This window comes from Macrotis lagotis, chromosome 4 (genome assembly GCF_037893015.1).
Source record: "Macrotis lagotis isolate mMagLag1 chromosome 4, bilby.v1.9.chrom.fasta, whole genome shotgun sequence".
In the NCBI taxonomy this organism is placed as follows: Eukaryota; Metazoa; Chordata; class Mammalia; order Peramelemorphia; family Peramelidae; genus Macrotis; species Macrotis lagotis.
Genome location: NC_133661.1, coordinates 41,908,969 through 42,053,147, shown reverse-complemented (window position 1 = coordinate 42,053,147; position 144,179 = coordinate 41,908,969). Strand labels below are relative to the sequence as shown.

Sequence of the window (144,179 nt, the reverse complement as noted above, 5' to 3'; positions counted from 1 at the left end):
CTGCTTTATCCTCCATCTTTATTCTCTCCAATGAAGTTTCTATTCCCACTCTAAGAAAATCTTAGACTGTGGAGTTATGGTCTAAAACTGATCACTTTTTTGATGATAAAAATAGTGCATCATAAATATCTTTTCAGATTTTTTCTCACTCCTGCTCATTGGTTGTGTTTCCAATTTGAATACTCACAGAAAAACTTGTCTTAGGACACTTGCAAAGCTTTCCTTTAATTTTTTTTTCCTTAATACTGCTTCTCTCTATTTAATGGGATAATGATTGATACTCATTATCTACCATGATTCCCCCCATGAAATTTCATGGAGTTTTACTCACAAAGTTTTATGAATGAATTTATATCCTAAACTTGCATTAACCCTTGACTGCTTTATCTTTCCTCTTGGCAAACAAGTCAAATATTTACTCATTATGATAGCTTTTAGTCTCTTCTGGTATTCTTTTTATTATGATCCATTTAAATCCACTAAATCTGAGAATGAATTTATTGCCATCTGTGTCAGTTTCCTCTAACCATCTACCATTTATTTAATAACTTGCAATTTTAATTTAAGAAATCTTCCCTTCCCACTTTTATTCTCATTCTTATTCCAGAGTTATGGAGCACCAATAACTACCATTAAGAAGATAAACTTGATATAACATAGACAGCTGATTCAGAAATGATTCACACAACAATTATGTCATTTCTTGATTGTTAAAATAAAATCAATTTCATTTTTTTGTGAAATTATTTGTCATCATGTCCAACATCTTCCAGTTTATTAATGAAAAAAAATATTCAAAAACTAGAGGTTTGAGGATTTTATGTAGAATTTTGTCCTTTAATATCTCTTACACCTTATTCCTTCCCATTTTATAACACATTTTTGATGTTCTCACCTTTTTTTTAAATCTTTTCATTGGAGCAACCCAATTTCAAATAATATATTGATTTGATTCATGGAATTATCAAATTCTTCACCAAATTTCTCTATGTCAATCAGTGAAAAGTATATATTAATATCATTTACCATGTGTCAGGTACCATTCTACAAAATCTGGAGCTCTATTTTGTTTTCTAAAATAGATTGAATCTGCGAAATTTTGAAATTGAAATTATGAATAAACAAAATTATTCTCATCATGGTCTTTTCAGAGTTACTTGTCAAAAGTACCATGAAATGATGCTTATTGTTGCTGTTTATTTGTAGCCTCTTTTCTTTCAAAGAGGAAATTATAAGTCATACTTCCACTTATCTGCAGCTTCCTTCAACCTTCTGATTTTGTTCATAGTGAGAACGTTAGGACTAGTACAGTTCAATTGCTCTAAAAGAGCAATTTGTTGGTCATTAGATAAGGATTTCACATCTAAGTTAACCTTCACAGATGTATGAAAAACTCTGATTATTAATATTTACCTCATTCTGCTTCTTGCCACTCTCACAGTCAAAGGGAGTCATCAGAATTGAGCACCATTTTGCATGGTGCCTGAGTTTTACCATGCTTATGTAGGCTAATACTCAAAAAAAGCAGACACAATATGTCATCAGAATCATTTTCAAAATCTTTCCAGATAGAACTTATTCAAATTTGAGCAACCCTGATCTAAGCTTTGAGGATCCAGACTCACTTCTACCAGGATGATACCAGGAAGGGAAGGATAAACTTTACCTACTTCACAATTTGAAACAGATATGTTTCTGTGTAGTAGTAGAGACTATTAGTTTCCAACATTGTAGATTGAACAGATGTGGGCACTGACCATATATAACTAGTAATGTGACACTGAAAAAATAGGAATAAAGTACAGTAGAAAAAAGAATTGGAACTTTTTAATTGTGGGAAGATAAACCTGATGACTGGTTGATCTCAACAAGAAAACAAATCTATGGATTCAGAACCCAACTTTCTACCACCCATTAGAGATAGGCCTTGTACCCTTTGTTCTTTCTTTGTTAATTTATCAATTCTAAAATTCAATTTGATTCAACAATATTGAATGAACATCTATTCTGTGCAAATTTTTATGTTAGTGGTGAAAAGCATACAAGAAAAAATAAAGGTGGCCCCTAGGTACAGTGAGCTTACAAGCTAGCCAGAGATGGGAGGAGAGTACATGACAAGCAAACAAATGACTTTAGTATAAGGCTGGTAGAACCAAATGCAAAAGCAAGGAGAGATTGCTTACAACCTGAAATGTCAAATTTCATGAAGTAACATTTGAGCTGGCTCCTGAAGGACGGGTAAGAATTGTAATGGAGGTGGTCAGTGTAAGGTGGATAGAACAGAGGCAAGAAAGTTATACTGGAGGAACAACAAGTGAACAGATTAGATTAGACAAGCACCAGATTTTGGAGTAACTTGGAGCAAAGGAATTTTGACTCACAGAATATCAAAATAATGTATAAGAAAAACCAATCTGGCAACAGTGAGCCAGTTCTCTCTTACAAGAGAGAGAGAGAACATTAAGAAATTATTATGGGGTGGCTAGGTGGTGCAGTGGATAGAGCACCGGCCCTGGAGTCAGGAGTACCTGAGTTCAAATTTGGCCTCAGACACTTAATAATTACCTAGCTGTGTGGCCTTGGGCAAGCCGCTTAATGCCACTGCCTTGCAAAAAATTATTATAATAGCCCATTTGAGCTACAATTGATGGACTCAGTACAAACTGAAAGATATTTTCTTCCATTTCATTCTTTTTCCTTTTGGGGGTAATCTGGTCAATGTGAACTTGTTTTATATGACTCTACGTATTTGCAAAGAGTTTTGTTTTTCTTACCTCCTCAAAAGGTGAGAGAGGAAACAAGGGAGGTAGTTGGTTTTGGACTGAAAATAAAATTTAATTCAAAAATTCTTATCAAAAAAATAATAATGGAGAAAAGAAGCATTAATTAACATCTCCTATGTTAAATACTTTACAAATATCTCACTTGATTCTCATAACAAACTTGGGAGGTGTTATTTTTAATCCCCATTTTACAGTTGAGGAAAGTGAGACAAGCAAGGGTTAAGTGATGTTCAAGATCAAACAGTAAGTGTCTGAGGCTGGATTTAAACACAGGGCTTCCTGGATTCCAGCCCAGGATACTACCAACTGTATCGTCTAGATTGTAGGAGACAAGATATATAGAGGAGTGCTGGCCAGAGAAGGGAGGGTATTTTGCTATGGAAAATTATAAAGATGATAAATGGAACCATTGGGGAATCAATTAATACACTCTTTCTTAAAGTAATCTGTAGTATTGATAGGATTAAAGTTCATAAAAGATGGTCTCATACCAATCTATCTTTAATCCATCCTTGAAAGAGATTTACCTGAAATGCCAGCCTGGCCACATCCCTTACCAATTCAACAAAATCAATAATTCTTTACTACATTTAGTATCAAGTAAAAGCTGATTTTTTAACTTTTGAATTTCTTCATAGTCTAGAGTCAATCTATCTTTTCAACCTATATTGTATATTCTGCCTCCTTGAGACTGTAGGTTCTGAACAAACTGACCTTAGTGCTGTTCTTCATACAAGCCTTTGCCATGACTGCCCTCATAAATGGAATGCACCTTCCCTTTTTCTCCACCTCTTAAAGTCCCTTGTTTCCTTCAAATCTCTAATCAATTTATTATGAGCACAGGAGATTGGGGGGGGGTTGTCAGAGTAAATAAAATGAACTCCAGTATATTAAAACAAAACTTATGTTAAAGTAAAACCTTCTGTGTGAAGTTTTTTTTCCTTCAGTTTGTTAGAATACATTGAACCTTGAATTTATGTAGTATACATTTTCTATATACTTGTTCCTGGTTGATTTTCTCTTCGAACAGAACCTGTCCTTTTGAAGATAAGTACTATTTTGTTTACTTCATTTCCTCAGTATCTAATACCGTGCTAGAACATTAATAACTGCTGGTTGATTCATTTGATTGGGGCTTAATAAACATTTATTAAGTCCCAGTCAAAACTAAATGGATTGTCTCCCAGGTCCCAGTTTCTGGAGGTCAAGGTGCAAGGACATATGGCACAACTATGACCTAGGTGGATATCTAGGTGTGGTGCCTATCATAAAGGAACTTTGTGAAATTCAAATGAGAAAATGTAGGTAAAGTGCTTTGCATCCTTTAAATCATTTCACAAATGTCAGCTGCTGTTATTATATATGAGTGTGGAAGACCAAAGTGAAGGTCTTCAAAGAGCCATTGTTTTGATTTATTGTTGTATGTCCATGCAACCTGAACAAACTACCAGTGCCATGACAGAAAACTGAGCCACTAATTTGAAGGGGAAAGGGGAAAACCAAAGAGATGCCTTCACTATAATCCCTTCAGTGAAGACTAGACTTAGGGGTTATTGTAAGTAGATTACTACCCAGTTATGGGTTGGCTAAATGATCCCTGAGGTCCCTTCCAACTCTAAGAATCAAATGCACTATGCCAAAGCATTTCTTGTCTCCCAGACTCTTAAGTTCATCTCATGTCCCACATCCATTACATTTAAGATTTATGAACTTAAGTAAAGGATATTCAATGTTAACAATCCAGCCACAACTGCTAGAATGCTTTCAGCACCATAGGTGACCTATTCCCAGTAGGGTACCTCAAAGGAAGATTTAATTGCTTGTTTGAAATAAATTGGTTCCTCAGAGAGCATCACAGAAACTTTGGTTAGACTATTAATTGGAAGATTCATACAAAGTTTCAGAACCAAGTTTTATCAAACCCAATCCAACTCACTTCCCAGTTAATGAAGTGCTCTGGGTCAGTCCATTTGCCCTTTTCCCAAAGGAAAGACCTGACTGACTTCTCACTGGGACTAATGAGCAACAAGGGGCTCAAAGAATTTGACTTGTTAGCAAACCAAGAACTCAGGGACCTCCACATCACTGCACAAATCAATCTCTCTAGATACTACTGCTCAGCCTCCCAAGACCCTTTGTTGCCATCTTCTTAATCATACCTCAGGGAGAGGCAAAAAAGATTACTGCCATTGAAGGGTTCAATCTCCAAATGGAGTTGCAAGTAATCATTTAAAATATCAGTTTCAAAGGGAATTGAAAGGTTCTTGAGTTATTCCCAGGTAACTTGAAAGACTGAAACTTTTTTCTCAATGAAAAAGTTCAGAATATTGTGCCTCATAGGCTCAGTAGGAAGGGGCAGGTTGACAACAAGATGTCCACCCAAGGATCTGAGAGAAGGAAGGGTTAACTATCATGATTCACTGAAATGAATTAGTAGACTTAGTCACAACAGAAGAATCTATCAATAAACATTTATTGTGGTAATGATGCGCTGGGCACTATACTAAGCACTGACCCTCTTGTTATAGGTGTCCACAAACACAAGAATGTACCCCCTCATAGAGTTGTTGGTAATGTAGGATCATGTCCTGTAATCAAGTCCAGCCAATGTATATCTGTCTCATGATGGGAATGATAATGATGACAATTGTATTGTTAAGATTTTATTGAGAGGCCTGATGTAATGGGAAGAGCTCTTGACCTATAACAAAGGATGCTTACTACTTGTGTGACCCTGGGCAAGTCATTCAACCTCTCTGATCCTCAGTTTTGTCATCTTAAAAATGAAGAAAATATTTATAACTCCAGTCTCACAAGGCAAAGTATTGTGATAACCTAATGATCTAATATATATATAAAACATCATGTAAAATTTAAAGTGCAAGATATAACCATCAGTTTTTATCAGTTGTTATTGTGTGTGTGGAAAGAGAAAAAGGAAGCAAAAATTACTATATGTGCATTTCATTTATATATAATATATATTATTATATAATATATATATATATATGTATATAACATTTCCCCAGACCTGGCAGAATGGTATGTATAATTGGACCTCTAGTACCATAGTTAAGGAAACAATCACAACAAAGTTAGACAGCATGGATGATTGACAGATAGATGGATCAATAGATTGATTGATGGATGGATGAATTGATAAATAGACAGATAAAGCAATGGATAAATGGATGGATAGATAGATGAAATATTTTATTTGATTTTATTGTAAGCTTCTTGAAGGCAGGGATTATGCTTCATCTTTCTTTGTATCTCCAGAATTTAACAAAAACCAGTTTCCAAGCAAATGCTTATTAATGTTTATTGACTGAATGACAGATTAAAAACAAAAAATTAAAACTCTTCACAATAAATATATTAATAGAAAAATTAAAATCATTCTTACATATATGACTTTAGACTTGATACTCTATCCATTGTGCCATCACATGGAAGAGTTCGGACTTGAAATTAAGGATTACTCTCCCATGGTTGTGCCTCTCCAAACTATCCCTTTTTACCTATCCTTTTCTTGATGCCAGATAAGAAATGACCACTTTCTCCATGGGTCACCTCTCCATGCCCTTAGGCAACACATCTCCTTATCAGTACATCTCCTTATCTCTTATGCAGTTATATCAGTACTTTCTCTTTTATAATATCTATGCTTACCTTTAATCAGAAACCTACTCCCTGAAGCTATTCCAGAGACTTGGAAAAAACTTGGAAAATTTATATGGAAACACAGTTTCCTTCCCCCTCAACACTATCCCAACATGTATAAGAGACAGGCCTTCCACAAAGAAATTACATCTCCCAGAAACCTCTGTTGAGCTTACCTATACAGGGACAGAGAAGTATACCCTACAAAGTCTAATATATCCCCCAAGTCTACTAAATTCAACAAACCTTTTTAAAACATTTATCATTTGTTCAACACTGTCCTACACACTATGGGTGCAAAGACAAATTGAAATAGCTTTTGCCCTCATATTCTACTGGTGTGGAGAGAAGGAAAAACAATCTGTATAGAGCTAGATATAAAATATAAATAAAGCAAATACAAAATAAATAGGAAGCAAAGGGAGGATCACTAATTGAAGAGCCCTACTTCCCTGATATTATTCAATGACAACTTCTCTACAAATCAGCTTCTAAAATACCACCTGTTAATTGAAACCAAATTCTCCCATCGAGTCAGTACAGGTGTGACCAAGAAACTGTTGGCTTCAAGTCAGACTTTCTTCAACTATATGAGGGAATGGAAGATTATAATCACTGAGATCTACCCAAGTATTTAAAACAAAAAGTCACAAGCCATGCACAATTGTGCTCTGCACAATATCAAGTCCTGCCATATGCAAGATGGGAAATCATCACAGAAAGAGAAGTTATATCCCTACTTGGGAGAAAGTAGTAAGGTGAAAGAATGGATCAAGCACTGAACTTAGAATCTGAGTTTCAATCCAAATTAAATTACTATGTGATACTGGGCAAGTCACTTAACCTCTCTGTGGCTCAGTTTTCTTATTTATAAAATAGATATAATAGAACTTACTTCCCAAGGTTTGGAGAATTTAACATATAACACACACAAATACACACACTTATACATATATGTAGCATAGATTTATCTAGATATAACAGATAAAGCAGATAAAGATAACTATATTATATATATATATATATTTATAACATGGCTAATATATAAAATACTTTGTAAAATCAAAAGTGCTATAAACATATTACTATTACTAAAAAAATTTTTATAATTGTATAAGTCACAAAAGTTCAAAAAAGAGAATCTGGGGAATACATTATATAAAAGAAGAAGAGATAAATTGTTTGACATAGTTATATGACCTTAACCAGTATTCATTTGAAGACAAATATGATGAAGATGGTGATGAGGAAGATGGTGGTGATGGTGATGGTGATGGTAATGGTGGGATGGTGATGGTGATGGTGATGGTGATGGTGATGGTGATGGTGATGGTGATGGTGATGGTGATGGTGATGGTGATGGTGATGATCATAAAAATGATGGAACCCTATAGGCATTTAAGATTTGCACAGTTTTAAATATGCTGTCATAACAACTTTGTGAGGTTGGTACCATTGTCCCCATTTGAAAAATGAGAAAATTGAGAGTGAGAGATTTAGTGACTTGTCCATGGTCACATACCTGGATTTGAAGTCAGGTCTTTCTGATTCCAAGTCTGGGCAACTAATTTACATGCTATCCCAGCTGCCCCTGTGATGAAATAAATGTCTGTGATGAAAATGAATTAAATCAAAAGCAGATAAAGATAATGAGAGTGATCAGGAGTACATAGATGAATATCCTATATTCTATTCTAGTTCTTATCCCTCTCACAGAATGGATAGATTGGTGGGGCTAATGAAAAACTTTGAAAATGGAAGAAGAAAATTATGAGGAACTTTAGCTTCTCAAATTTAGCAGTACTAAACACCTAGTATTGCTGACTTTATTTTTTTTAATTCCGAACTTAGACCCTCCCCCCCGAAAAAAGTATTTCAGTATATACAGAAGAACACAAAAAGAAGATCATATATAAAACCATGATTCTCTCATAGTATTTGCTTTTTTCTGGATTGAATAGTTAAATTAAACCGCTACTGTCTTGGAGTTGGCAGTCTTGGATTATTTTGACTAGAAATAATCTATGAATTATTTCCATTGGTGTTTCATTTCCATGTTCAGAAGTTCTGGGCAGCTTTCTTGAGTAATATACTGAATTAAGATGTTAAAACCATTTGTTGGTTTTGTTTCCTTGTTTTGTCTTGTCACGTTCTTTGGGAAAATTTATAATCCTTGAGTTGTCTCTGCACATCCTGTTTTCAAAATCAGTGTGCTTTGCTTGGATATTGAGCATATTTTCTTTTAATGTTATTGGAAGGGAATTGTTTCTCTTTTGTCCTTCACTTTTGTGTATTTTCATTCCAAATATATTGTTCTTTTTGTTTCTTTGGTAAATTGACATTGCAGATTCCAGTTTTTCTATTAAACATCATTTTTGTTAGACAGAACATAAATTTTGTCCTTATGATTACAATTTCTCTTTAAACACACAGGAATAACAATTTTTTTGTGCTTTGCATGGTTGTTGGATTTTTTGTTTTTTATTTATTTGTTTTTTCCTATAACATTCATCAATCATTTTTTACAAGATTTTGAGTCTTACATTTCTCCCCTTCTCCCATCCCTCCCCCCTCCCCCTGACAGAAAGCAATCTCATATAGTCTCTACATCTGTAATTATGCTAACCATAGGGAAGACCCGGTCCTGCAGGGAATCAGGGGTTGCTGCTGCCCCGCCTCCCCCGGATGGGCAGCCCAGACCCAGGGAGAACGCCAGCCATGGAGCCACCCGATGCCACCCTCATTGAAGGCATGGGCAACGAGGTGACGGTGGTGGTGGGTGTGCTGGTGCTGGTGCTGGCCCTCGTGCTGGCCTGGCTCTCCACCTACGTGGCAGACGCTGGCAGCAGCCAGCTCCTGGGCACCATTGTGGCGGCCGGTGATGCTTCTGTGCTCCGTCTTGGTCACGTAGAACACCTGGCGCCTCGGAGCCAGCCGAGCCCACCCACCTTGAAGAGGGCACTGAGGAGAAAGCTGAGGAGGAAGGTGGGGGGGGGGGACTCGGCAGGTGAGCCCGGTGCTGGGGGTGGGCTTGAACCGGGTCTGGACCGCCTGCTTGCCATCCAGGGGCTGCCTAATCGGGCAGCCGGGGGCGAGAGCGGCAGTCTGGAAGCTCTCTGAGGCCTGAGGGTGGCACTCACCTTCTGCCCAACCCTGGCCTCATCAATGTCCGGCTCCAATTCCTCACTGACACAGAGGAGCTGGCTGTGGCCAGGCCCAGGGACACCTTGGGCACCCTCAAGAGCAAATACTCTCCGAGGCAGGAGAGTCGGATGAAACTGAAAACCAAGGCCGCCTGCTGCAGGATCCAGCTCCAACCCAGCGCTCCCTCAGTGTCATCGACAACTGCCTAATCCATTGATCACCCACAGGGCCGGCAGCCTCTGGCTCCTCTGCGCTGCCCACCTCTCCAACCACAGGGCCACCAGGCCTCAGCGTCAATGTGGGCAGCCTCGTGGTGCCCGTATTTGTAGTGCCGCTGGGTGTAGCCTGGTACTTTCCTATCAACTATGGACAGTTCTTCACAGCACCTGCCGCTGTCTCTTTGGTAGGGGTCACTGTCTTCTTCAGCTTCCTGGTTTGGGGGATATATGGACGATAAAGACACCTGGGGGTGGGAAGAAGAGTCATAGTCTTCCTTCCCCTCCATGTTTCCCTGCCCAGAGTTGGGTGCCAAGGACCCCAGGGCTAGTGGTGGTCAGTAAAAGGGATGTGGGCCCTCCATGGGAGGTAAGCATGTGACCTCTTCTCCATGCCCTCAGTTCTACCCCCAAGCAGGGTGACCATGTCCTTTCCCCTGCCCATTAACAACTCTCAGGTAGAAATGAGGACCCCCCCCAAAAGACACATACCCCTGAGGCCAGAGTGATTGTCCTCTCCATGGGTGGGCTCTGTGTGGATGGTCCCACTTAGTGGAGGTGCAGGCTTTTAGGTGATCCTAGAATATAGAGGGGGCTCCCTGTCAGCCACCCCCATCTCTTTTGTGTGCCACCAGCTTTGCACGCACTGAAGCTCCTGGCCTGTCCAGCTTTCTGCATGGTTGCTCTCTGTATTGGGCAGCTAGCTAGGGGGGCATAGCAGTATCCACAGCATGCTTCTGCCAAGGGCAACAGGGCCCCATGCCTAGTCATCAGCCAACCACCTCTCATTTCTATGGTAGTTTCTTTATAAGATGACCAGATCTAGTATGTTTCAGGAAGGGGGTGGGTGGGCTGGCAGGGCCAAGGAACCTCCTTGGACCAGCTCCTCTCTAGCCCCATGGCCCCCAAGTAGTGACAGTAGGATAGTTCTCATGTTCTGGAATTTCCAAGGTTCTCCCCTTTTCTAGAGCACTTTGCTTGTGTATTTTTTTTTTTTACAAAACCCTTTAGTTGTGACAGAACTCTTGGGAGTCAGAGGCGAGGCCCTAGGATCAAGAAATGCAGGAATAGAGCTAGGACGGCTACTGCCTCAAATCCAAGGCCAGGACACTGTGAAGAAATGTCTGCACTATCATGCCCTCTAAGGTTGAAATAACTTTGCCCTTGGGGTATAGAGACTTCTGCTCCTGTGGCTCCTGACTCAATGACCACTGCCTATGATTGAATAAAGTTTTACTCTTTTGTGGCAAAAAAAAAATTATGCTAACCATAGATTCATATTGATCATGTTGTGAAAGAAGAATCAAATCCAATCAAAAGGAAAATGTTAGCAAGAAAACAGTATAAAACATAAGACAGTTTTTAAAAATTGAAGATTTGTAAAAGTCTGCATTTTAACTCCACAATTCTCTTTCTGGATATGAATAGTATTTTCCATCAAAAGCCTTTTTAAAAATTGTATTATTGCACTCCTGAAATGAATAAGTGTTGTTATTAGTGTGCACAATGTTCTCCTGGTTCTGCTCATTTTGCTTGCCATCAATTCATATAAGTCTTTCCAAGCTTTTCTAAAGTCCTGTCCCTCATAATTTCTTTTAGAACAATAGTGTTCCATCACATTCATGTACCACAATTTGTTCATCAATTTCCAATTCTTTGCCACAACAAAAAGAGCTGTTATGAATATTTTATACATGTAGATCTTTACCCTTTATCATTATCTCTTTGGAATACAGACCTAGGAGCAGTGTTAGGAATGGCAATTTGTAGCTCTACGTTCTCATCAAAATCCAGAGGATCCTCTGCCTCATCATTTTGTATCATTTTCTTTTGTTTTGCAGTATTTTATTCAGACAGGCTTGATCTCCTTTGCTAGATCTATAGGCTATATTGCCTTCTGCTGTTAATATTATCTGATTTTGCTGTTTATTTTCAAGGTCTTAGAATTTTCTTCTTCCTGAGACCTTTAGTAATTTCAATCTTCCCCTCCCCTTTCTTTCATTTTCCCTTTTTTATTCACTTTCTGTATCTTTTCCTTCTAATGGTGGCTTTCCTGGAGACTGGATATCAAAGTGCATCAGCCTTCTCCATTACTGAGTAATTTATGGTTGACCAACCTAGGCTTCTACACCAAGTAATTTTTGAGGGCACAGAATTAACATAGATTGATGTTGGATTTTTTTTCCCCTCAGACTTAGGAAATTCCTCACACTGCTCCCATACACACACACACGTATGCAGTGTGCTCTTCTATTTCCTTTTTAACCTCGGTTCTCTAGTCAAGCATTTCAGACTGCCACATTGGTGCCACCACATGCGGAATAATTTCTTTCATTTAAAGTTTGTATCAATGAGGCTCTGGGAAGAGGTTGTGTTGTTCTTTTTTCAACTCCTCCACATATAACCTGCCCTTTTGCCCCAGTTCCCTCAGTCCCTCTTTTGAAATACAGAATGCTGTTGTCATGGTACTGTCAATAAAGGCTTAAGCAAACTTCCACAGGTTGGAGTAGGAATATCCAAGGCACTGGAGAGAAGGGGTGACCAGAGTGCAGGGCTGGGTTTTATTGTGAAATAAATCATAAGCTTGCATCAGTTGGGGCAGTCTCACTGTTGGTAGGAGTAGTGTGGGACATGAGCTCTGAGTAGGAGTCAGTTCATATTTTTTAATATTCTTTTGAATTCCAAGTATTCTAGATCATGGAAATGGCTTTGATGAGGTTTCTCAGATCTTTCATAGTTTGGGGGGGGGGACGGGGTTGGCTGTGCTCCTACCCTTGTATAATTTGTTCCTCTGTTATTCTCAAATCAGAAAAGTATGACCATTGGTCCATACTCTCTGGGATTTTCTGAAATTATTTCTTTCCCAATTTCTTAAGGTGCAATAGCATTCCATTATATCCATATACCACAATTCATCAGTCATTCACCAATTCTGTACTTTATCTTTTGAAATACTATATTCTAGAATGTCCTCTCTTTTATATTAGGAGTTGCTAGATCTTGTGATGAAAGTTGGAGTTCTTTGTCCTTCAACTTCTTTTCTGTATGATTATAGTATTTTTTCTTTTATGAGGGAATTTTGGGTTTTGGCCATGAAATTTCTAAAACTTTTCTTTTTGGGGCTTCTTTCCAGAAATGATAAGTGAATTATTTTAATATTCACTTAATTGTCTTGTAATAGATCTGAGAAGTTTTAATTTATTATTTTTACATAGATTGTAGACTTTTTAAAAAAGTATGACTTTTAGGAAGTCTAAATGATTCTAAAATTATCTCTCTCAGATTCAAACTATTTATCTCCATTTTTATTATTCTTTTCTGTTAAAAGACTATTCTTAGCAAAGAAAATAGAAACAAAATAAAAACTAAGAAGTTCTTTCTTCTTTATGTCCTCAGTTATTTTTTTCCCATTACCCAAACATTAAACCTATTTCTTCTTTGTCTCTTTTCTCCAAAAAAAGCTAAAAATCTCACATTTTTGTTGCCTTCTTTACTCTCTACTATTTACAATACAATTTTTTACACAATCTTTCTAGGCTTTTGCAAGTATTCTCTGTTATTTGCATTTTCCATTTGTACAATCCATATATTTTTAAAAATCTAATTTGGTTGATAAATTTCCTGTGAAAATATACTTTTCTTTATCATTATAATTATATTTCTTTGTACCTTTGGAATTTCATTTTTTTTTTGTTTGGTGCTGCTGCTGCTACTACTGCTCTTTTTTTGATATATTTTTTTTAAGATTGAGTCTCTCTATCTCATCCACATTGAAAGTCCTACTGTTGATTAGGTTAGAAACTTGATCCTGCTCCACTTTGGACCTGGCTCACGCCATCTTAGGAAGCCTGGTGCTCTCAATCCTAGTGGTTCATATTTGTATTATTCTTATTTGTATTATACCCAAAAAGTATTAGTCCTAGTGTGCCACAAAAATTCAGAACTCAGTCTCTCCAACAGGAATTCTAGATATGTACCACCATGATTTCATTCTTGAGAACTTCCCATAACTGCTAAGTTAACTTTACCTCTAGAATTTTAAACAATAAGATATTTTATAACCTTTCTCTGAAACTTTGAAATCTGTTTCCAAAAATTTAGGGTACATGTCAATTTATCTCATTTTCATGGCCTTCATCATTTTAATTTTTTTTTAGGTTTTTGCAAGGCAAACGGGGTTAAGTGGCTTGCCCAAGGCCACACAGCTAGGTAATTATTAAGTGTCTGAGACCGGATTTGAACCCAGGTACTCCTGACTCCAGGGCTTTATCCACTACACCACCTAGCTGCCTCACTCAGAATCATTCTTGACAATTCTTTCCTTACCCATAAAATCCAATCAGTTGTCAAGTTTTACGAATTCTACATCTAATCTCCTTAGATCCACTCCTTTCACTTCACTTAATTGATCATCAACCTAGGTCTGATCTTCATCAAGTCTTCAGATCTTTTCTTCTCATGTCCCATACCTTTACCTCTACCTACTCTTTTCTTTTGGTTTTTGCAAGGCAATGCAGTTAAGTGACTTGTATAAGGTCATATGGGTAGGTATTAAGTATCTGAAGTCAGATTTGAACTTAGGTCCTCCCGACTCTAGGACCAATGCTCTGTCCAATTAGATGCCCCACCAATTCTTTCATGGACTATTGTAAAGGATTCCAAATTGATCTCCCTACCTTTAGACTCTCCCCTCTTCAGTTTGTCCTCCACACAACTACTTAGAGACTCTTCCTAAGGATTAAAGCTAATTATGTCATTTCATTCTTCAAAAACCTCCAAAGGCTCCATATTGCTACTTCAACTTCCTCAGCATAGCATTTCAGGTTCTCCATGATTCAAATATAGCTTACTTTTCTAATTTTAATTTACATTGCTCCCCTTCTTGCCCTCCATATTCCAGAAAAACTGGAATTCTAGATCACAAATTGTTCTATTCTCAAGTGACACTCAGATAATCACATTAAATCCATTGAATTAACTTTGCATTAGACATTGATTCATGTTATTCTCCATGGCTGTAATGCATTCCTTTTCCATCTGTGCTTCCATATTCTCATCTTTCTTTAGCTTTAACTTAATTATTGCCTCCTCTGTGGAGTCTTTGCTGATGTTCCCTCTTGTTAGTATTCTCTCCCTCCTTAAAAGCTCTTTATTTCATTATCAGTATGTGTGTTATATACACCAAAAAGAGTATAAAGATCTTTCATTGTAGAAGCTTTTCTTTTTTCTTTTTTTCTTTTTTTTGGTTTTAGATGCTCAGTTTTTTACTTGTTCTGCACATGCTAAGAACATAGCATATTTGTTGAAATTTATTATAATTTGCTTATTGCTTTGATCATAATTTGAATTTGAATTTTACTCATATTATCTATAAAGCTAATATTTTGTTTATGAAGAATCTAATTAATCAAGGAAAAAGTAACATTATCTGGTATCTCATAGAACTATTAGTCACTGAGTAAGAGGAAAAATCCCTGCATGGATTAGGAAAAAAAGCCTCCTGGTGCCATCTTCTGGTAAAACTGAGTAAATTCTGCTCATTGGTTGCTCAAATGCAGACTGATGAAAATGAACACATCACACCTATTCTTGATGGTGTTTTAGATACATTGGAGAGGGTAGGACACCAGCATCATCAGAACGTTTGTACAGCTCTCAAATGGATCATGACATATCTGTTGACATTCTAATTGCTTGAGATGGAATCTTTGATTCAATTTTAAGATAAGCAGTGCCAATGCACCCTCCAAATAGAGTAAGATATTCTATAAATAGTAATGGTTTCCAAATTATTCTATTCCAAAGTGACATTCAAATAATTATATTAAGTCCTTAAAAGTTACAAAACTGGGTGGGGGGAGGTGGAGCCAAGATGGTGACAGGAAAAGATCCTTGCCTAGATATTCTCTCCATAATATTTCAAAAATCTTGAAAGTATGACTCAAACTAAATTTTTGAGACACAGAACCCACAGAAAGATCCAGTGAGGCAATTCTCCAGACCAAGGTATCCTGAAAAATAGTGGAAAGGTTCCTCTCCATGGGGTTACAGGGGCGGCCCACCAGAATGAAAGAACTTCAGCTTCCCAGAGGCAGCCCCAGAGCACCTGGGAGCCACAACTCATGGCAGCAGGGGCAGTTTACTGACCTATACCCGGAGGAGCACCAGGCATAACTTGGGAGATCAGTGGGGAGTGACTTCTGTCAGAGCGAGGGCATGAAGCCCAGGCCCTCAGCATAGTGTGGCAGTCAACATAGTCAGCACAGTGGTGGCCCCACAGGCCAGATCCAGGAAACAAAAAGGCGTGGAGCTGGCAAGCAGGAGCCTTCAAGCAACTGAAGCCCATTGAAGGTACAGGAGACTTCTGAGATTTGTCCTCTGTACCTAAAACAGGACTCTGGGGCTCTGACCACATTCAGATTCTGATCACAGTCTAGCCCCCCCCCCCCCATAGAACAGCAGAGCCCCCCCCACCTCAGCCCCATGACAGAAGGATGTGCTTGTGGTCATTCACAGACCAGGAGGGAAGTCAGAGCTTCACACACTGAGATCCTTGTGGGGGGGGGTGTCCCAATAATACTCAAAAACTCAGGAAGCACCCCAAAACCAAGCATAGGCTGGAGAAATGAGTAAACAGAGAAAAAAAGAGGAACACCATTGATAAATACATTGTCTATGTTCCCAAGAAGGATCAAAATACTCAATCTGAAGATGAGGAAGTACAAGTTTCTGCATCTAAAGACTCCAATAAAAACGAAAGTTGGGCTCAGGCTATGATAGAGCTCAAAAAAGATTTTGAAAATCAAGTAAGAGAGATAGAAGAAAAATTGGGAAAAGAAATGAGAGAGTTGCAGGAAAAATGTGAAAAAGAAGTCAGCAGCTTAGTCAAGGAGATCCAAAAAATGCTGAAGAAAATAACATGTTAAAAACCAGCATAGGTCAGATGGATAAAACAGTTCAAAAAGTTATTGAGGAGAAGAATGCTTTAAAAAGCAAATTTGGTCAGATGGAAAAGGAGATAAGAAAGCTCTCTGGGGAAAATAAATCCTTCAGATGTAGAATGGAGCTAAAGGAAGCTAATGACTTTGTAAGAACTCAAGACACAGTACAACACCAAAAGAATGAAAAATTAGAAGAAAATGTGAAACATCTCATTGAAAAAACAACTGATCTGGAAAACAAATTTAGTAAAGATAATTTAAAAATTAATGGGATACCTGAAAGTCATGATCAGGAAAAGAGCCTGGACCTCATTTTTAAAATTTTCCTACAGGAAAATTGCCCAGATATCCTAGAAGCAGAGGGGAAAATAGAAATTGAGAGAATCCACTGATCTCCCCCAGGAACATTATAGCCAAGTTCCAGAAATCCTAAGTCAGAGAAAATATTACAAGCAGCCAGGACACAATTCAAATATCGTGGAGCTGCAGTCAGGATCACACAGGACTTAGCAGCAACTACATTAAGGGCTCGTAGGGCTTGGAATATAATATTCCAGAAGGCAAAAAGGCTTGGAATGCAACCAAGAATCAACTACCAGCAAAACTGAACATACTCTTCCAGGGGAAAAGGTGGACTTTCAGTGAACCAGAGGAATTTCAAATGTTCCTTGTTGAAACAACCAGAGCTGAACAGAAAGTTTGACCTTCAAGTACAGGACTCAGGTGAAGCATAGAGAGTGGAGAAGGGTAAAATATGAGGGACTTAATGATGATGAACTGCATGTACTCCTGCATAGAAAAATGATACTGATAATACTAATTTTTTTTATTTTATTGCAATGAGCTATTTCAATGATATGGAAGAGGGGAAGGTAAGGGGGAATGAGGGAACCTTCACTCTCATTAGAAATGGCTCAGAGAGGACACAGTATGTATACTGAATAGGGTATAGACATCTAGAGCAAAAAGGAGAGAAGGGGGAAAGGGGGAAGGGAGATGTGAGTGACAGTGGAGAGGGTAGATCATAGGAGAGAACAGTCAGATATAGCACATTTTCTTTTTTACTTCTTAAAAGGGGCTGGGATTAGGTGACCTGTCCAGGACCATAGGACTGGGTGGTTGTTGGGTCTCAGGGTTGGTATGTGGGCTCGGGGTTTCTTGGCCCCAGGGCCAGCGATCAGTCCACTGTACCACTCAGCTACCCTACAGAACATTTTAGAAGAGGGACAGAGTGAAAGGAGAGAGAAAATATAATATAATGTAGTGGGGTGTTATGGATGGAGGGAATTACAATCAGCAACAACAAATATGGTGGAAAAATATGGAAGTAGCTTTTGTGATGGACTTATCATAAAGAATGTGATCCACCTGAGACAGAGCTGATGGTTTCAGAACAGACTGAAACATATTTTTTTTCTTTTACTTCATTTCTCATGAGGGTCTATATTTGGAGGGGAGGGGTATTGTGTTTACTCTTAGACAAGAATATTTTAGTAATGTATAAAAAAATCAATTGTACAAAAATTTAAAAAATTAATTAATAAAAAAGTTATGAAACATCCTTAATACAAAGCATTGGAAAGACATTGGCCTCACTATAATGTAAAATGGACATCTATCACCTGCCTCACAGGATTGTTGTGAAGACCCAATAAGATAATATTTGTAACTCAATTATCATAGTGCTGAGAATGTTGTTGGTGTTCATTAAATTCTTATTATATTACCCCTCCCACCTCGTCAAAAATAACTATTAAGGAAGATATCTGTTGGCTACATTCTATCATGCAAGCAGATAGATATGAGTTGGACTACATGATCTGTGTGGTCCTTTGAGCCTAATAAGTGCTTAATAAATACCAATTGGTTTATTGAGATTATGATTCTAAAGCCTATGCCAAGGGCATATCTTTCCCAAGCTCAGCATAATTTACATTATTAATATAACTAGATATTATTATCACTTGGCTACTGATTAGTTCCTCTTTCATTTCAACACATTTATCAGCATTCACCAGAGAAAATGATGAATAAATTAAACAAAGTGTCTGTCTTACTCTTTGCCCAATCACCCCTTTCCTGAATACTCAATAGATACCACACTTTTCTAGGGAATACCTCTAGAAGGTTCAGATCCCCTCAGTCAATGCTCTAATTGCTATAAGACTTTCAGAATTCCCAAGCCTAGTCAGAACTTGATTTTAGCCCTTTTCAACACTGTTAATAACTCAAAAAATAGAATAAAGGGAAGAATGGATTGAATATGAAGACAGCCTATTCGAATTCTCTTCCCCTGTGACCCTCAAAGAAGCAACAACATAATTTGCTCTGAGAGCCTCATCTTAGAGAAGCTTTGGGATCTTAGTCCCTCAGGTTCCAAGGGAAGTTGGTGGAGAAAAAGAACATTAATGAGCTCAACAAGAATTATCTGTGAGGGCAAGAAAAAAAAGGGAACTAATGATGAGGCTGCATGTTTTTGCCAATAATCCTTGGATAGAGACAAGTCAACATTGCTCAGAAGCCCAGTGTTTTCAGAACCAAATGAAACAATAGAGAAGGATTCTTGAGTGCCAACCATGACCAGGTAAATTGCAGACATCATGTAATCTGTTCAGAATGAGCAAGTCAGACATATCAAAAATACCAAGGAATGTCCTCAACCTCAAGGTAAGTGAAGTTAGATACATCTAGAGAATAAACCTCTAAGTGACTGGATCAAGTACTCAGTCTATAAAGTTGATAATCAGGAAATTGTTGAGAAACAGCAAAAATATTCTCCTTGACCGCATCTTCAAAGATTGGAATTTTCTTTCAAAAGTGTTTAGAGTTATTAAAAGGGCCATTGGCCATTTAATGCAAACTCCCAACACATGATGGAGTTAACTCTACAATTTCCACATACTGGAATCATCCTTATACCTCAATGAGGTATGCTTTGGTTGCTCAAATTATTTTCCAAACTAAATTGAATGCAAATGATGTTATGGATCTCAAGGCATGATGAAAATGAAAAGTGAGGGTCTCTAAGCTATGATCCTACAAAATCTAGCCCCCCCCTTCTTTGTACCCTTTGATATTCACCATACAATTCAATATAATACATCCTATGTTATCACCTCATTCACTCCAAGAGGTCAGAGATGAATTTTAATCTGTAAAGAGATCATTAAGCCTATCAGTTCAATTATTTATATCTTCATTCATTCATTTGAAAAACAGACAATAATGTGCCAATGTTGTTTCTTATGGAGAAGAATTGAATAAAAGCAAAGTCCAAAGGTTTTAATCCCTAATACACTTAAAAAGATCCTATTACCTGCAGCATGACCTATTGCCACAAGCATTGAACTTAGAGATTTCAAAGATAATTGAATTTGACCCCTTAACTTTTACAGAAAATACTAAAATCCCAAGAAGAAAATTAATTAGTACCCTGGTCTCTCCATTATGTCAATCTGCCTCTTATTTGACATCTATTTTTTCAAAGACTGGGTCTCCTTATCTCTCCCAAGCTGGATGCTGTGATGCTACTCACAAGTTAATCCCACTTCTTATCAAATTGCACAGACATTTGGATCTTCTGTTTCCAACACTTGCCAGTTCCCACCTCAGGAAATCTCTGGCCCTCTCAAGGGAATTTATCATATTGGTTCCAGATTTAGTATTAACACTCAATTGGCATAGCCTTACTACAGTTCAAAGCTCCAGAACTCAAGGTAATCACCAGTCTTAGCATTCCTGACATCAGGAATTACAGGTATTGCCATTGTGTCTCAACTTCACAAATCGACAATATTTAAGTTGTCTGATATATTTCCTAATGGGTTTCAGATGTCTTACAGTAAGCTGATGTTCATCAAAACCCAGTTCAAGATATGGTTGGTCCATTTTTCATGCCCCTTGCAGTATTATTTAGATATAGTTATTTAATTTCTAGTCAATATTTTAATCAAGAAGTGGATTAAGAAAGAGGGAAGATTGAAAAACTTAAATCCAGCATAAAGGCAAAACATGGATAAAAGATTTGGGGCTTAACTGTAGATATATTTTATGCATAATATGTCTTCTCTTAACAGGGATATTTAGTAATGTACCCTATATTTTTCCTTGAAATCTATAACTTTGTTGCCCAACATTTTTAACTCAGTAAACTGAGACACTGGGATATAAATGATCAGGCTAAGCATCAAAAAGTTTCTCTGAAAGGACTAAATCTACAGTCCTAAAATATAAGTCCTGTAAGATATTAAATCCCATTAAGAGTTAGTGTCCTAAGAGTGTTCTTTTCATCACATCTTTCCTCCACCATCCACCCTTGACCATTCATCTCAGAGAGTAGCTGCACAGAAAAGCCTAATATCTCCTCAAACCATTCATACCTTTGAGAGTTCTACTCTAACCTAGATCATAACTATAATTTCAGTTGAATAAAGCTCTTCACCTCTTTAGACCTTCGTTTCTCTCATCTTTAAAATGATATATTTGGACTAGATGGCAATGTACTATAATAGGGAAAAAACTCTGACTGGAGTCAAAGGATATGGATTCAGTTCCTACTTATGACCTTGGGTGAGTTGCCAAGCCTCTGTGGGTCTCATTTCTCTTATCTCTAAAATGATGAAGTTGAACTAAATGGTCTCTGAGGCCTTTTCAAGTCCCCATATCTATGATTCTGTGATGCTACAATATCTATAATGCTTCACAACTCTGACATGACTTAAGAATCTCAGAGATGAAAGAGATTTTAGGTGTTATCTGGATTAACCCATTTATGACAAAAAAAAAAAACTCTACAACATGCCTGGCAAATGACCATCCAGGTTTTTGCTTGAAGACCTCCAGAAAGAAAAAATTGTTAGAAGTTATTCCTTATATCAAGCCAAAGTTTTTCTCTTTCACTCATTGTTCCTAATTTTGCCCTTTGGTATCCAAAAGACCCTGTCTATTCCCTCTCCCAATTAATTTACTAAAAGGACTTTGGAGATCGATTCCATAGAAGCCTGAGAGAAATAATGAATGATAATAGTGAAACATCTAAATTTCCTTTTTTTAATTAACAAAAATTCATTTCCTCTCCCTCTCACATACCTCCTGTCATTGGGAGAAAAAAATAGGAAAAATAAAGTCTTTTTAACAAATAGATACAACCAAGTAAAACAAACTTTCAGAATGATCATGTCCAAAAAAAATGTAATTGTCTCATTCTGCACTCTGAGACTTTCACCACTCTATTAGGAGCATGCTTCATCAAATGCTAAAATAAGATTCACATTAAATTCTTGACAACTTCTTTTCTGAATAAAATAGAGTTTCTTAGCCCTACTTAGGTAGGGAAAACCTTAATATTGTGATAACTATATTTCACAATTGTATGTTCAAAAAGTCTTAGTGCAGTGTAAAGTCTGTATTCTGTTAGATTTAAACTTTTAAGTTTTAATAGATTCGAATCGAAATTTATCTTATAATTTCCTTTGTAATCCTAAGTATCTTATTATGCACATTTAAAAATATTATTTTAAATAGGTTTTATCAAACTTTCAAAAGTGGTCCTGATCCAATGGAAAAAAAAGTTAAGAACCCTTGGAAATGAGATTGAAAAGATTAAAATAGTACATCTATCTATTGCTACACATTTTAAAAAGTTGTTTCATATTTGTGTCCTTGATTGAATTTATTAGGACAATGGTTAATACAAATTAGTATGGCACAAATTAATAAAGTGAAGTTCCAAGAAAGAAATTTGATTTGGTCAAGATCACTCAGCTACTCAGTGGTGGATTGAGTTCAATTAAGCATCCATCATATTGAAAGCATCATATTAGGTAATGGGAGAACAAAGACAAAGCAGTTGCTACTCTAAAGTTGTTTGTACTTATGCACAGATAAGTAACTGGGCCTTCAATTCCAAGTATGGCTCTCCTTTCACTATACTGTTGCAAATCAGGAGCCTTTAGAAGTTATCTAATTATATTCCTGGTTCAAGGTAGTATTGCCTTAGTTTTCCAGATGTCCAAAAAAGAATATTTTCTCAATATGCTTAGCTCAATCATCTAGACACTTTTCTTGTCAAGATGGTCATCCTGATGTCTAGACTATATGCCTCTTCCTGAAACTTCAGCCCATGTCTACTCCCTGTGACCAACTCACTAGAGATAGAAAATGGTTTGCTATCATGCTCCCTAGAATAACCATTGGTCTATCCTTTTTCAATCTATCTATTCAGCAAAAACCTACTTACAGAAAGTAAATGAATATGAAAGATACTAATGGGACCTTCTCTGTGAAAGAATTTGTTTTACTGGGTTTTCCAAGCCTCAGTCACCTACAAGTCTTGCTGTTTCTAATATTCTGTATTATCTATATGATGACCCTTATAGAGAATCTGGTCATTATTATAATTGTCCAAGTCAATCGGCAACTCCATACCCCCATGTACTTCTTCCTGGCTAATCTATCAGTACTAGAAGCTCTCTATACTTCAGTTACCATCCCAAAGATGTTGGACAACTTCCTGACTGAGAAGAAGACCATTTCCTTTGCCGGATGCTTCACACAGCTCTTTTTCTTCCTCTCCCTTGCCTCTTCTGAGTGCTTCCTCCTGGCAGCCATGGCCTATGACCGGTACTTGGCCATTTGCCTCCCTCTGCGTTACCCAGCACTCATGAACCCGACTCTGTGCCTGAGTCTGGCCCTAACTGCCTGGCTTAGTGGCTTTCTGGCCTCCTTTGTGTCAATTGTGCTCATCTCTCAACTGAACTTCTGTGGCCCCAATGTTCTCAATCATTTCTTCTGTGACATCTCTCCACTGTTGAAGCTCTCATGCTCAAACACAGAAGTTATTGAGACCCTGGACTTTGTGGCAGCTCTGGCTGTACTCATGACTTCCCTATTTGTAACAGCATTCTCCTATACCTGCATCCTGGCTACTGTTATCAGGATCCCATCTGGGACAGGTCGCCGCAAGGCTTTCTCTACTTGTGCTTCCCACTTGGTGGTGGTTACTGTTTTCTACACCACCACTATATTTATGTATGCCCGGCCCCGGGCCATCAGCACCTTTGACTTTAACAAGCTGGTGTCTATAATCTACTCAGTGGTCACACCACTCATCAACCCTATCATATACTGCCTGAGGAACAAGGAAGTGTGGGAGGCTTTGGCCAAACTTATCAAGCTCTCAAGATTCTCTCTGGCTACTCACTTCAGCTCCTCCATAAGAGGAAAATTCATCTGAGTTTAAGTGGATAGAGACTCATCTCTTTTCATTACCACCTCTGTTCCTCAGAAAAGAATATTTTAGTGGATAAAAAGACAAAATTAAAATTTGCAAATACATATTTGTCTCCTGATTTTATTGTGCCTCTTTCTCATCTAATATGTGACTTGAACCATATGTTGAATCTAATAAAATAGGGTTGAATGTGAAGTCTTGGACTTGTGTCCAAAAAAAAATTTTACAAATGCAAGACAAGAAATATACCAGTTTGGGGACTTCCAAATCATCCTGGCAATTTATCTTAAGATTATAATTCATGGAAGTTTGAGAACACAGATACAAAACAAAGCACACTTTCCTCAGTGAGTTTATATTGATCAAACAGAACGAGCAAATTCAAAGACTGAAAGTTCAGGTTTTTCCCCCCCATGCTATTTAGCCTCTGTCATAATTATATATTTATAACTTCTTTGTCAGTTGTTTGGACATACTTCCTGTACTAAGTTCACAAGGGATGGAGATGAAGAAAGCTAGACCAAGGAGGGGAGGGATGAAGAGTGCTAAAGGAGAAATGGGAATGTAGCTGAATTGGAGTTCTCAAAGTGAAGATGGTGGAACATGGATAGGGACTTGACAGGGAAGGGCACTGAAGGGAAATCCCAGATGCAGAACATAAGGAACCTATAGGAGTAATAGAAGCAGTCTGGAGATGAATATGTGTATGACTAGGTTGAAGGGTTCAGAGAAAGGTGTTTAAGTGGAAAGAAAAAAACGATTAATAGAGACTCCATTCTTCCATGAGCCTCTGGCATCTTCACCCCATGATTATTCCCACTACCTCCTCTCTTTCCTATTGTCTTTGCCACCACACCAAGCTTCTCTCCTCCCCAATGAGCCTCAGCTTCTCCCTCCTCTTCTGTCCTTTATTGTATTCCTCTTTCCTACAACCAAAAACAACTGAATAACTATACTTCCACTATACAGATGGAAAATAAATCTCAGTGAGATTATGTGGCTTGCTCATGGTCACATGTAACTAGGGATTGTCTGAGCCAGGACTTCAAAGCATTTAGCACACAGTAGGTACTTTAAAAATGCTCATGTCCTTCTCTTCCCTTTCAGAACAGTTAGAAAGCACAGAGGAGCTAGATAGCACATCAATGGCCCTGATGTCAGGGAGACGTAAATTTAAATCTGGCCTCAGACACTAACTGTGTGATCTTGGACAAGTCACTTAAACTTGATTACCCCACATCCAGAGTCATTTCCAGTCATTCTGATTCATATCTGACCACTGGACCTAGATAGTTTCAGAGGAGAAAGTGAGGTTGGTAACTTAATGCAGCACTCCCCTCACTCAAATCCAATTCAGGTCATGCCATTGCATCACCTCCCTGATAACCCTTTCCTCTTTCCTAAAGTACTATACTCCTACTCCTTTTCCTTCCTCTAGACACTCTAAGCACTACTTCCCCCCCACCCCACATTTCTCTCCATTATTCCTCCCATTCTTTTTATATTATCTCCTATTTTTTGTTATTCTGGTAAACTTTCTCAATACCTTTTCACTTGCCCACTTTTGTTCCATGGACTCCCAATATGAAGTCACAGCACACTTTACTCAATGGGACACTTTCCCTGCCTCTCTCTGGGAGAGCAATCTGAAACTGCCTGGAAATTTCAGTTCTTTCCCTGCCTCAAGTCCAACATTCTACCCAACCCTGAGTTAAAAAGAAATGAGAAGGCGTAATATCCATCTCCTCTCCACCCCACTCAGGTTCTTTATGGGACTTCCCCTAATACATCACTCTGAAGATAAATCTTCCCCTAAGATCCTCTATGTAGTAAAAAATGCTCTGAAGTTCTAGAAGACAGACCTGAGAAAGGGTTATACAAAATATATGAGACAAGACTTTGGAGTAATTATAAAGCCAGTACTGCTGCTATCCACCTGAAAACCTCATTACCTACATTTCCTAAACTGTCCTACTGCCCTAGAAGTGAACTTGGGACTTGGGGAACCAGTAGCTAGAGTAGAATAGAGGGAATAGGAGGAAGAAACTAATTAACAACACTGGAATTGACCCCAAAGCTCCATATGCTTCTACATTCTGTTATGGACAATTTGCCTCCACCCCTATACAGGAAAAACAGGTAGTTTCCTATCTGTGACAGGATTTTCAATGAAAGGATTGATTGGTTAAATGCTCTCCTGGTGGCTAGGTGGTGTAGTGGACAAAGCACCAGCCTTGGAGTCAAGAGTACCTGGGTTCAAATCCAGTCTCAGACACTTAATAATTACCTAGCTGTGTGGCCTTGGGCAAGCCACTTACCCCCATTTGCCTTGCAAAAACCTAAAAAAAAAATGCCCTCCAAAAATGCTTTTCCTTGGCTCTGTCCCATATAAGAAATATAGTTGCTTTCTCAACATATCAGATAGCTCCAGAAAATGAAATACATTCAAGATTGAGGCCTAGATTTGGATTCAAATCCTACTTTTGATACTGACTAGTTGATATGACCTCAGGCAAAAGACTTTATTTCTGAGTCTTGGTTTCCTCTTCCATAATGAGAAACAGGGTGGGTTGTCATAAGAATCCAAATGATGTAATGCACATAATTCATTTTTTAAACCTTAAAAACAAGATGCTATTGACAAATACTATTAGTTATTTTTGGTCTAACTTTAGATAACATTTCTTTTCTCCAAAGTTGATTTGCACCACACCTGATCAGGACCCATAATCAAGTCCAAATAAAGAAATAGAGTCATGCCTCTCAAAAATACATGGAGATATTTTTTAAAATGAAGATAAAGAGAGCTGAGATAATTAAAAAAATGAATTAAAAGCCTTTGTTAAAGAAATAGAAAAAAATTTTCAAAATAAATTTCTATTTTATAAGGATATTTTGTCTTTATTTTTCCATTTTATAAGCCTTAAAACACAACATGAATATAACCTATTATTATTATGGTTTTTCAGAACGGTCTCTGACCTAATTTCCAATTCACTATGATGAGTCCCCTACCAAACAAGCGGGCTCTAACTCCCTTCTTCCCTGAGAAAAGTAAAGTGAGGCCAATATAGTCACCCATACTGCAATGGCCCTAGCAGTGCACTGTCCTAGTTCTGTCACTAACTAGTTCTGTAACTTGGGCAAGATACTTATTTTTTCTGTATCTGTGAACTTTGGAGAAGTCCATAGATCCCATCTATTTAAAAATTTCTGACCAAGAATGACAAACCTATCTAAGTTGTTTCTTTAGACGAACCAGAGGATCCCAATCATAATGATAATATTAGCTGATATTAGATTCCAGGGTCCCAATAATAAGGGAGATGTAGGTGTAGATGGTTTCCCTAAAATGATTAAGTGTAGTCAACTAATGCCTTTCCTCTGTGATACTCCCCATTTTCTTCTTTTTTAAAAAAAATCTATTTAAGGTAATGGGGTTAAGTGACTTGCCCAAGGTCACACAAATAGGCAATTAATAAGTGAAGACAGATTTGAACTCAGGTCCTCCTGACTCCAGGTCTGGAGCTCTATCCACTTTGCCACCTAGCTGCCCCACCACCACTACCATTTTTCTTGTATGTCTTATTTATCCATAGTTCTTTGTTTCTTTTCTTCTCCCCTTTGCTATCCTCAATTAAGATGAATGATTTCTCATTTATAAGAAGAAAGTTTCCACATGCCCATAATATTTATAGTATCACTTTTTATGGTAGTAATGAACTGGAAATAAAGTATATACCCACTAAATAATGAATGGCTAAACAAATTGCGGCACCTGCAGTCATGGACTATTACTATGTTGTAAGAAATGGAATATGTAACGAATAAAGAAAATCATGGAAAGATCTACATGAACTGATATAAAGAAATAGCATAAATGATTATAACTATGTTAATGGAAAGGACAATCACAAGAAAATCAAAAATAAAAGTTGCAAAACTACAAAGAACAAATATGACCCCCTCATGAGTGAGAAACATTGCATTTGCTTTCTGAATTTTTGATGTATTGATCAGTTTTGCAAATTTTTCTCTTCCTTTCTTATTTTCTTCTAAGAAGTTTTTGAGATGGAATGGTTCTCTGGGAAGGTGCGAAGGAGGGGAACTGAGAAAAATTGTTGATGTACAAAGGATTTCAATAAAAACTAATCATTAAAAAAGATTAATTGAACTTAAAGCATATGGAGAGTACCTTCTACCAGTTTCAGACTTCTAGTCATCCCTCTCTCTAATTAGGCAGAAGAGACATGGCACTAGGAGAGACTATTGGAAAAGATACAATCCAGAAAGATAACAAGAGAAACTAATTTCCCAGGGTTAAGAACATGTGGCTAATCATTGGTACTCATAAGGAATAATCAACTTTTCATTTGAAAAAAATGAGATTAAAGGAGCCAAGAATCAGCAGCTTCAATTAGTAGACAAATATTTTTGTCTAAAGTCACGTATGGCAAGAAAAGAAATAGTAATTCTCCATAGAGGGCATGGGGGACAATGCTATTTTCAGCTCAGTAATAGAATAGGCTTGACAAAGGCATCCAGGAATAGGTTGTCTCTAACCTCCAAGGGAAGCCAATTTATAAGAGACATGACTGTGTAAAGATCAGTGCCCAATGGATCCCTGAATTCTCTTCAAACATTTTTATTCTTCACTTTACTTCCTTTGGTTTCCCTTAGAAATTCATTGAATATTAAAGCTAAAATTGAACCTAGCCCCTCCAAATAAAGATAAGAAAACTGAGACCCAAAGACAGAAAGTGACTTTTCTAAAGTCATACAGCTTTTAATTTGCATAAGTGATAATGAACAAATGAATGAATGAATGTAAAAATATTTATTAAGAATTGTGCTAAATGCTAGAGATCCAAGTTTGGGGTGGGGTGGGGTGGAGGTGGGGGAGGAACCAAGCACTCATTTTCAAGAACCTCACATCACATAAAAGGAAATTTAGTTGAAGACAAATGGCAAAACCCAAATGTCTTTGAGATACATCAGTAAATCAGATGGCAATAATGTATGTCAGATGATAAGACCTGAAGGCAGGACAGCTGAACCTTGAACTCATGTCTTCTGACCATTAGACTGGGAGAAATGAGAGTTATTCCTTAGAAATACAGATTATAGGTACCTTCAGAAAAGCAGAAACTTGGAGAAATCTTTTATTCTTAGCTATCAGGAACAATTCTCGATATCCTATAACAAAGAAGTCTATCGGAAAGTTAAGAACTCTTGTATGAGCTTTGTATATTAACAATAACTATCATTATTATTTTTATAGTAGTAGCATTTATATAGTGCTTAGGGTTTGCAAAGCACTGTGTAAATGTTATCTCATTTGATCCTCACCCCAGCTCTGGAAATAAATCCTATTATTATGCCCATTTCATAGAAAAGGAAACTGAAGCAATCAAAGACTAAGTTACCTATTGGGGTCTGAGGTTCAATTGAATTTCATTCTTTCTGACTAAAAGGTCATCAATCTATCCACAGCACCACCTAGCTACCTCAGTTTACCTAGTCATCTGGTACTTATTGGCCCAGGAACCTGAGCTCAACTCCCCAGATCCTCCATGTTTGTAAATGGAATAAAGATGTATGTATCTCCAACATTATTACAGAATGGTAGAGATTGTGATCTAGAGGTACTTCTCTTGTTCTGTTGCTAGAAAACTTTCTCCTCCAGCTCCTTGAATCTGAATTGCTTGGTTTCAGACAAAAATCTTCCCCCCCTTTTACCATTTCCACTACTCACAACCTCATCTCTCTCATTTCTTCCCTTCCTAAGTCTCTATCCATTTCTGCCCTTCCCTTTCCACAGTATTCTATAACATTAGAAAATCCCCTTTATTCTCCAACTCTTCCCTTCATCCATACTTTACTCTGTGACATTTCCACAAGACCTATGCAACAAGACCTATATCAACAGAGGTATGAGTTGCCCCTTCACCCAAGAATCATAATGTTACCTGCATGTTTACACACCATTGTTGATCCCTATTCATGTCAATTCTCCTGAATGAGCATTTGTGTATTTGTGTGGGAGTAAGTTCAAGGTTAATGGGATAATTCTTATCTATTTTAATTACTATACTGCTTCATTAAATGGTTTGGCTTTGAACTGAGTTGTCTTTTGCATGACTAACAAAAGTAAATGTACAAATAGAGGGAAATGAACTTTAGTTTGAACACTTTAAATTAGTTTAAAACAATACTTATGAAAAGGAATTGGGTGAAAAATTACTTTAGAGTTTCAGAGGAGTAAAACCAATGGAAGAAGCATGGAAAGGTCTCAAGAATGAAATTCTGACAAGACAAGGAAGAAAATGGGAAGCTGTCTAAAAAAACTAAAATGAGGGGCAGCTAGATGGCTCAGTGGACAGAGCACTGGCCCTGGAGTCAGGAGTACCTGAGTTCAAATCCGGCCTCAGACACTTAATGATGACCTAGGCCTTGGATAAGCCACTTAACCCCATTGCCTTGCAAAAAAAAACTTTAAAAAAAAAACTAAAATGAATACAAAAGGAACGAAGTGATCACCTTGGCTTTTTCAAAATACCTAAGTCATTTCATAAAGTAGGATTCCTGTGACTTATTAAGAAGGAAGTAGCCCAATATTAAAGTACTGAAGAAACATAAATGAGAGAAGCAAGGTTGGGTCATGTATACAAGGCTCATCAGAGTTTTCTTATGCTAAGCTCTCAACTCTCATCATCATCATCAACATAAAATAATTATTTGTCTCTTAAAATGTGTCAGGTGCTATAAATGAAAAAAAGAGAATAAGTATTGATTTAAAGCACCTGCTGTGTGTCAAGCAATATACTAACTGCTTTACAAATATTATCACTTTTGGTCTTTCACAATTCCTGGGTAGATGTCAATAATTATCCCCATTATAAAGTTGAGCAAACTGAGGAGAGATTTACCTAGGATAACAAAACTAGTAAGGCTATATCTGAACACAGATCTTCCTGACTCTAAATCAAGCATTATATCCATTACAATACCTAGCTACCTCTAAAATAAAGGAAAAAACATGGTCCCTGCCCTTGAGTAGCTCACAATTCTAAGGGAAGAGATGATCTGCAAATAACTGTGTAAGACAAGAAATAGTCCCAATTAGTTGGTTAGTTATTTAATTATTGGTTAAATAGTTAGCTAGTTAATGAAGAGGCACAAAAGGAGGAGGCTGTGAAGAGCCCCTTACAAAAAGTTGGATGCCATCTTAAGTCTTAAAGGAAACCAAGGCAGTCATGAGGTAGAGAAAAGAAGGAAGCACATTCCAGGCAGTGAAAAGGCCTAGAGCATTAGCTCTTTGTGAACTCTCAGATTCATTCTTTCACTCTAACCCTCTACTAGTCCAATAAGGATCTCTTCAGAAGGATGACTTGCCTCTGTCTCATAGTAACAAATAAAAATTCATTTCTCTGATGACTTAACCATAACTGTATATCACTTGATATATTCAAGCAGTCATCACAAGAGCATCTGTCAGGGGCATATTTTAAAAAAGTTTCTGCATTGGGTCGGAAGTTGCAATAGATGACTTCCAATTCCCCTTCCATCTCTTAAAATTATAATTATATGAATCCTGAATGAATCATACTTAAATACAACTCAGAGCATTCCAGATCTGGAAATATGTATATGATTATACCATATTTAAGATCCCAGAGGTACTAAGGGAAATGAGAAATAAATTGATTATGAACTCTGTCCAAGGTACTTGAAACCACATCTAGAGCATGACTAGTGGGAAAACCATGGCAAAACAGACCTGTGACCTCATAACTGAGATATATAGAAATCTATTCAACTTTCCCAGTTTCACTTTGTAAATATCCCTTGGGAGACATACCAGTGATTCATTTTCTTCTTAACCTCCTTCCAAATTGAGTTGTCATCGCCTCGCACCTAGCTAATAAGTCCCTAGGGATTAGCCAGGAAGATGTACAATGGCAAATTAGCAAGTTTCTATTCCTCCTCTCCCAAAAGGAACTTTGGGTTTCAGATGATTAAAATTGGTCTATGGAGGTTTGATTTTTTCCAAAAGGGTTAATTTTTTCCAGAAGGGTTAATTGTTGAATGGACATCATTAATATATATGCTTTTCTCACCCAATGATTCTATCAAATGAAATTAAATTTAAAAACACATCTTTGAATTATCCATTTAATTGTCTGATTTGACTTCTTCATTTTAAAGTGTATACTTTCCTAATTTGCATAATTTTATAATTTTTATTAATTTTATAATTTGTTAGCTATTTCTAGAGTTGCTTTTAGTGATACAATTCTCTCTAAGGACCACTTAAGCTACATCATACCATCTTTATTTCATTACCATGTTCTTTAGATGAATTACTTTTTTATTTCTATTATTTATTCTTTGTTTTTTCTTAATCCTCATTCATTTCAACCTCTCTGCCAGCTGTGAAAATGTTGATCATTCATACTTCATTGATATTCTATTCTCTCTAGGCTTTCAGGTTAGCATCCTCTGTAGTTTTCTGGTCATTTTCTTGTCTATCTTCCATGGTTGGAATGCTCTCCATTCTCATAATAATGTTTGGCCTCCTGATCACCTCACATCCAGGACCATCTCCAATCACCCTAATTCATATCTGGCCACTGGACCCAGATGGTTCTGGAGGAGAAAGTGAGGCTGGTGACTTAGCCCAGCCCCCCCTCACTCAAATCCAATTCATGTGCTTATCATGGCATGTTCCTCTTAGAGGATGAAGGACAAACATGATGATCATGATGGTGATGATGAGTGTTACTGCCTCATGACTGACTGAGTTAACTTCCAGGTTTTTTGTGCTCATTGAGTCAGATAATAAATGTGAAAATGTAATCTGTTAACAATTAAGAGGATTAAGACAGGAAATTATTTGAGCCATTTCCAAACAGCAACAATATAAAGACAGTGAGTATTAGAAATATTGTTTAATTAGTCATATTAAAAGAAACCAAAGAAAAACCTAAGGATATATAAGGATATGATTTGATGGAGTAGAGGAATATACAATTCTAAAAGATAAGGGCAAGTAATATATATATATATATATATATATATATATGTATGTATGTATGTATGTATATAGTCTACTACTTGGAATTTATTTGAGGGCATGAGATTGTGCCTAAAATATAGTAAGTAAGTGTTTAATAACTGCTTGATGGTTGGTTAATGGATTGGTTGGATGAAAGAGCATCATTTTTTGACCACCTTCAATTTGATGAGAGTTTACCAACTAACACTTCCTAAAGATCTAACAATTCAAGCCAAAATTATCTTGAATAAATTGAAAGATTAATTCTTCTTCAAAAGCATCATTCTTGTAGTGATTAGAAAGAACATAAAGAACTTCCTTAATTAAAGGACCATGGGATTCTGAAATTCTGGCTCATTTAATGTTCCTATATGATTTCAGTGCCTCAGAAATTAATTTTCAGGTCTTGTAGGTATTGAAGAATAGGGTAGCTCTGCCTTGCATTGTCAAGGTTAAAGTGTTCCCAAAGAATCAAAGAAGAGACCCTATGACTGCATCTCATGTCAAGGGTCTGTGATAGACTCTGGCAATCCCAGATGGAGTCTATATTCTTTTCTCTTTTCAGAAGGGTTTGGGGGAACCATTCGACAATAGCTCTTCTTATCTTCTTCAGGAACAGTAGGACCTTGGGTTCAGCTTAGCACTCTGGGAAATCAGATCTCCAGTGCTGCAGGAACCTAAATGACTCAAGACAGAAACATTGATCAGGTCACCAAGTTTCCCTTTCATTTTCATCACACATCTGAATGCAGATTTGAGTTTCACTTTAGTCTTTAATTGCTTGGTGAGTAGTCATGTCAATGTGGGGGGTCAGGGAAGCAAGAAAGGAGATGCAAAAATATGTTCATTAAACCAATTTGCACAACTATAACCTCCTGAGAAGTGACTGGAATGAGAGAACAAAGGAACTGGAAAGGTTCATCTATCATTTTATCTAAACAGATAAGGAGTCAATCTGAAGTGTCAGGAACTTTGGGAAGCTAAAAGGTAGGAGGATGACTCTAACCTCTTCTGCAAAGAAGTAGTTGACCTCCAACTTTTCTACTTTCTCCCCCCAGTTCAAAACTGTTTATTCTCTAAAATATTAATATTAATAATGTCATATTCATATTATATATCTATCCTTAACCTTATTTATGTATACTCAGGAGCCCTAAACTAGCCACCCAGTTACAGTTCAAATGGCACATTTAAGAGGATCATTGGAGGTTCACTTGCTTTTGTAGGACACAGTTTTAACAACTAGGTACAATATTTTCAGATATTTTCTGTGTAGACAATTCGGAACTTGGGGACATGAAAACATGTTCACTATTTTTATGTGTGCTATCTATGATTGAATACCTAGAAAAGTACTTGAAGTAAGGGGTCATAGGTTTGAATGCTTTCTGTCAATCACTAATTAGTTATGTTTCTCTAAAAAATGAATGTCACTTCTCTGAACCAGTTTCCTTACCTCAAAAATAGAAGTAAGAATATTTCCACATTACGCCTCCTGCATCTGTTATGAGGATCAAGTTAATATTTTCACATATAGTAGATACTTTAAAATATTTGTTGAACTAGGGGTGGCTAGGTGGCGTAGTGGATAAAGCACCGGCCTTGGAGTCAGGAGTACCTGGGTTCAAATCCAGTCTCAGACACTTAATAATTACCTAGCTGTGTGGCCTTGGGCAAGCCACTTAACCCCATTTGCCTTGCAAAAACCTAAAAAGAAAAAATTTGTTGAACTGATTTCAGAGAGGTGGTGTGACATAATGGGAGGGCTCAGAACTTGAAATCAGACACTAATAAAGAGTATTAAGACCTGATGAAAGAATTCTCTTTCTTCTACCCTCTTATTAGTTGCACCCCATGGAGCTGAAAGGGAAGGATGAGGCTGAGCTACATTCTCATTTGTAAAGTAGCCTAAAACTACACTAAGACTTTTGGGATACCATGAATATTAATTGTAATGTCTTGTCTCACTCTTCACAGTCAATCACCAAGAGGGAAGTGAAAGTCACCCTGACATTTCTCACTTTACATTTCACAGAAACTTCTTCCCTTCTTCTCTTATAAAAGCAGCTCAGGTCACCTTGTGCTAATGCTGTGAAATATGAGATTAAAGTATTTTAATAAATATAAGGAGAAATAAAAGCAAAATGGCATGATGGATAGAGAGCTGGCCTCAGGAAAGAAGTTCTTCATTCAAGTCTTGCATAATGGCTCTGTGACCTTGGACAAGTCACTCCTCTTCTCTGGGAGTCAGTTTCCCCAACTATAAAATAAAGATCTTGGATGGAGCGACCTCTAGGGGGTTTTCCATCTCTATGTTTGTGATCTTAGGAATTACTTTTATTATTCATCCATTAAACATCCCTCGTCATGGTATGGAAGTAATCCTAGATTCTTAAAAACCATGCCATCAGAAGGCAAAGCTGAATGAAGCAAGAAATAACTCTAGTGAGAACCCAGTGACAGGCTGAATATCTGTAGTCCAAGGACAAGCTCAGCTAAGTATTGGGAATCGCTGGTTCTGCCAAAACGTAGTGACTTTTTCCATTGACAGCTACTTCCCTAGATCATCTAAAGTTCATCCATTGAAGAAGAGTTGGAACTGTGCTAATGAAAAATATACATCCATGTATGAATAGGTTATTATCATGAAAAATATACATCCATGTATGAATAGGTTATTATCATAACCATTAATAATTACATAATTAGAAACCTGAAGCTGGCAAGAAAGAGCTTAATGTGAGGGTAATTCTACTTCTATGTTTTCTTTCAGAGGATTAGCATTGGAGAAATATTTTTTTGTCCAATTTAAAACTATGGGCAAAAATATCATTGTCATCAAGGTTAACATTTATATAATATTTTAAGCCTTGCATGGCACTTTATAAACATGTCATTTTGTCTTTCAACAACTCTATGAGGTACGTAATAAAATTATCCTCATTTTACAGATAAGTAAACTAAGGTAGTCAGAAGTTAAATATTTGCACACAGCTAGTATCTGAGGCCCAACTTGAACCCAGATCTTCTTGATGTTAGATCCAGTATTTTATTTACTACACTACCTAGCTACCCAATTACTGTAAGAAAGATTTGTTCTGGGTGCTAAAATTGTATTTGATTCTTCCTCTTTCCACTCCATGATGTTCATCCAAAATCACATTATGCATACTCTATAATTTAGGGCCTAAGCTCCTAAAATATTGTGTCTACAAAACAAGGGGAAACTACTTTCACAAAGGAAGATGAGCAATATTCTCTTATGTCAGAATAACTTATAGGAAAATCCCTGTAACACTCAGATACTTCTATTCTTTTCTCCTCTTTCCTATAGAAAAAAGAAGTCCACTACTCACCTCTTGACAGAGAGGTAGTGAATTCTAGATGAATAATATAGAATTAAACAAATATTTTCAGATATGACCATTGCTGAAATATATATTTTTGCTTGACTGTGTACATTTTCTACAAAAAAATTTTTTCTTTTGTCTGTTGTTCTCTTTCTCAGTGGGGTAGAATGGGAAAAGGAAAAAATGCTTGTTAATTTGAAAAAAAAGAAATCACAAGGGGGGGATTATAAATTACAGGCTTATAGATCCAGTGGTAAGAAGATTTTGACCCAGAAAATGGCAAGGACTATTTTCATCTTTTTTCTTTGAGTGCCCAGCAACTAGCCTAGTGTTTGGCACATAGAAACCACTTAATAAATACTTGTTCAGTTGAATTGAATGTTGTTAATAAGACTTTATCAGTGATGATGTTTACATTTCCTAGTGTTATTACTCAATCCCATCCCCATCTCAGAGTTAGTCATCATGTCCCTATACTTTGGGTTTTATCAGCTTTAACAAAGAAACTTCACCTCCCACTGACTGTTTTCCGAAAGGCTTCCTTCACATCTTTGTTCCTAAGAGTGTATATAAAGGGATTAAGAACAGGGGTTACAATGGTGTTCAAGACTGTAATGGCCTTGGTCAAGTCCAGGGAACTCTCAACAGAAGTTCTCACATGCAAGAAAATGGTAGAGCCATACCAGATGAGTACCACAGTGAGATGGGAGGAACATGTGGAAAAGGCCTTGTATCTTCCTTGGGTCGATGGGATCCTCACAATGGTGGAGATGATATAAATGTAGGAGACCAAGGTGATGATACAAGAGCCCAAGATGACACAAAAGGCAATCCCAAAAGAAACCATTTCTACCACCCTCGTGTCAGTGCAGGATAACACAATCCATGGGGCAATGTCACAGAAAAAGTGGTTGATGACATTGGAGGCACAAAAGGAAAGACGAGTGATAAGGATAGTGGGTACAGTGATGACTGAGAAGCCACACACCCAGGAAACCAAGGCAAGGTGGGCTGATACAGTGTGGCTCATGATGGTGCTGTATCTTAGAGGATAGCAAATGGCCAAATAGCGGTCGTATGCCATCACAGCCAGGAGAAAATACTCAGTGCACCCCAGGGAGAAAACAAAGTACATTTGAATTGCACAACTGATGAAGGAGATGGATTTGCTGTGAGATGCAAAGCTAGCCAGGGTCTTAGGGACACAGGCTGTGGTGAACCAAATCTCTAGGAAGGAAAGATTACAGAGGAAAAAATACATGGGGGTCTGGAGGCGCTTATTGGTCCATACCAGAGTGATGATGGTCATGTTGCCCATTACAGTGAGCACATACATGACAAAGAACAACAGAAAGAGGGATATCTGCAAACCCTCTGTCCCTGGGAATCCCAGGAGAATAAATTCTTCCAGATAGGATAGGTTCTTCTTTTCCATCCATGCAACAGGAACTGCTAAAATACATAGGATCACACCATTAAGGAAATCCCAAAAACAGTATTCCTTTATTCATTCAATAAATACTTGTTAACTGCCTACAATCTTCAAGTCACCATATGAAGGGCTGGTGATAACAAAACAAAATTTTTAAACAATTCCTGCTCTTAAAATTACACTCTACTGAGGGCTAAGGTATAGATTCACAGAATCTTAGAGAGTTGCCTGGGACACCAAGTTGTTACATGTTTTCTAAGGGTCAAATAGCCTGGATCCTGAGAGAGGACTTGAACTGAAGTCTTCCTATCTGGGAGAGCAATTCTATCCAACATGCTGCACTACCTTTCTAGTAACTTTATTAATAATAGCAAAAAATGGAAAATAACCCATAGCTAATAAAATAGCTAATAAAAGTAAGGTCTAGGGACATAGTAGAACATTGCTGTTGTAGTTTAGTTATGCCCAACTCTTCAGGACCCCATTTGGGGTTTTCCTGGCAAAGATACTTAAGTGGTTTGCCATTTCCTTCTCCAACTCATTTTATAGATGAGGACACTGAAGCAAACAGGTCAAATGACTTGACCAGGGTCACACAGCTAGGACGTGTCTGAGACTAGATTTGAACTCATGAAGATGAGTCTTCCTGACTCCAGGTCCTGTACTCTATCCACTGTGCCAGCTAGCTACCCTATTGTTGTATAGATTGTTGTACATATATAAATATGCACTATATATGTAATAAATATGTGATATTATACATATATATACTATATATACATATCACTCTGGGATATTATTTGTCCTCTTTGGAACAAAGGACAAACAACAAAGAGCACCATAAAAGAATGAAAGATTATAAGGTGATGCAGAACAATAATATGAACATTATAGTGGCATAATTTTGAAAAAATATAACAAAAGAGAAATAATTCAGAAGACATACAAGCAAACAGGCTCTCATTATATTGAGTCCTTTGCAGATTTCCATTGTATTAAGAGTCTACCATGTTCCCTCCCAATGAGAATGGAGCAAGTCTTTGCTTGATTGTTCTCTTCCCATAATTCCCTGGCTTTCTTCAAAACTCAGATCAAATCCTACCTTCTTTACTGATCTCCTGAACTGCTAGAATCTTCTCCTCTAAGATTTTCTTCTATGTACTCTGTATGAATCTTTACATACCCATTTATGTGTTGTCTCCCATTAGATTGAAATCTCCTTGAGGACAGGGTCTAGTTTTGCTTTTCTTTACATCTCCTATCCTTAGCACAGTGCCTAATAAATTCCTGTGAGTAATTGACTGGTTAGTCAAGGCATCAAAAGACCTGAACTTGAATCCTGATCTCCCAATAGTTAGCTGTATGAACTGGAATAAGGCACTTTATCTCTCTGAGCAACACAGATGTAGAACTAGGAGGGACCTCAAAGACCATCTAGTCCAGCCCCATCACTTTACAAATAAGGGAACCAAGGTCCCAGATCACACAGGTAGCAAGCATCAGAGTTAGGATTTGAACCAAAGTCCTCATCTCCAAAATCAGTAATCTTGCCATTATAGCTGCCCTATGTTTCTCATGGAAGTGATATGAGCAAAATAGTGAGCTAGATGACGTCCAAGCCCTCTAGGTAAAATAATAGACATGAACATTTCTTGAAAGGTAATGATAAACCTAGGCACTGATCATGATTTCTTCATCATCACTGTAGATCTTTCAGAGTATGAATTCTACTGACACAGTCTATAAGAATTCAAGGTCCCCTTTATGCTATAGTGAAACATAAGAAGAGAGAATCATGTTTGTGGACATACTATCAATGTTAAAGTAACCTGAAACAACAAACTGGATGGAGCCCCAATTTATATAAAAGACATATTCATTATCTCCCCTTCACCCTCTTCTCTCCTATTAATGTCTAACTACAGAGCTCTACTCACCAAGATTGCTTCACAGTCCTAAATTAAGCAAATTATCTGCATGACTCCTTTATGTCTTTTGGCAACTGGTAAAATAGAATGTTCTTTTATGGAGCTTAGGAATCTCAATGAGCCAAAGAACATTTGTGAAAAGTGACATGGTGCTTGAGAGCCAAGGTCTAAGTCTAAGATGTTGACTCTGAGAAAGACAATGAGCAACAAAGTGTTCTCCTTCTCTTTAAGGCAATCTTATTATATGTAACCTTTCATAGGGGATAATATCTATGTTTTTCTGTAGGAAATGTCCTGAGAAAGAAAATGGATGAGGTGGGAGATGTGAAATGGTATCATTTTCATGGAAAGAGAAAAATAATAGTAGCCATTTATATGGTTTTTCAAGGCTTACAAAGACAGTGACAGAAAGAGAGACTCTCTCTCTCTCTCTCTCTCTCTACATATATATATATGTATGTATGTATATATACATATATGTATATATATGTAAAATTTCATTTGAGTCTCACAATATACAGAAAAGAAAACTGAACCTGTAACAGGTTATGGGGGACTTCTCAGAACCACAAAGCTATTAAGTTTCTGAGGCAAAATTCAAAGCCACCTCTACCTGACTCTGAATATGGTACCATGATCATGAAATTTGATTACAAAGATTATATTCCCCATTCGTCTTTCTTCTTTAAATAGTTCATAATGTCCTATTAGAATCAAGGAACGTCAGACTTGGAAGGAAATTTGGTCCAAAGACATCCCTGAAAGAGGAATCCTCTCAACACACATCTTCTAAAAGCTTCAAGAATTGCTATCTCTAAAGGCAGTCTTTCATTTTCGGATCTACTTCCTCATAACTTATACTCATTTTACCTTGTTCTCCATTGCGGGATTGATTAAAATATCTTTTTCTACTTTCATTTGTCAGTCTTACACATACTTGAAACCAGCCCTCATGTCACCCCTAGTCTTCTCTTCTCCAACTTAACTAACCCCAGTTCTTTTATCTATTTGTTTTATGCCACCATTATAAGAACCTTTATCTCCTGTTACCCTTCTTGAGATATATTCAAATTTGTCAGTGTCCTTTCCAAAATGTTTCTCCACAGACCTGAACACAATATTCCACCAGAAATCTAACCAGGGCAGAAGACAAGGGAACCATCACCTCTCCCACTGTTTTGATATTATTCACATCATCATTTTTCATCATCATGATTATGATAAATACTATTTTGGACCTATATAGAGGTCAAGATAGGGGCAGGCTAAGTAGTACAGTGGACAGAACACCAGACCTGTAGTCAGGAAGATTCATCATCCTCAGTTCAAATCAGGCACTTACTTGCTGTGTGACCCTGAGATAGTCACTTAACCCCTTTTGCTTTAGTTTCCTCATCTATAAAATAAGATAAAAAAGGAAATGTCAAATCCACCCAAGGATCCTTATTAAAAAAAAAAATAAAGAGTTGATCACAACAGAAACAAATCAATAGCAACAAAGAGGTAACAATGTACTCTTTGTTTATAATAAATTATAAAGGTTACCTTAAATTTCACAGAAACAACAAATTAATGGATTTAGATCTCTTTCTCCTCTCTCTCTCTACCCCTGAGAAGGTTTTCAGTCACTGAGTATTCACTCCTTGTCCTTCAAGAATACACACCACAACTGGCATGATGGGCTCTCCATATAGTCAAAGGAGAGATTCAGTGTCCACATGACATACCCCACACTCCCAGATGGCAGAAGTAACAGGGGGTAGAAGTTGCAAAGTAGAAAAAGTATAGGCTTGAAATAAGGAAGGACTTTCTAACAATGTAAATGATCCCAGAGAGGAATCCAACTTTAGGTGCTAAGTTCACCCTCACTATAAGATTGAATCTTGATGTACGAGATACTTTGAGACAGATAATTGTATAATTATAGTTTGGGTAGTTTCTGACATTCTATAATTCTATAAATGCTGGATTTTTCCCATGAAGATTAGAAACTGAACAGGAAAAAAGCTCAATGAAGAATCTTAGGTAACATTGCTTTCTTTCCCTCAGTCCCCTCTTCCATAACAGATCAAATTTGTCATCCTTCTGAACTTACCACTTGTGGATCATAAAAGGCTAGAACATCAGAGCCAGTAGACACTTGAAAGATCATCTATTCCAAACCATTCATTTTGCAAATGAAGAAACTGAGGTCCAGAGAGAGGAAACAAGTTGTTTTTGGTCACATTGCTTACCAGTGGTACAACCACATTTGAATTCAGATTCCCTGATTCCTCACCTAATTTTAAGATTAGCCAAAAAAAAAAGCTAAAAACCAAAAGTCTAATGACTCCAAAAAAGTTAAAATAGCTCTTGCTACATGAGAAATACATAATCTAAATTTGCTGTACTAAATATTCCTTTGAAATTCAGAGGTGTAAGGAAAGGCATGAGCAAAGATTAATTAATTTAAAGCCATTTTAAGTACTTTCTAAGTACTGAAGATGTAATTAAAAAATCAGACTGTCTTCAATCTCAAGAAACTCATATTATGATAGGGAGTGATATCACATACTATTATTCAATAGTTTTCAGTCATGTCCAACTCTTCATGATCACAGTTGGAGCTTCCTTGGCAGAGATACTGGAGTGGTTTGCCATTTCCCTCTTCAACTCATTTTACAGATGAGGAAACTGAGGCAAACAGGATAATGTGACTTGGCCAGGGTCACCCAACTCAATCTAGATTTTAATTCCATAAAATGAGTCTTCCTCCAGGACCAGTGCTCTGTCCACTGTGCCACCAAGTTCTCTTATACCAAATATACATGGGGTACATCTGCAAAATAACGTGGGTACAGCAAGATGTTCCAGCCTCCTCAGCAGATACAACTCCTATAGACCCAAAAAAGAATGCTCTTGCCACTCTCATAAAATTTGTCTTAAATAACAGATATCAGTGGGAATAACACTAAAAAAGAAGCCTGGCCACCAGTAAACTGATCCAGAAAGAAGTGGAATTGAGAAAAACAGTAAAAACAATTATTATGCCATTGCAAATGGGTGAGGGAAGAGCAATAAAATAAAACTCAGTGCTATGTGTTGGTTTTACTAAATCATTTTTTCCTTTTCTCTTTTTCTATTCTCTATTACAAGAGCTGACTTAGAAATTAGGAGAGAGAGGAATATACTTGGACATGAAAAATGAAGGTGATATAAAAACAAAAATATTAATAAAAATAATACTGTTGAAGAAAATAAATTTTTTAGAACTCACTCCAACCAATTGGATATGATAGGGAGGTTTGCTTACTTGAGTCCACTGAAAAATGGCTTCCATCAGTTCCATGAAACTTGAATGCCAACACCTGCAAGACATGTGGGTTGAGCATGCATGCAACCTGAGCAACTGATGACTTTGATCAATTCAGTTCATAAATAAGATAAAAATCAATTAAATATCTATTAAATTAATTGCTAAATTTAGTCCAGAAACCTAATAAAATAATAAATTCCATGTAACAAAAATGACTTACATTTAGTAGTTTAAGTTAAATAAAGCTCTTGCTTGACTTAAAACCTAGAAAGGCAAGAAATGCAAGTACCATCCTCGATTTTGAGAAGAGGGAAATGAGAATAAGCAAAGTACATATGACCTCTCATCAGAGCCAGACAACTAGTTGTGTCAGAACTAGGACTTGAACCTAGAAATAAGCTCCAGGACCAGTTTTTTTTTCCCTACTGGGAACACTCATACACCATAACTGGTCATTATTTCAGAAAGCTAATTTTGCTGAGGATATACACATAGGCTTTGCTTCTCGCTTTATGGCTGTTAGGATGTTATGTTTTGAGTTAGGAAAAAACCTTAGAGTTCATTGAGACCAGACACTCCATCGTTCTACAAAAGAGGAAAGGGAAGCCTAGAGAGTAGAAGTGACATGTCTAAGGTCACACAAGTGGTAAGTTGTAGAGTTGGAATTTTAACCCAAGTCCTACTCATAATGGTTTAATAAACATTTTGTGATGCACACAGTGTCATAGCCTTTGGCCCCTTCCTCCAAAGAATGGAACAGCCATGAATATGAGGCACTTGTTGGTAATTAATTGCTGCTGCCCTAAAATACTATATGCTTTTCCCAGGAAATCAAATATGGGGTTGGCTTTGGAGAAGCCTCAAGGCTTCTTTTATCCAAATTGACACCTCCACTTCTGACCTTTTTCTATGGACAATAGATTTACTAGAGCTATAGAAATCACTCCCTCCCATACACAGATTCCCTAGTGAAGCTACATGTCTGCTTCTCTCCCCCTGCCCCTGTCCTTACCCATGCTAACATTTCAGGACTTGGAGTTAAAAAGGGACATGGAAAAATACTGTCTGGTTCCTACCTCTGCAGAGCCCCAGTTCTGTACAAATGCCAAATGGCCCAATTATGCTAAAACAGGGATAATAATGAGGCCCACTGTGTAGCCCCAGATGGTGGTGGCCCAAGGTCTCTCAGCCATGGGCTCTGTTTGTTGCCTTCTGCTGAAGTCCCATTGTGAGTCTTATACCCTGGAGACTTTTTATACACCCTGGAAAATGCATCAACTTTTCTTGAACATATAATTTACTTTTCATATCTCTCTTTCCTTTTATGTAGTGGTGTCGGTATAAAATGTTGGCTTTGGACAAAAGATGTCCTGGGTTTGAAACCCTACTCTACTACTTGTATGACAAATCACTACACTTTTCTGGGGTCTCATCTGTAAAATGTGGAGACTGGATGAAGTAGATGACTTTTAAGATCTTTTTGTCTATTTCAATTCTAAATCTATATTATAAAATACTGTTTATTCAGCTGGTATAATGGATAGGACATGAGACTTGGAGCCAGAGAAATCTGAGTTTGAATGACTATTAAAAGTGTCATTATTTTATGATTCTGGGCCAATCATTAAAAATCTGTGTCTTATCATTAAAACAATTATAATAATAATAATAATAATAATAATAATAATAGTTATTCTTTGATTCAAAGACCACACCAACCAAATTAATGATGATGATTTACATATTATGTTTATTATAGCCAGGGGTATGCTGTGCAAAGACAGACTTTTCACTTGCCTTTTTCAAAATCATCTCAACCAGGGACAGCTAGGTGGTGTAGTGGATAAAGCACCAGCCTTGGAGTCAGGAGTACCTGGGTTCAAATCCGGTCTCAGACACTTAATAATCACCTAGCTGTGTGGCCTTGGGCAAGCCACTTAACCCCATTGCCTAGCAAAAAAAAAACCTAAAAACAATCATTTCAACCTTATGCCCAATTTTATAGGAAACAGGACTTCTGATGATGGTCTGTTGTTGTACTGGGCAAAGCACCAGTATATATCTGGTGACAAAATAGCAGCACTGAAACGTTTCAGCAACATCAGATTGTGACACATGGTTAATCCAAACCTCTCTTGATGCTCTAATCATCAGTATGGCCTTGCCTCTTAGACCTTCAACTATACTTTACCCAGAACCCAGAGACTTTGGTTTCCTGGGGTAATAACACTGCTGGATCACTAGCCAGCATTGTTTATGGTCAGAACTACAATGGTATCTGATCATCTTCTAATCTTCAACTTTCACTCTTGATTGATCTACCTTACAGATTTGTTGTGAGTCTTGAATGAGATCAAATGTATAAAGTATTCTGCCAGTCTTTAAGAGCTATACCTATACACATGCTAACTCTAATATTATTCCCTGCAATTTCATAGGAAATTTGGATCTTCTACTAAATAACTATGTGATACTAAGCAAGTCATTTCCTTCTTTATGCCTCAGTTTTGCTCTTCTGTAAAACAGGGAGACTAATATCTACATTTCTTCCTCCTTCCTAAAAACATGATAGCACATTAGCTCGTGAAAGAGGGAATGGACATCTTGATTGGAGAAGGTAGAACTAGGAATAATGCATGAATCCACTTAACATAAGGAATACCCCCAAATGGAAAATAAGAGAGACAGGAGGTAATGAGGTATTTGTTACTGAAGGGTTTTGTTCAGAGATTACATGACCACTTATCAGGGATACTAAGACCAGGTTTAGTTAAAGGTTGGACCTGATGTATTCTGAGACCTTTTCATTATAGAAGTCCCATGATTTCCAGGAAAGATGAAGGGAAAACTAAGATAGCCTAGTTAAAATCCTTTGCATTTCTTAGAAGATATAAAGATACATAAATGATACGCAGTTCAGAAAATTCTTCTGTCCTCAGTTAGCTCTCTTAGTAGGGCACCAACCATGAGATAGCACTGAGTCCCTCCCTCAGTTTTCACCAGATTTTTGAGAAAGTTAGGGCATGATTTTATTTCCCCAGAGAAAACCAGACTACTCTCTTCCTGTGTCCAGAAGTAGCACTGAGCTTATATTTAGAACAGAGCTACAGCTAGGAGTAAGTGCCACAAGCTTTACTCAGAACAAGTAATATGAATTCAAGACACTCTAACCTAAGAATGGGTGGGGAAGAGGGAGTAAATGGCTGACCATAGGGAAGAACCACCATCAGAGAGGTGGGAAGATAATTTCTTAGATTTATATATATATATATATCCAGCTCCATTCTCCTGAGCTCCAGGTCAGCATCACCAAATGTGTTTTAGATGTCTCAAATGGTATAGGTCCCCTTAGCTGCTAATGCTTTCTTCTCTCAGCATCCCTTCTTTCTACTCTTTGTGTATATATATATATATATATATATATATATATAGTATCTACCTAGTTGCATACAAATTATTTCTCTCATTAAAATATAAAATTCTTGAAGGCAGGGGTTATATTTTAGCTTTTCTTTTTATTTACAGGGCTGGGAATAGTGCCTAACACATGGTATTCAATGAATGTTAATTGAAAACATGTAATTTATTTTTATAAATCCAAATGAGATAATGTATATAAAGTATTTTGTAGATTTTCACAGAATCAAAGAGGTCAACTAGTCCACTTTATGCACAAAAGGAGTGCCCATTGTAATACACCTAACAAGTGGTCATCCCTATTCTTCTCAAAGATTTCCAAGAATGAGGAAGACACCCAGACTCTCAAACCATCCTATTACACTTTGGAACAGCTATATTTGCTGAAAAGTTTTCCCTGGTATGGACCTGACTTCTATGATTCCTGGTCCTATCCTCTGGGATCAAGGTTAATCCCCCTTTTTGACATGAGAACCCTTCAAATACTCGAAGATAACTATGTTGCTCCACTCCACCCTTGAATCTAGTAGTGTTCAAACTAAATATATTCAATTGTTCCAATCAGTCCTCAAATAACATGAATCCAGAGCCTTTCTCCATCTTTAAAATCACTAAGAAAGTTATGACAGCTGTTATTAATCAGAAATCAATGGACTTACTTATGTGAGCATCAACTCCCAAGCAGAAGATACTTTATAATACAAAAAAAAAAAGATGCATGGTGGCTCATGTCTCAACAAGTCCCTACAGAATTACATAAGCTTGAGTTGGATGGTAACTCAGAAACTTTCTAGTCCAACTGCCATCCAAATAAGAGTATTCTGCGTGCCTGAAAAATAACAAAAGTCTTGATTTTGAAGATAGGGAGAACCAAGACAGTCCATCCCACATATAGCTAGCTTTAATTATTAGGGAGGGGTTTTTCCTTTCTTGAATAGCTCTCTTTTTCCCTCTAGCTAATCCTGGAAGGGATCTCAGAGGTCCAGCACTTAACGCATAGTGATGCTTAATAAATTTATAAGGAATTGATCAATACTTCAATTGATCCAAAAAAAGTAGTAGTTAAGTTTTGAGTCATTAACAAAATCAGATATCAAAAGATTTAGTGAATCTGAGAGTTTGAACTACTAAATTTCCTAGATTTCCTGTAGTTCTTAGAGCTGCATAGATAGATCAGAGTGAATCAGAGCTATCCAATGATGTGCAAATTCTTTGCTCCACAACAATTATTTTCAATGTCCTTCCCTTTTGCCTTAGTTTTCAGCTTCCAGAAATGACTTGTATACCCAGAATAGAGGAGAGGGGAAGGGAAAGAATAAACATTTCTTTAAATGTACCAAAGCATTGTATAATATGTGTTTTATAAATATTAACTAATTGGATTTTCTGCTAACTTTGGGAAGTAAGTGCAGCTATTAGCCTCAATATATAGTTGAGAAAAATGAGGCAAATAGATTTCAAGGGGCTTGCTTAGGGTCACACAAGAAAGCTCTGTCTATTTAGTTACTTAGCTGCCTAGAAATGACGAGGCCTTTCTTCTTAGTCAAGGAGTGCTTAGATGCTGTTCTAGCTTATAATCTATCTATGCTGTATATACAAGCAGAAAATAGTTGACAAGTAATAATAGCTTATAAGATCATATTATGGATCACTTGCTATTAAGTCAATGTTTCTGTTTTAGGGAGACCGTATCTTTAGGGGTAGAAGGAGATATAAGTAGGACTCCCTCTAATTGAATCTCCACGCATAGGTCAAAATGATTTTCCTTAAGTGCCCATCTGATCATGCCACCCCTCTGATCAACAGACTTCAATGGCTCCCCATTACCTGTAGGAGCAGATGTTCAAAATTTGACCCCTTCCTATCTTTCCAGGCTTTTCACACAGTCCCTTCCATGAACTCTGCAGTCTAGTCCTCCTGGCCTGCCTGCTTTCCGTCACTCACTCTCCCTCTTTTGTGCATTTTTGTTTTATTCCCAAGCATGGGAATTTTCTCCTCCAAACCTCTGCTTCTCAAAATCCCTGGCTTCCTTAAAGACTCAGTTCATATGCCACCCTCCATAGGAGATCTTTCTAGGTGCCCTTCCCACCTCATTCAAGTCATTCTCCTTCTAATCCATATATATCTTGTATTTACCTTGTTATGCTGATGTTTTCTTCCCCATTGGAGCTCCTTGAGCACAGTGACTGCTTTTGTTTTTTCCATTACATACCCAACCCACAGTGCCTAAGCATATAGTAAGTGCTTAATAAAGTCTTCTGAAAAATTCTGAAAAGCAATATTTTTGAATCTGAAAAACAGCATTCTGAAAAATAATATACATAAAACTGCAATGTAAATAGAAGAAATAAATACATGCCAATGTATTAGGGGCATAATAGATAATACTGGATAAAGATATTTATTGAGAGAAAGTTGAAAGTGACCATTCTAGGAATCAGACACACTATAGGAAGCCTGTCATTGGAATTCTTTCTTTCTTCTCTTCCCCTTTTCTTGAAGAAAATTTAAAAAAATTAAAAATTAACACACTTCACTAAGAATAGTTCCTCTGGTTGCTAAGGTTTTCCAGATGGCTGTGTGATTCAATTGACATTTCTGCAATTGCTAGCTTCCAAGAAAACATTTTAGATAACAGTAGAATGGTTTTCTTCAACTGATTTTCCTCCTTATATGTATATCCAATTGTCCAAAGCATGAACTCAAAGAGCTACACTACTGTACCTCACTAGTAGTGTACGGTACAGCAAGTAAAAATGCATGGATAGAATTAAATTCTTATTTAATGTTTACAGCAGAGTTCAAAGAAAAGTACCTCCCCCCATAATAAAGTCTGCTCGGTATTGGATTCAGAAACTGTTTTGAGGTAAGATTCTATGTGATCCACTCATAGTTAGAAACCTTAAAGATTCACAGAGAAAGATGTCCAAAGAGATATGTCAGGGCTTAATTAAATATTGACTCTGGGTCCCCAATAGTATAGATGAATGATTGGTTAGTCTTAAGTGAAAAATTCACAATTCATCTGACCCAGAATGGGGGTTTCAAAAAGAAAACCACAGATTTATTAAAAGGTTGCTGTAATACAAAATAGAGAAAGCAAAATGAAGTCAAAAATTCTTTAAAAATCATGTAGGACCCTAACAGCAACATGGGGGTGATGATCAACCTTAATGGACTTGTTCATTCCATCAGTGCAATAATCAGGCTCAATTTGGGGATATCTGTGATGGAGAATATCATCTGTATCTAGAGAAAGAATTGTGGAGTTTGAACAAAGACCAAAGAGTATTACCTTTAATTTTAAAAAAAAGTTATCTTATGTGATTTTACTATCTCTTATGCTTTATTTTTTTCCTTAAAGATATGATTTTTTTCCTCATCACATTCAACTTAGATCAATGCATAGCATGGAAACAATCTAATAGACTGCCTTCTGTGGGGTAGGGGGAGGGAAGCAAGATTGGGGGGAAAATTGTAAAATTCAAAATAAATAAATAAATTTTTTAAATTTTTTTTTAAAAGATCATGTAGGGTTTTACATAGATAAAGCAAGGGATACACAGTAAGTAAAGGAGTCAGGTGAGGGAGGGTGAGCCACATACCAGACTTCCCTTAAATGCCCCTTCAGGGTCCATGGAAGGGGCAGTGAGTATTTTGAGTAGTGGTCAACATCTTGTATTGGAAAGATTGCTGTAGGAGGAATGGCTGTGGGAGAGCCCCCTACCTGTGTAATTTAATTTGATCCACAGGTTAGTGTATGGCCAGGGTCAAAGCAAAGGTCAAAAGGAAATATTTCAAAGGAGCAGCGAAGAATGCAAAAATCAGCTCCAACTTATGTGTATATTTATACATATAAATAAGATTACAAGATTTAAACATTTTAGCAGTTGAGAAAATATTCAAACATTTGTTTCCAATTACAATATTTCTCTGTGTCATAATTCCTTACATCAATAGAGCCTGCTAAATCAGGTTGTCTACTTCATTCCGCCTTCAGGGAGTAAATCTAAATGGTCTGATGGGATCAGGTAACAGGAGTTAACAGATTAGTGTTCTCCTTGGTTAATACTTCCACCTAAGCATTTCAAACAGATATAGCTGTGACATGATAGGAAATTCAGGAGTCCACAAACACAGCAGCTAAAGGGAAATAATGCAAAGAGGCTGTAGCATTTCCATATAGCTTGAGTCTCTTATAAAAGATAATGGAAATGCTGCAGGTTAGGAAACTTTTTCTGGTTGATATTTTACAAGTTGAACTATAATCATCTTTCTTTGTACACTGACTGCCAATTCTTCCTCTGGCACAATGACTGTCTTGCCCTACCATCACTGACATTTTTAGCACCTGAGTGAGGCACCAATGTCTGAGTTTTCTCTGGCTCCCAGATGGTGATTGGTATTCCATCATTCTAATTCAAAACAGAAGCATCTATTATTGTTGCTGGCAGAGCAAGCAAAGGGAAAACTGCACTGAAGGTTGTCTTTTTATTCATATGAAGACTTTATTGTGTGACAAAGTAGAATATGATGAGAATCAGAAAAGGCCAAAAGTCATGTGGCAAAAAATGGATAGAGAACTGGGACTGGTGTTAAGAAAACAAGTTCAAATCCCACCTCAGATAATAGTTGACTCTGGACAAGATACTTAACATCTGTTTGTCTTAGTTTTCTCACCTTATAAAGTGGGAATGATAGTTGAAAAGCATTTATTACAATGTTTGGCACAGAGGAGGCACTTAATAAATTTTTTATTTTCTTCCTCCTTCCAACAGGCATGAGAGACAATTCTATAAAAGGCTCAAAGTAATTTGATGGTTTGAAAGCATGAGCAATAGTTGAAACTATCTCTGATCCCTCCCATGAGACTGGAACCTCCTTGAAATCAGGAGACTGATTTGTTCACTTCTGCAATCCCACTGCTTAGCCAAGTGTTTCAAAGCTCCACAAATAACATGAACTCAGGTTGCTTCACAAAAATGATTGTTTTCCTCTGGACACTCTACACCTTAGCAACACCCTTCTGAAGTCATGGCATCCAGAGGCACCCAGAACTGCACACACTAGTCTAGATGAGAGAGGTCTGATAAAAGCAATAGAAATAACATGTACCTATCCATGGAATGCTCCTCAGTGTGGCCCAAGTATGCATTAGGATTTTGGTTTTTGTTTCTTGTGTTCTTTAAGTTATTGAAAAGATGTTAAACAACACAAAGTCAAACATAAATTCCCCGGAAACTTCTCTGGAAACCTCCTGACATGTTAACATTTAGCATGTAATCATTTAATCATTTAATTCTGTGAGTGCAGCCATGCAAATAGTCCTAAATCTATCTAATTGAATTATCATCTAGTCTACAATTCTCCATCTATACCACAAGAATAATATGAGATAACTAATCAAAGGTTTTGTTAAGATCTCAGGAGATTTTAACCCCAGCAAAGCTGAGCCTTCTCTTCCAGGGGAAAAGATGGACATTTAATGAAATGGGAGACTTCTAATATTTCCTGATTAAAAAAACAGAACTAAATAGAAAATTTAGAAATCAAACAGAAGGCTCAAGGGACACGTGAAAAGGTCATGAAAATATATTTTGCTTCAGCTGAAGTGAAAAAAAGAAGGGGTTGCAATCCTTATCTCAGACAAAGCAGCTGTAAAAATAGCATTAAAAGAGATAAGGAAGGAAACTACATCCTCCTAAAAGGTACCATAGACAATAAAGTAATTTCAATACTAAATGTGCATGCACCAAATGGTGTAGCATCCAGATTCTTAGAGGAGAAGCTGAAAGAGCTACAGGAAGACATAGACAGCAAAACTGTACTAGTGGGAGACCTCAACCTGCTGCTCTCAGATTTAGATAAATTGAATCATAAAATAAACAAGGATGAAGTTTAGGAGGTAAATAGATTGTTAGAAAACCTAGATGTGATAGACCTATGGAGGAAACTGAAAGGGGAAAGAAAGGAATATACTTTTTTCTCTGCAGGACATGGCACTTATACAAAAATTGACCATAAAAACCTAATGATCAATTGTAGAAAGGCAGAAAGTGAATACATCTTTCTCGGATCATAATGCAATAAAATTCACATGCAATATTGGGCCAGGGAGATATAGACCCAGAACTAATTAGAAACTAAATAACCTCATTTTAAAAATGAGTGGATCAAGCAACAAATTATAGGAAGAATTAATTATTTCATCCTAGATAATGACAATAATGAAACAACATTCCAAAACCTATGAGATACACTCAAGGCAGCTGTCAGGGGATATATTATATTGTTAAATGCTTGCATGAATAAATTAGAGAAAGAAGAAATCAATGAACTAAATATGCAACTAAAAAAAATAAAGAACAAATTTTAAAAAACCTAATTAAATACCAGCTTAGAAATTCTAAAAGTTAAAGGAGAAATTAATAAAATTGAAAGCAAAAAGCTATTGAACTAATAAATAAAACCAATAAAATTGATAAATCTCTGGTCAATTTGATTTTTAAAAAGAAAGAAGAAAACCAAATTGCTAGTATCATAAATGAAAAAGAACTCACCACCAATGAGGAGGAAGTTAAAGTAATAATTTGGAATTATTTTGCCCAACTCTATGCCAATAAATTTGATAATCTAAGTGAAATGGATGAATATTTACAAAAATATAAATTTCCCAGATTAAATGAAGAGGAAATTAAAAAACCTAAATAACCCTATTTCAGAAAAAAAAATTCAACAAGCCATTATTGAACTCCTTAAGAAAAAATCTCCAGGGTCCAAATGGATTCACAAGTGAATTCTATCAAACATTTAAGGAACAATTAGTTCCGATTTTGTATAAACTCTTTGGAAAAATAGGTGAAGACAAAACTCTGCCTAACTTTCTATGACACCAATATGGTGCTGATACCTAAACCAGGAAGAGTTAAAACAGAGAAAGAATATTATAGACCTATCTTCCTGATGAATATAGATGCAAAAATCTTAAATAAAATCTTAACGGGGCGACTAGGTGGCATAATGGATAAAGCACCCACCCTGGAGTCAGGAGTACCCGGGTTCAAATCCGATCTCAGACATTTAATAATTACCTAGCTGTGTGGCCTTGGGCAAGCCACTTAACCCCATTTGCCTTGCAAAAAAAAAAAAAAGCTAAAATAAATAAATAAATAAAATCTTAACAAATGATTACAACAAGTTATCATTAGGATAATATGTCATGATCAAGTAGGATTTGTCACAGGATTAATTCAGGGTTGGTTCAATATTAGGAAAACTCTTAGTATAATTAATTATATCAATAATAAATCCATTAGAAATCATACAATCATATCAATAGATGCTGAAAAAGCATTTGACAAAATACAGCACCCATTCCTTACTAAAAACATTAGAGAATATAGGAATAAATGGATTGTTCCTCAGAATGACAAGCAGTATCTATCTGAAACCAACAACAAGCATTATATGCAATGGGGATAGGCTAGAGACATTCCCAATAAGATTAGGGTTGAAACAAGGATGCCTATTATCACCTCTACTATTCAATATTGTTTTAGAAATGTTAGCCTCAGCAATAAGAGAAGAAAAAGAAATTGAAGGAAGTAGAATTGGGAAGGAAGAGACAAATCTCTCACTCTTTGCAGATGACATGATGGTATACCTAGAGAATCCCAAAAAACATCTAAAAAACTCCTAGAAATAATTAGTAACTTTAGCAAAATAGCAGGATATAAAATAAACCTTCATAAATCCTCAACATTTCTGTATATGACTGGCAAGATACAGTAAAAAGAGCTAGAAAGAAATCCCATTCAAAGTAACCTCAAACAATATAAAATACCTGGGAGTCTACCTGCCAAGGCAGACTCAAAAACATTTTGAAAGCAATTACAAAACACTTCTCACACAAATAAAATCAGATTTAAATAACTGGGCAAACATCAACTGCTCATGGATAGTTCGAGCTAATATAATAAAAATGGCAATTCTACCAAAACTAAACTTGTTTAGTGCCCTACTGATCAAAATTCCAAAAATATTACTTTAATGAGTTAGAAAAAGTTGTAAGTAAATTTATATGGAGAAATAAAAAGTCAAGAATTTCCAGGAATTCAGTGAAAAAAGTGCAAAAGAAGGAAGCTTAGCCTTACCAGATCTAAAATTATATTATAAAGCATCAGTCATCAAAACTGTCTGGTACTGGCTAAGAAATAGAGTGGTAGATCAGTGGAATAGACTAGGTGCAATAGCAGGGAAATGATTATAGTAATCTGCTGTTTGATAAACCAAAAGAATCCAGCTATTGGGATAAAAACTCTCTCTTCAATAAAAAACTGTTGGGAAAATTTGAAGTTAGTATGGACAAAACTTAGATTAGACCAACACCTCATACCCTATACTAAGATAAAATCAAAACAGATACAGATTTAGACATAAAAAAAATATTATAAGTAAACTAGAAGGTCAAGGAGTATTTTACCTGTCAGATCTGTGGAAAGGGAAGCAGTTTATGACCAAGGAAGAAATGGAGAACATCATTAAAAAAAAACTACATAATTTTGATTACATTAAATTAAAAGGCTTTTGCACAGACAAAACCACTATAACCAAGATCAAAAGAAATGTAGTAAACTGGGAAACAATTTTTACAACTAGTATTTCTGACAAAGGACTCATTTCTAAAATATACAGAGAACTGAGTCAAATTTTCAAAAGAACATGCCATTCCCCAATTGACAAATGGACAAAAGGATATGCAAAGGCAATTTACAGTTGTGGAAATCAAAGCAATCCATAGTCATATGAAAAATTGCTCTAAATCATTACTGATTAGAGAAATGTAAATTAAAGCACCTCTGAGATATCACCTCACACCTCTCAGATTGGTCAATATGACCGGAAAGGACAATGATCAATGTTGGAAGGGATGTGGGAAATCTGGGACACTAATACGTTTTTGGTGGAGCTGTGAACTCATCCAACCTTTCTGGAGAGCAATTTGGAATTATGCCCAAAGGGCAACAAAAATGTGCATACCCTTTGATCCAACAATATCACTACTGGGTCTATATCCTGAACAGATTATGAAAAAGGGTAAAAACATCACTTGTACAAAAATATTCATAGCAGTTCTGTTTGTGGTGGCAAAGAATTGAAAATTACGTGAATATCCTTCAATTGGGGAATGACTTAACAAACTGTGGTATATTTATGTCATGGAACACTATTGTTCTATTGTTCTATTGGAAACCAGGAGGGAAGCCTGGAAGAATTTGCATGAACTGATGAGGCGAAAGATGAGCAGAACCAGAAAAATATTGTACACCCTAACAGCAACATGGGGGTGATGATCAACCTTGATGGACTTGCTCATTCCATCAGTACAACAAACAGAGACTATTTGGGGGTATCTGCAAAGGAGAATACCATCTGTATCCAGAGAAAGAATTGTGGACTTTGAACAAGGACCAAAGACTATTTAGAAAAAAAGTTATCTTATTATGTAATTTTGCTATCTCTTATACTTTATTTTTCTTCCTTAAGGATATGGTTTCTCTGTCATCACATTCAACTAAGATCAATGTATAACATGGAAACATTGTAAAGACTAACAGAGGGTCAGCTAGGTGGCACAGTGGATAAAACACCAGCCCTGGAATCAGGAGTACCTGGGTTCAAATCCAGTCTCAGATGCTCAATAATTACCCAGCTGTGTGGACTTAGGCAAGCCACTTAACCCCATTAGCCTTGCCAAAATCTAAAAAAAAAAATTAAAAAAAAGAGTAACAGAATGCCTTCTGTGGTGGGGGGAGGGAAGCAAGAATGGGGGGGAAATTGTAAAACTCAAAATAAATAAAATCTTTCTAAAAATTTAATTAATTAATTGGTTTTTAAAAAACAAAAGATCTCAGGAGATTATACCTCCAGGATTCTTTTTACATCTACTACTTTAATAATCCCATCCAAAAGCAAAATAAAAGAAAAAAGAAAAGTTAGTCTGGTATGTCAAATGAGGTTAATTTTGATGAAGTCCACTCACTTGTAATCACTGCTTCCCTTTATAGACCTTTAACAATCTCTCTTTACTATGCCAGAGACTAAGGTTATTTCTTTTTTTAAAAAAAACTTAGGATAGAGATGCTCAGCAACCTAGGCATCTTTTCTTCCAAACCAACCTCCCTCAAGCCTGCTGTCCAGCAGGGTCTGTGTGAATTGTACCCTCCCCATTAGAGGAACAGGTACAGTAGTCAACTAAGCTTCATGGGTCTTCAAGTAAGGATCCGAGATTGGGTATATTCAGCACCTGGACAAGAACATGTTCTATAATGAGTGGTTATTGAGGAAGATGTCAAGGGGGTGAGATACCTTTAAAATTTGTGGATTTTGACACCATAGTCTTTAGAAACAATTCCTTGTCTTATCCCTGCCCCTGCCCATTTTTATTCAAGTGAACCTTTCAATTGGGAAGGTTCATTCCTATAAAGCTCTATTTTGGCAAAGTTTCAAAAACGGAAATACAGCATGCCCTGATCTCAAAATAATTAATAATTTAGAAAGCAAAATCCCAGGAGGCCTATTCTTCAATCATTGTGTAACTTAGAATTAAGAAGCATGTATCATCTTCAACACTGCCATTTCCTCATGCTGTTCTGTAAATGTTTTTTTTTTTAATTTAACCATTGGTTGAGAAAAAAAAGACCTTTTCTCCCCCCAAAATATTTATGAAAATGATAACTTATGCTTGCCAAGAGTTTGGCATGATTCACAAAGAAACATTTTTAAAATAACTTTGTAAAATAAAATAACTTTGTAATAGAGACAGATAACTGTTTCCCAGCCAAAAAGAAGGAAGGCAAGAAAACAGGCAGACAGGAAGGAAGGGAAGCAAGAAGGCAGGCAGGCAGGAAGGAAAGAGGAAAATAGAAAGGAAGGTGGAAAATGGAACAAAGAAGAAAGAGTCAGGGAGGGAAGGAGAAAGAGAAACAGAAGAGACAGACAGACAAACAGAGATTCATGACAATATTTGGCCTTCTCCAATCTTATAATACATTTCCTCATCTTTTGCTTCATTTCTTACCCAGTCTTAAATCACTGAATGGGTCTTGACTCGGGAAAGACCTTATAAGGAATATAAATTTCTTGAAGGGGCGGCTAGGTGGCGCAGTGGATGCAGCACCAGCCCTGGAGTCAGGAGTACCTGGGTTCAAATCCAATCTCAGACACTTAATAATTACCTAGCTGTGTGGCCTTGGGCAAGCCACTTAAGCCCATTGCCTTGAAAAACTAAAAAATAAATAAACAAATAAATAAATAAATGTTTCTTGAGATGGAACTCTGGAAACTAGACACTAATAAAGTCAATCAAATTCATAAGGAGCTACTTGACTATGCCTTACAACCAATTCTGGCTCTCACTGATTGGCCAATAATAGGTCCCAACCCAAGCCTCAGTTGGTCATTGTTTGGGTTTTGATGACTCAGGGTATGTGTAAACAGAAATTGTTTCTGTTCTGGCCAGGAATCCTCAGGGTCTTCTCCAAAATAGATTTTTTTTTTTAAGTAGGCAAAAGAGGCCATTTTTAATTGGCTTTTTTCCTAGGTTTTTTTTTTTTTTGCAAGGCAAATGGGGTTAAGTGGCTTGCCCAAGGCCACACTGCTAGGTATTAAGTGTCTGAGGTCAAATTTGAACTCAGGTTCTCCTGACTCCAGGGCTGGTGCTCTATCCACTGTGCCACCTAGCTGCCCCTTAATTGTTTGGGGTTTTTTTTTTGTCATTTCTTATTTAGCTTTAATCACTGAATGGGTATTACCTCAGACAAACAGAGACTTGTTGAAGTCCCCAGCTTTAAAAGGCAAAGGTCTTCTGCTGTATTGGGGCCATTTTCAGTTGTTCTTATCAATATCTTGCCACTGAACTGAGGTGGCTCCAGGGGAGAAAATGAGACTGATGACTTTGTACAGTTCAACCTCACAAAATCAATTCACTTGCAAGTCAAGACATCATTTTCCTAATGTCGTAGACCTTCTTAGAGAGTGAAGGTCAATGTTTTCCTGTTTTCCATGCTCTATCACTGATCGTGGCTCAGGCATTATATCTGCCTGTTCTTTCAAGACCTGAGGATGCAGCTCTTCTAAATCCAGTGATTTTGATTTCATCAAGGACTGAGAGGTATTCTTTTACTATATTGTAGCATCTTATGTATCAACTCCCTGATACTACTACCAATAATCTCTCACTATAAATTGTTTAGTGACATGACTTGTACAATTATGTTTATTATAGTAAGGGATATGCTGTGCAAGACATCCTTCTCACTTGCCTTCACCAGAATTGTTCCACCCCATGGTCTGATTGATAGTAAACAGGACTATTGGAGATGGTCTGGCTGCAGCCTTAAACTGATTTCACTTCCGCTGTTATCAGCAAGGCCAAGCCAGCACCAGTATGAGACATCTGTGGACAGAATGTGATAACTAGATAAATACTTAACTGTCTCTTGATGAACTCAGTCAGTATGGTCTTTTTTCTCAGATCTTCTTTGAACCATTTTTGTTCTACCATCTCCTAGGCAAAAGTCATTTTTCTTGGAGAGAAAATAGAAATAAAATAAGTTTTATTCTGTCAATCTTTCTCACTTCTTCCAGTTATAATCATCCCATCCATCCTTAGTAAAGGATCTTTCCCTCCTTTGCTCCTTTTTTCCTACTAGTGGATTTCAAAACCCCTTCTTGCCATCTTTAGCTTCCTTCACTTTCCTTCTGAGCTTTAGCCCTCTTCCTACTTTTATATGATACTATGCCATGGTCTTTAGTATCTGGACTTGATTTCATATTTTGGACTTTTCTTTATATGCCTAAGACAAATCTCATTGTTTCTCCTCACTGAAAGTGTTTTCTTTTGTGTCTTCAGAATTTCATTCTTGATCTTTTCCCATTCCTTTGACATTTTTCCTCCTAAAAAATTTAAGGTCCATGTCAGATTATAACCAAATTTCCCCTCTTTTTCTGGTATAACTCTCACAAGGAAGGATCATTCATGCCAGAGTTACATCATTTCCACCCCACCAATCAACTCCTCCCTGTTCAGGGAGATCCTCAAATCAGATTTTATAGCTCCAAATGTATAGCTGTCCATTTATTTCCCTTTCTCCTACTTTCCAAGATCCTGAAAATAGTCCAGTCTCTCCTCCATTACCTCTGAATCTTTATGTCTCATTGAAATGATGCTTCAGTTTCCTTTAGAAATATTTCATCATCTGTAATAATCTGGAATATGGAGAGGCATTCTTTAGTGTTTTTCATATGTTCTTCTAGAAGGATGATTGGTATGCACCTGAAAGACAGATAAAAGTCACTTAAAGTGACTGTGATATAAATGCAAATTTCAAACACTTAATGAAGGTCTCTTCACAATTTCTTTTATTCTTCATAATAATTGAGATTTTTTCAGTCTTAAAAATAATTCCTATGGATATTGAAGTCTCAACCATAAATATATGATTAAAACTTTTACTGACACTTGACACTTCACTCAATTTCCTTTCTTTAGACTCAACATCTCGACAGTCATGCTCATCTCTTCTTTAATTTTTTACCATCTTTTGGTTTCACTGATTTTACCTACTACCAATCCATTCTATCAACTTGCTTCACCCTTCAAATGTTGCTCTTACTCTTTTCTCCTTGTTTTCCCATCTACCTTCTCCTTTTCCGTTTTCTTATTCCATGGCCAACATGGGTGCCATTAATATTAAAAATATTATTTAAAAAGTGTTGATTCTTATTGACTTCCTAACCCTTTTTATTCTCCCTTAAACCTTTTTCATTATCCTTGATTGACCTTGATCCTGTCCCATTTAAATATAGAAGTAGATTCTGTACCAATATCTTGGTCTGTAGATTGTCATTTTATTTCAAATTTCTCCTCTGAAATGCCTTTGCTCAGGTCCCTGAAAATCAGACCCTTAAAAAAAATCACTTACATTATTTCCTTCACCTAACTTGTTCCTCTTCCTCCTCTTTCCTGATTTCTATAACAAAATATAAAAGTAGGAACCACTTAAAATTCCAAGGAGAAAAATTATTCGTATCCCTTGGAATGCTACATGGAACAGTTCAATGTACTAGTCTTTCCCTAAGGATCACTGAATATTGGAACTAGAAGGAACCACAAAGATCATGAAATAAAATACTTCATAAATAAGAGTTTGAGGCACAGAGCTAAAAGGACTTACGAGGTAGAAGCAGAAGGATTGGCACTTCAATATTCTGATTTTTAATTGGTGTTTTTTCCATCATACCTTACTCCTTCAGACTTTTTTAATCTTTGTTTTTATATAATGACAGAATAAACAAGAAGTCTCTCTCATTCCACACATCTAGTGACATATTCCTAAAATCAGTCACAAGAACCTCCATAGTCTGTATAACTCTATATGCTAAACCATTGTTAACATTTATTATATAAGATTAAATTGCTGAGCTGATTCTCAACCCAAGAACTAGTTCCTGCTTGGCCAAAGTTAGGTGCTAAATTAATGTTTGTCGACTGGCTGACTGTAATTGGTTGACCATTACACTATAACTGCCATTTCTGTGGTGTTCTCAGTGTTCCCCTGGGGGGGTCTACAAGAGGAGAGGAGATAATCAATTGTTGGGGATTCAATTTAGTAATCCAATAAGCATGCATTAAAGTGCCTAGTAGGTGCATTCTATATAAAGGATTATTTTCAGGCATGCATTGAGTAAAATAACCTTCTCCAGTCTATAAACTAATTAAATATATCCTTCCATGGCCAACATGGGTGCCATTAATATTAAAAATATTATTTAAAAAGTGTTGATTCTTTACTTAGTTACCTAAAAGCAGCCTGGTGATAGTTTCCCTCAGTTTCCACAACTGTATAATGGGGATAATAATATCACCTATTTTCCAGGATTATTGTGAGAATCAAATGAGGTAACATTCACAAAGGGTTGTCATATAATAGAATAAAAGGTACTTTACAATATTTTTCCTTTTTATCTACTTATTAAATTTAACATATTTAGCAATATCCACTAGAAAGAGAAAAAAAATTTAATGAAACAATTGTCTGATTTATTCCTTGCCATTCAAGGCTTTCCTATAAACCCCTGTGAAAGCATATTTTTTTCTAGGTATGCCCCAAAGATTCAGATTCACAAAAGTCAGGGCCCTAATCGCTGCAGGACTTTGAGAATAAAGTGAACTACTATGCCTACTTAAAAGTTGACTTGGAGGGGGCAGCTAGGTGGCCCAGTGGATAAAGCACTGGCCTTGGAGTCAGGAGTACCCAGGTTCAAATCCGATCTCAGACACTTAATAATTACCTAGCTGTGTGGCCTTGGGCAAGCCACTTAACACCATTTGCCTTGCAAAAAAAAAACCCTAAAAAAAAGTTGACTTGGCTTCCCCTTCAACACTTTAATTGAAAACAGATGTGTATGAGAGGAGAAAAGGAGTTGAGGCAAGAATCCATTTAAATCTCTCTCATAGAATATATATATATATATATATATATATATATATATATATATATATATACACACACACACACACACACACACACACACATATATATATATATATATATATATATATATATATATATATATATATAAAATTTACTCTGAAAGTTTTGGGAACTTAGTATCTTTGGGAACTGGGGATAGTGACAGCAAGGCAGAGCATTAACAAAACCAGGAAGAATTGCTGCAAGAGAAGGAAGGAACAAATGATGAGCCTGTATCTTATCTCAGAGATTCTGATTCAGAGACAAGGTCCACCTTGCTTTCCTTGGCAGGAGAAATCTGGTTTGCATTAAGATCTAATGATATCATCCACAAAGCCATCCACCCAAATGGACACAGGTTAAGAATAAAGGATTAGCACACACCAAAGTTAATTGCAAACACTATTTTTAGGATGCTCAAAATTAGTGAGTCAGCATGAGATTCAGCAGCATTGGAAACTCCCCAAGAATGTATGGTCTTCCCAATCAATTAGTATGATATAAATTTATGATCTTTTTCAGTCCCTAAGTGGACCTCTAATTCTTAAATCAATGATTGTCTCCTTTCACTTTCTCTATACTTTTCCTGATTCTATAGACTTGATTAGTCTCTTCATTTATGCATTTTCTTTTTTTTTAATTTTCATACATTTGTGCATGCATATTTCCAAGTTACAAAATTTCCCTCCACTTTTCCTTCCCACCCCCACCCCCTCAGTAGGGAACAGTCAGGTTAGCATTTTACATACATATTTTGTTAAACATATTTACAAATTAATAATTTTTGGCATAAGGAATTAGGATTAAGGAAAAGAGATACATAAAAGATACTTTTTATAAAGTGTTCATCAGATTCGGTAGGAGTGTTTTATTTTTTCTGTGTATTTGTTAAGTTTTGTTTTGTTTCCTCTGGTATACAGTCCATAACCAATCTAATAATCTAATAATAATCTTAGCTCTCTGGACTGTCAAGAGGAGTTGCATCCTTCAAGACTGTTCATCTTATAATATTGTTGATGTGTACATTATTCTCTTGACTCTACTCCCTTTGCTCAGCATCAGATCCTGTAAGTCGTTCCATACTTCTCTAGAGTCTATTTATGGTTTTTTTATATAACCACAATATTCCATAGCATTCATGTACCATAATTTGTTTAGTCATTCCCCAATTGATGGGCATCCCCTCAATTTCCAATTCTTTGCCACTACAAAAAGAGCTGCTATGAATATTTTAGAATATGTAGGACTTTTCCCATTTTTTTACAATTTCTTCTGAATATAGTCCTAGAATGGGAATTGCTGGGTCAAAGGGTATGAATAGCTTTATTGTTCTTTGGGCATAGTTCCATATTGCTGTCCAGAAAGGTTGGATCTGTTCACAACTCCACCAGCAATGCATCAATGTCCCAATCCTCTCACAACCTCTCCAACATTGATCATTTCCCCTTTTTCTCATCTGGGCTACTCTAATAGGTGTGAGGTGATATCTGATTGTTTTTGTTTCAATTTGCATTTCTCTAATCAATAATGATTTGGAGCATTTTTTTCATATGATTATATATAGCTTTAATGATTTCATTTGAAAAGTGTCTGTTCATATCCTTTGACCATTTTTCAACTGGGGGAATGACTTGGAAACCTTATAAATTTGATGCAATTCTCTATATATTTTAGAAATGAGATGTTTATCAGAACTCCTGATTGTGAAGATTGTTTCCCAGCTTTCTGCTTTTATTCTAATTCTGGCAGCCTTGATTTTATTAGAGCAAAACCTTTTTTAATTTAATATAGTCAAAATCATTCATTTTGTAGTTTATAATGTGCTCTAATTCTTGTTTGGTCATAAATTTATCCCTTTTCCATATATCAGATAGAGTATTTTTAGTGCTCTAATTTATCAATGGTATTGCTCTTTATGGCTAAACCCTGTACCCATTTTGACGTTATGTTGGTATAGGGTGTGAGATGTGAATCTCTGCCTAGTTTTTGCCATATTATTTTATAGTTTCCCCAATAATTTTCATCAAATAGTGAATTCTTATCCCAAGAGGCTGATGTCTTTGGGTCTGTCAAGTAGTAGATTGTTGTAGTCATTTACTGTAGTTTCTTTTGAATCTATCCTAATGCACTGATCCTTTATTTTTTTAACCAGTATTAGGCAGTTTTAAGGACTGCTGCTTTATAGTATGGTTTTGGATCTGGTAGAGCTAGGCCACCTTCCTTTACATTTTGTTTTCATCAGTTCCCTTGCTATTCTTGCCCTTTTGTTGCTCCAGATGAATTTTGTTATGATTTTTTCTAGCTCAATGAAGTAGTTATTTGGTAGTTTTGATTGGTATACTGAAAAAGTAATTTAATTTGGGTAGAATTGTCATTTATATTATATTAACTTGACCTAACCATGAGCATTTGACATTTTTCCAGTTATTTAGATCTGACTTTATTTGGATGAGGAGAGCTTTATAATTGTGTTCATACAGTTTCTGAGTTCATCTTGGAGGTAGATTCCCAAGTATTTAACATTGTCTACAGTTATTTTAAATGGAATTTCTCTTTCTCTATCTTGATCTTGGGCTTTGTTGTTCATATACAGAAATGCTGATGATTTATGTGAGTTTATTTTATATCCTGCTACTGTGCTGAATTTGTTAATTGTTTCAAGGAGTTTTTTAGATGATTTTCTTGGGTTCTCTAGGTATACAATTATATCATCTGCAAAGAGTGAAAGTTTTGCTTCCTTGCCAATTCTGATTCCTTCAATGTCTTTTCTTCTCTTATTGCTACAGCTAGCATTTACAATACTATATTGAATAGTAGTGTTGATAATGGGCATCGTTGTTTCACCCCTGAATTTACTGGAAATGCTCTGAGTTTATTTTTACTACATATAATATTTATTGATGGTTTTAGATTGATACTAGTTATTATTTTAAAGAAAACTCCATTTATCCCTAAACTTTCTAGGGTTTTTATCAAAGGCTTCTTCAGCATCTATTGAGATAATCATATTATTTCTATTCGTTTTACTATGGATATGTGTTTTCCTAATGTTGAACCATCCCTGCCCACCTGGTATAAATCCAACCTGATCACAGTATACTATCCTGGCAATAATTTGCTATAGTTTCATTGCTAAAATTTTATTTAAGATTTTTGCATCAATATTCATTAGGGAGATTGGTCTATAATTTTCTTTGTCTGCTTTAGTTCTTCCTGATTTAGGTATCAGCACCATACTGATGTCATTAAAGGGAATTTAGCAGAACTCCTTCCTCTTCTATTTTTTTTAAATAGTTTACATAGGATAGGAATTAACTGTTCCTTAAATGTTTGGTAGAATTCACGTGTAAAGCCATCTGGACCTTGAGACTTTTTCTTAGGGAATTTATTGATGGTCTTTTCAATTACTTTTTTCTGAAATGGGCTTAAGCAATTTATTTTGTCTTCTGTTAATCTGGGAAGTTTGTATTTTTGTAAATATTCCTCCATTTCACTCAAGTTGTCCAATTTATTATTGGTCATTTACACATTTTTCAAGATAGGGCTCTCCTTTTGGAAATTGTCATGTATTAATCTCCCCAACCATCTCTTTATTCCTCCTCACCCTCACCCAAAGAATCTTTTTAACCTTCTTTTAATGAATCGAAGAATTAAGAAAGATCTTAGAGGGGGCAGCTAGGTGGTACAGTGAATAGAGCACTGGCCTTGGAGTCAGGAGTACCTGGGTTCAAATCCGACCTCAGACACTTAATAATTACCTAGCAGTGTGGCCTTGAGCAAGTCACTTAACCCCACTGCCTTGAAAAATCTAAAAAAAAAAAGAAAGATCTTAGAAATTGAACTTGGCTTCTTTGAATTCAGAATTCTTTCCATATATCCTAGTCCAACCTTCCAACTCATGCAGGAATCAATTCTACAATATCTCCTATGTGGGAACTTCTCACTACTGAACTGCTTTTAAATGTCCATTTTTTTTTATTTTTCCAATTAATAAAATTTTACTTTTTACTTCCACCTCTATTAAAAAGAAAGCAAAATGAGACCCTTTCCCCCAAGATGGCGCCAAAGGCCAAGAAGGAAGCTGTCGCCCCCCCAAGACAGAAGCCAAGGCCAAGGCCTTGAAGGCCAAGAAGGCAGTGTTGAAGGGCATCCACAGCCACAAGAAGAAGAAGATCCGAACCTCGCCCACCTTCCGGAGACCCAAAACGCTGAGGCTTCGCAGGCAGCCAAAATACCTGCGGAAAAGTGCCCCTCAGAGAAACAAGCTTGATCACTATGCCATCATTAAGTTCCCTCTTAAGACCCCACGGAGTCTGCTATGAAAAAGATTGAGGATAACAACACCCTGGTCTTCATCGTGGACATCAAGGCCAACAAACACCAAATCAAGCAGGCCGTAAAGAAGCTGTATGACATTGATGTGGCCAAGGTCAACACACTGATCCGGCCTGATGGAGAGAAGAAGGCCTACGTCCAGCTTGCCCCAAACTATGATGCTTTAGATGTTGCCAATAAGATTGGAATCATCTAAACTGTCCGGCTGCCCTGCTTCTTCCCCCACAATAAAAAAGTTTTCCAGGAAAAAAAAAAAGCAAAATGAAATTTTTGTAACCCATATGCATAGTCAAACATAACAACTCCACACATTGACCATGTCCAAAAAATGCCTCAGTCTGTTCTCTGAGTCTATCAATTACAATCATAAAGTGGAAAGCATCCTTCATCATTAATCATCTAAAATCATCATTGATCAACATATTGCTCAGAGTTCTAAAAGTCAATTGAAGTTTTTTGTCCTTTCATTGTTGTCAGCATTGTAAGTAATACTTTCTTGTTCTGCTCATTGTATTCGGCATCAGTTTACACCAATTCTCTCTAAAACCATTCCTTTTATATTTATTAGAGTATAATAATATTCTATTGTTGTATCATAATTTATTTAGCCACTCATTATTTGGACAAACCCTCATTTTTCCATCTTTTTGCCACTATAAAAACAATGTCTACAAATATTTTATCATTATCACAAATACAACATAAATCATCATTATAAACTACTATATTTTCCTCTTTCTTTAATCTCTTTGGGATATAAACAAAAGTTGTGACATTTTGGGTTACATGGTGACCTTAATCCTGGTGGCTGATAATATAGAGTCACTGGAGTTTATTGCGCAGGGGAGAGAGAGAGAAATGGGGGGGGGGGGGATAAAAAAAAACAATCAAAATAGGCCATACTCATGATGATGAAAATCTGTACCAGAGTAGAGACACTGTGAGTAGAAAGGAAGGGACATATAAGGAAGATGCTGTATGGGTGGAAATAAAAACAGATTGAATGTGAAGAATGAGTATGAGGGAGGAGTTGAGAATTAAAGCTTTTAGCAAAAACTGTTTCCCCCTAATCACTTACTCCCAAAGACTGTGTTAATGAGAAACTTGACACTGCTTGGAATCATGGCATTATATAACTTAAAGATTATTTGGGGATCATCTAAACTGACCTATCTTTGTGTGGAAAAGAAAACTGAGAATCAGAGTTTTTCAAATTCACCCAGCTCAGTGGTGCCATAGCCAGCACCAATTTGGAGACCTTCTGAATCTAGTACTCTTTCCAATATAGGTTTCCTATTACTTGATGTTAGAAATCAAAATGATAAATCTGAATGTCTGAACTGTTGATCAATCAATAAGTGTTTAAGTAGCTACTATACCTACCAGCCCTTTGCTAGGTACTGGGATTCAAAGACAAAAAAATGAAATGGGGTATTTTCTTCCCTCAAAAATCTTCCTTCATATTTCCAAGGGCTTTATTACATTTAGCATTGTTGTTTAGTCATTCAGTCATGGCCAATTCTTTGTGATTTTATGGACCACAGCACACCAATATTGTCCATGGGACTTTCTTGGGAGAGATTCTAGAGTACTTTGCCATTTCTCCTTCTTCAACTCATTTTACAGAAGAAGAAACTGAGGCAAACAGATGTCAAATGACTTGTCCAAGATCACATAGCCAATAAATGTATGAGGCCAGATCTGAACTCAGGTCTTCCTGACTCCAAGTCCAGCACTTTATCCCCTGAACCACACTATAGTTAGCTGCACTCCATCTAAGCAAAGCTTGTTATACAGTTTGTGAATTAATCATATTTCTTACTATCTCCTTTGGATACATTTAGTAGTATAGATCTAGAAAATAGACGCTGGGTTAGGGGTCATGGGTACAGAAACGGAAAGCTGTTCCCTTACTCCTGAAATCCAAGTTGATAATGTCCAGTGACTCACAGAATCTGAGCCTATTTGAGATATGTAATATAATTCTGGGACTCAGGAATGTAAAACAGTTTGAACACTTCAATGCGAGTAGCCCTCACAAAGATCTTTCTTGATCCTCATTATGATTCCTCTAATTTTACAGTTGAGGAAACTGAGTCAAATAGAAGTTAAGTGAGTTTCCCAAGATCATATTAAGTGTCTGAGGCTAAATTTGAATTTAGGTGTTCGTGTCTAGTACTTGATCCACTGCCACCCTAGCTGCCTGTCTAACCTACAGAACAGAAAATTTAGGAGATCTGTGATAACTGCCTTCAAACTGTGACTGGTGACCCCAGGGCGCTGAAAGGATCTGGACTCAGAAGAAGCAAGTTTGAGCCAGGGGGACAGGGCTAACCCCAATATTGTCTCTGTTTATCTTTGATTCTACCCCAAAATAAAACACCAAGGAAGTCTTTAAACTAGTTTAGGTCAGCTCATGTCTAGGATTTCCTCATATGTGGATAATAGCATCTCCCTTAAAGGTACAAAATGGATATGATTATGACACAGCATTTTATTTCCTCCACCACATAAAAATTCATAAGCTTCAAAGTATTCCTAGATGCATAGGAAATAAAGGAAACATAAAATACTCAAAAGGCTAATGATACTCCAACACTTTAGGATACTGTTGGGAAAAAATACTCCCCATTCATTTTGGCCCTACATCATTTGAGCAATACACCACAATAGGAAGAGGTTTTGACAAGGTACAGATCTCTTTATCCCAAATGGCCCTCATTGAAATAAGGCAGTCCTGGGGTGACTAGGTGTGCAGTGGATTAAGCACCAGCCCTGGAGTCAGGAGTATGGAGTACCTGAGTTCAAATCTGATCTCAGACACTTAATAATTACCTAGCTGTGTGGCCTTGGACAAGCCACTTAACCCCGTTTGCCTTGCAAAAACCTTAAAAGAAAAAAGGCAATCCTTTTACATTTCCCTAATTAGCTGACTCTTCCATTCACTATATCAGCATTTCCTTTTCATCTGTCCTCAAACTTGCCATGGCAGCCCCATCCCATACCCTCTCCACTGAGAATCTCGCCTCATTATTTTACTGAAAAAAAATTGAGACTGGGGGAGCACAGTGGATAGAGTCCCAGCACTGATGTCAGGAGGGCCTGAGTTGAAATCTGGCCTCAGACACTTAATAATTGCCTAACTGTGTGACTTTGGGCAAGTCACTCAATCCCATTGGCCCAAATAAATAAAACAAATTGAGGCTATTTGCAAAGAGCTTCCTATCTTCCCTCTTCATCTCACATCACTCAAATGCCTTCTTCCACTAAATCCTCTTTTAACCTGTCTCACATGAAGAGACAAAATACCCTTCTTCCCATCAAGACAAATCTCTGCAATGCACAATGATTCAATTATATCCCATCTTCTCCAGCAGATTACCTTCTCTATGATCTCTAGTCTCACTTATATTTGATCTCTCTCCCTATCTGCATTTCTACTGCCTACAAATACGTACATGTCTCCACACCCCCATAGTCAAGAAGTTTTCATTTGACTCATCCATTTCAGAAAGAACAAAGGAAGGGAGGAAGGAAGGAAGGAAGGGAGGAAGGAAGGAAGGAAGGAAGGAAGGAAGGAAGGAAGGAAGGAAGGAAGGAAAAAAGAAGGGAGGGAGGAAGAGAGGAAAGGAAGGAAGGGAGGGAGGGAGGAAGGAAGGAAGGAAGGAAAGAAAGAAAGAAGGGAGGGAGGAAGAGAGGAAAGGAAAAAGGAAGGAAGGAAGGAAGGGAGGAAGGAAGGGACACTCAACTTAAATTTTACAATCTGGCTTATTGTTTCCCCAACATTAAGCTTACAATGCTATTATACCAACTATGGTTCCTATCCAAAATGATATATTAATATTTATAGCTCATCTTTTGAAGGCACTTTAAAGTTTACATAGTGTTTTCCTCACAAAGTCCTTCCCAGAGGTATATTGTACAAGTATTAAATATATCTCACAGATAAGGAAGCAGTATCTACCATACTTCAATCAACGCAATTCAATTCAATTCAAATAATGTTATGCACTTACTATTTACAGGGCACTGTGCTAACTAGGCATGGTAGTAGGCTCTGCCTCCACTGCGTACTTCACATCCTAGCTGTGCTTCCTCCTCATTCTCTAGGATATCCTCCCCAAAACCCACCCTCTTTACCTCCTACAAGTCACTGACACAACCTATCAAAACTAACCCACCTTCTAGAACTAGGTCTTTGCTCCACATCCATGTAAGCTGATCCTAGGGTAAATAGAGATTCATTTCAAACACTAGGGGATGGTGCCAGAGAAGGAAGGGGATTGGGTGGGGAAGAGGAAGAGGGTGGGAACTCGAGCTCTGCAAATCCTGCCCACCCCTGAAGTGCCTGGAGGGTTGAGCCTCAGTCCTTCATCATGCTCCCACCCCCTCATCAGGGGAGGAGTCTTTCAGATGCAGTCACTAGTTCGGAGGCAGCACTGCTTCTGCTCTCTCTCCTCTAACTAGGACCCAGGCTTGGGATCTGCCATCTGCTGAGTTAAGGTTCCCACAATCAGCACCACAGCCCCGGACAGCAGCAGCTCCCAAAGAGGAAGCCCAGTCTTGGAGCTCACCGGGTAAGCGACTCGCCATGGGAAAGCTGAGAGGAAAAAAGAGGGGGAGGATTTGGGCAGAAGGATGCTTGGATTTCAAGCTGAAAGGGATCTTGGAGATTATCCAGGCTTCCAATCTGCTAATTTTACAGATGAAGAAACTGAGATCCAGTGAGACCAAATGACCAGTCCAAAAGCACACAAATGGGTTCTCTGAAAATTCAGGGTTTTCCCCCACTATACCACTCAGTTCGGACCCAGGTTTTTCCACTCTCTGTTCTCCAAACTACCCGGAAAGGTAGGGGGATGGGCAGGGAAAAGAGACCAAGAGAGGGGGATGGGAGGGGGAGAGGACAAGTAGGTGACTAGAGATGATATACAGGTCTCACAAGAAAAATGGGGGAATGGGAATATTAGGAGATGGGGAAACAAGATGTGGAGCTGGAGAATCCAGGGATGGTGACAGGTCTGGGAATGAATGCATGAATGGCGGGGTTGAAGGGAAAATGCCTAAATGTGGGGGGTGGGGAGAGAGGATGGTGGAAGAAATTTCTCTTCCCTGAGCTGCTAAGCAACCTCCTCTAATTGTTGCTATAGTCCCACCTCCCCCATCCTCCCAAATTTCTTCTTCTCATCTTTCCCTGTGTTTTCTCTTTCATTGCCCAAGTTCTCCTCCTCTCCATCATACTGGCATCTTCTCTCTCCTTTCTTGCTTCCCAATCTCTGCTCTCAAATCCTCTTCCTCCTCTACAGTAGATTCATATCCCTTTCTATCCTCCATTCCGGACACCCCTTTTCTTTTTCATCCCAAATCCCTCTCCCTCACTCGTCCTTCTTTTCTCTTCATAGTCCCTTTCATTCCTTCATTTGACAGCTTCCCCATCACTTTTTCTCCTACCCACTCTTTTTGGTGGACTCCCAAAATGGGCCCCGCAGCAGACCATTCCATGTTTCTTACCAGACACTGTTTAGGGGTGCAGTCTGGAGCTGGATGGGAGTTCCAGTGTTTGCTTCATTCTTCCTAACATTAACCCCCCCCCAATTCTGCTTACCCTTGCTAGAAAAGGAGGGGTCAGAAGAAAGCATAATCCTTTTTTTCCTTCTGCTCAGGCTCGTTGTGAAAAATTCTCCTGGGAAGTGATTCCTGGAGAATCTAATGCTATTCCCAAAGATCCCCTCAGAAAGGAAATAGTGCTCTGCAGTTTTTGAAGAGAAGGTAGGGATTGTATAAATTTTATGAGACTTAAGACAGATTTTCTGTTAAGCTAAAATCCTTGTTGCCTGAATTTCTTCCTTAAAATAACTAAATAGGAAAGGAGTCTGGAAAACGTGGGCATAACATCTAAGGTGTAGGTAATGAGGAGGGGGAAGTGGCATCATTAGAATTGACCCCAAAGCCTTGTTCAATTCAATAGTTGAGAAAATGTGCCTCCAACTCCATCTAAGAAAATCAATCAAGAGACTTCCTCCCTGGGTCAGGGTTTCCAGCAAAGGAATTGTTAGGGGCCCTAAAAACATGCCTCGTTTGCCATGATAGAAATATCAATTTTCTAAGCAGACAAAATGGCTTCAAAGGGAGCACATTCAGGTTAAGGGAGATTTGTTTTTCCTAGCACTGGACTTGAAATTAAGGAAGACCCAAGTTCAAATTTCTCCTGACACTAGCTGTGTGATCTTGGGCAAGTCATTTAACCTGAAAATCACTCTCCTTAAGCAATAATATAGGACTAATGATAGTAATTGTGAGGACAGGGCTGTTGGGAGGCTAAAATGAGTCAATGGATCAAAAACACTAGATTTTAAAGCATTACATAAATGCCAGTTTTTATAAGTCTTTCGAATACATCTTAATGGGTTATAATTGTCAAGAGACCTAATGTGGAAGTAGCAAGGAACAGAATGAGGAGGCAAGAATGAGAGTAGGGGCTATTTTATTTCTTGGAACCTTCTTTAGGGTGAATCCGCATCAATTATCTTATTATGGGTTTTCTCAGAATTGAATAAGCCACATAATGCAGAAGATTCAACAAAAATTTACTTCACAGCTATGAACAAAGTCCTCTTCTGGGCCCTTTGAAACAGATCTAAAGTTCCAAGGTTTAGTGTTGTATTTGATTTTTTTAATTATATAGTTGTGAGTTTTTTCCCCCTCAAGTAGTTTACAATTTGGTAGAATTCAACATAGGTGATGTGTCATAAGGGTAGATGTAGTTAAGTGTCCTCTAGGTATACACTCTTCTTCTAGGTACACATTCCAGCATCTGCTGGATGCTGGAAGAAACAGAGGCAAGATATGGTCCCTGACCTCATAAAGCATGCAATCTAGTTGGGGAGCTATGGCATTACACCAATGAATGGAACACCAACTATGCTAACCCCTATATATGGAAAGATCCACATCACCAGCTCAGGTGAAGGAAATGATATTTCTGACTAGGGGGAGGAAATAATCAGAAAAGGAAGCTGACAAATTTGAGTCTCCTTGAAGGATGCTAAAAGAGGGAGGGATGGAGAAAAATCAGCACATCCATCTAGAAGTTCCTATCCCCCTATTCCCATTATCCCTAAATAAACCAAAAATAGATGGATAGTGGGGTTTTTTTTGGATGGACTTGAATTCAATAGTCTGGGATCTGGTTTATGTCTTTCCCTATGGAACTCTGGGTGTTATATCTGAACAAGTCCTGGAGGACTGGCCCTGAGCTGTGACTAAGAAGACAGAATTGCCCCATCTGTGATAGGCACCAGTCCTTCCTCCACCTCCCTGAGTCCAACCTCACTGTTTCTTTACCTCCATTCTCTCACAGGTTCCAAGTCTCCAGGTCTGAAGATGAACTGGGCAACAATAATGTGCTGGACCCTTCTGCTCCTAGCCGCTTTCTTTTGTGAGAATGTCACCAGCAAAGGAGGTCGTGGTGGAGCCCGAGGAGCAGCTCGTGGTAGGGGTCGAAGCAGTAGCAGCAGCAGCCGGATGCGGATGAAGCCTGCCCCACGCTACAGCTCCTCCTCAGGCTCAGCCTTCCGGGTAGCAGCTGCGGCCTCTGCCGGAGCTGCTGCAGGGGTGGCAGCAGGGGCGATCGCTGGAGTTGCTGGGAGGAGAATGTCCGGAGAGGTAGGCCCTAACAACGACTTGGAGACAGAGCTCTACTATGGTAACCAGACCAGGGAAGGAGTCTACAGCTACAGGTGGACATCAGGGACTGACCCTTGGGGCATGGAGCCCAATCTCAGCCTCTGCTTGACACTGGGTTTCTTTCAGCTGTTTCCTCTTTAGAGATTACCTTTCCCTGGAAAGTCATGATCTCCTCTCCCTCTCCCACATATCCCTGCCCCATTTTACTCAGCCCCATCTTCTTGTCTTAATGGTTTCATCTTTTACCTTCTACAGTAGCTCCTAAGGCACTGTGCTCACTCCTTTCCTTTGAGCTCTTCCTTAACTGTCAATCAACCCTAAAGGGCTTCAAGAGTTTGAGGATGGTAAGGTGAGCCAATGAACCCAGGCCCAGGGGTGAAGGAGCACCAATTACCTGGGATTGTGAAGATGATCTCTCTGGTAGTCAGTGGACCACCTCAGAGGAAAGTTGGGCAATTTCCCCATAGCTCACATTTCAAGGGCATCATTAGCTACCCATTGATGTAGCCCTACACCAGAATCCTTCTCCCCATTCCTCTCTTCTTAAAAACACCATCCAAAGGTCCCTATTACAGGAACTGACTGAACAAGAGAAAACAGGGGACCCTAAAGCTGTATTCCCACCAGATTCCAACTGCCATGCCCAAACTCTCATACTCTCTTCAGAGTAACCTAAAAGAGGTGCTGAGCCCAAGCCAAAGCTTGAGAAATGATGACCAATACCCAAAGAGAGCACCTGCAGATGCTTCTGATACCTAAATTGAGGCCAAAGAGGATTGAGGACACACCTAGCAGCAGAAAGAACACTGAGAGGGTGCTCTCCATCTCTCAGATAAGCAATAGTTATCATCCCAGTTTCAAGGTAAAGGAAAACCTAGACTGCCTCCTCACACTGCCCTTTCACATGAATTCAAGGGGCATAATTTAAATTACAATAAAATCCAACTGAAGAGGCGACAATTTGGTAAGGCCCTAAATGAAATTCACTTGCTGCAGAAAAACAAAGGTACCTCTGAAACATTTCATTAAACCCTAAAAAGGAATTTAATTCTAACTAAAGGAGTCTTGAGGTCCCCTGCCAAGGATGTCAGAGAGGCCTCTGTTCCTTGGACATGTCTAATTTCTCTTTGACTTTAGTTCCTCAGGCACAGTCCTAGGACCTACTCTATCTTCTGGTTGTGGCAATATTTAACCACTCTAGAAACTGGTCTGTTGATGAGTACCTCATTTAAGCCTGACTTCCCTGCCTCCTGGATTTATACCCAACATTTGATTGAAGAGCTTTGGGGAGAGATTCCTATTTAATGAGTATAAAATAAGAAACTAACTCTCCTTAGACTATCTTTGGTAGAGAAAGTATTAAACATTTCAACTTGGATGTCTTTTTCATTCAAGATTTTTTTTGTTAACCAAGATCAGTTATTGTAACAACAAAGAAGTGGTCACCCATCAAATGTAGAGACTTTATTAATTTCTACTATTCCTCACTAAAAGGTCCTTCCCTAGAAGTAAAAGTTGGTTTCTTATTCATAGAAAGGTTTTCAAACTCCCAAGAATCTTCTTCCTGAGTGATTCATCATGAAGACTAAAGAAAATGGAAATCTTGTGATTGAACCAGGCTAAAAAGAATGCAGACACCCAGAGAAGTCAAGTCCTTGGATCCAAGAACCATGTTCCTCTAGTGGTCTACTAATTGAGTTTTTTTCCTGTTCAGATGTCCTTCAAGGAGCAGCAGCATTGAAAGAAAGGTTGTGGGAAAATCAGGTTTCAGTAACCAATGAAAAAGAAAAAAAATCAAAACCGAAATCTGTTTTAATGCTGAGCACTCTATGATCTATTCTATTCTTGAGACATGTTTTCTTGACCTCCTCAACAATAACTGTTAAAATTTGTCACTTTCTTTACTACCAGCTAAAGCAATTCAGTGATGTGTGGTGCAGATCCCAAATAATACTCACCTCCAAAAGAAAAACAAGACATTCATCCCAAGAATACAACAGCCGAATTTCAGAAAATCAAAATAGTTTATAAAAATCAATGCATTAATCGTTCCTGGCCAAGTGTCTCATTTTCAGGTACCACATGAAACTCAGGAGACAGAAAGTTCCAATTTTCATCTGTCAACAAATTATTTCCAATCTATGTTCAAGGGTTTTTTCCTTTGTATCTAACCATGTTCTCATCACCAAAAGTGAAAAATTGAATTTTGAGACATTCAGTGTTTGATTACACTGAATTGGTCTTCTACCTTGGGGGGAAAACAGTCATTTATTTTTCTTCGTGTAGAAGAGAAAACATGATCATAGAATATGGATTTTCTTGGAATATCATCACCAACAAAATCTTTGAAGAGGTTCAACATGATCTTGGTGCTTCTGGTTAAAGAGCCAGTCATGGCAGCCCTAGATTGGGAGCTCAAACATGAGCTTGGTAAAACTAGGACTGCAGAGGTCTTGTGCCTTTTGGACTTCTGATACAAAGACATATATAAATGCCTGCTTCTCCTAGCTATTCAATGACTTGCACAGGACTTTATTATAACAAAAAAAAATTCCCTTCAGCATACAAAACTTGGCCTATGGAAGTGAAAGGGCCTGGAACAAGAGATCAAGGAAGCAGCCAAAGACAACCTTCTGGGCAACTGGCTCATTATCTCCACTATAAACCTGGCCAAACAAACCCAGATGGAGGTTCCAAAAGGCCAATGAACTAAGCACTTTTTTTCTAAAGGTCTGAACACTGCTATACAGCATCCTCCATTGATTTCTGCCTTCACACTGCCATACTCAAAATCTATGGTGAGAAACCAATGTAATAATGGGTTCATCTCTGCATGCTAAGATTGATATTCTGTTGAAGGATATCATGACTTCAGTCAAATTTGGCAGAAATATGCCAATCCATGCTTTAACCAAAGGTTCCATAGGTCACCCCAAATTACTGTAGAGAGGTCTACTAGTGACAAGTAAGTCTCAAGAAAGGGAGGTGGAGTCTGTTTATTACAGGGAGGGAGGAAGAAGGAAAGATAGGAGGGGAGAGGAGGCAGGGGAAGAGGAGAGGTTGCGAAGAGTCCAACCAATATGCTAGAGACCTTTTTCTAATTCTACATGATTTGTGGAAAAGAATAGATGAATTGTGATTTGTACTGTTGGAAGAGAAACAGATCTCAATGAAGTCTCAAGTATACTAAAATATAAGCTAACAATCTTGAGATTTACAATTTTCTCATGAATCTGAACAGGATTTTATTTGAGATTTTACCATTGAAGATTTGTCTAAAACATAATATTAAGGAGTTTGAAGTTTTCTTTATAGAACTAAGAGGGCTTCTTGAAAATTAATCTATCTTTTTAATGGTGTTGGGGGGGCTAGATAGATGAGCAGGGAAAAAATTCTAAAGCTTTAGTCAGGAATATCCATCTTCAGAGGCTCTATCATTTTTCTGAACTCTTCCATCAATAACTATTTTTGCTACTGTTAAAATAACCATTTAAATCTAAATGTAAGTCAACTGATGCTAACAAGTCTGCTGCTTAGACAGAGTGGCAAGTTTCCATAGTAACCCTGTAACACTCCAGCTGATTTTAACCATGGTAGAAGTACCACCAAATGATAAGAAAAAAGCCAAAAATAGGTGATCAGAGACCAAATCAACTAAATGTGATAAAATCCCCCTGGGAAAATCAAGCAATGCACCTCACACGTGAATTTATTTGGGTAACCCATTCTAAACATTACTTTTAAAATTGGAAATTTAATATAGTAGATTCTTACATCAGATACTTAATTTTCTTTAATTTTAGCAAATTCGAACATGGAATATATTCAGCATTTAGCAATGTCTATAAAGTTTTATAATTATTATACTATATTACATATAACATTATTACAATAGACTTGTTAAGTGATCACATAACCTTGGACAAATGACTTCATTCTCTGGGTCTGTTTTCTTATCCATAAAATCTAGGGGATAGACCTATGAAACCAGATGGGTAAACCAAATGACCTAAAATTCCACCCAATCCGAGGATCCTATAATCCAATAAGAGATTATAAGAATACAATGCACTGGTTGTCAAAACTGCTATGTAGATGTCCGACCAACGATATTGAAAGGCTTCAGAATATGCCCACCTGTTGTGGTTAGAGTGGATAGGTATTAACCGCCCAAATATTATCTGGTCTTTTTAACATTTCAGATACCAGTATCTCATTATATACCAAGACTTTTTAATCTGGAGTCCTTGAACTTTTAAAAATATTTTAGAACTATATTATAATATGGTTTCCTTTGTAATTTTTTTTTATTTTTTTAACTTTTAAAAATATTATTCTGCAATTGGGGCCATCAGCTTCACCAGACTGCCTAAGGGGTCCATGATAAAAGAAAGGTTAAGAACTTCTCACATATCCTTTGAATAAATCTTTGAATCATTTATTTTAGTAAAATTCCCCCCAAAAAACTTTAATAAGGCAAGAATTCAGTTGACTAAAACACTGAAAATACAATTTTTTAAACATCTGTTGATTTCTCTCTATTTTAGCTACTATACCACTGTTAGTTAAGAATAGATTAACTTTTTAAAAATAAAAACTACTACTGTTCATTTGTCATAACCTGAAAGGACTCAGGGGTAGGTCTAATGTCTTTTGTCTTACAAGCTACTCTACTTGACATATGACTTGTACACATGGCTCATAAGTTTGGGTGACTTTTTCAGAGGCTTTATGGAATCACTTTAGCAGGACTTCCTCCCTACAGCACAAGATGGATGGCAGCTGTTCTTGAATTAAACTGCAAGTTAATTTTCAACCATATTTGTTCAAGTTTTTGTTTTCAAAGTAATATGAAAATAAACCACCATATCATAAAGTTGATTATTTCTCAGACCATAGAATCTCTGGTTGCAAGAGCAACCATGAAGATTAAGTTCCTAACAATACTATTTTAAAAATAACTAGCTAGGAACATTTCAAACTACTGTCTTTCCTAAGCAGGGATTTAATCCATGGAACCAAGTTGGTGGTGGTACAAAAGTATTAGTCAAGAAAATATCTATTTAAATGTTCACAAGAAAGAAATGTAGTGATCACTGGTCTAAGTTCTGCTTTTGACAAAATGACAACTCTTTGGCCTGGGAGTGTTATTGCTTTAGATGATAATCAAAATCTTTGACAAATGAAATTCAACTAAATCAAAGAAATGCCCCTTTCCCACAGCTGGCAGATAATGTATCAAATAAGGTTTTTTTTTTTTAAGATTCCTTTATTATCCCCAGAAGGAAAAGGCCAAGTTATTTAGGAACTCAACAGACTAAAGGAGCTTCAATGATTACCCCACTTCATGGACCCTAGTCCTGAAAATATCCTTGTCATTGATTTAGGGAGAAATCATAAACAACACTTTATTATTCTGCCAAGACATGATGAAAATCCTCAGATGCCTCCCAAAGACAGCAGCTACTTTCTGGGCTTCAGGTTTGCAGCTTTATCTTTAGAGCTAGAAGAGACCTCTATTCCAAGGTCATTTAGTCAAACTCCCTCATTTTACAGATGAGGAGCCTGAACCCCAACAAGTTAAGCGACTTGCCTGGGGTCACACAGGGAGTTCATGGCTCAGGAGTCAGAAGCACGGTTTGCCCCAGGCTCTTCCAGGAAAGCAGTGTCGAACATCACCTGACCCAGCAGCCCACTACGGAAGCTTCGAATGAAGTCATAGGCTGCTGCAGAATAGTTAGGTTGAATTACATTAACATTACCTACAAGGTAAAAATACATTGTAAGTCCATTATATCCTGACTGCCACCAGACCTCACCACCCAAAGCTCAAGACAGAGTGTGAAATGATGTCCCTGTTTTTTTGAGGGGGGTAGTCCTGAACAAGCTAGATTGAGGGTAATTTATTATATAGTCCAGGAGGTAAACCTGCCCTGGCTCTTGAAGAAATTGTTAGCATCTTCTCCACACCATGCCCTTGCATATCTTCCTTTTCCCTCTTTTCCTTCCCAATTTCACTCTCATCTTTCTTTATCCTTTCCATTTTTTCCTTGCCTGTGGGTAGCCAAAGGCATTCCTGGCCCTCTTTGGTTCTTCTGGGAGAACTTGAGACTAAAAGATCCGTGCATTCACAAGAACCTCTGTCTATCCAGCCTCATATGAGTGAGCACGGTACTCTATCGCCATTCAGCACCTCTGTCAATAAGATCATACCTACAAAATGGAGGAGGTGGTTTCCCCTCCTGTTCTTGAAAAGAAGGCATCAAGTCGCCTTCGCTGAATCCCTTAAACATGCCCTCTGGAGCCCAATTGTCACAAGGCCACATCCTCTGAGGACTCACCAGTGCCAGTGAGCACCTTCACTTTGTGGATCTTCTTGAGTTTAATAGCAATCCTTTTCAGCACGCTGCTGATATCATCACAAGCTTCCCCCAGGTCATAATGTTCCACATACCTGTAGAGTGTCCAGAACCCCAAACCCAGGCACAAATATTTAAATATTCCATAAAAAAAGCTCCACAAAACCACAGCAGCTAAAAAATCATGCTTTAAAGAAAATTCCCACACAGGTCAATCAACACGGCCAACCAGAGATACTCTATACAACACATGATCATAGGCCAGTAGCACAGGAAGTCTCCAGTCACCCCCACCCCCAACACACAGATGAACATGAATCTCATCTAGGAGAACCCCACAAGTGTCTAGCAGACATCCAGCCTTGAGAACTTAAAGCAGTGGGAGCCCCGGCCTTACAAAGCAGTCCACTGTTCACATTTTGAGGTCTCCAGGCATGGTGGGTAGAAAACTGGTCTCCAGGAAGGCAGATGCTCATTGGTGGAGTGACCCCTCCGTTCTCACCTCCCCAGGCAACTCTCACCACCTGAGCATCACAGAGCATCTACTTCTCTGCCTTAAACTAGAGAAATAACAAGTCTAAAAATCTTCCTCCAACTCTACTTAGGAAGTTTTTCCTTAAAGCAAACCAAAATCTGCCCTTGGCAACTTATACAAACTGTTCATTCTGCCCTCTAAGAACAAGGAATACAAATGGAAAGTCTCCTCCACATGACAGGGCTGACAAAAGCCTCATGTTTGAGGTCAGGTTGTTATCATTCTCCACCTGCACCCCCACCCTATCCCCAAGAATAGTACTTCCCTGTCCTTGAGCATTTTTTATTAATAACCTTCCTAAAAAGTGGATCTCAAAAGTGAAATCAGTACTTCAAATGTAGAGACCAAAGCAAAGTATGAGCAGAATTGTCCCTTACACAATAAGCCTCTCTTGTAGCAGGCCAAAGATTACAGGAGTTTTTTTTGTTGCCCTATAATGCTTTTGAATCATGCTGAGATTGTAGATCATCAAGTACCCAAAACTTTTTCAGATGAACCTAAGCATGGCTGGTACAATGGATCAATGTCCACTGTATACTTGCAAAGTTGATTTTTTAATTCCAAGTTCCAGTTTCTCCATTTGTCCCTAAACCTTCTGAATGTCACCTTAGATTTGGTCAGACTTTAAATCTTGTCAAAATGTTTTTAGGCTCTTTGTCTTCCAATATATCCCCTATCACTCGCAGTTTTTTTTCCCTAATAATTAAAACTATACAAAAGTGAAATGAGATGATTTTCATTAAATGGAGATCTTTAAGCAGAGGTTAAATGACCACTTGTCAAGGATGTTGTAGCAAGGATTTTGTGAAAAGTATAAACTCAACTAGATAATAACTGAAGAGACTTCCAATTTTGAAATTTTGTGACCTTGACCATGAAAAGATGATGACAACAATACCCACAATAGATCAATAACACTGAGAGAAGTCCAGAAGGTAGGATAATCTTAGATAAATTTAATGTGTTAGAGAATCTGGATAAATGCCATGCTACTTACTCACCGGAACTGCTGTTGCTTATTAAGTATGAAAAGGAGATAATCAGCAATGATATCTTCTCCTACCAAATGGTCCAATATAGTTCCTATGTAAAAAACAAAAAACAGGAAGAGGATGAGTCCTATAGAGTACAATCCACCTATTAGATATACATAAAAATTTGTATAGTGAAGAAAGACATAGAGAAGCTGTGTTGGGAGCTAGTTGGAGAAGGAGGTGAGGATGAAAAATCACCTCCAGTTCATACCTCTAGAAGCAGCAGAGACTAACAGAGTAAAGCAGGAGATAACTGAGGCCAATATGGCCATATTAGATGGAGCAGAGGGGAAGTCCTAGAGAACAACATAAGCTCAGCTCACCACAGGTGGCGAGCTTCAGTCCAGTCTCCACATCCTGGATCCGTGGCGCCAGCACACCAGGAGTATCCAGCAGAAACATCAGAGGCCGCTCACACACCTGGCTGGGCATATATAGAAGCCATCATCAGGAGAGAAAAGGTCAACCCCAGAAACCTTGACTAAGCACCTGTCTAGGTCATGCATTCTGCTAGCACATGGAAAATCAATCTTGAGAAGGGGGCTCTCTTTATCCTGCCAGGGTGAAAGCCAAGGCCCTTGGTGCCACCAGGGCCCACAATTATTACCACTTAAATCCATAGGCTGATCCTGAAACTATAAATCCAATGGGATAACAGATGCAGAGTCAGGTCCTTGTCTTGATGTCCCATTGACTGAAAAGGGTCATAAGCCTTCTATGTTTCTCTTTCAAGTGATGCCTTTATCTTACACTATAAATCCTACTGGGTTACTGTGGAATTTTCCTAGTGCTCTAGGAACTACCCCTTTACATGCATCTTACACTGAGTTCTGCTCCAGAAGTTATCACATTCAGGTAAAGTTCTAGCACATTGTAATCTTTGTTTTACAATTGTAGTAATGAAGACAAAGACTATTCTCGTTCAATGATCAGACTAGGACTGGACTACAGCTTCACTGTGAATTCAGTTACTTATTGTAAAGAAGTGTGTTGAACAGAGTCCAATGTGGTTTCTGCTTTAGATGGTCACAGAAGAACAGTCTTGAGTCTTGAGTTCTACAGGATGGTAACTCATTATTTAGCTTCAGCATTCCCAAGTAATTTTTTTTTAAAAATCAACCCCCCCCAAAACTTCTACATTTATGAAGATCAAGAAAGGAATGACGTGGATCTCCTGCCCCAATAATAAAATACACACTACCTGAATTTTGGACAGAACTGCTTTCGTGACCCCAGGTTCACCGCCCACTCGAGAGGCTTTCCCTATCAGAGAAAAAAGAAAAAGTCAAATTCATAGCAAATTCATCACTTAGTCTAGAAATGAAATTCAATGCCACAAACATTTATTAAGTGAATAACAGACCAGAACACAATACAAGATAGATTGACTAGAATGTAATCTATCCAATGAACAGTGAAACCCTCTCAGCCCCCATCTCCATATACTGAGAAATGAATGAGAGGTGAGGGTGCTAGGGAGTTGGGTGTCAAAGAGGCACCAAAGGCAATTCCTTGGCTCTGAAATTTGGACTAAAAATTTAAAAAATTTTGATTCACTTGTTGAATGGCTCCCACATAACAAGAACTACACTGCTCTTCCAGAATGCTGTAAATGAATTTTAATTTCAAGTATGTCACAAGATTTAAAATTTTTGATGTAGTATACCTACCTATAGACCAGTTAATAGATGCCCTAATGAGCAAATTAGGACCAAGATTGGGGTGGAAAAAAAAACACAAGATGATGAGAAAAAACACCAATTTTCTTCTGTAGTTCATAAATGAATTCTGATGGTAGTTCCAAAAAAGAAGAATTCCAAATGTGAGCAACAGAAACAAATCTCTCTGGACTAACAAAATGGGTTCCCAAGAAAACAATTCTGAAAGATAGTTCCTAAGATGTGAAAGTTCTGTACAGTTCATATTTTGGATTATACAGTTCAGTTTGCTTTAGATCAACTGAAGATATCATCAAAGTTTGCAAAAATAAATATCCATTTTACAACTGGAATGAAAATTTGTGCTCAAGATTAAATATAAAGTGAAGAGAACATTTTCCAACAGCATAGAACTCACCCTTCTTAACTCCCTGGTCAATATTGAATCCACTACATTAGGCATTCAGAAAGTGTTTCTTAGTAAAAAAAAAAAACCCATTAGGATAAATCTCTATGAGTTTTTAGTATGCAATAGTTTTTAGTACACACACACACACACATCTTCTTTTCAATGAGGAGAAAAATACAAAACAATCTTCCCTTTTTTTTTTTTTCCTGAGCAGTCTTCTCTGCTCCACCATGCCTATTTCTCCAGGGATAAGCAAAAAAGGCATGAAACTGTACCAAGAAGTCAATACCTTTTTTGAGATGCTGCCTCCTGAGTGAGTTGATAAGCGAGGACTTGCCCACATTGGGCACACCAATCACCATGATGCAGTATTCCAGGTTCTGCAACAAAAAGCTGAATAAGGAAGGGCAGGCCCAGTAGTACTGGAAGGTTCACTCCAGGATCACACTTATCATCCCTTATGCTGATAGAAATATCAGAAGAAAGCTAACTTTAGATCAGTCAAGAATTTAAACAAGGTTATTAATGATACAATAAAAACCACTTCAGGGAACATTTCAACTGTTTTTACTGGCAGGAGTGAAGAGGAAAATATTAAATCACCAAAATACAGAAGGTTTCTATCACATGTATGTCTGGCAAATATATTTTCTTTGAGGCCAAACTTCCTGTCCTTTTTTGGATTAAGCCTGCCATATGACAGCTTCATTACAGAACTCCTTAGCACTCTTACTTCCCAATTTTTGCCCTTTCAGCTGACCTCTCCTCGATGATAGCGGTAGCCACTCTCAATCAGTTCTGTAACCTTTGGAACAATCTGTCAAAAAATTCATTAAAAAAACTATCAGTTATATGGGCTTAATCTTTGGGTAACAGAGTAGTAATTTCCTTGTATTTAAGGCTGGGACAATAGAAAATCCAGTATTCCCCCCCTTCCCCCCCACCATTCCTTAAAGAAGCATGATGATGACCTCTTGAATCTCATTTGTTTTTCTACATAGTTTTAATATATAAGTTGTTTTCGTTTTTCATCTTTAGAAGCAATGATTTTCAAGCACAGGTCTAAGAGACCTGAATATCATTCTGATCTCCAACCTTTTGGAATAACTTAACTTCTCCATGCCCTGATCTCACCTCTCATAAAATGGGATAGTACTTCTCTCTCATTCAGGATATTTCATTTAGGCTTTATTTACAGAAATGGAAATGGAACTGAAAATATCATTTAACACAAGAAGAAACAATTAAAGTACAAAATACTCTCTTCTAAAGGAAAAATAGACTATTTTCCTTAATAGCTACAAATCCTCACAACTCTTAAGTCCTAATGCTTTGCTCTTTCAATATTTACTAGAGGATGCCTATAGATATTGATCCTACAGAAGAGATGCAGGAGGCATAGACATGAGAGATTTATAACTGCTAACAAAGGCAATTAAAAAATCAGAACTCAGAATCTGTCCTGAAGATAATTCTTTAAAATTCTAAGTAATTTATATTCCTGCCTATCTTTACCATATAATTAAGCAGGAAGCTTCTGAACAGAAGAAAATGAAATACCTGTTTTATGTTTTCATCCTTTAAACAATTGGTAAAAATTACATTTTTCACTCCTTCTTTGTTCAAGTGGCCCACAATTTTCTAAAAAAGATAAGATAAATTCATATTAAACAATAAATACAAGTGTCAGTAATGTGGGATTTAATGGAAAAGACTGAGGAGCTTTAACCTATATGTAGTCTAGGATTTTCATCAATTTATTTTTTTTGGCTTTCTGCTTTTCTGTTTGTAAAATGAGGATAGTTCCTTCCAATATGAAAATTGGTTGATCCACATAGATAGATTTTCTTACATAGGGCACACTCTCCCATAGAGGTCAAAAGTGACATGAGGACATTCTCAAGGTCTCTCTGAAGAACTCTAGAATCAACTGTGAGGCATGGGTGACACTGGCCCAGGAAAACCAAGCATAAGGTGCCCTCATCAAAGAATGTGCTGTTATGAGCAAAGCATAATTGCAGCAGCTCAAGAGAAAAGTGAGATGCACAAATTTAGAGACAACTCCATTCCAAATGTTCATAGAGACTATTTGTACCTGACCTGTGGTGGCCTTCTGAGCTCCTATAGGTCTGATCAGCCACACTACATTGTACCTTGACCTTGACATAATGATGTCATTTTGTCCTCTTCAAGAAAAGATAACTAGAAGTTGGAAAGAATTAGTATTCTTGTATATTTTCACACTCTGAGAGAAAACCAAAATCATCCTTAAACTTTGACCCCCTTAAATGGCAAGGTAATTTCTACATTACAGTAAAAGTCCAAAACATTTCTAATATCAACATTAGCTAGTAAACTTTGGAGCCATATTCAGCAGCTATATTTAAGATGTTCAAAAATGTTTCACCAGACACTACTAACCTCAATCATAAGTAAGACTTATCTAGAAAAAGAGAAGAAGAAGAGACAATTTTCTTTTATTATTTCAGTAATTAGCTACTCAATCAGACCCCTTTTGCAGCATGGGAGACGCTAGCACAGGACCACCCAGCATAGCTTGCCCTCATCAGAGCTCCTGCCTCTACAAGCAAAGCAGAATGGAAGCTGCTCCAAGGAAAGGTGACATCCCTAAGTTTGGAGCACCCACCCCAGGTGTTCACTCAGACTATTTGTGCCCGACTTAGGGTGGAGCATTCCAAGCTCATATTGGTCTGATCAGTCAGAATTGGTCACACTGCAATTTGTCTCTGATACAGTGATGATATTTCGCTCCTCTTCAATAATGAAGGACATGAACCAACCAATCAACCAGGTTCCTTTTGAGATTTCTACTATGTTAACATATATACATATCAAAATGATTAGCCCTATGTTCTTCTTTTACTATACCAAAAACCACCTTGTCCTTTTGTGATTCTGGCCTAAACACTTCTGCTTTCCTGCTTTAGTATGGGACACAGAGGATGGGTAAGCAGAATTAAAAACCACAGTCCTGGTCCCTACATTCCTTTCCAGGAGCAGGGATCTGGCTCTGCAAGGCTAGTGAAGGTGAACAAGGAAGCTCTAGGAAATATGGACACATTCTTTTTTTGGACCTTAGAGGAAATGACCTTGCTATCCTGCATCATAAGAGAGAGCCAGTGTTATGGGATCCTTTAGTGAGAACATAAGAAGCTTCTCATACCAGAGTCAGTTAAAGTACTGATAATACTTAGAAATTTCAAATAAAAATGCATTTGAAAAGTGGGAGAAAAAAAATATTTTTGGAAAAAATCAATGACAGTGCCAGAAAAGAAATAATAAAACATAGTTCTCTTCTCAGGGTGCAGGGGATGGTGACTCCTAAAACATATCCTTGTGTATATTTCTTGTCAGTCATTCATCTGAACATTTTTCTAACATTTCTACAGCAACAAGGCACTTTACATAGATCATCTTACCCAATTCCTCACAACGACCCTTGGTGCTATTATTATTCTTATTTTACAGAGAAGGAAACTGAAGCTGAGAGATTCAATGACATACCCGAAATCGCAGGGATCATTGAGGCAGCAGGACCCACATTCAAATCGTCCTGCCTGAGGTCAGCAGTTCAGCTGCCAAGGCAAGGAGAGGGTGATCTGGCTCCTGCCTGTCCTTCCCCTCTTTTTGACCCCCTTCACCTCTCTCCAAATTGTGATGTGAAAACAAAGGACATGAATAAAAATGCCTCTTTTTAGAAGAGACATCAATATGCAACTCAAGCTGAAAATGTGAGTCCTTCCAAGTATTAAAGATAAATACTTGTCCTCAGGAGAACTGTTACTACCTCATACTCACAGCAGGAATGTTTCTAATGATAAGTTAAGACTATCAAATGCAAGTACAGTTGGGGTGAGGGTCACCATTATGCAAAATGCCATCAAAACCCAAAAGGCGGGCTTTGAAGTTCCAAATGAACCACAAAAGCCTGGGTTTGTGGTTTAATGTTAGCCTAAAAAAAGACTGTGGCTGAAAGTCACATGCTTAGGCTGTATGCCTTTTAGAGATTATACAATAGACTGAGCAATTTGAAACCTAAGATTGCTACTTAAAGTCAACAAAGGCATTATGCATTGTTAGAAACTGAGTAAAACATACAGGTGTGATTTCAAAAGAAATCTTACTCTGTGTTACACAGAAAAGAAACTTGAGATGAAATATTTCAAAGCAAAGTAACACTGTAAAAATGTTCCGTGCTGCCCTGACTTCTGGGGTACAGACTAAGGAGTTGCAGACAGCACAGGAAGAGCCTCTGCAGTTAAGAGGATCAGGATTCATGTCCCACTAATGATACTACACGAGGCACTTTTCAAAAGTCACTTAATTTCCTCAGTTTCTTTATTCAAAAAAATAGGGATTCCTTCCAACTACAGATATATGATCACATGATCTCAAAAAGGGGGCTTCTGGACTTTGCCACTAGTTCACTGTACATTTTGGGAAAGTCACAATCTCCCTAGGTCTTATTTCTCTTCCACCTGCAAAATAACTTTGATATGTAACAGTGAACTTTTAGATTAAAACTTCTCTGATTCATTAAAGGATTTTAACATGACTGAAGCTGAATGAATAAAAAAATAGATTTTATTTGGAAGGTCACCATAATAAACAGATCCTAGTCATTTCATGTCTCTAGTTGAAAACTCTCAGGGGTTCCCTACTGTTTAACATGAAGGTATCTGGCAGCAGCCTACCTATCCAAGCCAAGCTGAACTGACCTATATATACATATATATATATATATATATATATATATATATATATATATAGGGCTATACTCTCCCATGCCTGTACTTTCTCTGGGGGGGATTGGAATCAAATAAATCATACCATTCCTATGGAAAAGGGCATGTTATCTAACTGCCCTATAGTTCTACTTACAACCTTCTAAGGGATTATCTCTCATTTACATTTGTATCCTTAACACTTAGTAAGAGGCCTGGTCTGGAATAAGTACTTAATAAACACTTTTCATTCATTCATTTATGCTTTTGTTAAAGCTCCTTCCTATACTTCATCATCTTTTCCCAGTCCCCACTTACTGAATTCCCATCCATACCCCAAGTCCAACTTGAAGGACACCTCACATATTTATAGATATTACTTTATATTAAAGTTAATGTTTCCTACTCCCTACAGGTTCATAACTTCCACAAAAGCTGTATTTCTCCAGCATCTAGCAAGGAGTGAGCATTCAACAATAAGTGCTTTCCAAACTGTTGAATTCACAAATAATCCAGGCTTTGAGGAAATACCTCTGGCCATCTCTACTGTAAGGAAGTTAAGAGTCTGTGGAAGCTGCCTCCTTGAAACCCCTACTATTGCTCCTCATTTTCCTTTCCCAGACACATGAACTTCAGCTCATTCTGTACCTCATGACAGTTCTTCAGAAATCTCAAGCCTTACCATCCCCTTCCAAAGGCTTCTCTCCCCAGGACTAATCTTACCCCTGCTCTCCTCCCTCTCACTCCCCCAGAGTTCTTTGATCTTCTTTACATGACATGATTTTGCTTCTTACACTCCTCACTCTCTTTAACTAGACATGTTCTCATTTATTACTAACCCCTTGAACAACTGAGACTTAGAACTGAATACAATGCTGAGTGATCTGATCAGGGCTGAGAGCAGTGATAGTCTCTAGTTTTAAATATACTTCCATTACTATCTTAGATTTATATCTGTTCATAGTGCTTCAGGCTGCATTCTACTGTAGAAAGGAAGGCACCACAGCAGCTAGGTGGTGTAGTGGACAGAGCCACCAGCCCTGGATTCAGGAGAACCTGAGTTCAAATCTGGCCTCAGACAGTTAAAAATTACCTAGCTGTGTGACCCTGGGCAAGTCACTGCCCACTGCCTTGCCAAAAAAAAAAAAAGAAATGAAAGCACTAAGTGAAGAACACTTCAAATATCTGATGATGCTCATGATGGTCCTATCTACTAACTCAAAAAGCAAGAAAGCTTGGGGATGGCACTGGAGGCAAAAGATGACACATTTCTTCATTTTTATAAGGTCTTTCTAAGCACAAGAGGATTCTGAGGTTCCATTTTATTTGTGTTATCATATAAATAATTTTGTGAAAAAAATTATTCCTAGAATGATGCAAATGCAATAAAATGAGTTCCTGAGAAGTTATATGCAAATCACATTTTGGTAAATGGAATCCATATTTGAAATGCACAATGAAAGTTTGCTTTTTGAAGAAATAATGATCATTTTGTAAAAAAAAAAAAAGCATCTTTTGTTAAATCAAAAATGTATTCTCCAAACTATTATTGGCATAAATCAATTTCCCAGACAGAAGGAATTTTAAGGCACAGTGACAGTGCTGAAGATAAGATTCATACCTGTTTCTCTTTAAGATCTGCCAAATCCATTTTGTTAAGTACAAGTAAGTGAGGCTTAATTCCGAGGGTTTCCTGGAACAAAGGATTACGACCAGATAATGGAATGTTCCAAAATTAAGGGGAAAATTCTTGAAAACACTTAGATATTTCCCAGACATATAAATCCTTTCCAATTAGGTTATACAAGAAATTAAGTTTCTTCTGAAACTCTCTCAGAAAGGCTTCCTCAGAAAGATAGAGGCAAGTCAAACCACACAGTTTGATTTCAGCGCTCAAACTAGCACATTTTTCCCTACCTGCAAGAGAACCTATGTCCTTTCAATATTGTTTACAGTGGACTGTCATACCATATTGTCACATAATAGTCTCTTCTTAGTTTAACATTAAAGATCATTTATGAAGGATCCTTCCTCTCCTAGAAAAGTCTCTCTTGAATGAACATGAAAAAATGTTAACTGCTCACATAAACTGTCAGTACGTTAATTAGCATGTGAAATTAATTCTTTGTATTCCAGTGACAATCAAAATGACAAATCACTGTAAAGAAAGTACCCCAAAGACTCTGTCAACCAACAAAGGAACAAGTTTCATTTGGTTTGCTTCAGCCAGTCACTTCTGGCCTGTGAGTGGTGACTCAATCAAGTTCTTACAAATGTCAAAATGAATCCCTTTCACCAAGAAGACACTGCACACCTGTTAAGGCAAAGGCATGATGGATGCAATGACAGTCTTCTTTTTACCAGAACTCCCTAGGGACAGTGCTGACCAAAGGCAAGTTCAGGGAAGCTCACAAGAGCAGAATGCAAATAACTGGTCAGAGGCAACCTTGGGAGAGATGAGAAAGGGTTGAATGCAAACACTGGGAGATAAATCCAAATGTTTTTCCTGCCCTGCTATTAATCATTTCCTTTGGGAAGACAATCAGAACTATAAAAGGATATCCGAGCATCGTGAACCTCGATGATACAGTCTATCAGCTTCAGGCTGCTCTGCATCTTCTTGAGACCTATCAAACAGAGAAGGTGCTCAGATGCTGCGGAAAGGTTGAGCTCCGTCCTGCTTCAGACGCTCACAGCTAAGTAAGTGCACAAGTCACTTCACCAAGGGCCCCTCAGATTCTGCATCGGTCAAATGAGACGACCCTGGCAGCCCTACGCTAGCTTACTAGAGGGCAGAACTTTGCAAATGCTAAAATCTAGCCACGTGGGGATCATTCATCCCAGAGGCCGGAGAAGGGGGATGGGGAATTTGTTTTTAACCTGAACTGAGCGGCACACAGGCATACGAGAATTTGCGCTTATCCTCCATTTCCGCCGCGGGATTTGCACTCCAGGCACGGCCTGACGTCCACAGGAAGGGGGTCTGCAGGGCTGGCAGGGGCAGCGCCGGGGGGTGGATGCCAGAAGCATCCGGGCATCACTGAAGGTCGGGCACGGACCTCAAACAATCCTGCCCTAACAGGCCTCGTGACGTCACGCTTGGCACGCCCCCGCCCGCGCAGGCGCACACGGCGCGGGCCGCTCTACTGCGGGCCAAGGCCGCCGCGGCGTCGGGAGCGACTCTCACCTTTGGCCATGTGTCCCGGGAACCAGCGCGCCGCGTCCTGGCCGGCGAAGGAGAAGCCGCCCCGCCAGGCCGTCCGGGCCGCGCTGCACAGCGCGGCCGCCCGCACCCGCATCCCGGCGTCGGCTGGGCCCGTCGCGGCGCACTTCCGGCCTCGGTCCGGCCCGTCGCGGCGCACTTCCGGCCCCGGCCCGGCCCGGCCCGGTGCCCCCGCGGCCCCCGAGCCCTTTAGTTCCGGGCTGCGCCGGGGTCGGCCTGGCAGGCGCGCATGCGCGAGGCCGGCCCCGCCCCCCCCCCCCCCGCGGCTCGCTTACAGACCTCCCACTTGACAGCCGCCTGAGCCCCTCCCCGGGGTCAGCCCGGGAGTCACCTGGCGTCTGCCTCAGTTTCCCCGCTTGTAACGGGGCCACCGTGGCAGCCCCGGCCCAGGACTGTGAGCAGCAGATGGACTAGCCCCTGCGCAGAGCGGGGCCAGCCTGAGCCGACTTGGGTTTCAGCGCCTCCCTCTTAGTTGTCCCCCTTATCCTTCCTGTCTGTTTCAGTGCTCCTTGAGGACAGGGGCCACTTGTGCCTTTTATTTCTTTATTATTTTATATTATTCATTTTATTATTTATTATATATGTAATGTGTTCAATATTTATATTTATAATAATTATATATTGTAATATATATGTTCTATAACATCACATATATATTATATAGAATATTATAGAATATATTGTATATTATTATATTTTATAATATTTATCATAGTTCATTATTTTTTTATTATGCTTTTCAGTGCCTGGCCTGTAGTCGGTGCTCCATAAATGTCGATAGGTTGACTCCAGTAGAAGCTTGTGTGTGCGCGTGTGTGGCTGTTCAGGTCACTTGTTCACGGTAACAGCCTGGAATACTGTACGACTTTCATGGAGGGACTTTCCATATCTTCCCTTTAAATTTCACCTTTGCTTCAACACAGCTGGGGAAAATTATTATTATTTTTTAGGTTTTTGCAAGGCAGATGGGGTTAAGTGGCTTGCCCAAGGCCACACAGCTAGGTCATTACTAAGTGTCTGAGACCGGATTTGAACCCAGGTACCCCTGACTCCAGGGTCGGTGCACCATCCACTGTGCCACCTAGCCGCCCCTTTTTGGGGGGGGGGATTATTTTTAATTTTATCTGCCACTTATTAACTATTTTCCCCCATTTTTACCTCTGGCAGGTTTAAGAAAGATGTCTTCTGTTGTCCTCTAAGTCATTTAAGACTGACATAGTCTTTAATTAGCATTTGAATTCAGTTATTCAAACAGCTGAGAGTTCACTTGGCCTCCTGTTATCACCTCTGTCCAGGTTTTAGCTCTGAAGGCTGTCCCAGGCCACACCTTTTGAATTCCTGTATCTGCCACACTCATTTCAGCTGTGAGCAGCAAAATTCATAAACATTTAAGTGGGCAAATATCATGAGTGCCTGAAAAAGCTGGTTTTGTGAAATATTGCCCAAAATGTGGCTCTTAAGAGCTGAGTGATCTGCCAACTGATCTATCCCACTAGGGGTGAAACAGATACTGGATATTCAACCTAAGTTTAAGCTCTTTCCAAACACTTAGTGTTGGTCAGTCATTTTCAGTTGTGTCCAACTGGTTAAGGCCCCTTTGGGGGTTTTCTTGACAAATACACTAATTCAGTTCATTTTATAGATGAGGAAACTGAGGCAAAAAAGTTTACATGTCTTGTCCAAGATCACAGAGCTAGTAAATGTCTGAGTTCAGATTTGAACTCAGGAGGATGAGATGAGTCTTACTGACTCCAGGCCAGGCACTCTATCCACTGTGCCACCTAGCTGCCCCCCACACTTTTTTTTAGCATTTAGAAAAAAAAATTCATTACAAACTATCTTACTGAAAATTATCCAGCTATATCCTTCTGAATTTGTTGTGGCATCTCTAACATCTCCACAATTCACCTTTTCTATATTTTTTTTAGTTTTTTAAACATTTTTATTTAATTTTGAATTCTAAATTCTCTCTCTCCCCTCCTCCCTCTCTGAGATAACTCATAATCAGATATAGATTATGCACATACAATTATGTAAAACATCTCCATATTAATCATTGTGGAAAAGAAGACAATTTTTTTTAAAAATGAACATGGAAAAAAGCACTCATCTGTATTTAATTAATATAAGTTCTCTGGAGGCAGATGGTATGTTTAATCATTAGTCCCTTGGGATTGTCTTGGATCATTATATAACTGAGAATAGCCAAATCATTCACAGATCTTCATTGAACAATATTGCTATCACTATTTGCAGTGTTCTGTTCTTGTCTCCTTCACTATGCATCAGTTCATGTCATTCCAGGCTTTTCTGAAGTTGCCATTTCTTATAGCATAATAATATTGTATAACATTCTTATAGCATAATAATATTCTATAACAATCTTATAGCATAAAATATTCTATAACAATCATTTACCACAGATTGTTTAACTATTTCACAATTGACGGGTAACCCTTTGATTTCCAGTTCACAAAATTAGCCACCACAAAAAGAGCTGCTATAAATATTTTTTGTGGAAATAGGTCCCCTTTTCCTTTTTTTTGGATGTCTTTAGGATATAGGCATAGCAGTGGTATTGCTGGATCAAAGGAGATGCACAATTTTATAGCCCTTTGAGCATATTCAAAATTACTCTCCGGAATGACCAGGTCAGTTCACAACTCCACCAACAATGGAACTATCCCAGGATCCCCATGTCTCCTAGAGCAACCAACATTCTTCTTTTTTGTTCTATTAACCACTCTGATAGATGTGAGGTGGTATCTCAGAATTGTTTTAATTTGCATTTCTTTGATCAATGGTGATTTAGAGTATTTTTTCATATAATTAGCTTTGATTTCTGTCTGAAAACTGCCTTTGATGGTCCTTCCAAATGTTTTTAAGGTGGCTGAAATCAGATAAGAATTGGTGTACCAAAACCTGAACTGTCTAGCTTTTATCTTCTCTTATTACTGATTCATATCAAGGAAGAAGAAATGTCCTGAGTGATGTTTTTACTTGGTTAATTAGGTTGTAACTGGCAATGAAAATGATATTTAGCTTTCTGAAGGAGAGCAACAATACATATGCATTTTTTTTCAGGAACTCCACATTTCTAGAAACCAATAGAATTTAAGCTAATTGATGACAGGATACCGACTGACTCTTTTTTTTGTGAGGGGAGGTAACTTTCTATTCCTAGTACACTGCCTAACACATAATTATTTGGTTAGTTTGCCATTGTTGTGAAACCACCCCTCTCTTGTTATTACTAGGAGACTCCCTATTTTCCAGAGCTCTGATCCTGCAAGCAAGTAAACTGTGACCTGAGCTTAAAATAACAATCCCTTTTGCTCACCCCCTGGATGAATTCAGCCACAGCAAAATCCCAGAATTATTTCACACCAGCATGAGGAGGTCCTTGAGTACAAACACTTGTAGAACCCATGTTCCAGTCATGAAGTCCAACCTTAAATCAAACTTGGTTCTTTGTTGCTTGTACCCTTCACTGTCAAGGTCCCAGGTCACTGTGTAGCCACTGCTCTATGTATCAAGGTTTGGCTTCACTAAATTGAGTCTCCTTTGAGAGCATGCCCCAGTACACTCATCTAGTTTCCCTCCTCCAATGGAATAAAGACAAGGGGGTTTCTTGCATATAATCACTGTTAGCTCCTTGGTTTTATTTTATTTTTATTTTATTTCTTAGAGTTATCTGCAGATGTCATAACTTATGTGAGTTCTTTGACATTTTCAGAGTTAACAAAAATCCCATAGCTGCAGTGGTTGCACTAGGTGGCTCTTTAGTCATTTGTTTTCAGATTTGACACCATATTGAAGAAATGGTTCCTTTATTGGTCCATTAGCATTATGTATCTAATCTGCTTCAGTCAAGTAGACTGGCTTTAAAGTTTACATTTAAGAATTATGAATTTTTTTCACATAAAGACACCATGACACCAATGACATGGTAAACTTCAAATAAGTACAAGTAACCTTATTTTAGGAAGTAACTGATGATTGTGGTTGTACAATCGTGTTCATCTCTTCATGACACCATTTGGAGTTTGCCAAAATACAGGAGTGGTTTGCTATTTCCTTCTTCAGCCCATTTTAACATGAGGAAACTGGGGCAAACAGGTTCAGTGATTTGTCCAGGATCCCATAATGAGTAAGCAAGGCTATATTTGAACTCAGGTCTTCCTGACTTCAGACCTAGTGCTCTATCCACTGTACCACCTAGCTACTCTACCTCATGGTTAGGTCAAACTCAAACATTTCTTTCCCTTACTTTAATCTCATGATAAATTCTTGAAGCATTACCTACTTGTAAATAGAGGGAGAAAAAAATTAAACTGTTGGATTCAAGTCAATAAGATGAGCAGGTTCCAGCTAAATGTGAAGAGCAAAACTACTTGGAACTAGGGGAAAGAGCTGTTGTTTGTCCTTCATTCTTGAAGAGAATCATGATATCAGGCAGGTGATGCCTTGACTTGCAAGTAAATTAGATGGAAGTGAGGGAGGACTGTGTAAAGTCATCAGCTTAATTTTCCTCCCAGCCATCTGGGCAAGATGAAGATCAGAACACTGGAGAGGGCCCTGGAGGCAATGGGAGAATGTTGCCATGAAGATCCAATGAAATGATATGCCCAAATCATCTTGCCAACCCAAAAGATTTCATCAAAATCAGTTACTGTTATCATTCTCCATCCTAAGTAACCCATCTGCCAGTTCCAGTGACCTGCCTGGACATACCATCCAGCCTATTGAAGGTTGTTCCTGGGCCAACCACCATTGTAGCCTATGGCTGCAAGCTTAAAAGCTATCTTTGGAAGTTTTATTCTATGGTCCTGGGCAACTAAATTACTTTTCTCTGAAATTATATTCCCTTTTTTCAAATACGAATATGAATTTTTTTGCTTGGGGACCTTAGGAAGAATGGCTTATCCAAATAAAAGTGAGACCATTTTCACAGAATAAAGTACCACAGAAATTGTAAAAAAGAAAAAAAATGCAACTCTATTTGGATGGCTCTGATCCATTGATGTGGAAAGCCTTCCATTAGTGTGGATTGCCAAAGACCCTGCCAAGTCTTCCCATCTGGAGTCGTTCTAATCTATTTGCTTCCACAAATCCTCGACAGAAAGACTGTACAACACACTCAAAGCTTTCTCCTTGCTTTTTTAATATTACAAGGTTGCCAATGAAATATTCTCAGCCATCCACCTTTCATTTTGAATGTGGTTTAGTTCTTCCAGGAATGTGGGCCATTTTCCAAAGCACTTACATTTTTTAAACTAAGTAGTGATTTGCCCATCACCGCAGAATCAGAGGCCAAATGGAACAAAGGGGTGTCTCATCTTGTGCCAGTCTCATGGGTTGCCATGGCCAAAGAATTCATGTCCTTCTGGTCAACCTGTTGCTGATGAGCCCAACTGTACTTAGCATTGTGAGCATTTCATCCAGCAAGGAAATATGTAGGACTGTAGGATGTAGGTGTAATTCTGTTCAAGGAGAAAAGGACCCAGAGCACTAGTTCCAAGATAGGATAGCTTTGAGACTCTGGAGCAGATAACTTTTTTAGCCTGTTTCCTCTAAGATAAAGTAGGAATAATTAAACCTACAAAATGAAGACTCTAGGTGGCACAGATGAACCATTGGGAGTCAGGAAAATCCAAGTTCAAATCCATTATCAGCCACATATTGTGTGACCCTGGACAAGTCGCTTAACCTGTTTATCTGTTTCCCCATCTGTAAAATAGAAGTAATAATAGCACCCATCCTGAAGAGTTGTTATGAGGAGCAAATGAGATTCATTGTAAAGTTCATATAATTATTAGCAATTATTTTTATTATATTTAAGTCACACATGTGGCAGTGTTGTTTTTTAGGAGGGGAGAACTTATATAAACCTTAAACTGTTAACAATAACCTGTATGTACTATAATAATAATAATTATTATTTTTACCTAAGCTCCAATGAGAAACAAGTGGGTCAAGGTTGGAAACTGAATAGGTTCCAAGCTCCCTGGTGAATCAGAGTGGGTTGGCTTCTGAGAAGCCTAAGCAAGATAAGAAAATCAAGTCTTTAAAAAACATATATGTAGATATATATGTATATAGAGCAGGTAGGTGGTGTGTGAATACAGCATTGGGCTTGGAGTCAGGAAGACTCATCTTTGGGATTTCAAATCCAGCCCCAGATACTTACTAGCTATGTGATCCTGGGCAAGTTACTTAATCCTATTTGCCTCAGTTTCTTCATCTGGAAAATGAGCAAGAGAAGGAAATAGCAAGCCATTATAGTATCTTTGCCAAGAAAATCCCAAATTATGTCACAAAGAGTTGGATACAACTAAAAAACAATGACAATAGACATGCATGTGTATCTTGCATGTATACCTATGATATATAGATATACACACACATATGTGCATGCATGACCTAGGCTAGTCTTCTGAGACCACATAAACTGTCCCTCCTTGAAACATACTTGAAACTTTTCCAATCTGGGAGAACCTTGTAAACCCAGGGTAACTTCCAAGATATTAATGATAAAAACTATCAACAGAAATGTGTTTTTAAAATACTTTATTTTAGTGCAATACTGTTCATTGTACACTGTAGTCAGAATCACCAGAAACACTTAAGTCTTGCTGCTCCGGTGGGGGCACTGATGGTAATTTTCCAGGGAATCTGAGCATAGCAATAGCTTCAAGAAATAAAAGTTATCAATTAACAATTTTAAAAAATTGGAGAATGACTCTTGACATTCCCCAACAAAGCCTGAGCTGGACTGAAAATTATTTGTTGGAAGAAAAGTGGCTAATAACTAAACAATCCTTAAGCCATCGGAGAGGAGGGGCATGTGGAGCAAAGCTGCAGGGAGAAGGCAGGCCTCAGGGCTTGAGTTTCTGCTGTTGGGCCTCTGAGTCGTACAGGTTGATGAGGCGATCTGCTTCCCTCCACCCGGACAACAGAGCCCCATGGGTGGTAGAGTAATATGTCCGATGGGTGGCTTCCCCAGCAAAAAGGATCTGTAACTGCAAGTCAAATGGAATGCTTAGATGAGAACAGAATGGTTTGGGAGTACAGAAAAGATGGGGTTTTCTCCTTAAGGAATATTAGTTTCTAACACTACTGTCATGGAGATCACAGCAATTTGTTTTGTTACGCTTTTTTTTTTCATTTAAATACTGGCATGGAAGCCTCTTTAATAAAAAGGGTGATGCCCAGAAGAAACAGAAATATTTTCAAATAATGTTTCTGTTCTTTCCACAGTCTGCATGTTTTTCATGTATTCTTTTTGCTTTTGCTTTTTTGCTTCTTCTAAGGCAGTAGGATTAAGTGACTTGCTTAAGGTCACACAGCTAAGTATTAAGTGTCTAAGGCCAGATTTGAACTCAAGTCCTGACACCAGGGGCAGTGCTCTATTCACTAAATGCCTCTCATGTATTCTTAAGATGGCATGAAAAGGCTACTGATTAAACTATTAAGAGCAAGAGGACATTGGTATCCCCCATAATGGGCAGGGCATGGATAAATTAAAGAGCCATACACCAAAGCCTCATTGTTTCACAGTATTTCTCTGTGTGTAGGTTATAGCCCCTTTCCCTTGATAAAATGTAACTTCCTTAAAGCCAGGGATTGTCTTAGATTTTGCTCTGAATCTTCAAGGCCAAGTATAGTAGCTGGCACTTAATTTTTGTTGAACTGAATTAAACTCGGATAAATTTGAAGAAAAAAATAAAAACCTTCCACACCAGGGAGGTTTCATATTCCCATTCTCTTCCCAAGATCTATTCCTTAATATTTTAAACAGCTGAGACACCTTTTTGATTTACATAAACAAATGTAGAAGCCAAGTATGCTCAAATTCTATTGAATCGATCAAAAGTATAATTTAAGTTCAAGGAGTAAAATACTTCAAGTTATTGGATTAGGATTGACTGCATGAGTTGAACACCCCTCTAGGTCTAGATCAATGGGAAAGGAAGGTCACATAGGACAGAGGTTAGGTTTTGAGAGTGCTTTGAATACTGCAATTCTGTTTGAGGAGTAAAGGGGCCAACTGGAACTGTAGGACAGAGATTGTGGAATTGTAATGGACATAAACTATGATGCCTTTCCCTAAAGAATGTGACTGTTCCATTTATATCTTTGTATCTTCAGATAAAAAATTTGCTGATAGCTTCATAGTTCAATCCCACCTCTACCAACCCCAAGTAAATGGGCTAATTAGTTGGAATTTATTCCTCTTACTCTCACTGTCCATCTTCTGATGACCAAAAGGAAGGGTCTGGATATCCAAATGTGATAATCATTCTAAATGCTCCCCAGACTATCAGGACCCTTGGCAATGTTGGATGCATTGATTCTTTCCATTGATGATTTCATACTAATAAATCTTACAAATATTTACTCAGGTACACAGGATATTTCCTAATCCAACTTCTCCTTGGTTATGCCTCTGGGTGATCTGGGTAACCACATTCATATAAGAGGCCCTCCAATTAGAGGCAGTATTTTCAAAGGTTATTTGTAAGTTTAGTGTTTGAGAATACAACTATTTCCGTTTCATGTCATCTATATTCCAACTCAACTCTCTGCTAGCTATTCTCTCCAAGTGACATGAACCTCCTGCCTCCATAACCCCTTGCCTTTGCCCTTCTGACTCCTGCTCTTTTTCTTCCCAGGCCTAATTCAGGTTTTACTTCCTCCATGAAGCCATAACACTGACCCTCTACCAAAGTTTTGCCTCCCTCCTCCCTCACTCGGTCAAGATCTTTTTTACCCTCTACTGGGGAAAAACTGCCACACTCACACCCCTCTCCCTCCCACACATACCTTCATCCCAAGGAGAAAGATCTTTGAGGCACAAACTATGTCATCAAAAAAAAAAAAGCAAACTTTGTAACACCAGTGCTTTTTGCACATAGTGATAATTTTATATTTGTAGAATAATTTGTAGAATAATTTTTTAAAATATTATAACTGTTGGTCAGGTTCTTAGGAGAGGGTTCAGAAGAAAATTTAAGCTAAACTTTACTTTAGAAGAACATGATTTCATTCCCACCCAACAGGAGGGGACTGCTCCAGGGAAATCTGGAGTCAAAGGCCCTGAATCTGAATCCTGCTCTGCCACTTTCTGTGTAACTTACCTCAGGGCTTTTTGATTCAGTTTCCTCAACTGCAAAATAAGATCAGCTACAAGGTCCTTTCCTACCCTAAATCTATAATCCTTCCAATTGAAAAATACATTCTGAACTCTAGTTTGTAACATCAAGATTACATCTCCCAAGAAGTCAGACTCAAAGTCATGTGCTTCTGGGCATCAGGAACTATCCAGTTTCATTTATCAGCATGTGAGAGACCCCCTACCATCTCCATAGCTACATAGGGGTAATGCTGTAACCAATCACTATCTATGAATTCTAAATTAAAAACTAAGTTGTCTCCTCCAAAAGAGGTCCAGACCTTCAGTACTAGCCTTATCCTCTTATACTTGCTTTAAATCCAAGATTTTTGTTTTTTAATATAAAAAATATTCCTAAATTGAGTGATTAGAAATTACCAACATACAATATCAGACATGGCCAATGTTCTGGTCTGCTTTGCTTTACTGTTGCTCTTTGGTTTAAGGGGGTGGCAGGAAGAGTAAGAATGTCACTGGATAGTGAAAGCTGGTTTTGATAGCACCCATAAAACATTTTTAAAAAGAGATTGACTGCACATCCAAAAAGGTAATAGAGTTCATTGTCTAAGAAGGAAAAATATTTACCTGGGGGGCTGAAGAGTCTTCCGGAAGGGGTTGGGCAAGCAAGTCTATGTCTTCTCCAGAGCTGCCAACTGCGACATAGCTATAAGAGCCTCTGGTGTAGGGGGCACTGTGCCACTTGGACCTGAGTATACTCCTAGGCCCGGAGAGCTGTGGATTTCCTGAACCGCAGAGATTCAGCAGGTTAACACAGCACTCCCTCCCGTATGTTTGCAATTTGCTTTTCATTTTAAAGACTGGGCATTTTCCAAAATGAAAGACACTACCAGGGAAGAAAACCACGTCATACAGTATATTAGCAAAAGGCTCCTTCTGCCATGTTAGTTTTGCTAAATTCTAAAAAAACAATAACAGGAAAGTGATTCAATCTAGTGGATAAAGTGGATGCTTACCAGTCAATAACAGATTAAGAGGGGGAGGAAGTGGGATCTGACCCATCAACTATGTGACCCTGACAATGTCACTTTCCATTTTGGGATCTCAGTTCATCTGTAAAATCTAATGTCTACTGCAGCTGTTTAACATAGGATCAGTAGAAAGAGTAAGCAAGACTGAACCCACAAACCTCACAGACAAGCACTTTTAATCCATCTTTGTTTATATAATGAGGAACCTCCCTTGGGAATGCAGAGACCAAATCTATCACTGGGATATTCTGAGACATTGTGCTTAGGAGTCATAGGTCGATTCAAAATAAATACAACCCAGGTCCCTTATTTTCACATAGGGAAGAAGTACCTGTTATCCTCCTGAAGACTTGGGTTAGAGATGAAATCAATTCCTCATCAGAAAGGGTTTCCATATATTCTGATTCGAGTCCAGCAATGAACCCACAGAGGACGTACGAGGACCTGCACAAAATGAAGGGCTCTCTCACTGGATGGAAAATGGTTTGGATAAGGAACAGACAGGCAAACCACAGGCCATACTGGCCTCTTGATTTCCTGACCCAAAGGATACTGGAAACCACTCAACCACTCTGAGCAGAATTGGAAACAGGAATGCTGGGTGACTGGCAGGCAAAGCTTTGTAACAGCTACTTTACCATAGAGAAAGAAGCTGACAAACTTTCCCCCATTAGCAACCAAAGGAAATAGGTTCAACCTCCATTTTCCTCATTCTCTCTCTTTGCTATAATTGGGTAATATTTTTCCCCCTTGACCACACGATACTAATTTAGATCCTTAAATCTTCCCTATATAGCAGTTCTTCCAACCTCAAAATTATTCATAACAATTTCTGAAATAACATCAACATATATATAAATAAATGTACATATATACACAGAGAGAGAAAGAGAGGCAGAGAGAGAGAGACAGAAAGAGAGAGAGAATGAGAATGAGAGAGGGGGAGAGATGGATGCAGAGATAATTTTACATGGGATAAAGGTAGGTGCTAAAGCTGCTGAGTATGGAGTTTGGAAGATGGGTTTGAATTCTGCTTCTTGACAACTATGTGAACTCCAGAAAGCCCTTGAACAGCTCTGGACCTTAGGCAACTCTCAAGGATTCATCTACTAAATCCTCGATGGGATAGGATCTACCCTGGAGAGTTGGTGGAAAAAATCTCCAGACCACAAAAATCAGAGATCCTTTTATACACACACATATACACCACACAGGAAAATTGAACAGATACACACACACAGAAACACAGACATACAGAAACACACTCACAGACACAGACATACAGAGACACAGACACAGATAAACAGACATACACAGACACAGACAGACAGACACACAGACACAGACACACACACAGACACACACAGAGACGCACACAGACAGACACACACACAGACACACACACTCTCTCTCACCCTTGGCTCCCAAAAGCAGATCATCATATATATGACTTAGATCAGTCCTTGGAAGCTGTCTGAGGCCAAGAGAAGGGCAAAACCTAGAAATCTAACCCAACTCTTCCAGACTCGAGACTCTTTCACCTTACCTAATGCTGCTTATGTCAAATTGCATCATGTGACTAAGCACTGCTATTCTCTGATATTATCCTGATGAATGCTGTCTCATCATCTTCAATGTCTGTTCCCAGGTCATATAACCCAAGACCCTCTTTTTACAGATAAAGAAATTGAGGTCCAGGGGCTGTGCTTTGCCAAAGTAGCAAGTAGTAGAGACTGGATTTGAACCCAAGTCCCATGACTCCAGGGAGAGCTAACAGGCACCACGGTGCTTGAAAAACTAAGGAAAAGGCAGCGAGGTAATGCAGTGATGTAATGCCGAACCTAGAGTCAGGAAGACTCCTCTTCCTGAGTTCAAATCTGGCCTCAGACACTTCCTAGCTATGTGACTCTTAGCAGGTTGCTTCACCCTATTTCCCTCAGTTTCCTCATCTATAAAATGAGTGGGAGAAGGAAATGACAATCCATTCCAGCATTTTTGACAAGAAAAATCCAAATAGGGTCACAAAGAGTTGGACATGATTAAAATGACTGAACAACAGAAACAACAACCCATGACTCCAAATCCCTTCTTTTTGCTATACTTTGCTCCAATCTTGCCTTACAATACTACAAACTCCTTGTGGGTATCATCCACATATTTGACTTCCTCTAGAACCCTTAGCCCCTAGTAGACTACAGGTTCTCCAATATCTCATTATTACCTACTCCAATTTCTTTTAGTTTTTTGTTGTTGTTTTTTTTGCAAGCCAATGGGGTTAAGTGACTTGCCCAAGGCCACACAGCTAGGTAATTAAGTGTCTGAGGTTGGATTTGAACTCAGGGACTCCTGACTCCAGGGCTGCTGCTCTATCCACTATGCCACCTAGCTGCCCCCTCCCCCAATTTCTTAAACCTGCCAGGTCTTATATGTAGCATCCACAATGTGTCTCATCAGAACAATGAAGACTTCCTGTCTTTGTGGGCTCTGAACCAGTCAAGGGGTTGGATGTGAGGATTAAATTCCTTTCATCACTCTAGCAACTTGAGCTTCCTTTTTAATGCTAATTCCCCAGATTACCAGGAACGTGGTTGGCATTTTCTATATCATCACCCACTCATAATTCAGACTTGAGAAATGTCTCAAAACAAAACAAACAAAATCAATACATACTCGAAGGGAGGCAGGACTAAAAAGCCAATGAGTTTTTTGAACCATATGTTCTCTAGCTCAGACTTGTCATCCACAAAGGGTGAGGAGTCCTCCCACACCACCTGGATTTGTTGGCAGTCCGCTTCCCAGAAAGGTTCTTCAAATTCCACGAATATTTTGTTGTTTGTTCCAAAGCCCATTCTCTTGATCACTTCTGCTTTGCTGTGGGGTAGTGGTGGGTCAAACAAGGTAGTCAGTTGCTCTTTGAGAACACCTGAAATAAAACAAACCGGAGCAGTCTGGGCAAGCGCCAATCAAAACCTGAGTCCAAGGTCAAGATGAAAGTAGAAAAGATGAATCACTAACTAGGGAGAAATTTTAAAAACTCACAACTTTTGAGTCCCAAATGGTTAGTCTGGTTCTCATCAAGCTGATGTGAGTGTAGGGTCACCTAACAGGAAAGAGAAAGAGCTGGAAGGATGATGACCTGGAGAACTAGGTGACTAGGTGGAAATAGTTTCTTCCAAGGAGCTTGAAATGATTAGAAATCCCCCCCCCCACCCAGCCCTTCAACTCCCCTACACTGGAGCCTTCTGGAATAATGCTTCTTCACTTTAATGCCACATGGTGTCACAAACAAGTATTTTATTTTATCGATAAATGGAGGTATAATGAAGTCCACCAGATCATAAACAGTTTTAAGATCACTTCAATCCCACAAAAGTCCAGGGACCTAAATAATGGGAAAGTCTGAGAATACCATTCAAGTAAGAAGGCTAAGTCTAACAATTTAATCTAATTATTTAAAAGCGACTTGATAAATCCCAAATTATTTACTAGTTATGTGACCTTGGTTAAGTAACTGAACCTGCTTGGGTCTATTTGCTCATCTGTTAAATGGGGGGGTTAGTCCAGGTGTTCCCCACCAAAGGCCATTACAACTCTAAATTCTGTGATAATGACTAACTTTATGATGGAAAGCATCCTCTTAAAACTCACCTACAATTAGTTCAAAATCTTTTCTGTGTTCAAGTTACAAAGGCACAAAAGAGGTCTTTCAAATATGGACAATGAATAGACCCCTTTTCTGACTCTAAGTGTTTCAATAACTGGAAAATGTCTCCCCCCATGATGGAAAAGTATTTTAAGTTTTAGGCCATCAGGGATTTTATTTAGCTGAAGACAGAAAGGTACTTTAAGTGAGCTCTTACTCTAGTCTAATATTACAATAGCTGACATTCATAGAGAGCTTTTAGGCTTTCAAAGCACATGACATAAATCCTCATTGAATCCCTTACTGAAAGTATCATGATCTTGAGGGAAAGCCAGCTGTCAGTGAGGGTAGACCACCTTCCCTGAAGTTAGGAGAACCTGGTTCAAATGCAGCCTCAGATCTTACTAGTTGTGTGACCCTGTGCAAATCAGGAAGGGAAGGAGGAAGGATTATGATCTCCATTTACAGATGAGGAAACTAAGACTAAGCAAGGTTCAGTGATAGATATTTGCTAATACACTGGAAGGGAGAACTGGGATCCAGAAGGATCATAGCAGAATTCAAATTCACTCAGGTTTAAAACATCAAATGTTCAAATGCAGGATCTGGGAACACTGAGCTAGACAAGTTCACTCCAATTCATATGAGGGCCTATCAGGGGAAAATATGGGACATGATAACTTTGAGAGTTGTTTAATCTCATGTCCATGGCTCTCCAAATGAAGGGAGAGGAGAGCTCCACTGGTCCCTAATAGGTCAGCCTACATCTGCCAGACTGTGTCAACTTCTAAGTGCCCCATTTTTAGAAGAGACATCTACAAACTCCAATGAGTCCAAAGAACAATGACTTTTTTTCAGAAACCACAATCCAGAAAGAAAAATGCTGGACCCATGGTCAGGAGAGACTTAGATTCAGAGACTTAGTCTCCTGAAGTTGGAGGCAAGCTAATTTATCCGAGCCTCAATTTCCCCAACTGTAATATGGCACTAATAATGCCAGGAATACTTACTTTACAAAGTCAGTTTTAATTCTCAAATGAGTTAATTAAGTATAGCACTCTGAAAACCCTTCAAGTGTTCTTACTAATGATGCTGATTTTCATATAATTCTAATCCTTAAAGGAATTGAAGAAAAAATGCAATCATTTATAAAGTGTCTACTATATTCCAAGGCCATTACAAATGTTATCTCATTAATCCTTACAATAGCCTAGGATGTGCAAGTTTTTATAATTCCCTATTTTACAAATGAGGAAACTAAAACAGAGGATTACTCCATTTGAACTCAGGTCTTTCTCATTTCAGGCTCTCCCCTAGCTGCCTCTAGGCAAAAAGAGGAAACTTAATAGACCATGGCAGCAGTTTTCAAAAAGTTGAAGAGGGGTGTATCTTTGGCTGGATATATGCAGGGCTGGGATCCCGCCCCACCTTTTTATGCCCAACCCAGGTATCTCCAACCCTGCCATTCTAATGACAAGGCTGGAGCCTAAGTAGACTCTTTGCTGACTGCACAGTTTCATGAATCCTTCAAAGTCTGATGTTTACGTTGTTTTGGGGTGTCTGTGTATGTGATGTCAGTTCTGGTTATCTGCATCCTCGCAGATCTCTCCCAGCTTGGGAAATCAATAGTCATCTTTTTCTTCTTCCAGGGCCGATTGGCTTTCACCCCACATTACTCTCGTATTCAGTCATTTTATCAAATTTTCAAATTACTCTGTATTCACTGAAAGAATTTTCTTAAGAAAAACATTAAAAATAAGACTATAGTTTTATTTTTATTAATTTCTTCTAGCTGAGGGCTGAGTCCTTGTTTGTTTTACCCAGAAGATAGTCATAAGATGAAAGGATCATAGATTAGAGCTGAAAGGGAACCCAGGGGTTCAACCCATTTTACAGATAAGTGAAATGATTGCCCAAGGTCATTTATATAGGAAGCAAGAAAATCAGGATTTGAACTTATGTCGTGATTCTTCAGTTTCCTATTTTTTCTACTGCCCTATTGTCTCACCCTTATTTCAAACATGGGAAATAATTACTTATATATCTCATTTTTCTCAATGATATTGAACCCTTGTCTTCTACATGAAGAATATGATTTTCTCAGCTAAGTAGCTGCTATGTAGCAGATTATCCAGTTAGATTCAGAAGGAACCTTCTAGATCATCTAGTCAAATCACCTGTTTTACAGTTAAAGTAACTGAGGCCCCGAGATGACTTGATCTAAGGTCAGTCTCTCTCTCTCTCTCTCTCTCTCTCTCTCTCTCTCTCTCTCTCTCTCTCTCACACACACACACACACACACACACACACACACACACACAAGTGGAGAGTTGCCCCCTCTCTCCCAACTAATCTATTCCCATCTATATTACATCATGCTCAGGCTCAAGTCCATCAATGGTTCGAAATTGCCAGCTACATCCTAGGGAGGCACAATGGGGAATTGTGGTCTGGTCAGGGTCACATAAGTAATAGTCATCAGTTATTAGAGGCAAGATTTGAATCTTTTTCTTCACCAGCACTCTCCACTAAACCTCATAACTCTCTCTCTGTACTAAGAAGGGGAACAGCCAAGGGGTACAGTAGATAGAGCGGCAGGCCTGGACTTATCTTCCTGAGTTCAAATCTGGCCTCAGACTTACTAGCTATGTGATCCTAGAAAAGTCACTCCACCCTGTTTCCCTCAGTTTTCTCATCTGGAAAATGAACTGGAGAAGGAAATGGAAAACTACCCCAGTATCTTTGCTAAGAAACCCTAAATGGGGTCAAGAGTTGAATATAAGAAGGAAGAGTAATATTGATTTAACAAAAAAGAACCAGATAAAGTCAGAAGACCCTGGTTCTGCCACTTATCATCTATGTGACTCTAAGTGGGTGGCTTAATATAATAAGCCTCAGTTTCTGTCCTTGCAAATTGGGCATGATAATACTAGTTCACAGGGCTGTCTGGAAGAAAACACTTTGTAAAGTATAACAGGTTATACAAATATAAATGATGACATTGTTGAAATCATAATTAGCTTATTAACCAACATAGCAAAAAATGAAATAAGACATGGCTACATCTTTAAGACAGGGCTAGACACAAGAGACTATGGCTATTAGATGAATATGGATTTAAAATGTAGCAAGAAAAAAAAGAGAAAAAAATGTTTACCTAGGGACATAGTGACTATAACATGATTTGCTGGGAACTGCTCTCCTCCTTCACATTCCACTAGTACTGGAAATTTCACTCCTGGAAACTTTTCTTGTGTGTAGGAGCCATTCCAGTGAATGATCTTCACTGGTTTGTTAAACTGTATAACGTTTTTCGGCAAAGAAGTCATTATGCAGTTTGTGAGGCCTTCATACCCCCTAGGAGAGTTATGACACAAGTGAGAATTTTTTTTTTCAGAAGAGCCAGATGGCTGAAACTCATTTTAAGAATTGTTCCAATAAAAGAAAACTGTGTTATTATAATGACCAAGCTTAGTACTGGAAGAGTTGAGCAAATGCAGCTCCCTCCCTTCATTGCAAAGAGAAGGAACTTTGGATGGGAATAGCAATATATACTGTTGGACAAGTTTGAGAGGTGGGTTGTACTAAATAATGCTTCTTTCCTTTCTCTTTTAAAAACAGGTTACTAAAAAAGGCTTGCTGGAGAAGGGAAGGTGAAGGGCTATGTTCAAAAATAAATGTAATAGAAAAAGAAGCATCAGTAAAGAGAAAAAAAAATTTATAAATTTATAAAGAAATTTATAAAGAAACTCAAAAATAAAAACCCCCTTCTGAGGTAGGAACTGTTTTAGTAAGCTCTAACACAGAAAAGAAATGCGAACTCTTGAGGTTTTCTACACAATCTACCTCCTGGGTCTGCTCACAGTAGATCTATCATCCTTATTCCTGGGCAAAAGAACCCATTTATAACTCCACAAGAATTGAAGTTATTGCACTGAACAAGAGCCTCACACACAGAGGACAAAAGGTTCCAGAGTAAAATACTGGCTCCCCAAAGTGGCTCAGTTTGGAGAAAAATCATAGGATACTATGTCAAAAAATGCTTAATTATTTTCTCTCGAGATTAAGCAAATCTGTAGGCTCTTTCCCTTTTACTTAACTGAGAGATTGGCCAAGGAGGGGAAAAATTGCTTCATTGCAGGGTTGAGGGTGAGGGATGGAGAATGGGGCCAGGCACAGAGGGAGCAATGCTCGGGAACAGAAAAATGGAAATGTGACTCATTCTAAAATTCTCTTATCCCCCAGATTTTGAACATTTTCTCTGGAAAGCCAGAATCAAAAACTGGTGTTCATGCTGATGCTATGAGTCACAGAGTATCCTCAGTGGGTCAAGCCACTATAAGTGGATTCTTCCGGTCAACGTTACAACTAGCTTTGGGTGAATACTATGAGATGAAGTCTCATATGAAGTCTACTTACTCAGAAAAGGTACAATCTAGCCCCGGCAGCATGGCATACTCCCCAAAGGATCCAAGGGCCACCAAATCCATACTGTGGCACCCACTCACACAGCATTCTAGGTTGAAAAAGGTATTCAGGATGGACAGTTTAAGGCTCTTGGTTGCTTCATCTTCTGTCCAGTCAGCCATGAGCTGAGCAAGCTCCTTTTTCAGGTACTCCCCCACGCTGGGCACAGGGGTCTCTGCCATATGGAGGAACTCGCGGGTTTGGTCTAACAGAGTATAAAACAGATTAGACACATCTTCTACCAACTTGAGATTCACATTTTTTCCAGAGCTGGAGAGGGACAGGGAAGGCAGGCCAGGGTGGCCGCCCACTTCGATCAGCTGGTTTTCCTCCGACATCTCCTTCTCACCCAACAGGCCATACTCTAAAGCCAACTGGAAGACAGGGTTGTTCTTGGAGGGCCCATGGATCCAGTGCGCCCCAATATCAACCAAACCACCTAAGGGAGTGGAAGGAAAGTGGGAACAAAGTTCATCCTCTGGAATGTTCCTTCTCCCCCCCCACTGCCCGCTGAACTTGACCTTCCTCCTCTGCCATAACAGAGCAGACCTTCCAGCCTCTCTGAGCCCCCCCCCGGGGCCGGCCGCCCCCCCCCGGGCCTCAGTTTCCCGCTCGCTCAGCAAGCTCGGCCCCCGCGGCCCCCGGGGTCAGGGGTCAGGGGGCTGCAGCAGAGGGCCTCGCGGGGCCCGCCCCGACGACCCGCGCCGAGGGTCACCGCCCCCCACTCGGGGGCGTCTCCCGGAGGCGGCGGGCGGGGGTTACCGAAGGCGGGCTGCGAGCACACGCGGCCCCCGCAGCGGTCGCTGGCCTCCAGGAGCCGCAGGTTCCGGAAGCCCAGGTTCCGGCAGAGCCGCTGCGCCGCCCCGAGCCCCGCTATCCCGCCGCCGACCACCACCACCAGGCCGTTCGCCGGGGGCGGCCCGCCTTTGCCGCCGCCCTTCTCCATGCCCCCGGCTCGGCTCCCGCGGCTCGGCCGCCCCGCAGCTGCCTCCGGCCCGGGACGCTCCCACCGCCGCCTCCGCCTCGCTCCGGCAGCGGCCCCGCCCCGCCCCGCCCCCGCGGCGCCGGGCCCGCCCCGGCTCCGCCTCCGCCGCCCCGCCCCCTTCCGCCTCGGCCCGGCCGATCACAGCTCAGGCCCGGCCCGCGCCCCTCCAATCAGGGCTCGCCCTCCCTCCTCCGCTCTAATCACATCGCTCCTCCAAACCGGGGCCCGCCCCCAGCGCCCTCCAGGGCCCGCTCTGACTCCTCCCCTCCCGCCCCGCGCTCTGACTCCGCCCCCTCCGGCCCCCCCCCGGCGCTCTCGCTTTCAGCCCCGGCTCCCTCCACGTGTCCGCAGTCTCCGCCTCCGTCCTGAGCCCATTTGGCCCTTCCCGGGGGGCCCCACCCTGGACCCCTGCTCGAGTCCTCCCCGCCCCCAGGCCCGGCCCCGGGCGGGCCTGAGCTCCGAGCCTGGGACTGCGCTGGAGCCCCGCCCCTCCGAGCCGGGCAGCGCCCGAAGCCCCGCCTCCCGGCCTGGCCACGCCCCCACGGGCTCCGCCCCGCCCCCAGCCCTGCCTCGGGGGCGCACGAGGCCGAAGTCCGGCGCCGCCCCCGCCCCGCCCCTGCCCCGCCCCTGCCCCGCCCCTGCCCCGCCCCGCCCGGACTGGCCCCGATCCCGGCCCGGCCCCAAGTCCTGGGGACAGTTAAGGAGCGGGGCTCGGCGGGGTGGGGGGGGGGCGAAGATTGCCCCGGCTGCCCCCCCGTGAGAAGAGCAAAGCCGGCTGTGCGCTGAGGGAGGGGCGCCTACTGGGGGTCCCAGCTGCCCTCCCCCCCGTGAGAACAAATGCCATAAAGCCGGCTGTGCGCTGAGGGAGGGGCGCCTACTGAGGGTCCCAGCTGTGCCCCCCCATGAGAACAAATGCCCTAAAGCCGGCTGTGCGCTGAGGGAGGGGCGCCTACTGAGGGTCCCAGCTGTGCCCCCCCATGAGAACAAATGCCCTAAAGCCGGCTGTGCGCTGAGGGAGGGGCGCCTACTGGGGGTCCCAGCTGTGCCCCCCGTGAGAACAAATGCCCTAAAGCCAGCTGTGCGCTGAGGGAGGGGCGCCTACTGAGGGTCCCAGCTGTGCCCCCCACCCCGTGAGAAGAGCAAGGGCGCTAAAGCCGGCTCTGCGCCGATCTTTTCCGGCGCTCCCTGGTCCTCCCCAGCCTTCGCGGCTACAAGGGGCCCCCGGGGCTCTTGCAAAGGCACCCCAGGGCAGCTAGGCGGCCCAGTGCATGGAGCGCTGGCCTTGGAGCCAGGAGGAGGGGAGTCGAATCCTTCCTCAGACGCTTGACCCGCTGCGTGGTCTTGGACAAGTCATTTAACCCTCATTCCCTCTCCTCCAGGGCCATCTCCAGTGTCCACATTCATCCCTGGTCACGGGCCCAGAGGAGAGAGTGAGGCTGGCGACTAGCACAGACCCCCTCCCCCATTCAGATCCAGCGCATGTGCTTGGCATGTGCTTGGCATGTGCTTGGCATGTGCTGGCTCCGAAGACTTCATTTTCTTTTTTCTTTTTTGTTTTAATTGTAGGGATCATTGATTTAGATGTGGAACGTGTCTTGGAGACCCTAGGAAAGAAGGGCCATACAAGCCGAACTAGAAGGGACCTTGAGAGACTAACTAGCCTCCCTCCTCCCCACGTGCTTGTCCAAGGCCACTCTGCTAGTAAGTCTCAGAGATGGTCCTCCTGACTTGTGCAAGGCTGCAGAATTTACTTATTTATAGGTGTTGAGGCGATTGGGCTTAAGTGACTTTCCCAGGCTCGCAGAACTCCGGAGTATAAGTGTCTGAGGCCAAGCATGAACCCAGGTCTGTGCTCTATCCACGGTGCCACCTATCTGTGCCTACAGAATTTGTAACTGAGTAGAGATGAGAACCTCGATTATGTGGTGAGTCACATATGTGAATCAAAGTGGTAAAGAGTCTGAAGCATTTTCCCCAAACTAAAGCAAACAGCTTTTCCACAAGCTTCTTCAAAATGAAAAAGGGGACAAAGAAGTTAAGATCATTTCCCCCCCTGCCTACCTGTCTCCCTTCCTACACAAACTTAAGTGCCTTCTATGTACCATAAGAGATACAAAAATAATAGCTGGTATTTACATAATATTTTGGAGGGGGTTTTGCAAAGCAATGGGATTAATTGACATGCCCAAGGTCACATGGCTAAGAAGTAAAGACCTCATAGCCCCTATATAAAAATTTTAATGTAAAATGCTTTACATTTTATTTCTTTTTTTAGGTTTTTTTTTTTTGCAAGGCAATGGGGTTAAGTGACTTGCCCAAAACCACACAGGTAATTATTAAGGGTCTGAGGTTAGATTTGAACTCAGGTCCTCCTGACTCCAGGGCCTGTCTAGCTACTCACTGGCTGCCCCTACATTTTATTTCAGTACAAGTTCATGGCTGTTAAATATGTCAAAAAAGAAAGACACTCTTCCTCCCAATCCTCACCGATCTCAGTTACTGATATTTAGCCACAACACGTATGCAAACAGCAGACCTTGGGGTCAATAGAGATTGGCTAATTCATACCTGGGCAGCTAGTTAGTTATCTCAGCGGATAAACCCTGTGTCTCCCATCAAGCAGACTCAGCTTCCTGGCTTCAAATCTGGTTTCAGACATTCACTAACTTCTAGTCACTTCACCCTGCCTGCCTCAGTTTCCTCATCTGTAAAACGAGCTGGAGAGGAACTGGCAAACCACTGCAGCGTCCTTGCCAAGAAACCCCCAAATGGGATCGCGGAGAGTCAGCCGCAGCGGAAGAGGAAGGACCAAGGACAAATGAATGTTTCTGCAGCGGGCAAGTGTCACCTTCTCTGTATCTTATCTGCCAAGGAGGGGCGTCTTTCCAATTCACAAAGTCGGGGCTCTTTGAAATAAGCCAAGATAAAGCCTTGGACGCGGATAGGAATGAGTTGGCTTGCTGGGTCTGCGGAGGTTTGCTAAGGTCCTTCAGGCTGCCTGCTGCCCTTTTATTGATTAATCCAAACTCTCTCTGCCTGGTTTATAAAATTGGGGATATGGGTGCTTGGTTGGTAAAATTAGGCGCAATCTGTGACCCTAGAAAAGGCCGTCTGGGCGGCGCCCGCTCCCTATGGGGGCCGGGGTGAAGCCTCTGCAAGGTTCTTTGCAGCGGGAGCGGCAGCCTGCAGCAGAGCAGCCCCCCACGCCGGGAGCCGGTTCTGCCATTCCCGAGAGGGCACGGGAAGACGCGGCTCGGGTTCTCTCTCTTCAGGAACAGGGACCGGGACCGGGCATCAGGGCGGGCCGCCTCCTCCGGGGCATCTCACCCGGGAGCTGAGGCGAGGCTGGGCCGGCCGGCGGGCTCTGCCCGTGACCTTGGACAGCCCGGGCCTGGCCCCGCTCGGCCGCCCGGTCTGCCACGTGGGAGGGCGGGGCGGCTTTGGAACCCCGCCCATCCCCGCTGGAGCAGAGGGGCGGGGCCAGGGACGAGGGGGAGGAGCCCTGGGAGGGGCGGGGCCAGAGAACCCTCCCCTCCCTCCGCCTCCGCCTCTGGGCTTGCAGGAAGTCTCGCGATACTGTTCAGGGGCGGCCTCTCTAGCCGGTCCCTGATTGGCCAAGAGCCCGGGGGCGGGGCAGGGTCCGGGCTCTTCTCTGGAGGGAGAAGGGCTGCGCCCGCAGCGTGACCGTGACCGTGTCCAGGGCCCCCGCGCGCCATGGCCGCCCTGTCCACGCCGCTGCTCCGCGGGTCCGCCCTGCTCCGCCGCTGCCCCCGCCTGGCCGCGGCCCGCAGCTACGCGGCCGGTAAGCCGGGCTGAGGAGGGAGGGCCGAGGCGGCCTCGGGGCCCCGCGCGTGTCCGCGCCCCTGCGTGGGGAGCCCCGGGGCGGATCCGGTCGCGGGCCTCCCGCAGCCACGGGTCCGCGAGCGGCCTCCTCTCGCGGGTGGGCTCCCGCCGCAAAGAGCGCCGAGGCGGGCGGCCTGGCCCGGGGCCCCCCGGGTTTGTGGGGCGCCGACCCCGGGCGGGGGCCGAGCGGGAGAAGCGGGCAGGGGGCGGGCCGGCGCGTGGGGTCCCTCGGGGGGAGGCACAGCTTCTGGACCCCTGCCTTGAGACAGGGGAGGTCTCCTGCAGAGTGGGTGGGTTTTCTTGAGAGACCCTGGGGTATCCTTGAACAGGCCGTGAGTCTCCCTTGTAGATAGTGGGGTCCCCTTGGACAATGGATGGGTTTCCTTGAGAGAAGTGGGGGCCCCCTTGGTCCAGGAATGGACCAGAGATCTCAGCCTGGTCTTGGATTCAGGAATTCCACCCTGAGCTAAGGATCTGCTTTCCAAGAGCAGTCACTGCTTGCACTCCCTCCTCCTTGACAGTATACTCTGAGAGAGAGACAGACAGACAGACAGACAGAGAGAGAGACACAGAGAGAGATGGAGAGACAGAGAGAGACAGACAGACAGAGAGAGAGACACAGAGAGAGAGATGGAGAGACAGAGAGAGACAGACAGACAGAGAGACACAGAGAGAGAGATGGAGAGACAGAGAGAGACAGAGAGAGAGACACAGAGAGAGATGGAGAGACAGAGAGAGACAGACAGAGAGAGAGAGAGACAGAGAGAGACAGAGAGAGAGACACAGAGAGAGATGGAGAGACAGAGAGAGACAGACAGACAGAGAGAGAGATGGAGAGACAGAGAGAGAAGAGAGAGAGACACAAAGAGAGATGGAGAGACAGAGAGAGACAGACAGACAGAGAGAGAGACACAGAGAGAGATGGAGAGACAGAGAGAGACAGACAGACAGAAGATGGAGAGACAGAGAGAGAGAGACAGACAGAGAGAGAGACAGAGAGACAGAGAGAGAGAGATGCAGAGAGAGAGACAGAGAGAAAGATGCATTGTCTCATGGTTTGGTGCTGGACAAGGGGCACCTTTTGTGGCCGTTTGCACCCTTGGATCATTTACTCTTCTGCTCTGGGTGAGGAATTCATGGAAGACCCTTTACCCCCTACAAATGAGAAGTCAGAGAAGCTGGTGAAAAGATTAGAAGGAGAAGGCTAAAGGACAGTGTGTCAGAAGCTGAGAGAATAGATTTCAGCAAACTCAGCTGTGGGGTGTCGTCATCAGTTGGAGAAGAAATAGGGCTTGAGGGGACTTAAAAGTGACAAGCAGGTGTCTTGGGAGCCTTTGAAAGAGCAAGGAATGGATGGAGGCAGAAGCCAGGAAGGTGGGAGAATCCTGGTTGAGATCACTTTTTTAAAAAAGTTTGGGGGCAGCTAGGTGGCACAGTGGATAGAGCACTGGCCCTGGAGTCAGGAGGACCTGGGTTCAATCCGACCTCAGACACTTAATAATTACCTAGCTGTGTGGCCTTGGGCAAGCCACTTAAGCCCATTACCTTGCAAAAAAAAAACAATCTAAAAAAAAAGTTTGGGAGTTAAGGTGGCTGGAAGGGGTAAAATACAATGAGTCAGCAATTATTAAGAACTTTCCATATGCCTCAGTGTTCTGGTTACTGGGAATATAAAACAAAAATGACTCAGTCCTTTCTCCTGGGGATGTTGCAGGCCAACATAGACAGAGTTAAGTAAATATGTTCAAGAGAAGGGCAGGAGTGAAAACTGGGGGAAAGGCTCTGTGGAGGAAGTGGCCCTGGAGCCAAACTTTGAAGGGAGCTGGGGATTCCAGGTAATGAAATTTAGCAGGAGAGAGAACAGTCCAAGCGTGACGAGGGGGAGACAGCCTCAGCACTGACCAATGGAATGTAGACAGATGCAACAAGCAGATCCACCAGAACCAGATTAGGAGGAATTCCCTGCTAGGAAGGAGTTTTGTATTTGGTCCTAGGGCCATTGGCAGTTACGGAAGCCATTTGAGTATGAAAATGGATGTGTTCAAGAGCCTTACTTTAGGAAGATCCATTTAGCAACTACAGGGAGGAAGGACCAAAGAGGGAAGGAACATCAAGGGATAACACAATGGTGACCAGATTGACCAGGCTTCCTCCTTCAGATAGAAAACTAACACTATCAACATTTTCCAGGACCAGCTTCCCTAGATTGAGCAAAATCATTGTCACCTTTGAGTAATAATAAGATTAGCTTCTTATAATGACAATAATGATAGCTCCTGCTGTGTTCTGAGAACTGTACTAAGAGCTTTACCAATATTTCATTTGATCCTCACACCCTGGGAGGCTTTATTATCCCCATGTAACAGTGGAGGAAACTGAGCCACAGGTAAAGTGACTTACCCAAGGACACACAGCTAGCCAGTATCTCAGGCTGAATTAGATCCTCCTTTGGCTGCTCCCTTTCTTTCTTATTTGAATCTTAACTATACTGCCTGAACTAGCATTTCAAGATCAAAATGTTTTTATGGTAAAATTGAAATTGCTTGATTGTATCTTCCTAACGCACAAGATAAGAAATAAACCAGTATGTTGTCTATACTATCATGATTAAATAGGATTTGCTATGTAAATGATTTATTGGATATTTGTACTTTATATAAAGCCAAAAAGATAAGATGTAATGTTCAGAAACACTGTGTACACAAATAGGTACTTGGACAGCTAGGTGACTCAGTGGATAGAATAGCAGTCATGAAATCAGGAGGTCTTCACCCTGACTGCCTCACATCCAGAGCCATCTCCAAGTGTCCTGATCCATATCTGGCCACTGGACCCAGATGGCTCTAGAGGAGAAAGTGAGGCTGGTGACAGCCCCCCTCACTCCAATCCAATTCACATGCATGTCGTGCTCTACCTTCATGAATGAAGTACAACAACTTGTACTTAATAAATACTTGATGACTTTTTTGGGGGGGGTTGTGGTTTGTTTTGTTTTTTTTTAGTTTTTGCAAGGGTTAAGTGGCTTGCCCAAGGCTACATGGCTAGGTAATTATTAAGTGTCTGAGACCCGATTTGAATCCAAGTACTCCTGACTCCAGGGCTGGTACTCTATCTTCTGCACCACCTAGCCTGTCCCTTGTTGATGACTTTGGATCTATGATTAATTTTTTTTTAACAGAACATGCTCTACCCTTGCCTTTCTAAAATAAGAACTAAGCCAATGTCACATATAATACATTTTATCCTAAGAGCTATCAATCCCTGTTGCACAAGTTCTCAGGTAAATTGAGTTATTGCATACTTATAGTTGAAACACAAAGGATAACGCAATTGTAATAATTTTAGATCTGTGATTTTATCCTTGTGGCTTTACACAAATGCTTCTGACAGCTTTCTTTTCTAACCTGCATTATCTTGGTTTCTCTCTGTCTGTATGTGTGTGTATATATATATACATGCACTCACATACACATGTCTATAAACATACACATAAATATACCTTATACACAAATACATATATGTAAAATTCTGCACATTTATATTTGTCACCTCTTTCTATCTTCCTTCTTAGGTCCAGGTCTTTTCAGTTTTTTTCTAAATCAACAAACTCATCTTTTTTTACAGCAGTAATCCATCACAATCTTATATTATCTAACAGATTATGAAAGTTTTTTTTCCCAAATTTTCTGTTTTCTTTCTAATCTTGGTTACACTGGTTTTATTTGTGCAAAAAATTTTAATTTAAAATAATCAAATTTAGTACAAAAATATTCATAGCAGCCCTGTTTGTGGTGGCAAAGAATTGGAAATCGATTAAATATCCTTCGATTGGGGAATGGTTTAGCAAACTGGTATATGTATGTCATGGAACACTATTGTTCTATTAGAAACCAGGAAGGATGGCATTTCAGGGAAGCCTGGAGGGATTTGCATGAACTGATGCTGAGTGAGACAACAACATGGGGGTGATGTTCAACCTTGAAGGACTTGCTCATTCCATCAGTGCAACAAATGGGAACAATTTTGGGCTGTCTGCAAAGGAGAGTGCTATCTGTATCCAGAGAAAGAGCCGTGGAGTTTGAACAAAGTTCAAGGACTATTCCATTTAATTTAGAAAAAAAAAAAACAGATATCTTATTGCCGGATCTTGCTATCTCTTATACTTTTTGTCTCTTCCTTAAGGATATGATTTCTCTCTCAACACACTCAGTTTGGATCAATGTACAACATGGAAACAAAGTAAAGACTGACAGATTGCTTTCCGTGGGGTAGGGGGTGGGGGGGAGGGAAGTAAGATGGGGAATTGTAAAACTCAAATAATATCTTTAATTATCTTTTGAATTAGTTGATGCTGTTTGTGGTAGGTTTTGGAGACTGGAACAGGGTCAGCCTAGTGGACTACTTTGATTTGTTTTTTTCTGAGTCGAATTTTCTTTTGTGCTCTCTCATTGCAGGTGGTAACTTTGAATATATCATTGCAGAGAAGAAAGGGAAGAATAATAATGTGGGGCTGGTCCAACTGAACCGGCCAAAGGCTCTGAATGCACTTTGCCAGCCTTTGATAAGTGAGCTCAACCAGGCCCTGATGACATTTCAAAACGATTCAGCTATAGGAGCCATAGTCCTGACGGGCTCAGAAAAAGCATTTGCAGGTGGGTCGCATTGGATAGAAAGAGTGACTAAATGACCTTGCCAAGTCTGCCTATACTAATGGACATACAGACAGTGTTATAACTTATAATTGACCTTCCTCATTGTCACATATGTTCTGTTTTCAGAGACTTGGTCAAAGCTTAACTTTGTGTTCTCTCAGTAGCACCTTCAGCAATAGAAAGATTGAGCCACTCTTTGGGGCAGCTATACCTAAAGTGATGTGGGAAGCAAGTGGGGAAAATTGCTAGAAACCATCTCTTTTGGTGTAATCTTCAATATGTACAACAAGGACTGGAAATGGCACTTTTATGCTTATTTTCTCTAAGATTTAGTTTCCTCATCTATAAAATGGCTTGTAAGGCTTCTTCCAGCTTAGATCTCTGATTCTCCTCCTCCTCCTCCTCCACCCCCTACTCCACACATAAAGACCACTGATTTCATTGATATAGGGTACGCTAGGCAGTACTTCCTCCACCATTGGAGGTCCATGCCCATTCTGCAACTTAATGGTCAGAAATTTTCCAGGAATGTCAAGAGTTTAAGTGACTTTCCTACAAAATCAGTATTGGTCAGTCAGGACTTGACACCAGTCTTTCCTACTCCAGGGCAGCTCTTCTGCTCAATGTACCGTGATGCCTTGCAAAATTAGATTAAATTAGATTAGATTTTGAAAGTTTAAGTGGTAAGGGAGGTGTGGCCTCTTGTATCTGACAGATCTTTTTAATTATTTTTACTCTATAGCTGGAGCGGACATCAAGGAGATGTGCGATAAAACTTTCCAAGATTGCTACTCAGGGCCATTATTAAAGGACTGGGACACCATCACCCAGATCAAGAAACCAATCATAGCTGCTGTCAATGGTTATGCGGCGAGTGTTGATTTTGTTTCTTTCATCAGTTTCCTTCATCTCAGAGGGTTTAGTGATTCAGTTCAAACATATTTAAAGCACAGATTTTGAATTTTTTCACTTGGAGCCCTCCAGTAGTAGTTGGGGACCAATAGCTATTTCTTTTCTTTTCTTTTTTTTTTTAATTTATTTTAGTCAGTGGGGTTAAGTGATTTGCCTAAAGTCACACAGCTAGGCAATTATTAAGTGTCCAAGACCAGATTTGAACTCAGGTCCCCTTGACTCCAGAGCCAGTGCTATATATCCACTGCACCACTTAGCTGCTCCTATTTCTTTTCTTTGAGTATTGAGACATTCAGGAAGGTTCAGGGAGGAATAACTTCTCTCTTAGCAGTCACAATTTCCTCTAGAAAACTAAACTTTAAACTTTGGATTCCATTGACTAATAAAAGTGAAATCCTACTGAAAGCCTTCAGATTGATTTTTTAATGTACCTCTACAAATTAATCTTCCCTTTTGTGGCTAGGAAGTGGACATTATAATTGTCTTTATTCTATGTAGTTTCTTTTTATTTTTAATTTAAATTTCAAATAAAATGAGCATTTTCATATACAAAGTAGTATAGAAAAAAGAGGATTGTACATAAAAATTTCTTTTATAATTTCCTTTTAAGTATATAATAAACACAGCATGTAGCTTTCAAAACTTCCCTCATTGTGTTTCCTTCAGGTCTTTCTTCTATTGTTCCCAGTGTTTTTTTAAGATTTTTTAATTTTTTTTAATGCTTCAGTGACCCTTTTTTCTTTCTTTTTTTTCTTTTTTCCTGGCAATTTTTTTCTAACTGATGCCTCCCACCTCCTTCATTCTCCAAATTGGAAGGCAGTAAGAAGGAGGGAATTAGGAAGTAAGGAAGGAAAGAGGAGGGAAGGAGAAAACAGGCCCTTGTAAAAAAATCTACATATTCAGGCATAGTAAATTCCCAATTTGGCCTTGCCCCATTGGAAAATGTTTCTCTCTTTCAACACCTTTAGTCTGTTATCTTTAAAATGCTTCTTTTATTGTATAAATTGTACTCTTCTCCTATTTACTTCACTTGGCATGAGTTTATACAAGTCTTCCTGGATTTGTCTGAAACCATCCCTGCTGTCATTTCTTACTATACAATAATATTCTTTTACATTCACATACCATAATTTCTCCACTCATTTCCTGATTGATTGACATCCCTTAATTTCCAGTTCTTTGCAATAACAGAAAAAATTGCTATTGACATTTTTTACACATAGTTCTTTTTCTTCATTATTTGTTTAATTTGGGCTATGTATCCTAGTAATGGTAATGATTTGGGGGGTATAATTCCAAACTGTTTTCTAAAATAACTGGACCAGTGACTTGTTTTGGATACTTTTCCAGCTCCTTAGATGAATTAAGTTTAGAATTTCTTCTTAAAGACTGATTAGAAGGAATCTTCCAATTTCCCCACTTACCCTTCCAAAAATATATATGTATATATAAATACATGTATATTGTTTTTTGTTGCACATAAGAGCTGCTTTCAGTACTTATGGTCCTCTGTAGTAGAGTAGGGATATGAGAATAAATTCAGCATTAGGTAATGTGTTAGATATGTCATCCATCCTCCAAGGACAAGAGCTTGGGTTTTGGCAAATCTCACTCAAAGAAATGGCTTTTCCTATCAGGATAAGTGTCCTCCCTTTTTTATTTTAAGGGGAATTTAAAGTTGAAATGTAATCATTGTCATTTTGGTTTCTGCTGTGTGCTAACAGTATTCTTTTTGTTTTTGCAGCTTGGGGGAGGCTGTGAGCTTGCTATGATGTGTGACATCATCTATGCTGGTGAGAAGGCTCAGTTTGGACAACCAGAGATCCTGATAGGGACTATCCCAGGTAATGAACCCAGAGGCTATGACATAAATTCCTAATTTTGCTGCTAAAATTGTCCTCCCAGGGGTAATCCTGAAGTCTGACAGCTATGGCTGCAGGCTGGCAGGTCTTAACTTCAATGGAAATCAGAGATGAGAAAGAGCCTTATCACCAGAAGGCCACCTACTAAGATGTAAGATGTAAGTCTGTGTCTGTGTGTGTGTATGAGAGAGAGACAGAGACAGAGAGAACTGACACAATCTTGTGGAGGATGAAAAGGTTAGTCCTAAAAACTAGAGCTAGAAATTTGTGTTGGATCCAAGAAGAAGGGATCTAGTAAAGGGACTTGAGGCTAATTTATTTTCATAGTTTATGTTAGTGCAATGTAGGTCCAAACCTGGGACTGTACCCTAAATTCTTCCCATATTTTAAAAGCTTAAACAGATAATGGGAAGATTTAGAAGGACCTTCCAGGACACCCTTGAGTTCAAATCCAGGCTCCTGCAATGACTAACTAGGGAACTGTGAACAAGTTATCTCATTCCTGCCTCAAATTTCTCATCTGTCAGGTTGAGATTGGTAATATTTTTAGGCCCCACCTCACGAGATTAGTGCAAGACCCCTGTGTCATTATGACTGGAGATGAGTTACTGTGACAAGAGCAAATGTTTGATACATGTGCATGTATATACATTTACACACATACATACATACATTATTTGTATATTCAAAGATACTTTGTGTCTATATAGAGAGAGCCAGTTTAACAGCTGACTTGGAAAAATACCATAAGACCATGGCTTTGGAACAAGAAGGTTAAACATCATAGACCTTTGACTTGAAGTGTTTACTCACAAGTGTGGCTTACCTAGAATCACCCAAGGACATGAAAGAGATGGCCAAGGAACACATCCAGAATTTGGAGGGGGCAGGCACATACAGAGGTCTAGTCTAGAGTTATTTTTACAGGACAAGTATTCAACCAAAATTTGGAGGGGGATCTTGCATGATGCCAAGACAGATGGATGGAGTCCACAGTATTGACCAAATTCTGATGGCTGCATGCATGTGGACAATTGATTGGAACTGGGTAATGAGTTCTCAGGTGCATCTTGATTAATTAAGTTCAAAAGCTAGGCAACACAAACCAGGGAGATTGAATGGGGAATGGACATTTCAAGTCTGTCAGATTCTAGAAGAGTATTCCAAGTACTGGGCAGAAGAAGGAGATTTTAGATATCCTGTTAGAACCAGGCTACAACTGGTGGTAGATAACAATTATTATTCATTAAATTGTTTCATTCCTTGCACATACCTGTTGAGCAGGGAGGGCTGGGAGTTGTGAGTGGGGTTGGTGAGAGTTCACTGGGGACTTTGGGGCACTGTTCCAAAATGACTTTTTTCTCTGGTGAGGGGTCTACAGTGAGAATTGTTGGGAAAGTCAGTGACTAAAAAGAAAGGGAAGAAATGAAGACAGTTAAGTACTAGAGAGATGTTTTATTAGGACTTGGGTAGTCAGACAAGAAGTAACCAAAAGACTTAACTACCTTAAGGGAATAATCCTGGGAGTAAGGCGAACGAGTGTCCAGTTATTTTTCTGTTAAGAATTTTTCTGCTACTCTCAGTTACTCCCTCTTTGCCCTATTTACCCTTAATGATCTTTTCTGTCCTATCCTTGATCCTCCTTTATCTAGCCCTATAGTGCTCCTGAAGCTTCCAAAGGGAATGGAGTTATATCGATAGCCTTTTTTCCCCCCTTTAAGAAGGCCTACTAATTCTTTCATTGTTTCTAGGTTCTGGGGGAACCCAGAGACTTACCCGGGTAGCTGGAAAGTCTTTGGCAATGGAGATGGTCCTTACTGGTGATCGAATCTCTGCTCAAGAAGCCAAGCAAGCAGGTACTAGCCCCAGGCTTCTGTAGCTGCCACTTCATCCAGCCTGTTAATCGATAAGCCTTTATTAAGTTCTGGGTACTAGGGTTTCAAAGTAAGGAAGGGGGCAACCCCTGCCCTCACAGAGCTTTAGGCTAGTGGTAGAAGCTCCCAGTGGGGAAATCACTCTCACTCTATGCCAGCCAAGGTGGGAGGAAGGGGACTGTGTCCTTGGTTTCCTCCTGCTTTCAAGTAGATTTTTTTCTTTGAGATCCTTCCAGAAAGGGGGCCATTCTTCTTCTTGTAGCTGTTCAAGGACCTTGGTCCTACTGGCATTAATGGGCTAATATCTGTAAGAAAGGGGTTTGACAACAAGCAATTTGCTACTTTCTTCCCCTGAATTGTTGGTGCCTGGAGTTGGTTCCATCCATCCTCAAGAAAAAAGACACATGTCTCTTTGAATTTTCATCCTTGATACCATCCACACAAAGTCTCTGTGGGGAAATTCTTGGCTTAATCCTCAATGAGGAAAGGAAACACAAGAACATGGATTAGCTGATTTAATTCCTTTGTTGATTTTGAAAGATATTTATTTTATAAGAAATTGGTCTTTATAGAATACTTTCAAATTGTCAGTGATAAAGTAGGAACAGAGACTAAATACCTCCAAATATATTTGATTGGAGTGCTTTTTCCCTTCTTTTTTGCTTTAGGCCTTGTCAGCAAAATTTTCCCTGTGGAGAAGCTGGTTGAAGAAGCCATCCAGTGTGCAGAAAAAATTGCCAACAATTCTAAAATTGTGATAGAAATGGCCAAGGAATCAGTGAATGCAGGTAATGAATTTATAACCACAAGGAAACAGAGTACATGGTGTTTGTGGGGAGGAAGGACCCAAGGCTCCAGGGAATGGTTCTAAAATCTGAAATCTAATGTTGAATAACATCATAGGTAAAATCTTTTGGATTCTCAAATATTTCAGTTGGGATCGGGGCAATCTTTTGTCTGAGCAAGATTGCCTAGGTTCTTAACATTTCTAACAAAGTAAAAACTCTCCTCTTCATAGCTTTCATCAAAGTGTATGACTTTTGCTTCAGTTAAATAGGAAAACTGAACTTTCTGAGCATGTGCTGAAAGCCAAGACCTTGCCTCTTTGTGTCCAGTAGGCCTAAACAATGGAAATTCTTTCTCTGACTTCTTATCTAAGGAATAATTAGATAAGTATTAAGTATTACTTAAAATAAGATTTTAAGTAAAATTTTAAATTCCATGGATCACTTTTGTTCACATGAAGTTAACAGGAAAACAGACTTTTAGTTAGCCAAAAATTGCAGGAGGAATGCCCCTGAATCCCAAGTAATAAAAGAGAATCAAAAATGTGAGTTTTCTATAAGCCTTTCCAGTACATTTGATTAACTTCTTTATTCTTTATTCTATTGTGTACAGAGTTTTATCTGATACAACAATGGGAGGGGGAAGGTGGTAGTGAATATGAGCTAGGAGTGCTTCAGATTCATTAGTATTACAGCAACAAGTTTCTTAAGTGTTTCTGAAGGACTTCACATGCTCCTACTGGGTATTGCAATTTAAATCATCTGCAGTGAACCATTAACTGTCAAACAACTAAGGACATTGGATTTGACTTGAGGGAATCTGACAACTTCTGGTCTTCTGTGGAATCACAGGAGAAATAATGCTAAACTTCTCTGAAGCATCACAATTTGGTGAGCACTTGGACAAAAAGCATCCAGAGAAAGATGTCTTTGTCTGTCTGTCTGTCTGTCTGTCTGTCTGTCTGTCTCTCTCTCTCTCTCTCTCTCTCTCTCTCTCTCTCACACACACACACACACATCTGTATCTTCCACATTTTTTACTTTTAGCATTTATTTTTCAGCTTTTGAGATGACATTAGCAGAAGGACTTAAAGTAGAGAAGAAGCTCTTCTACTCAACCTTTGCCACTGTAAGTAAATGACTTAGCCAATGTTGATGCCCCCGCTGTACCAAAGTCAGAGGATTCAGCTTAGAGTCTTTACTCACAGGTGACCTTAACATAAGAATAGGAGGCTATAGAATTAAAACCCTATTGATAGTGTGGAGGCTACTTTGGCTTCTTTAGGGTTGTTTCAACTGAATATAGTCTTTGGCAGGTCTTATCAAGCCCAGAAGCCTTCAGGTGTGTACACAACTATCATTAGAAAAACCAGTCTAGCCAAGTTTTCAAGAGGCCCTGTTCCCCTTCTCTCCTCCCCCCCCAAGAAGGTTGGCTCTCAGATGCTTATTTTTAAATCAAATGAGATAATCCACTTCATTAATTATTCCATTACTCTGAACTACTACTATTATTTTTGGTAACTCATGAAGACTGTTTACTAAAGTATGGAGGGGCCAGAGCCTGAACAGGTAGAGGGAGTACTCAGCTGGAAAAAAGCACTGGTTTGGGGCAGCTAGGTAGCACAGTGGATAGAGCACCAGCCCTGAAGTCAGGAGTACCTGAGTTCAAATCTGGCCTCAGATACTTAATAATTACCTAGTTGTGTGGCCTTGGGCAAGCCACTTAACCCCATTTGCCTTGCAAAAAAACAAAAAACAAAAGATAAGCAAAAAGCGCTGGGTTTTTGGAGTATATAATTAATTGTCACTTCAACCCAGCCAATACTGGTAGCTGCCTTTGACTAGCTGACTCAGTTCTGATTTTCAGATTTAGTTGGATGTATTTAACCTGCTTAGAACAGACAGTACAATTTAAAGTAGTTAAGAGTTAGAAAAGGATAATTTAAAAGGTTATTTTGGGCATTTTATATAGAAGGATTTACCATCTTGACAGGTTCTCTAATACACTTAAAACATCCTTTTTACACACAATTCTTTTCTTGAAATATATGTAATTAAACATATTCTATGGTGTGTGTGTGTGTGTGATGTATAAAATGTTGTATCACCCAAATTTTTTATTCTGGGTCTGTGAAGTCTGAGGCTAATAATTTTATTTGCTGGTAAGGAAAGGAAAGAAAAACCAAAGGAAAGAAAAAAAAGGGAGATTGATGTCATTAGTACCTTCAGACCAAGTGCTGCCAAGTCACTTCACCTTTGGTTTGAAGGTAGTAATTACAAGTAATTTCTCCTTATCCTTGTTAAAGCTTTAAGCTCATATTATCATGGAAAGAGCCCCAGATTTGTAGTCTGAGGCCCTGGGTTCTTTTTCTACCTCTGTCATCTTGGGACAAATCATTTAACTTCTCTGGGCCTCTGTGACCTCTAGGTCCTTTTCAGTTCCCAAAACACATGATCCTAAGCTCTCTGACTCTTCCACACTCCTAGTGAATATTCCAAATCTTTTTCTTCTAGTCCTTTATCCCCTCTTTCATCTGTAAAGTGAGAGTTAGACTAGATGGCTTTTAAGACCTCTATCAATTCTAAATCAATGAGCCTTTGATCCATTGATTCTTTGTGGCAGTAAAAGTATATCCTAACAATGTTGAAATATTTCCATCTCTGTATTTTCCATAATATTCCATATCAAATGCAAATGTTTTTTGATTTTTGCAAGGCATTGGGGTTAAGTGACTTGCCAATATCACACAACTAGGTAATTATTAAATGTCTGAGACCGATTTGAACTCAGATCCTCCTGACTCCAGGGCCAGTTCTCTAGACACTGAGCCACCTAGCTACCCTGCAAATAGATTCCTAATAAATAATTTTGATTGTGATGTTTGTGAAATGATAGGGTTGGATACATTAGACCTTGCTTTTGGTAAGCAATTGACCTTGGTGGGTAAAACAGAACTTGGGGCACCACAGGAATATATACAGAAAGAGACTGAGTATCATAAATTCATAGAATATTTGCATTGGTATAATTTTTCCATAATAGGAAGGGGTTTGGGATTAAAAGCAGGAAGATCATATATCAATGCCAACTTTTCCCTTTTTCTTTCTCCACAAAAGGATGACCGGAAAGAAGGAATGAGTGCATTTGTAGAGAAGAGGAAGGCCAACTTTAAGGACAAATAACTACTGACTTATATACTTGAGAAGTGGCAAAGAAACATATTTTTCTTTAAGAAGTGACTTTTTAAAAAATAAAAATAAATCATAGCTATTATACACAATCAAACTATAAAAAACACAATGTGCCTCTCTTAAGACTGCAGAATTTCTTCAGAAGACTTTGTTCAGAGATCCTTTGCTGATTCAGAGAGTATGTCCTTCTGTACTATGGTGCACCTGAATCCAGGGTCTTGTCTCAAGACACTGAAGTTGTTTATTTGACTTAATGGATCTTAACCTCTGCATTACTCCAATACTGAATTCATTTTACCAATCCAATCTTATTATCTGGTATTAGGTCAGAAATTCTTCGAAGGAAACCTTTGCTGTTATGTATTAAAACAACTTCACTTGACATAAGGGACTAAGAGTCTGGACCAGCCCTGTTTGTATTCACCATCATTTGAATGTAATCATGAAAATATAAAGACATTTCCTTCATGCTTTGGTGCTTGTTATGTGGATAAGCCTTTGATTAAAATAACTTCTAAACTTATTTTGCCCTTTGTCTTAAGACAGTACTACAAGACAGGGAGCCATTATCCAGGAATATAGCATCCTTTTTAGGTGATTACTTGTTACTTAGGCCATGTTCATGTATCTGTCAACCTCAGTTATCAGGAATCCAATTGAGAACCAGGAAGGGGATAGAGACTATTTCTGAGCAGCTGAAGTGGAACTCAGGATGCCTGTTAATGGAATTTCATGTATTTATTTTTAGGAGAGAGATTTTTCAGAGCCCACTGATTGTTGACTTGGACACAATTCTAGTAGACTGGGCGATCCTACTTCTCGGCCCAAAGCTGCAAATGTGGAAATGGGGATTGGGGGTGTCAGTCTGAGGATATGTAGCATGAAGGGATTGCCTGTGACTTGAGAGCAAAGGAGGAGAAACAAGAACTAAAAAAATAACCAAAGCACTCCAGGGCTATTTAGGGAGACAGAATATAGTGAAAGCCCTGACTTCGAAGTCAAATGGTTTATGGTAAAGCCATACCATCATAGATTTAGAGCAGGATAGGTCATTAGATGTCATCTAGTTTAAACTTGTCATTACAGATGAAGAAATTAAAGTAGAAAAAGAGTAGTGATTTATTTGTCCCAGGACACATGGACTGCTGTGTGACCCTGGGCAAGTCATTTAACCCTTTGTGCCTCAGTTTCCTCATCTGTAAAATAGGGATCATAATATCTGACACTCAAGAATTGTGAGACTCAATTGAGATAACTGTAAAGAGTTTAGCACTGTACCTAACTATACATAGTAGGCACTTTATAAATGTTACCTGTGGTTAGTTCACTGATTTACTAACTGGATGAGCCTGGATAAAGTCTTCAATTTTCTGGGCCTCAAGTCCCTCATCTATCTGTAAAGGGAAGGCTAGGTTTAAATGATTTTTCAAGGCTTTTCCACTTCTAACATTTTGAACAGTAGGTTATTTACCTCATACCTATTGAGTTGGCAAAGATGTGAAAGAATGAAAGTAGTCAACATGGATGGATTTGTGGGAAGACAAACACAAGTACACCCACTACTGGTGGAACTGTGAATTTGGCCAGTTATCCTGGAAAAGACTTTGTCTTGGCAAGAAAAGTCATCAAAGTCTTCATCCCCTTTGACCCCGTGATACTACTTCCAATGGTGGAACAAAAGGCACTAAATATGATACTCATTAAAGTACTTTGTGATAGTAAATTAATATAAGTGCCTGCCCACTGATGGGGGCACAAATTGTGTTGTAGTGAACAACCTTGACTTGAAAGAGGGTAACATCCCTCTAAAGAGAGAGGAAGTGCCATCAGATGGCATGCTCCTTGCTCTGTTTTTTACTTAGGCTTTACTTAACTATTATAAGGTGAACTTGAAAGAGGGGAAGAGAAGCATATTGGAAAATGACTAATATAAAATTATATCTTTTTAAATGGAGGAAGGAGAAGAATGTGTTTCTTTTTTTTTTAGTTGATTTTTTTTGACAAGGCAATGGGGTTAAATGACTTGCCCAAGGTCACACAACTGAGTAATTATCAAGTTTCTGAAGTCATATTTGAACTCAGGTCTTCCTGACTCCAGGGTGGGTGTTCTATCACTGCGCCACCTAACTGCCCTGGAGAATGTTTTTTTCTTGCAACCAAACAAAAAAAGCACAAAGCCCTATGGCCCAGAGATGTGAATAGGTCCCAAAGTTGAGAAAGCCCGCAGTTCAAATGATGACAAGAGGACTAAGTCACACTGACTTGTAGAGACCTGGAAATGTAGGAATAATGGTCAAACTAGAAAGCAAAATAAACTTTAAAAAAACAAACAAGCCATTTTGTTTAAGAAGTTAGAAGCACAGGGAACACCTTTTGGATTTCTTTAAGAACTTAATCCAATTGAAAAGTTTTGGAACCGAAAGATCCCTGCCACATCCCCCCAAGATTGTCTCTTCTTTGGATAATTTGAGCATGAACAGCAAAGCCCTATTCTATACAAACTGACTTCCATCCTCAGTTTTCACCATACAGTCAATTCATAGAGGTTAAACAAAGATCCTGTATGGCATAAGTAGATGATTCAGTCAGTAATTAAACTCAGGACTTCAGCCTCCACATCCAATCTTCTTGGTCCCTCCAGGACCAAGGGAAAAACTGATGTCTGCTTTCTTTCATTAACTTTTCTTTTAAGAGAGGTAAAATGGAAGAAATAATGAATTAAAAGATTAGAAGTATTAGGTGCCAGAAATTGAAGGTGATCGCAATAATGTGAAGGGTTCCAGAAATATTTTTCATTTTATTTTTCATTTTTAATTTATGGAATAAAACAAGCATTTCCATAATATAGCACAATTAAAAAGATGATTGCACATGAAACTGCAAATCTATGCATATCTACTATGCTTTTCAAGTAGACCACAAAATTATGTAAATTTATTTTTTTTCCTTTTTTTTGTCTTCCCTCCCCCTGCTCCCCTTAGATCGTTAGACACAAAAATTGTTCTATCCCTGCATCTATTTATCAATTCTTTTTCTAAGTTCAGATAGTGTCTTCATATGTCCTTTCTAATTAAATTGGGTATTTCTAATAGTGAAAATAACTTATTTGTTCAAAATTGTTTTTAGAACAATATTGCTGTTACTATATACAGTGTTCTCTTGGTTCTGCTAATTTTTCTCTTCATTATTTCATATCTTTCAATGTTTTCCTAAAATCATTGAACTCATCATTTTTTAAAGCACAATAGTATTCTATCACAATCAAATACCACAACTTGTTCAGTCATTTTTCAATTGATAGGCATCCCTGCAATTTTCAGTTCTTTGCCACCACAAACAGAGCTGTTACAAATATTTTGGAAACCTTAGGTTCTGTATATTTTCCCCTAATTATCTTTGGCAATAGACCTAGTAGTGGGAGTTATTAGGTCAAAGAGTATAGGTAAGTTTCCTAACTCTTTGGGCATAATTCCAAATTGCTCTCCAAAATTATTGGATTACAGCAACAATGAAACTGTGTCTCAGTTTTTCCACATCCCTTCTAACATTTGTCACATTCCCCTTCTATCATTTTAGCCAAGTAGAAATAGGTAGAAAATGTTATCCCAAGGTTGTTTTAATAAGTATTTATCTAGTCAATAATGATTTAGACCAGCTTTTCATATGACTATAAATTGTTTTGATTTCTTCACTGGACAATTGCCCATTTGGAACTCAAGTTGAATCTCAGAACAAATAAGATCAATAAATGAAATTTAAAAAATCAGTGAATGACTGAGCAGTTCTACAGATCTAGCTGATGTTAAATTATGTAAATGAAATCAGTTCCATTTTGAAACTTCATCAGTTTGGCTAACAGAAGCACCATATGGTGATAGTTAATCCTAGTTAAGTATAAACTGGATAGGGGGAGAAGGTTAAGAAAGCAAGGGATTGTGGGGTTTGTCAGATGGAGATAGTTCAGAGGAGTCATTGAACGAACAGGGAGAAATCAATCAACAGGATCATATTTTCTTCTAAAGTTTTTATCTGTATAATTTGTTGTTACATTGCCTAATTTCTTCTAAAACCCTACCCCCTTCATGAAACCATTCTGTACAAAAAAGACTTTTTAAAAGGGGGGGAAAGGATGAAAAGAAAACCCTTAAAGAAAAGTGATAAACAATAGTAAGCAATAGTAATTGTGGGGGGGGAAATATTGAAACAAATTCTCTGATAAAACCTCTTTTCTCAAACATAGATTTGGAAGGTTTGTTTTCTTATTCAATTTAAAACTTGTTTTATTGAATTATTTAATCCATTCACATGTAAAATTAATAAAAGTTAGTCAACAAGCATATATAAAGTAGTTGCTGTATCAGACACTGTTCTTTCTATATGATGGGAACAGAAAGACAGAGGGGAAACAGTCCTTCCCTCAAGTAGGATACAATCTAGCCGGGGAAAACACACATACATAGATAGCTATGAGAAAAATAGAAGCTAATTTGATGAGAAGGGCTGCTGGTGGATAAGCAAAGATTTCACATAGAAAATAGAACCCAGTCTTTCAGGGACCTTCAATGAAATAGGGAATTTCAAACTTTCCTCATGAAACTACCAGAGCTGAACAGAACATTTGATCTTCAAATACAAGACTTAAGTGAAGCTTAAAAAGATAAACAAGAAAGGGACTTAATTATGTTGAACTGCTTTTATTCCTGCATGGGAAGAGAATACTGATAACTCATATGTACCTTCTCATTTTATAGGGCTGTTAACAAAGAGCATATGTAGACAAAGCACAGGTGGGAGTTATATATGAAGGAACAATACAAGAAAAAGAGTTAATGGGTGAGAGAAGAATGTATTGGGAGAAAGGGAAAGGGGAAGGTAGAATGGAGTAAGTTTTTTCACATAAAAGAAGGGAGGAAAACATTTGTAATGGAGTGGAAGAGAGGGGAAGTGACAGGGAGTGAGTGAGCCTTACTCTCATCTCAATTGATTCAGAGAGGGAATAACAAACACTCCTTTGGGTATAGAAATCTTTCTTACCCTAAAGGAAAGTAGGAGAGGAAAGCGATGGGGAAAGGGGGGTGGGAGGGGGGGTAATAGAAGGGAGCAGGGGCGGCTAGGTGGTGTAGTGGATAAAGGACCAGCCTTGGAGTCAGGAGTACCTGGGTTCAAATCCGGTATCAGACACTTAATAATTACCTAGCTGTGTGGCCTTGGGCAAGGCACTTAACCCCCTTTGCCTTGCAAAAACATAACCCCCCCCCCCCCCCCAAAAAAAAACTACAAACAAATAGAAGGGAGGGAAGAATGTGTGATGGAATAGTCAGAAGCAAAACACTTTTGAGGAGGAACAGGGTAAAAGGAGAAAGAGAATACAATAAATGGGGGTGGGGAAATAGGATGGAGGGAAAGACAGCAATAGTAATTGTGTGGGGGAATATTGAAACAAATTCTCTGATAAAAGCTCTTTTCTCAAACATAGAGAACTGAGTCAAACTTATAAAAAAAAGAGCCGTTCCTCAATTGATGAATAGTCAAAAGTTATGAACAGTTTTCAGAAGAGGTTATTAATGCTATTTAAATCATTTAGAAATGTTCTTATTAATGATAGGAGAAATGCTAGTTGGAACAATTCTGAAGTATTATACCTAATGAATTGACTAATAGGGCACAAAGAGAAAATTATAAATGTTGGAAGGGATAGAGGGAAAATGAGACATTAATGGATAACTGGAGGAATTGTGAAATGATTCAACAATTCTGAAGAGCAATTTGTAACTGTGCCCAAAGGGCTATAAAACCATGTCTACCCTTTGACCTACCAGGTTTATATTCCAGAAAAGATGAAAAACAAGAAGGAAAAGTACCTCTGTATAAGAATGGTTATAGCAGCTGTCTTCTGGTGGCAGCAAACTGGAGACTGATGGCATGCCCACTAGTTGGGGAATGGCTGAAAAAAAATTGTAGTATGTAATTATGTGATTTCTGTTTAAGAAATGATGAAAAGGATGCTCTCAGTAAAAAGTTTACATGAGCAGATGCAATAGGGAATATACTATATACAAAGTAACAGATTATCAGCTGTGAATGACTTACCTTTTTTCAACACTGCTGCAACCCCAGAGAACTCTGAAGGACTTAAGATAAAGAATACTATCCTTACCAAAAACAGAGCTGATGGTATCTGAATGCAGATAGAAGCATGCTTTCTTTACATTTGTTTTTTCTTGAGATTTCTCTTTTTTTTGTGGGGAGTGATATGTATACTTTTAATAACATGACTACTGTGGTAATGTTTTTCAGATAACACATTTTAACATATCAAATAACTTGCTTTCTCAATGAGGGAGAATGGGGTGGGAGGTTTTAAACGTGAAGCTGAAATTTGTTTTTGCATATAACCAGGGGAACAATAGAGTAATATAAAAATACAAAAACAAAAATAAAATAAAAAAGAATCTGCATTTTGAAGGAAAGTAAGGATTTTCAGAGGCAGAAGTGAGAAGGACATGCATTCCAGAAATAGGGAAGAGTCTGTGCCAAGTTACAGAAGTGGAGGAGAGCTTTGTGTGAGAAGAGTAGGAAGGCCAGGATTGCAGTGTGAGAAGGAGAACCATGTGTAATCAACTTGGAAAGTCAGGTTTAGCTGAAGTTGTGAAAGGAATCTAGAGGTAAAGGGGATATACTGCAGTTTGCTGAGCAGGGAGGTGACATGGGAGTGCTGTGCGAGAATTACTTGGGCAGTCTGAATGAGAGCAAAGAAAGTTGTGTGAATGAGATAGAGATGAAAAGACCTATGGTCACAGAATGCATTTATGGGCTTCAGAAATTTGGTCACTGGGTAGTTCTGTGTAACAATGAAGTCTATATGTTGTCTTGCTATTATAATGGAGGGGGTGGACAGAGATCAGTTTTCTCACTGGCACAGTGAAGAGGATGAACTAAATGATCTTTAAGCTTATATAATTCTATTATTCTAATGAGTCACAGGGTTCATTCTCAAAATAGGGGAAGAGAAGATTTCTGTCCCATAGCCATAACTGTAATGGAGGCCAGCTGTTTTACAGATAAAGGGTGAGGACTCAGAAAATAAGAACAAACACCCAGTACCATGACCCCAATGACTATGACAAGAACTGAGAGCACACATCTGGAAACCTCTGGGTTTCTTTGGTCGCCTTTGTAAATCTAAAGGAGGAGAGCTGATACTCTCCATTCAGATGTAATCACTCTGTTTCACTCAGAATAGCAGAAAGATAATAGGAAAAGGACTGAACTGGAAACCTCAGAAATGAAATTCAAATTCTCTCTCTGTAACTTCCTAGGTATCTAACCATAGCTAAGTCACTTCACTTGGGCCTCAGGTCCTTATTTGTAAAATAAAGAGGCTGGACAAAATGGGAATAATAATGAGCATTATTTGGGACTTTAAAATATAATACAATATAACATTATAGCTTTATATTATATTGTATTAAAGTTTTATGGGGTGTAGAAAGCTATTGGCTTTTTAAGACTAAGGTAGATAGAGGTTAAATGACTTGTCTAGGATATCATATAAACTAGTAAAGGTCTGAAGTAGGATTTGAACTCAGGTTTTTCTGACTCCACATCCTATGTTCTATTTATTGCACCACTTAGGCCTTATATTAGATGACTTCAGAGCATTTTTAACCCTATTTCTATGATGTTGTGATCCCAGCTTCATTTCAATCTCTTAGCTTCAGTATCCTCTTCCATAACATGGGTATAATCATACTTGCACTTCCTATTGTACAGAAATGATAACTAGTGCTTAGTAAATTCCAATGTATCACATATGGGAATAAGCCATTATTATTAAATATAACATTACCTATTTTAATTAAATCAGAGAAGACTGAGAAAATGTTCAAGTATTTTCAAACTTGAAGTTATCCTTTTCTCTTTGCTCTTATCCACATGTATTAATTTGAGAAATAAGGTATTATACTGCATTTTGAAGATTTCCTCACAAAGGGAAATGGTCATTGTCTTTTTTTTTTTTTTTTTTTTTTTTTTTTAGGGTTTTGCAAGGTAAATGGGGTTAAGTGGCTTGCCCAAGGCCATTCCAGGGCTGGTGCTTTATCCACTGCACCACCTACCTGCCCCTGCTCATTCTTTTCTTTGGAACTTTTAAAAGAAGACAAATGTGAACTCAAGTGAAATTGTTTGCATAACTTATTTGTGAAGATGAGAACAGTCTGATATGCACAACCTCTCCTTGGCACAGGAACATATATATCTCTCTCTTTATGAACAGACAGGTGGCCAGAGACTGCCTATGTTTTTCTGCCAACTAGCAGAATAAGATTTAGAGTTGGAAAGAACATTAAAGTTCCAGTCCAAGACCAACATACTATTTATATTTCTTTATCATTTTTAATAACTTCAACTTTGTTACCTCAGCCAAACATGACCAATGTGGCAGTGAGGCCCAAGGAAGAAAAATATTTTCAAAGGCAAACCATTTCAGAAACAGCCTATCAATAAAAATGTAAAAAGGCTATTTGCATTTTTCTATATTTCTATATTTTGGCTGTTCTGACATTTCTATCTGAGAGTCTTTTGAGATAATGGTCTTAATTTATGCTTTGGGGGGTGGCTTTTGCAAGGCAGTGGGGTTAAGTGACTTGCCCAAGGTCATGCAGCTAGGTAATTATTGTCTGAGGTCAAATTTGAATTCAGGTCCTCCTGACACCAGGACTAGTGCTTTATCCACTGCACCACCTAGCTGTCCCCTTAGTTTATACTTTTAGGGGATTTCCTTTGCTTGGATTACAAGCCTATTTTCATCTCTTTACAACATAACTCCTTAATTTTACAGAAAAGTAAACTGAGAACCAGAAAGGGGTGTGAGTTGCCTAAGGTCACATATGGTTCTGTTAAGAGAGCCAGGATTCAAGTTTAAGGCTTTGAATTCTAAATCCTGTGATTTTTCTATTGCTCCATCTTGCTTTCATTGTGTGCCAACTTCTCTTGATGTCTTAAACTTGAGCAATCTTATTAGCCCAGGGTCTTGCATATATTAGTCACTGAAATGTTTTCTTGTTGAATTCTGATTATACTCAAGAATGGTAATCTTTAGGTGGATACACATATATGAATATATGTACACATTTGCTTATATATTTATTAATAAATACATAAATATATTCATATATACATGAATAGATAGAAAAAGGTGATTACATATGAAACTTCTTATCTATATGTACAACTTGCTATTTCTTTATATGATAAAATTTTCATGTAACTTTTTTTCATTTTCCCCCATCCCATCCTAAATATGGTTACCATTAGACTAACACACACACACATAAGAAATTTCACTTAGCATATTCAGTTTTCTTTTTTTTTCTCAGGTACTTCTAAAACAATTATAAATTTTTAATGAACCAATTTCATCATATTTAGGAATTCCATAACCCATGACAAGCTCTTTTCACAGGGCTGATGACCTAATTTTCATAGGTGGTTTCAAGAAGTCTGACTAGTTTACAAATTGCAAGATTTTTCCTTTGTAACCTTTTACACACTGTAATTACCATTTCTCTTTTAGAATCAAGGTTTAACATCATGACATTACCCTTAATAAGTTAGGTAACAATCTTAAAATTCCCACAAGTGATAGCCTTTGAAAAAACTTTAGTTATAACTTCCTTTTCACTACAGGTAAAGGTGGAAATTTTCAGCCTCTCAAATTGAAGCTAAAAGCATGGTTAGTAGGGCCATTAAAATAACAAAATAGGTTTGGTTTTTTTTTTTTAGCATTGGGGGAGGTTTGAAAGGGAGTGGGGTTAAGTGACTTGCCCAAGGTCACACAGAACAAAATAGCTTTTAAAATTTTTTATACCTTCTTTCAGGAATAATATCCAAGTTTAAAAAAGTTTTTTTCTAACAACATATGTGATTCAATAATTTGCCAAATTTCACCATATATTTCAGAAACATAACACTATCATAAATAGTATTATATATTTGAAATTTGAAACAAACCCATTATCAACCTCATTTCAATTAAAGGCATTTCCAAATTACCTTGCACAGAAAATCATTCATTCACCATCATTGACATTAGATATCTTTATATATATATATATATATATATATATATATATATATATTTAAAAGATTTTATTTATTTGGAGTACAATTTCCCCCCTAATCTTCCTTCCTTCCCCCACCCCCACAGAAGGCAATTTGCCACTCTTTACAGTGTTTCCATGTTATACATTGATCCAAATTGAATGTGATAAGAGAAAAATCATATCCTTAAGGAAGAAACATAAAGTATAAGAGAAAGCAAGATCAGACAATAAGATATCCGTTTTTTCCCCTAAACTAAAGATATTAGTCTTTGGTCTTTGTTCAAACTCCATGGTTCTTTCTCTGGATACAGATGGTATTCTCCATCGCAGACAGATGAGGCATTTTACATTTTCTTCTATATTTTTGATTTTTTGGTTTTGTTTAACAGACTCTTGCTGTCTCATGAAATCATTAGTTTCCACAGACTCTATTCTTTTTTCAAGAGAAGAATTTTCTTTACCTTTTTTTTGCAACTCCTTTTCCAATTGGTGAATTCTTTTTTTGTAAGAGTTTTTCCATTTGACCAATTGAGGTTTTTGAGAGAATTGTTTTCTTGTTGCAAGGTGTTAATTTTCTCTTACAAAATTTTTTCCAAATTTTCCAATTGATTTTTAAACTCCTTCCTTATTTCTTCAAGGAAGTCTTTCTGTGCTGGAGAGCAGTTCATATTCTCCTCAGAGGTTCTAGGTCTCTCTGAGTTAGTGTCTTTTCCTTCCAAGAATTTTTCTATGTACTCTCCTTTGTGCTGGCCTTTCTTCATTATCCTAAAACCTTGTGTTGGGGAGGGTCTGGTTCACAGGGGCATGGTGTCGGGATCCCTAGAGACTTTACTCACTGAGTGTAGTATCTCCAGCTGGCCAGTAAGTTGTGTTAGAGGTTTTGCTCACTGAGTGCTCATTGGCCATTAGGGGGTGCTGGTTGTTTTCTCTGGCATGTCTGTGACCTTGATTGAGACCTTCTCTCTTGGCCTAGAGGAAGTGGTTAAAGCTGTTAATTTTGTCTTTGATCAGTAGTGGGCTGATGTGAGGTCATCACTCTCCTTATTGTCAGCTGAGGTGGTTCTTCTGCTAGGTCTTAACCTGGGGCAGAGGTAGCCTCTGTTTGTGTTGGGAAGAGGCTTCATCTGAAATGGAAGGGTGGACTTGAAGTTCCTCCTGACCAACTCTCCTGCTCAGGAACTCTCCCTCCAGCCCTGTCACCAATGCCTCTGCTCCCTAGTTGACTCAAGCCCCCGTGGTCCACTAGGCTCTGGGCCCACAGCTGATCAAGCCAATCTGGTTCTCAGGCCCTCAGGCACCTGGGCTCCAGGCACAGTTAATCAGGCTAATCCTCGGCTGATCCAGGCTCCCAAACTCTCACTAGTTGGTGCTCCCGGGGAACCTGGACTCACCCACAATCTTAGAAAACAGATCCTGAAGTGGATGTTCTTCTTCTGGCTTTTCTTTCTGGGTTTTCCTCTATCAGATTTCTGATAAGTGGTTTGTTTCATATTATTTATAAGGGAAGATAAGGAGACTTTAGAACTCTGCCTGTCTTCTCTCCATCATCTTGGCCGGAGTTACCAAATATGAAGCAATTACTAAATTACTAAATAATTACTAAAGAAATAATGATAATAATAATAGTTTATATTTACATGGTGCTTGCCCTATGCCAGACACTAAATTCTGACTTATAAGTATCTTATTATGGGAGACACATCTTACTTAAAATAATTATACTCCTAGTCCTCTATAACTTGTTTTTTATTGACTCCAACTCCAGCTGCAAAAGATTTTATTAATTTAATTCCCCCCAAAAAACACTTTTATGCTATATTACACAAAGTCAAAACTTCCTTAAAACCATCTATCATCACTCAAATCCTCTTTATTTTATTTACTGCTTCCCTAAATCTTCCTTATTCCACTGGTTTCTCAGATTAACTAACATTCATTAATCCCATCAAGGTTCTCCTTGAAAAATTTAGTATACACTGTTATATGAAACTGACTCATTAAAAAATTTGATTCTGAAGGTTCACTACTGACTATTAATATAGTTAATATTTAATTATAACATCATATTATTGCTAATTATATTTTTCACTAAGATATGAAAGTACTTGAAGAGCCTTTAAGATGCTTTTAGCAATAATAAAATTCTTAAGCAGTTTACAAAAACTTGACCTATTCAAATACCAATTAAATTCTTAGTATACTATTCCCAAAAGTACCACAAAACATTTTCAAGTTACTTTCTTAAATAAACTCCTCTTCTTCAGGTAAGGATCAAGACAATGCTTAAAGTTGCATAGTCAACAAGTCAATTAACATTTATTAAGTGCCTACTGTGTATGAGGTATAATTAGAAGCAATAAACTTCTTTGAAATTGCAGTGCAGAATACTCCACAATCACTTCAAAGAGTTGTCCAGATCTGATGACTTGAATTCGTAGAAGGCAACTAAACATCCTCACTAAGGAAGAAATAAATGGCAAAAACATTTATCCAATGAAGGCTTATTATGCACCAGGCTTTGTGGGGTGTTCATGAGGACTAGCGCCTCTGTTAGGATGGCAACTCATTCACTTTTGGTGTCAACCTCCCACCTAACTCTCACCTGTGGCTCTAAGAATCATGCACAGTGGCTACACTCAGATATACCATCTTGGCAGGTGGGCTGAATCAGGTTGAAGCTAACTGACAAGTCAAATCCATTGGTGAGTTAGGGGGATGTCCACCCCAAGCTTGTGAAGACTTCCCCTGAAGAAATGTGTGATTGAGAACATTTTATTCCAGTGGTGATGAAATCAACTGGAGCATGTGTTGTGGTGCACTTAAAGCATGGTTAGATATCAAAGATGCCAAGGTCACCCACTGCATCCCAGGCCATTGCCAGTAACCTTGAGTTTTGTTTTACCTTTGGAATTCGATGACTCTGAAAGAGAGAGTAAAGTTGACGACTTTATGCTATTCTACCTCACTTAAATGCAATTCATACACAAGTTAAGACCTTATTCTTGATCTCACCAGTCCTTCTCAAAATGAAGGATTAACTATGGCTATGCTAAACATAGTACTAAAATTCTTAAAGTATAACTATAAAAGGGAAGACAGTCCTTGAGACATGTATTGAAAGAAAAAATTCATTTGGGTTTTCACTGTGATTAAAGAGGAAAAACTCAGGACAAAGAGAATTTGAAAGATTTTATTATATGAATGTCAAGGTTGTCATATGTTGATGGGCTGATACTGCAGATCAGTCATTACCTCAAGGTGGGGACAACTCTTATAGATTATTTTTAAATAATCCAGATATTCACCGCAGCAAGGTGGGGCCTTGAATCTCAGTTCCTCTCCAAAATAGCAAGAGTATGACAACTTGCAGGTAGGCATATGTGACAAAGATCAGGTGAACCAAAAACTGCAGACTTGGTATCTCTCCTTCCCCACCAAAATGTTTGCTCTGCAGGACTGGGAACAACGAGAGGCTGAATCAACATAACCTTCAATACAAGACTGCTGGTGAAATGGTCGCTGAAGTGATGGGCCTAGTCAATCAGGGCAACTAATCAGCAAAATACTCCCCAGGGTAGGAGTTCTAGGAATGAATGGATTAAAACCACAGACTGGTTAGTGAAGAATAACTGATTAGATCCTCCCAGGACACTGCTTCATCATCTGTTGATCGATTAAACCAGGAGTATGGGTTCTATCCCCTTTATGGTATAGTTAGAAGTAACAAGAAAATACAGGGTTGTTTTATTTTGGTAAAAGTCTCATATCTCTAGGTCAATAAAAAAAGATAATTGCACAGCTTGTTCTTAGTTTTGACCAATTAATTGAGTGGGATTGAGAGAGACATAGATCTAAGTGAGATAGAAGGACTTGGGGTGAGGGGGACTCAGAGCAGCCAGAGCTGGGCTTTGCCTCTGACTGTGAAATGTCGAGCAAATACACCTAGAGCTTATACTAAGCATATGCTAATAATAATAATAATAATAATAATTATTATTATTATAACATAATGTTTGTCCTAATGTTCTCAAAGAAGACCATGACATCAGGGAGGTGAAGCCATGACAAACATGAATGGATTGGAGTGAGGGGTTGTTGAACTGGAGGTGAGGCACAGGTAAGGCATATCTCTGCTTCCTCTGTCTCCCCTTGTCACATGTCCCTGGTGAGATAGAGATACGGACATAAATCTGTGAGCAAACAAAATTTAGTGTAATCTTAATCTTTATAATTTAAAGCTGCATGAAGACCTTTTGAATAATCTTTATATGTATAGATATACATATTTATACATTGACATATATGTAGCGGGATACCTACTTGTCTGTTTATATTTACATATGTGTATCCATAGAGATACTTACCTATATATGCATATCTAGACAGTTCTTACTTTACCTAAGTGGACCCTCCATGGACTTCTACTATTTTTGCTTTTACATAATGAAGATAAGGAAGGAAGGAGGGTAGAATGGAAGATGCTAGTGGGGGGGGGGGGTTTGATACACATTTCAAGGACATGTTAGGCTGGGGATGGAGAAGGGAGAGCAGGTGAAGGAACATGAAGGGACCAAGAGGGCAGGGCCAGTCAATTAGAGGCTTGGCAGGAATGGAGGGGGAAAAACAAATGGGGGCAGAGATTTTGAGGTCAGAACTGGAGAGAGACAGGAGAAAACAGGTAACACAATGGGGTGGGGGAAGATAGACACATGGGAACCAGACACACTAGACACACTTTGCCTGAATGAGGCAAAGATCTCTCTCAAAACTAGAAATCTCAAGCTATCCCTATCCCATTCAGGGAGCACTAGGCAGAGGGGCAGGAAGGGAGAGAAAGGGCACAGTAGTGAACCAGAAAATTAGCCTAGGTATTTTTTTTTGAAATGTAGATTTCTTTTAATTCTTTATATAAAGTTGAGTTTGATAATGTGAATTTATAAAAAGCTATGCCTATATTTTATAATTCAATTAATACTTTGTGACCCCATTTGGAATTTTCTTTGCAAAGATATTGGAGTGGTTCACCATTTCCTTCTTTTTTTTTCCCTTTGGTTTTTGCAAGACAATGGGGTTAAGTGACTTGCCCAAGGTCACACAACTAAATATCAAGTGTCTGAGGTCAAATTTGAACTCAGGCCCTCCTAGATCAGTGCTGCCCCCCACCATTTCCCTCTCCAGCTCATTTTAAAGATGGGGAAACTGAGGCAAACAAAGTTAAGTGAAAACAGTCCAGCTAATAATGTCTAAGGTCAAATTTGAACTCCGATCTTCCATACTATCTTACTTTGTGTATGTGCATAAATACAGATATGCATCCACGTATACATGCACATTTACATATTCAGATAGCTAGATCTACATATATACATATAAATATACTCATACTCATATACATGTATATATATGTGTTCACACATTATATATGTGTGTGTCTATATATAATATATTATATATATAATATATAGATATATATATATACACATTTACATATAATCTCTATTAGTAGAGAGAAAACATTACTTAATAGTACTAGGTACTAATTAACATTGGGGAAATCAAGCAGTCCTTGCCTTCTGGGAGTTTCTACTTCAAAGGGTAGGAATGGTAAGGGGAAAGAGGGTACTCTCTCCAGTATATGACCCCCTGACAAGACAGATGAAAATAACTCCCACAATTGGGAAATCCAGGAGGTGAAGTCTGATTTTCCTGTGGGGTAGAGA

At 38.9% G+C, this 144,179-nt stretch overlaps 6 protein-coding genes and 2 pseudogenes across 8 annotated transcripts; 5 read left to right on the top strand and 3 right to left on the bottom strand.

Moving 5' to 3' along the window:
* Positions 1-9,131: 9,131 nt before the first annotated feature.
* LOC141523041 (transmembrane and ubiquitin-like domain-containing protein 2 pseudogene) lies at positions 9,132-10,047 on the top strand (annotated as a pseudogene).
* A 12,952-nt stretch (positions 10,048-22,999) lies between these two features.
* LOC141523040 (olfactory receptor 6B9-like) lies at positions 23,000-23,980 on the top strand. The gene has a single exon (XM_074236328.1). The coding sequence runs from the start codon at positions 23,000-23,002 to the stop codon at positions 23,978-23,980; it is 981 nt and encodes a 326-aa protein (XP_074092429.1).
* A 12,507-nt stretch (positions 23,981-36,487) lies between these two features.
* On the bottom strand, positions 36,488-38,149 carry LOC141523039 (olfactory receptor 287-like). The gene has a single exon (XM_074236327.1). The coding sequence runs from the start codon at positions 37,818-37,820 to the stop codon at positions 36,894-36,896; it is 927 nt and encodes a 308-aa protein (XP_074092428.1). The 5' UTR covers positions 37,821-38,149; the 3' UTR covers positions 36,488-36,893.
* A 27,900-nt stretch (positions 38,150-66,049) lies between these two features.
* On the top strand, positions 66,050-66,564 carry LOC141523037 (large ribosomal subunit protein uL23-like; annotated as a pseudogene).
* Positions 66,565-73,694: 7,130 nt separating this feature from the next.
* SPRN (shadow of prion protein) lies at positions 73,695-74,155 on the top strand. Its single transcript, XM_074232633.1, has one exon. It carries the CDS (start codon positions 73,712-73,714, stop codon positions 74,153-74,155), a length of 444 nt encoding a protein of 147 aa, XP_074088734.1. The 5' UTR covers positions 73,695-73,711.
* Positions 74,156-75,695: 1,540 nt separating this feature from the next.
* On the bottom strand, positions 75,696-92,091 carry MTG1 (mitochondrial ribosome associated GTPase 1). Of its 2 annotated transcripts, none has more exons than XM_074232631.1 (11): positions 91,942-92,091; positions 91,317-91,381; positions 90,376-90,480; positions 85,570-85,650; positions 84,770-84,826; positions 84,299-84,389; positions 83,144-83,205; positions 82,266-82,362; positions 81,910-81,991; positions 80,356-80,468; positions 75,696-79,776 (listed from the first exon to the last, which is right to left on the bottom strand). In XM_074232631.1, the coding sequence occupies exons 1-11, from the start codon at positions 92,051-92,053 to the stop codon at positions 79,634-79,636; spliced, it is 1,008 nt and encodes a 335-aa protein (XP_074088732.1). In that variant the 5' UTR covers positions 92,054-92,091; the 3' UTR covers positions 75,696-79,633. The 2 variants fall into 2 exon arrangements, with proteins under 2 accessions (XP_074088732.1, XP_074088733.1); XM_074232632.1 differs by lacking the exon at positions 91,942-92,091 and adding an exon at positions 91,635-91,853.
* Positions 92,092-98,530: 6,439 nt separating this feature from the next.
* On the bottom strand, positions 98,531-111,273 carry PAOX (polyamine oxidase). 2 transcript variants are annotated; one of them, XM_074232629.1, is made up of 7 exons: positions 111,014-111,267; positions 110,204-110,690; positions 108,942-109,141; positions 104,812-105,064; positions 102,473-102,585; positions 101,738-101,895; positions 98,531-98,999 (listed from the first exon to the last, which is right to left on the bottom strand). In XM_074232629.1, exons 1-7 carry the CDS (start codon positions 111,195-111,197, stop codon positions 98,856-98,858), a joined length of 1,539 nt encoding a protein of 512 aa, XP_074088730.1. In that variant the 5' UTR covers positions 111,198-111,267; the 3' UTR covers positions 98,531-98,855. The 2 variants fall into 2 exon arrangements, with proteins under 2 accessions (XP_074088730.1, XP_074088731.1); XM_074232630.1 differs by lacking the exons at positions 98,531-98,999; positions 101,738-101,895 and adding an exon at positions 101,902-101,996 and having other exon boundaries at positions 111,014-111,273.
* Positions 111,274-114,920: 3,647 nt separating this feature from the next.
* ECHS1 (enoyl-CoA hydratase, short chain 1) lies at positions 114,921-128,879 on the top strand. The gene is made up of 8 exons (XM_074232628.1): positions 114,921-115,038; positions 119,534-119,731; positions 120,474-120,601; positions 122,388-122,487; positions 124,257-124,361; positions 125,048-125,167; positions 126,226-126,293; positions 128,282-128,879. The coding sequence occupies exons 1-8, from the start codon at positions 114,951-114,953 to the stop codon at positions 128,345-128,347; spliced, it is 873 nt and encodes a 290-aa protein (XP_074088729.1). The 5' UTR covers positions 114,921-114,950; the 3' UTR covers positions 128,348-128,879.
* The last annotated feature ends 15,300 nt before the right edge of the window (positions 128,880-144,179 follow it).

Bases quoted from the DNA above. Each gene is read 5' to 3' on its own strand.
- LOC141523040 (XM_074236328.1), top strand. From the start codon at position 23,000: ATGAAAGATACTAATGGGACCTTCTCTGTGAAAGAATTTGTTTTACTG.
- LOC141523039 (XM_074236327.1), bottom strand. From the start codon at position 37,820: ATGGAAAAGAAGAACCTATCCTATCTGGAAGAATTTATTCTCCTGGGA.
- SPRN (XM_074232633.1), top strand. From the start codon at position 73,712: ATGAACTGGGCAACAATAATGTGCTGGACCCTTCTGCTCCTAGCCGCT.
- MTG1 (XM_074232631.1), bottom strand. From the start codon at position 92,053: ATGCGGGTGCGGGCGGCCGCGCTGTGCAGCGCGGCCCGGACGGCCTGG. The intron at 84,827-85,569 runs GTATTTCATTTT...ATTTTTTGACAG, and splicing joins AGGATGAAAACATAAAACAG to ATTGTTCCAAAGGTTACAGA. The intron at 81,992-82,265 runs GTGAGCTGAGCT...TTTTTTACATAG, and splicing joins ACTGAAGCTCGCCACCTGTG to GAACTATATTGGACCATTTG.
- PAOX (XM_074232629.1), bottom strand. From the start codon at position 111,197: ATGGAGAAGGGCGGCGGCAAAGGCGGGCCGCCCCCGGCGAACGGCCTG. The intron at 102,586-104,811 runs GTATGTATTGAT...CATTTTGTGCAG, and splicing joins TTAGTCCTGCCTCCCTTCGA to GTCCTCGTACGTCCTCTGTG. The intron at 99,000-101,737 runs GTAAATATTTTT...TTTGACTTGCAG, and splicing joins AAGACTCTTCAGCCCCCCAG to TTACAGATCCTTTTTGCTGG.
- ECHS1 (XM_074232628.1), top strand. From the start codon at position 114,951: ATGGCCGCCCTGTCCACGCCGCTGCTCCGCGGGTCCGCCCTGCTCCGC. The intron at 122,488-124,256 runs GTAATGAACCCA...CATTGTTTCTAG, and splicing joins CCTGATAGGGACTATCCCAG to GTTCTGGGGGAACCCAGAGA. The intron at 124,362-125,047 runs GTACTAGCCCCA...TTTTTGCTTTAG, and splicing joins TCAAGAAGCCAAGCAAGCAG to GCCTTGTCAGCAAAATTTTC.